This window comes from Erinaceus europaeus, chromosome 3 (genome assembly GCF_950295315.1).
Source record: "Erinaceus europaeus chromosome 3, mEriEur2.1, whole genome shotgun sequence".
Taxonomy (NCBI): domain Eukaryota; kingdom Metazoa; phylum Chordata; class Mammalia; order Eulipotyphla; family Erinaceidae; genus Erinaceus; species Erinaceus europaeus.
The window spans coordinates 30,029,639-30,151,534 of NC_080164.1; the positions used below are offsets into that span (position 1 = coordinate 30,029,639).

The 121,896-nt window shown below is 53.7% G+C and overlaps 4 protein-coding genes and 1 non-coding gene across 12 annotated transcripts in view; 2 read left to right on the forward strand and 3 right to left on the reverse strand.

The window, feature by feature from the left end:
* Positions 1 to 1,497, forward strand: part of MTA3 (metastasis associated 1 family member 3) — an 88,052-nt gene extending 86,555 nt beyond the window's left edge. For all 4 annotated transcript variants that reach the window (XM_060186938.1, XM_007537255.3, XM_060186939.1 and 1 more), the window contains exon 17: positions 1 to 1,497. This exon is cut by the window's left edge and continues 153 nt beyond it. The gene's annotated coding sequence lies outside the window, so the exon portion shown is untranslated.
* A 319-nt stretch (positions 1,498 to 1,816) lies between these two features.
* On the reverse strand, positions 1,817 to 8,370 carry HAAO (3-hydroxyanthranilate 3,4-dioxygenase). Of its 4 annotated transcripts, XM_007537265.3 has the most exons (10): positions 8,161 to 8,360; positions 6,813 to 6,891; positions 4,855 to 4,938; positions 4,635 to 4,741; positions 3,327 to 3,416; positions 3,120 to 3,163; positions 2,714 to 2,859; positions 2,525 to 2,593; positions 2,237 to 2,319; positions 1,817 to 2,147 (listed from the first exon to the last, which is right to left on the reverse strand). In XM_007537265.3, the coding sequence occupies exons 1-10, from the start codon at positions 8,235 to 8,237 to the stop codon at positions 2,069 to 2,071; spliced, it is 858 nt and encodes a 285-aa protein (XP_007537327.1). In that variant the 5' UTR covers positions 8,238 to 8,360; the 3' UTR covers positions 1,817 to 2,068. The 4 variants fall into 4 exon arrangements, with proteins under 4 accessions (XP_007537327.1, XP_060042924.1, XP_060042923.1 ...); XM_060186941.1 differs by lacking the exon at positions 2,714 to 2,859 and having other exon boundaries at positions 3,277 to 3,416; positions 8,161 to 8,370; XM_060186940.1 differs by lacking the exon at positions 2,525 to 2,593 and having other exon boundaries at positions 8,161 to 8,359.
* Positions 8,371 to 14,226: 5,856 nt separating this feature from the next.
* Positions 14,227 to 14,318, forward strand: TRNAI-UAU (transfer RNA isoleucine (anticodon UAU)). The gene is given in 2 exon segments: positions 14,227 to 14,264; positions 14,283 to 14,318. It is a non-coding gene; the product is annotated as a tRNA-Ile (tRNA).
* Positions 14,319 to 48,636: 34,318 nt separating this feature from the next.
* On the reverse strand, positions 48,637 to 51,029 carry ZFP36L2 (ZFP36 ring finger protein like 2). Its single transcript, XM_007537263.3, has 2 exons — positions 50,818 to 51,029; positions 48,637 to 50,483 (listed from the first exon to the last, which is right to left on the reverse strand). The coding sequence occupies exons 1-2, from the start codon at positions 50,866 to 50,868 to the stop codon at positions 49,776 to 49,778; spliced, it is 759 nt and encodes a 252-aa protein (XP_007537325.1). The 5' UTR covers positions 50,869 to 51,029; the 3' UTR covers positions 48,637 to 49,775.
* A 1,548-nt stretch (positions 51,030 to 52,577) lies between these two features.
* On the reverse strand, positions 52,578 to 119,994 carry THADA (THADA armadillo repeat containing). Of its 2 annotated transcripts, XM_060186945.1 has the most exons (38): positions 119,719 to 119,994; positions 117,774 to 117,860; positions 117,409 to 117,503; positions 115,316 to 115,446; positions 113,165 to 113,313; positions 113,033 to 113,065; positions 112,797 to 112,845; positions 112,216 to 112,403; positions 110,769 to 110,863; positions 109,272 to 109,492; positions 107,431 to 108,122; positions 106,580 to 106,731; positions 105,726 to 105,881; positions 104,166 to 104,288; positions 100,841 to 100,964; positions 92,245 to 92,396; positions 91,059 to 91,236; positions 86,613 to 86,748; positions 86,285 to 86,418; positions 83,566 to 83,724; positions 82,352 to 82,500; positions 78,721 to 78,830; positions 71,498 to 71,630; positions 71,196 to 71,309; positions 69,268 to 69,390; positions 65,372 to 65,463; positions 60,740 to 60,829; positions 60,091 to 60,222; positions 58,305 to 58,473; positions 57,690 to 57,805; positions 57,324 to 57,418; positions 56,533 to 56,897; positions 56,275 to 56,393; positions 56,065 to 56,137; positions 55,115 to 55,265; positions 54,635 to 54,766; positions 54,088 to 54,248; positions 52,578 to 53,648 (listed from the first exon to the last, which is right to left on the reverse strand). In XM_060186945.1, exons 2-38 carry the CDS (start codon positions 117,844 to 117,846, stop codon positions 53,346 to 53,348), a joined length of 5,667 nt encoding a protein of 1,888 aa, XP_060042928.1. In that variant the 5' UTR covers positions 117,847 to 117,860; positions 119,719 to 119,994; the 3' UTR covers positions 52,578 to 53,345. The 2 variants fall into 2 exon arrangements, with proteins under 2 accessions (XP_060042928.1, XP_060042927.1); XM_060186944.1 differs by lacking the exons at positions 52,578 to 53,648; positions 112,797 to 112,845; positions 113,033 to 113,065; ... (3 more) ...; positions 117,774 to 117,860; positions 119,719 to 119,994 and adding an exon at positions 53,655 to 53,919 and having other exon boundaries at positions 112,216 to 112,423.
* Between the last annotated feature and the right edge of the window lie 1,902 nt (positions 119,995 to 121,896).

Below are 121,896 nucleotides of genomic sequence, written 5' to 3' on the forward strand. Positions count from 1 at the left end.
GACCCCCGCATGCCTGCCAGCTCGACCACAGGAACCAGCTGGCTCTGGCCCAGATGCCCACGGCTGCTCCTGTGTGACTGTCGCCACTCTGTGTCCTGCTGCTGCGTCCTCGGCCTCAAGGCCCAGCTGCTGCCCTGCCCACACTGAGCCCCGTGGACAAGGCTGTCCCCAGCAGCCACCCTGCCCCAGGTCTCCCTGTGTGCCAGTCCCAGCTGGGGCTGGGGATGTAGAGTCTCTGCCAGAGGCTGGTGAGGACATGGGCAGCCTCTGCCTCCTGGGGCCTCCACCCTGAACCCAGATTGTGCTGGCCCAGAGCCTGTGCCCAGGGTGACTCCTGGGCCCCTCTCCTGCCTGGCAGAGTCAGACTGCTGACACAGGGTTTCCTACCTGCCTATCAGGGGCTGGGAACTGCCCCAGAAAGCAAGAGGACATTGAAGGGCTATGATAGTGCCAGTGGGGTTGGAGACAGGCTTGAGTCGTAATCCTCCCCAGAACACAGGCCTGGTGTCTCCCCACCATCATGAGGTACAACCCCCCCCCAAGCTGTGGGGCTGAGGAGGTTCAGGGGATGCTTTGAGGTTCCTGGTGGGCTATGGTGAACCCAGGATATACTTAGAGAAGAACAGTCCTGTCCCCTGCATGGGCCTGTGAAGGAGGGCTTGTCCCCACATTCATGTCCCCGTACCCTGGGTTACATCCACAGCAGGGGGCAGTGACCATTGTCTGGGAATCTGGCTTGGCCCTTTGCACTCTGCTTGGGGACACCAGCAGCTCCTTGGAGCCCCTATGCACAGCTCCACATGCATCCCCAAGGCTGTGGCAGGGCTTGCATCCCAGAACCCCAGCACCCTGCCCCAGAAGGACATCCAGGACACTGGTTGCTGAGAACAGGTGCCAGCCACTCAGAGCCAGTGTCCCCATTTGTCACTGTGATGGGGACAGCAGAGTCTGTATGGACTGGGGACATCAGGCACCCTCTCCTTCCCCTCTTGCACTCTGATTCTAGCAGGGGGGTGGGGGAAAGCACTGTAGTCCCCCTGTTACTCAAGCCAGTGGGGACCAGGCAGGAGGCTGCCACTCCAGGCTGGGGACACACAGCAGGGCCCCCCAGGCTGACAGGGGCAGCTGCAGTCTCAGAGGCAAGGTCCCTCCCAGGGTCATCCTGGCCAAGGGCCATGTCTGTTTCCCCCCTACCCACATGGAACGCCGTGGTGTCTAGGAATCAGGAGAGGCCTGGGGATGGGTGGGCAGACATGTGGGGCTGGCTCACTGTAGCCTGAGACTGGGCAGCAGGGGGGATATGGGGTACAGGAGCCTCCAGGCAGCAGCCACCCTGCTCTTTCTTATCACCTGGCCCTTGGGAAAGCTCTCTCCATCTGTCTGTCCCCTCCCTTGGCCTGGGCCCCAATTCCCCAGCCCACATCCACCACCACAGGGACTGTCCAGTCCGTCCACTCACAGGTTTGTGTCATGTTGCCAGTAAAGGTCTGGACATCACACTGCTATTCTGTGTCCTCGTGGTCAGCCTTGGCCACCCCCACCCTGCTCCGTACCATATGCCCCACCCCAAGACCTGTCCCAGGTCAGCACTGGCACTCCTGTGGTCTCAGGGATGCTGGGGGGTGTCAACAGCTCCCTGGAACCAGATTTAAGAGCATGGACAGGCTGGTGACCAGGCCACTGCAGTGACCACAGCCCCACCCTGCCAAGCAGGCAATGACCTTAGGCCCCAGCACATGCATGCATACACATGAGGGCACGCTCAGCACATGCCAACACATGCACAGCAGAAGATTCAGTGACACCAAGGACAGCATTGTGTGGACACAGTCTGGGGGGCTTTACTGGGGTGACTCTGGGTGGCATGGGTACAGGGACACAGAGGGGTCAGCTGGAGAAGGGTGCCTGGCCAGCAGTCTGGGTGGCAGTCAGGCTGGGGGTGCAGGCCAGGAGAGGAGGGGGACTGTAACAGTGGGGACATGGCAGCTCAGCGGCACAGAGCAGCTGTGGGGTGGGGGCACTCGATGGCGGGCAGGGGCCCCCTGCTGCTTCAGACCACATGGATGGATCACCCCAGGGGCTTCTTGTGGGTAGGGTCCTGGGTCACAGACAGGGCCATCGAACCCTTAGCTCGCTCCCAGGTGTACCTGCAATCCAGGTGCCAGTGAGGCCAGATAAACAGGGGCAGGGGTTCCCTTGGGGGTAGAGGTGGGGAGGAAGATTCCCTGGTACTCACTGAGTCCCAGCCGGCACCAGGAGGCTGTCATCAGGAGCCAGGCCCAGACTCTGGGTCCCCACTGTCACCACGGAGGAGCCCTCCTGGGAAAGAGGACAGAGGCTTGGGTGGATGTGTCCCAGAATGCCTGCCAGGGTAGCCCAGGCCAGGCCAGCCTGGTCCCCAGAGTGACTGGGGCCACCCATAGGCTGTGACAGCCCAGTGCCCAGGGTGAGAGGTGCCACCCCTAAGTTATCACAGCTTGGTTCTCAGCCCACAGGTGACATTCCCCACCGCTGTCCCACTTGCCAGCTGCCATAGCCACACGTCCACATCCTGGCTTGAGCCTGTGCTGCTGCCTTCTCCGAGGACCGTCACCTGTGGGAGGCAACAGTATGCTTCCTTCGTGTATGGGGCAGCAGCCACCCTCTCCAGGGACACAGGTGGGGGTAAAGGGAGGTGGAGGGAGCTCCCAGGGTGCAGCTCCCAGGGCCCCACCTGGGTCTCATAGCCGTCTCCAAACAGGCTGAGGTCTGAGCCCGCCTGCAGCTGGGAGCGGTGGCCGTCCAGCCAGGCACGCAGGGACATGGGCTCCATGAGAGCTCTCGAGCTCAGGGGGAAGGGTGGCTCTCCACACAGCTGCTCTGCAGGCCCAGCGAGGCCAGTGACCCATCAGTCCCTGGGTCTGATGGGTCACTGGGTCTAGCCAGTGCCCCTCTGTCCCCACACTGGCTCCTGACCCAGCCAGAGGCCAGCAGCCACGAGAGGACCATGGGGGTTGAGGGCAGAGCTCAGAGAGACAACCCCTACACCCTGGTTCACCCCCACCACCACAGGGAGGGAGGGACATAGCAAGGACAGAAGGACAGAGCAGGAACAGGGAGCTGGCGCCCAGCGGCCTCACCAGGAATGGGTTTCCCCGTCCTGTGCTGCTCAGAGCTGAAGAACCTGTGTTGGGAAAGGGGGTCTAGCTCACACAGGCATGCCCCAGTCACATGCTCACACTCGTATACACAGTACTCCATGCATCCCCCCACCCCAGGCCCCCTGTGCAGCCCCACCCTGGGGGCCTGGCCTCTGCAGGTGCAGTGAGCTCGGAGGAGGGACCCACTCCTGGATGATGGGGGCCAGCTGTGTGCCCAGGTCCTCGCAGTAGAACCACTTCTCGAACAAGACATCCGTGGTGTTCTCCACGTAGAAGCTGCCACAGAAGGAGGGATGGCTATCACCTGCAGCCTGGGCCCCAAATCGCCATTTCCACAGGGACAGGGGCACAGCATGAAGGGGACAGACTAGACAGTCTCGGGGTGCAGAGTTGGGGGTCAGGGCCTGTCTACCCACAGAGGAGCTGAGCTGGGCCCAGGGTGCCTAGGAAGGGGGGGGGGGGCCTCCCAGAAGCAGCCAGCAGGGTGCCTGAGGGCATCACAGAGCAAGCCTGGCCCCACAGCTTCCAGAGAGAAAGCCGTTGTTTGGGGGGATATATCCAGGACCCAGTGTACCCTGAGACTGTCCTGGGGTGCAGCAGGCCCTATGGTGTCCCCAGAGGAGAAGGGAGGCCAGTATTGCTGCTCAGAGTCCCTGAAGACCTATCCCTCCCACCTGCACCATCCTCAGAGTGCCCCCCATGTGTCCACACTACCCTTCTGAAACACTGCCTCAGGAGAGCCTGGAGCACCCTAACTTCCCGGGCACAGGTCAGGGTGGGGCCTGGACATCTGCTCTGCGGGGGCCTCCTGCAACTGCCTCCAACCACCCTTCCCACTTCCCCAAATTCCCAGGACAAGAGGTCTTGGTGAGCAAGAGAAGAATCAAGCTTGGGCCCCTCAGACAGAGCTCTAGCCTCCCAAGAACCCAGGAGGGAGTCGCTGTGGGTAAAACAAATAAATAAAAAAACAGCGTCCAGGGAGGCGGTAGCTCGATGGGGGTCCCGGTCCCCCTAGCCCTATAGGCCCAGGGGATGCCCAGTCCCCTCACCACAGAGACAAACCCCAAGGGTCAGAGCAACCCTCAGGCCAACCTTCACCCCCAAGTATCAGGCTCTCAGAGAATGCTGGGAGGTGGAGGGGATGGAATGGGGGATTCACTCAGGAGAGGCCCCTGGATCCCAGCCCCCTGCCCAACTTCATCATTCACTTCCACTGCTGGCCCCCTCCCTCCCTGTGCCCGCACGCCTGGCTCAGATGCTGAGTGAAGAGAGCACCTGGCTATGGCACATGCACCCGCACACACACATACACAGACACACAAGCACAAACAGGCACATACATGCAACACACATGCCTGGAGGGCCTGGGCTGGTACAGCCACCACCAGAACCCCAGCTCACCAGCAGGGCAGTGGTGCAGGCCCAGTCAGGTGGCCCCATCCTCCCACCTAGCAGGTTGTGGATCACAGAAAGTGTGCCCTGACGTGCACTCACCGAAGCCCGTCCAACTCACTGGGCAGCCGCCGGCGCTCGATGACCAGCCCCACTGTGTTGGCAAACCTCTGTGGAGAGTGGGGGATCCCAGCGGGCAGCAGAAAGACCTGGGGGAAGTCATGGTATGTCCAGCTGGCCTCCGCCAGGGGCCCAGGGTACTTGGGGATACGGGGTGGCCAGAATTGGGACGTGGTGGTCACAGTGCCCCAAGGGGCCTCACCTCTCCCTGCCGGATGACCACGTCCCGATGTCGCCCCCGCTCCAGCACCCGCAGAATCATGTCCCCCTGCAGCTGGTAGAACACCTGTGGACAGGGGACAGCTGAACAACCCATCATGTCCCCTACAACTGGCAGACACCTGTGGACAGGGGACAGCTGCCACCCCCCCCCCACACACACACACAACTAGGGCCCACACAGGGTCTAGCCCCAGAGAGCTCTGACACTGCCTGAGGCCAGAAAAGCACATACAGACCTAAAGCCATCACAGTGACAGGGAACACTGATGTCCAGAGCACGAACCCCCAAATGTAACACCGTTTTTAATTTATCTTTTCTTTCTTCCTTCCTTCCTTCCTCCCTTCCTTCCTTCCTTCCTTCCTTCCTTCCTTTCTTTCTTTCTTTACTAGAGCTCTGGCTTATGGTAGTGCTTATGGATTGAACCTGGGATTTTGGAACTTCAGGCATGAGAGTCTCTTTGCATAACCATTATGCTACCTACCCTTGCCCATGATGCCATTATAAAAATAAATACCAGACATTTATCTCTCGTTTCATTACAAATAGCTTGTGCAAGGTACTTTAAAACTGGAAAACCAGCAGAGGTAAGAACATGATGGTTTTGTAAAAAGGAGTGCACGACTGAGGCTGTGAGGTCCCAGGTTCAGCCCCCAGCACCACCATCAGCCAGAGCTGAGCAGGACTCTGGGCTTGCTCCCTGTAGCTTTCTCACTGTATCTCTCATAAAAAGTGTACATATAATATATGCATATACACACACACATACATATGCATACACTTAAAACACACTGGAAAACCTAGCAGGGGCCGGGACACAGCGGGGGTAAAGCTCATGCCTTGCACAAAGGGGCCCCACGTTCAAACCCTGCCCTCCTCCGCCCGCTCCACCCCTACCACCACCTCCTGTAAGAAAATTCAAAGAGGAAAACCCATCAGGTTTTCTTAGGGAACACTTGTTTGCAAACCTTCCACTCCAGTAGATGGGGAAGAGGTTAGAGGGGGCTCCTGGTGTGTGTGGGGGATCTGATGGCAAACATTCCTGGTGGGGAGGGTCCCTGGAGGGGGAGTCCCTAGTGTGAGAGCCCCTGGTGATGGGGCCCCTGGTGAGGGGTGCAGGCCATAGGGAGCTTGTGGGTAGGGCCAGGACACCTGCAGTGGGGGGCAGCTCAGGCTGGAGTCCCATGACCAGAGAGGGACAGGCCCAGCCCAGGCCCCACTGGCCACTACCCCAGCAAGAAGTGGGGAGGGGAATTCCCTGGAGCTGACTTCTGCCCAGAGGTGGGGGACCTGGGGTACAGTTGATAGAATGGTGAGGGAGGAGGGGGAGTAAGGATGTGGAGTTCAGGTTGAGCACAGAAGCTTCTGGAAGGCCAGACAGGAGGTGGGGCCCCTGTGCTGGCCCTGGTCAGCTGGTGTGGTGTCCCTGGCACGGTACTGCTGACATGCTGAGGGCAGGGCTGGTGATGCAACAGAGGGGGTGGGCTGCCTCAGCACCCGGGGAACACCCTGCCCAGGCCAAGTGGTCACCAGCTCCCACAGTCACACAGTGTGGGGCCCCCTGGCACATTGCCCTGTGCTGGTTACTCAGGGAATATGGCCACATAGCCAGTTCAGGGTCCCACAGGGCACTAAGACAGTTCCACTGCTCCACCCTGCCCTGCCACAACCAGTGCCCAGGCCTGGGGGGGCCAAGCTGCCCCCAGGGACCAGAGAGCCTGTCCTGTCTATCCAGTTTGTGTGGGTGTGGGTGTGGGTGTGTGGGGAGGAGATGGATGAGCCCACATGGGATGTTTGTGTGGATGGTTCTATTTGATGGGGGTGAGAGGGGTGGCCGCCCCCCCAAATCCCTCCCTAGAGGAAGGCTGCAGAGGTGCCCCCACTGGCCCTTCTGGCCGTGGCACTGGCCTCCCCCTCCTTCTCCCCTCTGCATCCCCTACCTCCTCGCCCTCCTCGATGTGGTAGTCCTTCCTGGTGTTGGGGCCCCCCACGAACATAACCTTGAGCTGTTCTTGATGCCTGTAGGGGGTGGGGTCTAGGGTGAGCAGGGGGCCTTGGGGGTCTAGGGATGGGGTGAGACACACAGGCAGCATCCTCAGCTCTTTCCACTTCTGTGTGTTCCTCTCGATCCAGGGGGATTGTAGGGGGACAGACAGAGACTCCACTCCAGGTGGGGGGCACAACTCCCTGCTCTAGGAGACAGCTGGGGAGGTCCTGGGGGAATTAAGTGGGAGGGGCGGCAAGGCCCCTAGCCTGAAGGCAGGAGATGGCAATGAGGGGATGGCCTGGGAAACCCTGGGTGGGAGCAGTCACCCAGCTCCACAGCACACCAGTGTGCACCCCAACTTGGAGACAGGGTCCCCGCTAGAGCGCCTTGTTGGGTCCCCAGTCAAAAAGACTGGTGTCCCCACTGTAGGACACAGGCACCCCAGGGAGGGCATGGAAAGACAGAAACCCAGCTGTACAGGGGAGAGAGGGCCAAGGGGTGGTGAGAAGAGGCCCAGAGGCCTCCACACATGGAGAGGGGTCAGCACCAGCCCTGCCCATGGCCCCTATGCCCCTATGCCTATCCCCCCCCACACACATACACCTTCACAGGAAGGGATTGTCACTTTGATCCCCATCCGCTGGGGGGCTCAGGGGATTCCAGGTGACTGAAGGGGCTGCTCTGTGAGAGTCACCATCAAGCTGGGGGCACCTTGAGACGGGGGTGAGGGAGGACTGGCAGTACAGAGGGGGAGACACATTGGGGGGTGACACAGAGGATATGGGCAGGAGGAAGTGGAGGGAAGAGGAAGCAGGGACTGGGGGCGCTCGGTGGGAATGAGGCTGGGGGACAGGAGAGTGCCACTTCAGAGGGGGCACGGAGCTGGGGCGCCCACAGGCTACCAGGAAACAGGGTGGGGACCCCGGGGAGCTCTGGGCAGACACCAGCTACTGAGCACTGCATGTGCCACCCACAGGAACTGGGAAGAGCGAGAGAGTCTGGAAGGTTTGAGAAGAACGGGTCTCCCCTTCCTGTTTCTGCAGCAACCAGGGTAGAGCTGGGGTGTGGGACTGTCTCTGGGTGGTTCTGGGGCAGCAGACCCCTCCTCAGGCCTGCCCCAGTCTGGGGGAACAGGATTGCCACCCACCTGAATCCCAGCGTCCCCCACCCCAAAATCAAGGCCACAGTGCACAGCTGCAGTCAGAAAGAGGAAGAGAGCAACCAGGAGGGGACAGCCCTCATGTGGGGGCAGGGGGGCAGCTGCATTGGGGTAGGGGGACAAAGGGACAGGGGGCACTCACAGGAGCTTGTTGCAGACAGGCGGCAGGAAGAAGGCACGGTTCTCCTCCACCCAGACCCTCACTCGCACCGGCTGCATGACGGCTGTGGTCTGAGTCTGGTCAGCCGTCCAGTCCAGGCTCAGTTCAAGCTCCTGATGCCTGGTTAATCAGCATCCCAGGGTCGAAGGGCAGCCAGCCCAGGCCTGGGGGCGGAGGATCTGCACTGTGGCCCCAGCCGCCTGCCCCCTCACCTCCCTGCCCTCCAGTGCCCACCCCCAACCCCCAGCACAGGCTTGAGACTCAGCACCCAGCAGCTTCCTGGCCCCATGTCCCCAGTCCAGGGAGCCCAAGGGGAGGAGATTAGTCTTGAAGCCCAGCCTTGAGCTCAGAGTGCTGGGGTGCTGACACTCTGTAGTGCTGGGGGCAGGAAGCAGAGGCTCTGGGGGACAAGGGGTGCTGGGGGGAGGGGCACGTGCCTGGTGAGCAGGCAACTTGGGGGACAAGGGGCTGGGGGGCACGACCACCGGGAGCAGGGGTGTTGGGGGCAGGGGCACCTGCCTGCCCTTGGGAGGGGTGTGCAGAGGGAGCTTAGTTTCAGGAACTGTGGCAGCCTCTGGGAGGAGGGGAAACAGCCAGTCAGTCCCCGGGGAGAGGTGGGTCAACTCCCACTTCACAGCTGGCTCTGGGCACTGTTTCTCACACCTCCAAAACCAGAGGCCCCATGCAAGTTACACCCACAGGAGACAAGCCCCTGCCTCCCCACCCCCTATACACATACCCCCTACAGCCTCCTCTGTACTGTGTAGTTCCTTATTGAGAATCTCCCTGAGAGGCTGGCTGGTGGCACACCCAGTTAATTACACACAGTAGTAAGTGCAAGGACCCATTCAAGGATCTGGGTTCAAGCCCCTGGTTCCTCACTCTTAAGGGGGATGCTTCACAAACTGCAGACGCAGATCTGCAGGTGTCTTTCTCCCATCTCCCCCTCCTCTCGGAGCCTCAGGCATGAGAGTCTGTTTGCAAAACCATTATGCTATCTACCCCCCTACCCCTACCCCCACCCCCATCCTCTCCACCTCCTCTCCCAATTTCTCTCTGACCCGTCAAATAAAAATGGAAGAAAAAAATGACTGCCAGGAGCAGTGGATTCCTAGTGCTGGCACCGAGCCCCAGCAATAACCCTGGAGAGAAAAAGAAGAATCTCCTTGCTGATCATTTCTTTCTAGAACGTTGTGTGCCAGCAAACCCAAGCCACACTTCTCAAATTACTTTTTAATTATTTTAATAAGAGGGATGCAGAGAGAAAGAGACAGAAAGAGAGATACTACGGCCCTGCTGAGATCTGACTGAAGGTGGTGCTGGAGATTGAACCTTGGGCCTCAGAGCCTCGGGCAGAAGAGTCTTCTACAGACCCACTGTGCCACCTCCCCTGCCCTGCCGCCACATTCTGTTTTATTGCTGGTTCTTCTTGGGGCCTTGCGCCTCCTGCCTGCACAGCCCCACAGCTCCCAGGATGACCTTTTCATTCTTTTTTATCTATTTCAGAGAGATTCCACAGCACCACTCCACCACCTATGGAGCTTGCCCGGTGCTGTCCGTGGTTTCCCATGTGGTGTTAGGACTTGAACCCAGGGCCTCAATCATGATAAGGCTTGTGTTAGCAGGGGAAGTCATCCCCCCCACCACCTCTACACCATGTCCATCTTCCTTGTCTGCAGTGGGGAAGAAGTGAAATGACTGTGGGACTTCCAAGGGGCAGCCTGGTGCTGGGGGGCCATGCTGGAGGGGGACTGGTCTAGGGGCACACCCGCCAGGAAGTACAGGGGGGCAGGTGTTGGCTCTGCATCCATGCCGAGTGTGCCTTTCCAGGCGACCCAGAAAGGCAGCCCGTGGTCTCACCTGTTTTACAAAGGTCGTGGCTCCTGTATCTTCTTGTATTGTTGCTTTCATGCGAAACATTTTACTTGAGTCTTCATTTTTCTGGAGCCAGGGCCTCGTACACGCAAGATTTCATCTCTCCCGGGCTGCTTTCTCACACGGAGAGTGAGGCTGTCACCCCAGAGCCACCACAGCACAGGAGCTCCTTCCAGGATTATGGGGCTGCCCATGTGGCGCTGGGACATGAACCTGGGCTACAGTCACAGTGAGGTAGGCACTCTACTGGGTGAGATGTCTCCTTAGTGCTGGGGACTGGAGCAGGGTGTGTCACCCACTGTGCTGTCTCCCATCTGCAGGCATCTAGCATCTCAACACCCTCCTCCTGGTTTCTTCATTGTGGGCTGAGGCTGGACACTGCTGGGGTGAGGCGGGTGGGCACAGGGGTCCAGGCGAGGACGTCTCCTCTAACACCCCCGCCCCTCCCCGCAGGTCTGTCATCACCAGTCTTGTCACAAGCTCAGCTCCAGACAAGTCAGAGGGAGTAGGAGGTAAGTCACAAGTGCTGGTTCCTGTGGATGGTGTCCGAGTCACGCAGCCTTCTCAAGGTGCCGCCCACGCTTGGGGGCGCCCCAATAGAGCACGCCACCCACAGCAGGCCTAGGTCCCGCCTGCCACCACAAGGCAGCACCACAAGGCAGCACTGAGAGCTCTGTGGACTGGGGGTGGGGAGGCAGCAAAGGAGTGCTCTGGTATTTCTCCTCTCCCTCTTTTCCTCCCCTTCTCCCATCTCTCTGTCTCTTTCCATCTTTCTGTTTCTGTATCTCTGTATCTGAGTCCCTCTGTTTCCTTCTCCCTCTTTCTCCCTCTCCCTGTACCTTTTCCCCCCTCTGTTTTCCTTTGTCTCCCTGTCTCTCCCCCTCAGAGTCGGAAACAGAGGAAGCAGTGCACACACCCGTCACACGACACTGTGGCAGCAGAAACAGCCCTTCACCAGCTGTTGGGGGGTGGGGGCAGCCAGGGATGGTGGTACAGACGTGGGTGCCTGGTCCTCAGGTCAGCAGCGGGGAGAGTAGTTTGCCAGGACAGGCAGAGAAGGGCTTCAGGTGCCAGCCTCCCCGGCCAGCTCCCAAGGCCTAGGGCATGGGCTGAGCTCACAGTATCCAGGGGAGCCCCAGAAGTGTGCAGGGGTGGGGGGGCACACCCCCTGCCAGCCAAATGGAGCCTCTTTCCTGCATGCCAGGCTCAGGTCACACCTGTGTGTGAATCCCAGCTTTGCATGGGCCTCAGCTCCCCATCAGTGAAGAAAGAGGGTGACCATCCTCCCTGCCATCCACCCCCAAGATCAGGCTGATGCTAAAGGCTGGGCTACCGGGACCTGTGAGGGTTGGCAGGCGAGGCCTCTGCCTCAGTGCCCAGGGCTGCAACCCCACATCCAAAGGCAGAGCCAGAGCGGGTCTGCTGCTTGGTGTGGGGGTATGCAGGCTGTGCCAATGCTCTCATATGTCACTCCGTGAGTGCAGGGACCTGTCTGCAGAGTGCTCTGGGCTCAGTGCATCCCAGCCCCCACTTGAGCACCCTGCCAGTGGTGGGGACGGACAGGGCTCTGTGCTGGTGATCAGTGTCCTTTGGGCATGACCAGGGCTCACACGTGTTTGAACTCACGGCTCTGGGACACCTTCATTCAGAGCCAGGAAAAGAGACACAGAGAGGGAGACATTGGAGCCCCAGAGCTTCCCCTGTTGCTGTGGGGTCTCCCATAGGTGTCAAGGCTCCAATGTCTACCCGGTCACCTGAGGACAGGTCAATTGGCAGGCTGGGAAGCAAGCGCTTCGTCCTGCCACTGGGTGCCTGTCCCTGAGGCCACTTCCCTGGTGGGCCAGGTCCTCCCTGGTCTGCATGAGGAAACTGAGGCAGAGGAAGTGTGGGACAGGCAGGGGGGACCTCACAGGCAAGTGCTTGTCCCCCTCCGTTCCTCCTTCCCCTGCTCAGTGTCGCCCTGTGGATCGCTATTGACTGACTCAAAGAGCGTCCCCCACAGGCATGGCTGGGACTGGCCTGGGGACAAAGCTCTAGCACCAAGGGGCTGGGTGGTGGCTCACCTGGTTGAGTGCACATGTTATAATGCATGAGGACCCAGGTTTGAGCCCCTGGTCCCCATCCACAGGGGGCAAGCTTCACAAGTGGTGAAGCAGGGCTGCAGGTGTCTGTCTCTTTCCCTATCACCCCCTTCCCTCTCAATTTCTGGCTATCTCTATCCAACAAATAAATAAAGATTAAAAAAAAAAAAGCCGGGGGCTGGGCAGTAGTGCAGCATGTTAAGCACACATGGCACAAAGCACAAGGACTGGCATAAAGGTCCCGGTTGGATCTCCTGGCTCCCCACCTACAGGGGGGCTGCTTCACGAGTGGTGAAGCAGATCTGCAGGTGTCTATCTTTCTCTCCCCCCTCTGTCCTCCTCTCTCCATTTCTCTCTGTCCTATCCAACAACAACAGCAGTAACAACGATGATAAACAACAATGGCAGCAAAATGGGAAAAAACAGCCTCCAGGAGTAGTAGATTCGTAGTGCAGGCACCAAGTCCCAGTGATACCCTGGAGGCAAAAAATAAATAAATAAAATAGAGAGAGAGAGAGAGAGAGATGATCAATTTGAGTGTTGCAGAGCCAAGATGGCGACTTGGAGACAACACCTGGTGTGAGCTCTGCAAGGAAGCTGCTTTCAACATGGGAATCTCAGCCACCAGGTTCCAGACGCTACCATGATGCCAACCTGACTTCCCTGGACAGACAACCCCACCAACGTGCACTGGAGCCCCACTTCCCCAGAGCCCTGTCTCACTAGGGAAAGAGAGAAAGCTGGGAGTATGGATTGACCTGCTAATGCCCATGTTCAGCAGGGAAGCAATTACAGAAGCCAGACCTTCCACCTTCTGCATCCCACAATGACCCTGGGTCCATACTCCCAGAGGGATGAAGAATAGGAAAGCTATCAGGGGAGGGGATGGGATATGGAGCTCTGGGGGTGAGCACTGTGTGGAAATGTAACCTTCTTATCCTATGGTCTTGTATTTCCATTCTATAAATTAATTTTTTATATATTTATTTTCCCTTTTGTTGCCCTTGTTTTTTATTGTTGTTGTAGCTATTATTGTTGTTGTGGTTGATGTCGTTGTTAGATGGGACAGAGAGAAATGGAGAGAGGAGGGGAAGACAGAGAGGGGGAGAGAAAGACAGACACCTGCAGACCTGCTTCACCGCCTATGAAGCGACTCCCCTGCAGGTGGGGGGCCGGGGGCTCGAACCGGGATCCTTTTGCCGGTCCTTGTGCTTTGTTCCACGTGCGCTTAGACCACCGCGCTACCGCCCGACTCCCATAAATTAAAAATTTAAAAAAAGAGATGATAAACTGGCTGGCACCCCAGTACCCTGCCTGGGTCACTGTCCCTGGCCCTGGCCCCGTGCCCTGGGGGCTGAGGCCTCAGGCGGGGGCGCTGAGCTGCGCGGGAGGACTGGAGGGGCCGCGGGAGTCAGGGTATCAGGTGGGGAGACCGCGCGGCTCCTGCTCCTGGGGCCCTTCTCCTTGGGGTGGGGTGAGGGTGGGGACTCCACAGCCCTCTCCAGGGGGCTGCTTCCGGGGAGGGGAAGCACCCCGGAAGCACCCAGCAGAGCCTGGGCCTTGCGGGGTGGCCGCCCACAGCCCCGCACGGCCCCTCGCTGCTCCCGTCCCTGGGCAGGGGACACGGGGACACGGCAAGGGCCGGGAGCCGAGAGGCGCCCAGAGCTCTCACGCCATCTCGGCGTGTCCGCTCCACAGCGGCGCTCAGGGCCAGGGTCACTTCCGGCCCCCATTTGCGGACCCCGGGCCAGCTTCTCTTCCGAGGCCCCTCCACGCCCAGGCCGCGCCCCTGAGGTCCCGCGGAGTCGTGTCACTGAGCGCACGCAGCCGCCAACCCGGGAGCAAATTGCACGCCCGGAACCCACGCACATGCCCCTCCCGCGCGTCTCCTCACTGCGCATGCCCAGAGCCCGCTTGCCAGGACCCATCCTCTTCCAAATTCTCACTACGCATGCCCGGAGTCTGCAAGGCCCACGCCTTCTGCCTGTAGCGCAGACGCCCGGGCCAACACTACGCAGGCCCCCAAACCTGCAGGGCGCATGCGCGCCCCGTCGCCGAGCCCTTTAGCGCCGCGTTCGCCCAATCCGGCAGAGCTCCAGTGGCGCAATCGGTTAGCGCGCGGTACTTATACAGCAGTACGTCTGAGCTATGCCGAGGTTGTGAGTTCGAGCCTCACCTGGAGCATGGTTTTTGATGTTCCTCTCTTTTGTGTTCCACGCGGGAGGTTTGTGCCTCCCGACTCTGCACGTCCCCCGCTCTGCGTCCGGGGAGCCCAAGGGCCCTGACATCTTGACACTTGGAGCGCAGTGGCGCCACGTTGTGGCCTTCACTCCACGCTCGCGTGGCCCCGGCGTCGGACACACAGGACCCCATCTGGACTCATCCTTCCCAGCGGCAGTTTGGAGCTCTACGCGGGACCCCCGCACACCCCGCGCCATACCCTACACCCCACCCTCCACTCTCAGGACTCGGGGTCCTCGTGGGTTTAGGGTTCCCTCTCTTAGGCTTAGCGCTCCTCCCTGGGTGCGGGATTGGGGTTCAGGGGTCCTCCAGGGTTGGTCAGGGCTCGGGGTCTCGGTGCAGGATTGGGGTGCGGCTCCTTTTCAGGGTTCAGGTCTGAAGGTGCGGCCCCCGGTTCTCTTACAGGGCCCTGCCGGGTAGCGCAGCGGGCTGAGCACAGATGGCGCAAAGCGCAAGGACCGGCATAAGGATCGCAGTTCGAGCCCCCCGGCCCCCCACCCACAAGGGCGTCACAGGCGGTGAAGCAGGTCTGCAGGTGTCTCTCTTTCTCTTCCCCTCTCTGTCTTCCCCTCCTCTCTCCATTTCTCTCTGTCCTATCCAACAACGACGACAATAACAACAACAATAACTACAACTATAAAAACAAGGGCAACAAAAGGGAGAATAAATAAATAAAAATTTTTAAAAGATTTATAAAAAAAGGACCTGCCCCAGGCACGCGCTCCGCCCCTCTCCTTCCAGAACCTTCCAGCTGGCGCCACCATGCTGTAGGGCCGTGGGGATCTGGTGCAGGTGTGCCGAGGCAGGGCCGGACCCAGCACCAGGGGCCGCCCGCGAGTCAGATGGTTGGGCTCACCCTGTGCCAGGTCCCCAGGGCTCAGGCAGCCGCGCCTCGGGGTCCCACGTGGGCCACGAGCACCTGTCCACCTGTGCGCTCAGTGCGCCCCCCTCCCCGCGGTGTCCCCACCCGGGCCATGGCCACCCCCTGACTGTGCCCATACTGGGCTGTGCCTACCCCTGAACGTGCCCTCCCTCCCCCTGACGTGTCCATCCTTGACTGTGTTCACCCCTTGGTGTGTCCGCCCCTGGCGGTGACCACCACTCTGGCCTGGAGACCCCCGTCATCTCTTCCCCCTTCCTCCCTATCAGTTCTCTGGTTGATGCACATGGACAGAGGGGACCCTGAGTGGAAGGTCAGCACAGTCTGCAGCCCTGAGAGCAGAACACCATCACATTCTCTCCTGGGAAGATGCCAGGGGGACCCAAAGCAGGGAGAAGGAGCCTCTGCCTGTGCCCACATCCACTTTGGGTGGCGGGGTGCCCAGGCTGGGCTCTTGCACCTGCCCAGCTTCCCAATGCACCAGGGTCACCGTTGCTGAATTTGAACCCTGCTGCTCCCAGGCTTATGCCTGGCACTCAGCCTGGGTGCTGGTGGTGCTGGAGCTTGAACCCAGGGCACTGGCCCATTTGCCAGCGGCCAGTCCAGAAGTCTGCCTTGGTCAGTGTGAGTGAGCCTGTCAGCCTGCTGCACAGTGGGCACGGGGCCACCTGCCAGCATGGCTGTGCTCCTGGCCTTGCCCACCAGGTGGCGCTGAGTCCCCAGCCCATGGCCCTGGAAGGCTGAGGAGACCAGAGGACAGGATGGCCCCCAGCACCACTGTGGGAGGGACAGGGACGGTGACTCCCCTCCCAGGATACAGTGGGCCCCAGGGGCCTAGGGTGGCTTGTCATGGTCCGGGCCCAAGATGGGGGTGGCAGGAGAGGGATCTGTTATGTGACCTCTGATCACCAGGCGCCCCCAGAGGGCCTCAGAAAGATCCCCTGTTGTGGCCCTGAGGTTGACACAGTGGATGAAACTTTGGACAGGTGAACATGAGGTCCTGGGTCTCAGCCCAGCATTGCCTGGGTCTTTCCCTCCTCCTCTTTCGTTAGTCAATAAATCAATTCTAGCAAACAAAAAACGGAAAGGTCCCCTCTGTGTGCCCCCTGCCCCCTGTCTTTGCAAAGGCTGTGCAGGCTCTGGAGTGCTCTCACCCACAGTAAGGGGACAGAGACCCCCTTAGACCCAGGCCCTGAGGGAACAAGAAGCTGGGCCTGGCACTGGAGCCAGGCTTGGTCTATCACCTCGTGACAGAAGAGAAAAGGAGTGGCCTCTGGTGGGGGCAGCAGTGGGCAGATGGGCTCTGAGCCTGGCCAAGGTCCAGGTAGGGCAGACATACCCAGCCCTCTGATGTCTCCCTGCCAATAAATAAACTTGGATAAAAACAGGACTGGTAACATGAGAAGGGGAAAGGAGGAGCACCAGTGACACCCAGGTGGAGTTTGGGGGAGGCGGGGGTGGGAGTGGAGAGGAGGGACACTTTTCCCAGGAGACAGTGCTCCTGGGGACAGCTCATCCCAGGGACATAATCAAATGACCAGTTTGTGTCCTGTGGAGCAGAGGGGAGGGTGGCGGCAGAGCTAATTGTGGGTGGAAGCTGGGGCGTGGGGGGGGGGGGAGCAGCATCCCTCCCCCATTGACACTGCCCTGTTTTGGGAAAGCTGGGCTGACCACAGGCCTGACCTCTACTTTCTGACCTCCTGGGCCCACATGGGACTAGGGGGAGGCAGAGGGGTAGAGCAGCATCATAGAGATGCTTCAGGACTAGGAAATAACCCTGATGCTTCAGGGCTTGGCATGGGGAGGCTGAGTCCTCTTAGGACTCTCCCAGAAAGGGACTTTTGGGACAAGCCCCCATGCTGTGACAGGCTCCTACAGAGACTCTGTCCCATGTCCCAGCCCCAGCTTGGGGACTGACCCTTGAAAGGGGGTCCAGAACCTGGGCATGGTACAAACCTCTGCTTGCCACTGAGGCTGGGGACGCCTAGCCACTGCAGCTCTGAGCATGACACCCAGGTGACAGAGTGGGTGCAGGCTCATGGCCTATCCTGTAGACTTGGGAAATCAGGGCTCAGGGAAGGACTCGTCAGTACTGATGGTCTCAGAGGGGACCCACCTGCTCCCCCATGGGAACCTGCCATCCACAGGACTGTGTCCGCTCCACTCCCTGGGAATGACCTAGTCACTATGGCCACCACCTGCCTGCACTGTCCCAACTGGGGACAGTGCCACGTTCACAGCCCGGGGCTGCAGCAGTGAGGCCATCAGAGAAGACGGAGGTAGAAGGCAGAGGTCCCAGCATGAGTTTCCTTGCTCTTGTGGGCAAGCTGGGGACTGTCACCCCAGTTGTGGGTGGGGCAGCATCCCCCCCCAGCCATGCTTCCTGTTTGCCGGTTCCGTGGCTTCCTGAGAGGAAGACCTGGCCATGTCTCCCCTGCTCCACCCGCTCCACAGTCAGCCCTTCTGGGGCCCCTTCTGGGGCTCCCTGGCCCACACCCCACCTAAACAAGCAGCCCAGCTCATGCCCCCACTCCTGCCCTCAGCCAGCCAGCCAGGTCATTGACCCCACAGACTCTGTGACTTGTGGGTGGCTTCATGTGGTCTGGGGTCTGGACTCCTGGCTAGCTCTGACCCTGAGCCAGCTTGGCCCCTCAAACCTGGAACTAAATGGTCCCACTTCTCAGACAAGACAGAGGACGAGAGAGAACATCCAGGGGTGGGTGCTGGGAGGGACATGACATGAGGGGATCAGGATGTTGTAGGGACCACCATGCTGGGAGGCACTAGGGGAGGGGCTCTCTCCAGGCTGGGAGGCAGTGTGCAGTAGGGAGCAGCTACATGTGCTTAATGCAGCACAGCACATGTGGTCACACGTGTCTGCTCATGTGCACGGTGAGGCTGAGCTGTCACCTTCCCCTCTGCCACCTCACAGGGCTTGACTAGGAATATAGGTGCCACTGAGTGACCTGGGTCTGGGAGGCCAGAGAGCACAGTCCCTGGGCCTGGGAGCAGAGGGTAGAGCACCTATGACTGTCCCCAGTGACTACACAAGAGGGCCCACCCCAGCGCCGGGTGGGAGGAGGGGGAAGGTCTCAAGGGAGGAGGGGGAAGGTCTCAAGGACTCAAGCAAGAGATTCCTGCTGACAGGACATGGTGGCTTTGGCGCTAGTGTCACCCTCCAGCGTGATGCTGCTGCAGAGAGTGTCACAGCAGAGGGGACCCCAGCCCTGACTGCTGCACCCACTGTCACAGCAGAGGGAACACTGCTCATTGTTCTCTCACTGTGCCCAAAAAAGAGCAGGAAGGCCTCACCCTGAGCTGCCCGCACTGTCCTGTTCCCCTCAGAAGCAGGCCACTCGCACGGAGGTCTGACTACTGCTGACAGGTGACTTCTCTGGGCGGGCGCAGAGCCCAAAACTAGCCACCAGGGACAACAGGGACTCTCCTTCTGGTGGGGCCAGGCCCCCTGCAGCCCAGCAGGGGCCTTGTGGCAGCTCAGCAATGTGGGGGTGGTGCATAAGCTTTGAGTCCCAGCCTTGGTCTGGCAGGCAAGTTTTGGGAGAATCTGGCAGGCAGAGCAGGTGTTTCTGCTCTGCTGGGTGCGCCCATTCTTGCACCCCACCCCTACTGTAGGCACCCTGCTGCCCCTGCTCTCAGGAACAGAGGCAGCCCCCACCCTGGGCAGTGGATGCTCAGAGCAGAGCTGTGGTCTCTGGGTGAACACAGAACCCCCCCTGTGGGGTGAAGACTTTGGCCATGCCCCTTACTTTGCTGCAGGTGTCGAGCCCCCTCTTCCTATGGACTCTGGGGGTACAGTGTGTAGGGGGTGACTATGTGGGTATGCAGGCTGCCTGGGAGCTGGGGCACAGCCTCGTGTGCCTTCGGGGGAGCTGCCAACCAGCACCCCCACCTAGCCCTCCCTGGTTCTCACCGTGCTCCCAGCACCCCCTCACTTGGGACATAGCCGCCCAGTCACCTCACCCACACTCCTTCAACCCAGGGTCCCGGGTGACTGGGGATAGGGGTCTGGGCAGCAGCCTGGCAGGCCCTCTGTGTCTAGCCGAGGACTATCCCATGTCCAGGTACTGGGAGGAGTGTGCATGACTTGGGACATGGGGCTCAGAGAATGAGAGACTGCATATGAGGAAGAGTGTGTCTGCATGACTATGAGGGTCTGTACAGTGTCAGGTCCCGAAGTGAGTGCGGTGGCCTGTGGTCAGCACTGTGGCTTGTGGTTGGGGCTGTAACCCTTGGCAGGTGCTATGGCCTGCCCCCAGGCCTTGTCCTCCCTGGGCACGGGGTGAAGAGTCTGGGCCTCACTCGCCCCTTCCCTTTGCTGGTGGAGGGACAGGACTCCCCACACCAGGGCAGCTGCATCTTCATAAGGGCAGCTCAGCCAAGAGGACAGGCAGTAGAGGCTGAACTGGCTGGTCCCTTAGCCTTACCAGGGCCGGGGTCATGGGCACAGGTAGGGCACGAGGTGGGGGATGTCAGAGGAGCTTCCAGCCAGAGGGCCCAGGTGACTACCCTCATCAGGGGCAGTGTGGGAGGCTGAGCGTGCTCTGGCTGGGCCGTGTCCAGTTCCCTTGCTGGTCTTCAGTATGCCCTGGAGAGGCCTTGGGCCCTGGATTGTCACTGGTGGGCTGCTCTGAGCCTGGGGGGCCTTCTGAGTCCAAAAGCCTTGCAGGGGACAGCACATGGGTCCCCAGGGTCACGCATGGCCCCTAACCAGCAGGCATGCCAGTAGACCAGGACTGGTGCCCTCAAGGCCTGGTGTGAGTGAGGGCCTTATGGCCAGCACACCAGGGCGCTTCCTACAAGTGTCACACAGCCAGGGAAGGGGCCAGCCAGCAGCAGGCAGAGGGAGGAATCATGGGTTGCCATGCCCTTCTGCCTGCGTTTGTGGGCAGTGACTGTGCAGTGACCAGGGGCAGGGGCAGGATGGAGCAGGGAGCAGGGCCCAAGGCAGGGCAGGGCCAGAGGCCAGGGCAAGAAAGGGCCAGGGGCCAAGGTCCAGAGCAGGATGGGGAGAACAGGGGCCTGGGAAGTGCCCCTCCCAGGCAAGCAATCACTGGGGTGAGGGCAGGGGCAGGCAGCAGAGCCGTTACAGGCAGTTGCCACCATCTCTTATCTGCTTCTGGCTCTTACACCACTTCCCCAACGGTTCTGAGTCCTGGAGTCGCCTGCTGTGCCTACCACAGCTGGCCATTGTAGGGTTTCCTCCACCGCCGGCTGTTTTGCTCCATTAATCACCACAGACCCCCGTCAGCCACCTCCTAGCTGCCCCCAGCCTGCCCAGTCTGTACACGCGTGTGACTGTATGGGTCATCCTGCCCTATGCACATACATGCCTCTGCATATGGCTGCGTCACACTAGACATGCGTGTGAGCTGTGTGCATGCCACGGGCTGCCTCAGTCCACCCCCAGCACATGGCAGGGACCACCTCTGTCCCTGCTGTGGGTTGGCATAGGAGACTCTGGGTCTGTGCTGGGCTGAACCCCCAATGCCCCCCAACAACAGAGTCCTGGGAAGGAGCTGTGCCCAGAATCCAGGGGCCAGCTGGCACATCTTGAAGAGGGCTCTGAGCAGAAGCCTGCAACTATCTGTACCCCTGGCCCCTCCTTTCTCCCTGTGCTGGGGGGGGCACTCTGGGGTGTGCTGGGTGGGAGGGGTGCAGGGGAAGGGTCCCCAGTCGCTGGTGTAGGGTGGCAGAGGAGGGGAGAAGACCCGGTCTGGACCTCAGTGTCCTGGGAGGTCAGCAGGTGTGCTGAGGGCTGGGTGTCCCCAGGTCATCCATACTGTGTGCCCTCAGAGAGCTGGGGTCGCTTCCATGGGCTCAGAACCCAGGCCCAGTCCTCAGGCTGGAGGAGCAGAGCCCGTGCCACATGTGCATGTGTGTGCATGTGCGTGTGTGCGTGCAGGCATATGTACACACGTCTGTGCAGTGGGGCTGCCTCCATCACTTGGAGTTAGACTTCTGCCTGCAGTTCTCAGTTTTGCCACCAGGGGACAACACCGCTCCGTGAGGCCACAGCCTCACTGTTGTGGCAGGACCACTGTCTAGGGCTCCCTGCTGTCTGAAAGCTGGTGGGCACTTTCTGGGTGCTGGGCCGGCCTGCATATCCACACCCATGCCATCCCAGCCTCCACCCAGTCCCTACCCCCTGCTGACTCCCTCTTGCCCACCTCCCATATGGGGTGGCCATTCTCACACAGAGGAATGGAGGTGCTTGGGGCCTAGGGCTTCACTCCCCACACGCTCTACCTGAACTTGGGACTCTCTGCCAGGCTGGGACCCACTGAGCCTTAGCCTTATGTGTCCATGTCTGAGCTGCCCCAGGGAGGTGGCTAGTGGGAGGGCAAATCTGGGGCCAGAAGCAATGTTCTCCCCCAAACCCCCCAGCCACCCCCCCCACCCCCACTTCCCGCCAATGGCCAGAAGCAATGGAGCCCATAGCAGGTTAGTTGGGGGAAGTGGCTCTTGGATTCCCGGCCTCCCATCCAGCACCACCCTGTCTCCTCAGAATGGCCCACCCAATACCCCAGTCCTGACTAAGGGAGTGTGTGCAGGAAGCCTGAGCAAAGGGGGGTGGGGGAGCCATCCCCTCAGAGGCAAGGCTGGGTTCAGGCCTGGGAGCAGGCTGTCAGCTCCGGCTGGAGATACCCGTGGGTGAGACATTTGACCCTCTGTGTCTCCTCCAGGGCCTGTCCCCTGGGTCTGCTGTGTCCTGGCAGGGGGGTACACAGCTTCCTCTCCACCCTCTCCACCTCCATTACACCAGAGCCCCACCCTGCTTCCCCACCGGCTCTCCTCTTCCCACTTCTGCCCCGGCTTTTTCTCTCCCTGCTTGCACTCCCTGCTGACCCCCTCTTGACATACCCCCACACCCCCCTGAGCCTCCTGTGCAGGCTTGATACTTGCGGAGCTCAGGGAACTTGGGGTTGGGGTTAGGGCTGGGCACTGGGGCCTAAGTCCCGAGAGCCTCTCCATGTGACTGGCTCACAGGAAACCCTGCACACCCCCAGAAACAAGAGGCCTGGGGGCCACACCTCCCTGAGAACCTCAATTCTGCTAGGGGGTTGGGGGGAGACTGAGAAGGGCTGTGCAGGCAGGGCTCTGGGGCTCCATCTCTGTTTCCTGGAGACCTCATGGCCCCCCCAGCCCTCTGCTGAAATGGGCCCCAGCCTCCCTAGGAGCCAAAGGGGTGCTGCCCAGGGGAGCAGGCATGGGGCCCAGGGGCAGAGTGCAGAGACCACTCATCCCATCCTCTCCCCATTCACTCACTCATCTACTCATTTGCGCATTCATTCATTCAGTCACTCATTCAGTCACTCAGTCATTCATCAGCCACCCATCCACTCATTCATGCTCTTGCTCATCAACTCATTCCTTCACCCATCCACCCATTCATTCATTCATTCATCCATTTACTCATATATTCATTCATTCACTCACTCATTCCCTCCCTCTCCCCTGCTCACTCACTCGGAGCTTTCAGATCCCCCAAGCCCAAAGAAAGGGAGAAGCCCGAGGACAGACACACACACACACATACACACAGTGTGGGCCCCCTGCACCCCCTGCCCTGGGGGAGGCTGAGTGGTCACCAGCCTAGGTGAGGTGAGCTCTGCTCTGTGCTGCCTATGGGGTCGGGTGGGGGCTCAGATGGCTATACCACCCATGGGTTGGAGAGGGGCAGTATGTTTGCAGGTGGCCATGCTGTAGGGACAGAGACACGGGGAGGGGAGTGGTGACCTTGGAGCTAAGGTGAGGCTGGGGGATGGCCAGGTTTGGAAACACAGAAAAAACCAGGTGGGTCTGGGTGCCAGGGAGGCCAGCAGACAAGTGCAGAGAAGGGGCATGGACCAGGGGGTGGGGGTGGGCTGCCTGGGGTGCAGGATATAAGGGCTTGGGCCCATGTCCAGTGACAAGGTCAGGACCTTGTCTGAGTAAGGGTGACCCAGGGAGGTGACACAGCAGGGACATGAGGACTGAGGGGTTGAGCTGGGGGTTGGGAATCAGAGCATTCATGTGTGTCTGTGTGTGATGGGGGGAGCAATCAGCTCCAGGGCTGAGAGTCAGCATTCCATTCCAGTGCTGGGGGTGGGGTCAGCATTCCACATCTGTGAGAGCTGGACCTCACCCTCCAGTGTGAGCACTGGAAGGGAGGAGGGAGCAGGAAGGAGGGAGAAGGGAGAAAGGGACCAAAAGGGGGGAGGGAGGAGAGAGCAAGAGATAGGGAAGGGGTAGGGCAGAGGGCATAGGGAAGGGGAGGGAGGAGGGGGGAGGAGGAGTAGGGGGAGATGGGGTAGGACCTTCCAGAGATCATTCCTGTGCCATCCTAAGACAGAGGGGCAGGAGGGGAGAGTGGGCACCCCTGCATCCTGTGTGAGTGAGGGGTGGCACACACCAGGCTGTGAGCCACACCCTGGCAGGTATCACTGGCAGAAGGTGTGCTGAATTCAGTGCAGCTGCAAATGTCCCCTGTCCCCCAGCACACTCTGAACACTGGAGCTGGGAGGAGGATGGAGAGAGGTCAGACCCCAGCCCAAGAGTAGTGGGCACACCAGGGGCATCACAGAGGGAAGCCACAAGGCACAGAGTATGTGCCATGGCTGCAGGGGTCAGGGGTCAGGGGTCAGGTTACAGGGAGACAGCACTGCCCCACCCTCAGGGTAACAGAGAGAGAATAATCTGGGGGAGACTCGGAGGAGGGGGCTGTGGGAGTGAACTTCTCGCCCCCCATGTCTCTCCAGGGGTCTCTGAGGGTTTAGTGGTCAGAGAGGAACAGTCAGCCACATGTGTGTGTGCACACACAAACACTCATTCACACACATGCACAGTTATGTACACACGAAAGCACACTTCTGCACACAGGTACACACTTGTGTACATACACATATTCATGCACACAGATGCACACATGCTTGTGCATACCTGCTTTGAAGGTGGTTAGTCGCTCTGGGCTGGGGCACCAGGGGGAGTCCCTCTGCCTGAGAGTGGGGACATGCTTGTCCCCAAGACTCACACTCAGAGGACACCCCAGAGGAGGCCAGCTGCCCCCACATGGGTCAGCCTGCCCCTGCCGTGCCGTGTGGATGGTGGCTTAGCACCTTGGCCTTGGGCCCCTTGCCCCTTCATCTGAGAGTTCCATAGATCCTGGGGTGGGTCTCTGACCCTTTCCCAAGAGATTTCTGGGGGGTGGGGGGGTCCTTGGTCCCTTCTAGAGAGTGCTGACTCTCAGAGCTTGAAGTGGGAGCTGATAAAGTGACCACTTGAAATGTAAGCCCAAGGGCCCTCTCTGCACTAGGTACTGCTCCATGTGTGACCCTCCACTGGAGGAGCCTTCAGGCCACACCGTTTCTGCCTGTCTGCAGGCTGGATGGAGGCCAAGCTGCCCTGGAGAAGCCACACACCTGAGCAGGCAGCGGCACCCACAGCCAGTCTCCCTCTACCAGCCTCTCACCTTCACAGTTGCTTCCGCTTCCTGGGAACAGCTCCTCACCTGCTGCCCCCGCCTGCACCCTGCCCACAATAAAGCCTTCCCCTCCTTCCCCTGAGGGCAGGGAGGCTGCAGGCTTGGCTCATAGACACGCCTGCCAGCACTCAGAACACGGTCCAGTGCAGACACGTCTGTTCACTGGGGCCTTGGGACTGCATGCTGCGTTCCTCAAGAAACTGCCAGAATGTTCTCCAAAGGGTGTGGTGGCTGTGCTCTGCACACAGTCCTGGACACCCTTCTGGCCCTCCCCACTTTGTTCCTGTGGGGCTGGGGGTACAGAACTTTTGTCCTGGCATTAGCTTGTGATGTTAAGTTTTGCCACTAAGGTTATCTCTGAGATTCTTGCCTGAGTGACACCTCCACTGCTCTCTGTAGCCATTTTAAAATTCATTTTTCTTTTTCAGGATAGAGACAGAAATAGAAAGGGGGAAAGAAAAGAGGGAGAGAGACAGAGACACCTGCAGCACTGCTCCCCACTCCAGAAGCTTCCCCCCTGCAGGTGGGGATTGGGAGCTTGAGCCTGGGTCCTCACTGCTGGTAAAGCCTGCACTCTGCTGGTTCCCTCCCCACCCCCCCTTCCTGTTTTCTCACTGGTAAGCGTCTGCATACAGACTCTCAGCAGACACAGGACCCACAAAAGGTCTCCTGGTCTGTGTCTCCTCTTTATCCATGTGTCCGTGGGAACAGATTCCTTCTGCTGACATGTCTGTGTGCCCATGTGCCTGTGTGACCACATGACTGTGTATACGTGTGGCCATAAGACTGTGTGTCTGTCTGTGTCCATGTATGTTTGTGTGAAGTTGGATCAGGTCCTTGAACAACCAAGCGTGCAGGGACAGGGGTGTGGGATAGTGGTTGGGAGAAGCCCAGATACCAGACTGAGCTGAACAGATTCCCTGAACCTCAAGCCCTATAGGGTAAAGACACGATCACCTCCCTAGATGTCAGTCTGAAGTGTGCCCTGCCGATGAGAAAGGCTTCGGACGGTGGTGGTGTTGTGGTTATGGTGATGGTAGTACTGATGGTGATGGTGATGGTTGTGGTGATGGTGTAATGATGTCATGATGGTAGTAGTGGTGGTAATGGTGATAAATGTGGTGGTGTCGGTTATGGTTATGGTGGTGATGATGGCTATGGTGTTGGTGATGGTGGTCATGGTGGTGGTAGTTGTGGTAGAAATGGTAGTGAATGTTGTTGTTGGTGGGGTGGGGATGGTGGTAGGGATGACGGTGGGGATGATGGTGGTGGTGGTGATGCCAGGTCTTAGAAGACTTTCCTGTTTTACCAGAACTGGCTGAAGGGCGTCTCCTCGTTGCTGTTCATTCTGCTGCTTCCCTGTCTCTACTGCTGCCTTGGAGATCCTGTGAGCACCCCAAACCTGGCAGGAGATATTTTCTGTCACTGACTGGTATCAAGAGTGCCTTCCACACTAGAATGAGAACACTCACTGCTTTCTGCCCCACACAGGTCACCCCCCTGCCCACAGCCCCTGCCCTCTATGCCGTCTGGCTTGTCTTAGTCACACTGGGGTTCCCCCACCTCTTTCCCTAAGCATGGCTGATGAGCCTGCCTCTGCCTTCTGCCTATACCTGAGCTAGCAACCCCCCTCCAGATAGTAGGGTGGTACAGGCACCTGTGTGGACTTGGGGTGTGCTCCTCTGTTCTGTGGGAGCAGCAGGGCTTATCTTCTGAAGAAGGGCTGGGAGCCAGACCCCAACAATGGGGCCTGTGTGTGCTGGGTGCTGGGGCGTCTCCCACATCCCCTTATCTGCTGCCTGGGCTGGGACCCACCCTGTGAGTGCTCCCCCACACAGCTGCCTACTCCCCACAGGGGCTCTGAGAGTACCCCCTTTCTCCCAGCAGCCTTGGATGGCTAATAGCACCAGGAGGGCAGTCTTGAGTCCCCACCACAAGAGGCAGGTGCCCAGAGGCTCACTTCTTTTCTTTAGATCAACAATACTGCTTTTAAATGTTCGTTTTGTGGCCAGGAGGTGGTGCAGAAGGTAGAGTTTTGGACTTTGATGCATGAGGTCCTGAGTTTGATCCTCAGAGTCTCATGTGCCAGAGGGATGCTCAGCTTTTTTCTCCCTCCTAGTTTCTCAAAAATAAATAAATATTTATTTTTTTCTTGAGAGAGAGCAAGAAAGAGAGAGAGAGAGGCGCCAGAGCCCAACTCGGGCACACTCAGTGTTGGGGATGGAACCAGGAGCTTGGGGCACACAGTCTTGAGCTCCGTGAACAGTGGAGTGGTTCTGTCTCACCTTCTCTCTCTGTCTCTCTTCCCCTCTTTGTCACCCTCCACCTGAAGAAAAAAAAAAAGTCACCCAGAATGCTGCCCTGTGTAGGCAAAGCTGGAGAAGCCCTAGTGGGAAAGAGCTACTCTGTGGGAAACCAGAAATCAGAGGTCAGAGCACTGCAAGGCACAGCCAGCATGTGGTGGGGGGCTCACAGGGTTTAGAGGCAACCATAGACAAGATGTCCCCTGCAGGAGACTGGACTGGAAGTGGCCTTTCCTGTTTTGGTAGCCTCACTGTGGCTGGGGTGTGGCTGTGGGAAGAAGGTGTGTCCTCTTCCTCCTGTTGAGGACTGTGGAGCTAGGCCTCTGGGGACTGGGGAACTAGAGGGAAGGGGCTGGAGTATATTGGGGACAGGCCTGGGTGGGGGGGGCAAGGGGCTGGAGGCTTGGGGGTCTGAGGGGCTGTGGGTTGGGACCCTGGAAGTCTGAGAATCTGGGGCCTGGAGGGCTGAGGGGCTGGGGGCTGAGGGCTGGGGGCTGAGGACCAAGGCCTCCTTCACTGTGGGCATGGGATCTCCTAAGACCCCTGTGTGGGCTGAGCACTCTCTCAGGTGGCTTCTGTACATGCTTTCATTCACTGTGAGCTTTTTCTTTTTCTTTTTCTTTTCTTTTTTTTTTTTTTTTTACCAGAGCACCGCTCAGCTCTGGCTTATGGTGCTGCGGGGGATTGAACCTGGGACTTTGGAGCCTCAGGCATGAGAGTCTCTTTGCATAGCCATTATGCTCTCTGCCCCTGCCCCTGTGGGCTTTTTTCTGCATGTTGAAATCTTCCACAGAAGGCTGAATTTGTTCTCTGGATTGTTCTTGGACTGGGAGGTACCTCACCCAGTAGAGCACACACCTTACTGTGCACTGGGTACAAGGCCAGACACCACACGAGAACACCGTGGGCAACACGGGGATACCATGATGGGAGAGCTGTTCTGGCGTGCCCTCTAACAGGAAATAGAAAACTGGGCTGGGATGAGCACTTAGCACCACACACACAATGACCCGTGCTCACCCTGTTGGAGTTTAAGAGCGGTGTGTGCGTGCTGGGAGGAGGCCTACCAGCGGTGCAGAGCTCAGGAGTAGGTCTGGGGTGGGGGCGGGGAGCTGCACAGATGGCGGAAAAGAGTACTGGGGTCCCCTCCCTCCAGCTGAAAACATTCGAGACAATGACCTCTCCTGTGTCTGCCCACTGCCCACACCTTAGCAGGCAGAGTCCAGGGGTCCTTACCCCCTGGATCCCTCAGGGGTCAATGCTCCTGAGGCTCTGAGAAGGGAGTGGTACCTGGGGCTCAGACCTTACACCATATCCAAGAAGGTAGGGGACTGGGATCTGGGCTCTGGTTTGAGGCCATCCTACCTACACTGCCCGGGCTCTACCCTGAACCTGTTCTGCTCTGGCCTGACCCTGATCTGATTCTGACCCACTCTAGCCCTGACCCACCCTATCCCTGACCCTGACCCTGACCTGGACCCAGACTTGGACCTGGACCCGCTCCAGCCCTACCTGCTCCAGACCCTACTTCTCTCTGGCTTCTGGTGAGCTTGGAGTCTGTCAGAGGGATTTGGGCAGAACACCATGCTCTATTCACACACTGTTGCCCCCACCCTCAGCTGGGGACCCCTCTTTGCAAAGGGGCATGGAATTATAGCTCCATGCTGTAGGGGTCCTGTGTTCTCCACCTCGCCCAACTCCAGTGCCCAATCTGGGTCATGAGCCCCATGAGGCTGGAGAGGAGGTGCCTACCTGGGCTGCCCAGGGTTCCTGAGAAGGGGATCAGGACCAGCTGGGAAAGGGGGCAGACTAATGGAGTCAGAGCTCCCCTTAGCCAGTCCAGCCCTGCAGCTAGCCCCCTGCAGTGGCTGCCCCCCAACCTGACCCTTATTGCAGGAAGCTATCTTGTCTCAGTCTCTGCCCTTAGCCCAAGATGCTACCCCTCTCAGGAAGTTTCTGGAATGGATCAGGCTTTCCCCATGGAAACCTAAGGGCAGGGATAGCAGGGCAGCCTCCCGAGGTAAATCCTGTCCTGGGAGTTGGGCAGTGGTGCAGTGGGTTAAGCGCACATGGTGGAAATAGCTCGGACTCGGCATCAGGATCCTGGTTCAAGCCTCCTGCTCCCCACCTGCAGGGGAGTCGCTTCACAGGCAGTGGGTGAAGCAGGTCTGCTAGTGTCTTATCTTCCTCTCCCCCTCTCTGTCTTCCCCTCCTCTCTCCATTTCTCTCTGTCCTATCCAACAACAACAACAGTAATAGCAACAACAACAACAATAAACAACAAGGGCAACAAAAGGGAAAAAAGCAAAAAAAAAATAGGGAGTCAGGTGGTAGCACAGCGGGTTAAGCACACATGGTGTGAAGCACAAGAACCAGCATAAGGATCCCGGTTGGAGCCCCCAGCTCCTCACCTGCAGTGGAGTCGATTTACAGGCAGTGAAGCAGGTCTGCAAGTGTCTATCTTTCTCTCCCCCTCTCTGTCTTCCCCAGGATCCTCTCTCCATTTCTCTCTGTCCTATCTAACAATGATGACATCAATAACAACAACAATAATAACTACAACAACAATAAAAAACAATAAGGGCAACAAAAGGGAAAATAAATAAATAAATATAAAAATTTAAAAATAAATTTAAAAAATAATAAAATAAAATATATATTTAAAAAATAAAAACAACCTGTCCTCTCCACACACCATGACAAACTTGGCAGCTAGGGGATCAGAGGAGGGAGAGATGGAGAGTGGACACCATGGGGCAGTCAGCAGGCTATCCTGGGCCTGGACTCTGGAGAGACAGGGAACTGGAAGTGAGGTTGCCAGAGACAGAGGGAGGGGTCATAGGCGTGCAGTGGGGGGCCTGAATAAGGGAACCCAGGGGGTGGCAGGGTAGGGTGTGGGGATGCAGAGGGAGTCAGGAGTCTAGACAGTAAGGCCCAGGTATTGGGGGGGGCTGGGCACTGCAGTGGCCTCAGCACAAAGCTGCTGGCCTTGGGCCAAGGAGCAGGCAGTGTGTGTGTGGGGGGAGACCTGCCACCACACAGGGGCTACCCCAGCTCAGGGCCTACTGAGATCAGGGATATGGGTGTGACTGACCTTGGGAAGAGGGTCCCTCCTTACAAGGCCCTGGCCCTTGGGAATAGCAGGTCCCTGTGATAATGCTGAGATGCACAGCTCCTGCTGGGACCCCCATGAGGGGCTGTGGCCATGGGGAGAGTCATCAGGGGAATAAGGGGCACTGCCTGAGGGCCCAGGCCCAGTGGGATAGGTGTTCTACACAACACCTAGGTCATGTCATTGGCATTCAGACAGGCTGGCCTGCTCCCTGAAGCCCTGCAGCCTGGGGGGCCTGCACTGCCTGAGGTCAGCGTGGGTCTTCTGGCCTGTTCCATGTGGCAGGGTTTGAGGCCTGGGCATCCAGGGACAAAATACTCAGGGGCTTCTAGGATTCAAACCTGTGTCCAGCCTGGAGTCAATGGGAGGGACACTTCTCCTGGCCCTGGAGTGCACAGCCACATGCCAACCAACATAGGCAGCTGCCCCTCACACTGCTTCCCGGCTCAGGAGGCCAGAGAGGGCCTCAAGGTCACACAGGGCCCCACAGGACCAGAGTCTGACAAGGACTGGGGCACAGAGGCAGAGCGCTGGCAGCCAGAGAGGGAAGGCTGCAGTCTACCCTGAGTCCTCGATCACTTTCCCCTGCCACCCTGCTGCATCCTGCTCCCTAACTCTCTGTGGAGTGGATAGGGGAACTGGAGCCTCTGAATGGCTTTTGGCTGAGACCTGACAGGCTCTGGGGGGTGATCCAGGTCTAGGCAGCCTCCCTAAGGAAGCCTGGACCCCTTGGCCACCCACTGGACCTTGGCCAGCCCCTCCCAGCCAGCCTGGCCAAGTAAGTCCAGGTCCCAGCAACCGGCCAGGGGTCAGCACTGACCACACCCCCTGGGGGCATTGGGCACTCCTCACAGTCCTGCCCCCACACTCCCCCAGACACCTTGGGCTTCCTTGTACCTGGAAGGGTGAGCATCCTGGGGGCCCAAGAAGGCAGGCAAGGCCCACATCACACAAGAGAAGCCACAGTGAGTGGGCAGCTGGACATGGAAGGAGGGACAGACAGACAGACAACCCTGAGAGGCAGGCAGAGAGAGTGCAGGGAGGCAAGAGGAGGGAGACAGAGACAGAATTAGATAGACAGCACAGGCCCTGAATGAGAGGTGGAAGGGGGTGCTGTGGGGACAGGGTCGAGAACCAGGCTGCAGGATGAGCGGGGACAGTGTGTGAATGACGCTCTGTCCCTGCACTGAGGGGCTTTCTTCTGGCCGTGGGAACCAGGTGGGAGGCCGCTGCCCCCGGGTCCAGAGCAACGGCCACCATGGCACCTCCCAGAACAAAAGGCCCCTCTCTGCCGCCTTGGTCATGGGTCACAGGCACCCAGAGAGTGGCCTCTGTGCACCTGCTGGCCCAACCCAGGGTGCAGCCCTGGCCATGGGGACACAGAGAGAACAGTGGGTGGGTAGGCTGGGGGCACAGGCAGCTGTGAGCACACCTTCCTGTGGGCCTTGCAGCACCCACCTGCACAGCTGAGATGGGTGCACGCCTGGTGGGTGGGTGGGTGGATGCATGGTGGGTAGATGGGTAGATGAGTGGGTGGGTGTATGGTAGCGTCCTGGGTCCTATTCCACACCCAGGACTTCCACCCTTCTCAGCACCCTCCTGCCAGAACCACATTCCTGCCTGACAAGGAGGCTGAAGACCTTCTCACCAGGATGAGAGGGGACTGCAGACTACGGCCCATCCTGAATGTTTGGTGTGCAGAATGATGCGGTCTAGTCTCATGTGTCATTGTGTAGTAAGTCTCCACACTCACAGGGTCCTGTGGCCCACCCCCACCCCCACCCCTCAGCCATCGGTTGTCCCAAAGGCCAGTGTGCAGGTTGGCTGCTGCTATGTTTCCAAGTCTGTTGCTTTAGTCCTCTGTGTTCCACACACAAGGGAGCCTTCTGGTAGCTGTTCTCTGCCTCTGCTGGTCTCACTCAGCAGCATCACCTCCGAGTCCATCCATCTTGCTTTTTGTTTGCTTATTGCTGGGGTTTGGTGCCACCAGTGGCTATTTTTTTCCTTTTTTTATTCCTATGTTTTTATTTGATACAACAGAGAGAAATTGAGAGGGTAGGGGGAGATAGACAGAGAGAGACCTGCAACCTGAGTGGGTGCTGGGGGAGCAGAGTGGATGCTGGGGCAGAGGGTGGGTACAGGGTGTATAAGAGGGGTGCAGGGGGTAGAGAGCAGTGCTGGGGTGCAGAGTGGGCTCTGGGGCACAGGATGGGTGCTGAAGGTACATGGTAGATGCTGACGAATAGGGTGGGTGCTGGGGGCCCAGTGGGTGCTGGGGCAGAGTGTGGGTTCTGGGGGCTGAGAGCACAGACTGAGTGCTGGGGGCAGAGGGTGGGTGCTAGGTTATAGGATGGGTGCTAGGACACGGTGTGTGCTAGGGGCACAGGCTGGGTGCTGGGTCAGGCTGGTTTCTGGGGGCCCATGTATGTTCTTGGGCACAGGCTGGGCTGGGGGCCAGCTCGGAGCATATTAGGGACACAGGCTGGGCTGAATGAGCTGCATCCTGTGCTGGTCTCATTCTCAGAGAGGAAGGAAAAGAACAGGCCACTGAAGGCTGTGGGGTCCCAGACTACATCCAGTCTGCTGTGAGCCTGGGGAGCCCTGGTCCTCACCCCACCTCGAGAGCATGGACCTACCATGGTGTTTCTGACCTGGGGCTGCATGGCTCTTGGCATAGAGACCAGAAGGGAACAGAGGTCTGGAGAGTGTGGTGTGAAGGCCGGCAGAAGATGACTTGGAGACTTGGAAGGTGGTACCCACTCACCAAAACCCAGAACCTAGATGTGGGTGCTAGAGATACCTATGTGAGAATGTGGGTGCTGGGGACCCTTCTGTGGGAATGTAGGTGCTAGGGACCCCTCTGTGGAATGTGGGTGCTGGGGACCCCTCTGTGAGAATGGGTGCTGAGGACTCCTCTGAAATGTTGGTGCTAGGGACCTTTTTGTTAGAGTGTTGGTGCTGGGGACCCCTCTGTGAGATGTAGGTGCTGGGGACCCCTCTGTGAGAGTGTGGGTGTAGTGCCAGTTGGGGCTGTCTCCCCACACACACACAGTGGAGTCCCCCGTTAATTAGGAAATAAAGCAGCTTCAGCTCTGCCCCAGACTAGAGGTGTGGAGATAATAGAGAAGGGAAATTGAGGTGCTCTGCTCCCCACAAGGCTGGCAGAGAAGCAGGGGCTGGAGTTAGAGTTGGGGTATGAGGGGTTTACACAGGGAACTAGCTCCCCATACTGTGTCCCTGTGTCCATGGAGGGCAGGCCCACAGCCCTAACTCAGCCACTCTGTGCCAGGCAGTCAGCAGACAGACAAATACTCAGAGTCCCCTGACAGAGTTGCCCAATACCCTGACCCCCCAACACCCAGAGCCCCCAACACTTAGACCCCCTAATACTCAAAGTACCCAACACTCAGAATCCTGACACCCAGGGGCAGGGGTAGATAACATAATGGCTATGTAAAGAGACTGTCGTGCCTGAGGCTCCAAAGTCCCAGGTTCAATCCCCTGCACCACCATAAGCCAGAGCTGAGCAGTGCTCTGGTAAAAAAAAAAGAATCCTGACACCCAGAGCCACCCTCACTTAGAGTATATCACCATCCCCTGGGCTCCTGTTCAGACATCCAGCACAGCCATGCTGATTCCCAGACCACAGAAAGGCTGCCGGACACTCCCCAGTCCCAGGAAAGGGGTGCCTCAGCAGTCACAGGCCTGCGGATGGGGATGGGACAGGGCTGGGCTGGGCTGGATGAGTCTCAGCAGCCTCAGAGGAGCCACAGGTCCTGTGTGTTTGAGGTCACAGATGGGTCTCCAGCAGGGGGCAGTTGGGGGGGGGTAGCACCAGGGAGGACTGGGAGGAAGAGGAAGGAGACACTCAGGGTTCCAGTGTCATAACCCCCTGAACTGCCCAGCCTGCATCCAGGGGGAAGTTACAGTTGAGCAAGAGCCTTGGTTCTCAGGCTAGGACCCTCAACCCTGTGGGGGGCTGGGGGGTCAGACTAACACCCCACCTAAGTCAGGAAGGACCCCATCCTGCCAGCCAATCACAGCCACACCCCAGGGCCCCACAGGGTCACAAAACTCATCCCCATGGGGAATGGTGGGTGCTCCAGGGTTCGGGTCTCTGGGTGAACAGTGGCCAGAGGTGGGCAGTCTGCAGGTGCCAGGCCAGGCTCCACAGTCTCCAATGCAAGTAGTAATGTCCCAGGAGAAGACTGGGGGGTGGGGTGGGGCGTGGAGGGCAGGGGGGGCGAAGGGAAGTGCTGACATACCCCACATGCTCAAGCTGCAGCCTAGAGCAGCCAGTGCTGGGGTCACTCTGTGGCCACTGGGCACATGGGCAACTGCCCACTGCTTCAGCAGGGTGTTGGGGAGTGGCCTCAGGGCTGGGCTGTGGGAGGGACCTGGGGCTCCCCAGGAATGGGGGAGGGGATTTTAGCCTCTGTGGCCTGGACAGCACTGCTCTTAAGCTGTGCACGACACAGGGTGGATGCTGGGGTGAGGGCACCTGATGGCTCTGTGCCCAGCCAGGGTTTGGGGGGCAACTGGCAGCTGGGGGCTATGGCTGGCAGGGTCCCCAGGCCCCTCCCCAGGTGACCCCAGCGAGAGCATCGACTTCTAGGGCTGTGATAGCAGCTGTCTTCCTGCAGAAGCTTCTAGAATCTTCTCCAGGTGCCTACTAGTCCAGGCTATAGCCTGGTTACCAGCCTTGTGTCTCCTTGTCCCCAGAGGCCTAGGGTGAGGAGTGGGGTTGTGTGTGCCTCTGTGGTGCTGAAGTCTGCTCTGAGCTAGATTTTTCACAAGAGGAAGTCATATTCTGGTTTTGAGCAAGGGAGCAGGGAAGTTCAGGAAGGAGGCATAAGGCACAGATTTCTAGAAACTACTATGTGCTCCTTCATTCCCAGTCCCCACCCCTACTCCTCACTGAGCTACAGCTGTGGGTCCTCCCTTTGCACCCCACAGGCATCCATGGTGCAGGGGAAGCTGGCTGAGCTGGGGCTGGGACAGGTCGAAGGCACAACCTGGGAGGTGGTGCAGTGGCTAGGGCTCAGGATTTGCAAGCTTGTGTTTGGGGCCACGTGCTACTGCCAGAATCACAGGAGCTGGCATGATGCTGTGGTTCTCTTTTCTCCCTCGTCACTAATAAACAACTAAATGAATCTTTAAAGGATTTTTGTTTAAAATCGACTTCCAGGGGCCGGGTGGTGGCGCACCTGGTTGACAGCACATGTTATAGTGCGCAAGGACCTGGGTTCGAGCCCCCAGTCCCTACCTGCAGGAGGAAAGCTTCATAAGTGGTAAAGCAGAGCTGCAGGTGTCTCTGTCTCCTCTCTTTATCTCCCCTCTCTTTATCTCCCCCTTCCTCTCAATTTCTGGCGGTCTCTATCAAATAAATAAAGATTTTAAAAATTAAAAAAAATAAACTTCCAGTGATGAGATGAAGTTTCAGAGTTAGTGGTGGCTCACCCAGGAAAGCACATGCCTTTTAAGGTGTTTTAGGTTCAGGGTTTGAACCTCAGCACCACATGGAAGTATCACTAACAACACCCAGGAAGGGAAGGAGAGAGGTGTTAGGGATGGGACAGGGACAGGAAAACAGCGACACTTGATTATTACACACTAGCACATACCTGTTCTGCAGGCCAGGGGGAAAGAAGTTGGAAGTTGCATGGGGAAGTAGGAGTGGGACAGTCTTTTGGAAGCACCTTGCCCACTGTGGGAGGACTTAAGGTCACCACACCTGCTGATCTCAGCCATTCAATGGGAAGCTGGCCAAGCTGTGCCACAGCTGGGGTTTAAATAAAGGCAATCTGCACGGGAGCAGGTCTCCTGGGATAGGAGGGAAGGGGAGGCTCCACATGCTGCCCCTGACTTTAATGGCACTCTAACCATTTCTATCTCACGCCTTTGTAATAAAGAAGTCGCAGCTTCGCACACCTGACCATGCAGCCTCCCTTGTGATTCTCTCAAGAAGTGTAGAGCCAGGCTCTCAGTGGAGGGGGCTGGTGGTCTTGGGCTTCGGTGGACCTCACCAGCCTCCCCCATCCCAACAGAGGGAGGGAAGAGGAATAGGCTGGGCAGGCCACTGCATGAGGCTGCTGCAGGCAAGGCCTAGGCTCCATTCCATCTGCCCTTAGTGACAGTGGGCGTGGGCCCAGGGGTGGTGGTGGGGGGACTTGGGGAGACCCCCAGCTCCTGGGAGGGGCCAACATGGCTGGGGGTGGGGAGAGTGACTGCTCCTGAGCAAACAAACTGCAGGAGGGTCCCAGGCCCACCTGGGAGCCTGCCATGCCCAGAGCTGGGGGCTAGACACTTGCCCATGTGGACCCCATGGGCCCCTCCTTGCCTGATGGGACCTTGTCCCGGGAGGACGCCTTTGGGCCACAGCCCTGACGTCACCCGGCTGAACAAGCGGGCTTTCTGCTGACACAATGGCGTCCTTCATTGGGGACCAGGCTGCCTCCAGCCCACGGGCCAATCCCCCTAGGCAGAGGCCAGGGACAGAGCTGTCACACCAGAGTTGGGGCGGGGGGGGCTTGTGAAGCCAGGATACTCAGACAGGAACCAGTAGGGACACCAGTGTCACAGTCTCTGAGACTCCAAAAGAGAACTCACCTGCTACAGCACGAAGGGTGAGAGGCCCTATGGGGTGAGGCCCTAGGTTTGAGTCTCATGGATGGCCCTGCAGGGCTCAGGGCTCAGACACAGGAAATACTGCACTCAGGAGTCCAGAGCCTCACTGCCTACCCCCAGGGCCCTGAGAGCCCCCGGTCCCACAGCCTATGGTGCATGGAATATAAGCACAGCACGGTTTTTGTAACATGTGCACTCAGCCAGGTGCGCCACCACCTGGTCCCCTAAGCATAGCTTTTTGTTAAGCTGATGAAGTAGCATGTTAAAGCCCATCAGGAACTCCTAGCTCTAGGCCTGGGCTGAGACATTAGCAAATGAAATACTGTCCCCCTGCTGCAGCCGCCTGATTAAAATGTGAATGGTTGAGATGTCCACCCCCCTCCACTTGTGTCTTCACACCTGGCAGCTGAAAGGACAGAACCCTGCCTCCCTGCAGACACGGATTCAGACACAAAGACTGCCTCAGATGACCAGAACACCCCAGGCCTGGCAGGGGATGTGAGCTCTTCTTGAGGGCAGGGCGGGCAGTGGCTCCCAGTGTCCACTTGCTCTGCCTTTCACTTTCACGAAAATGGGTGCCCCTGGGGACTCTTCCCAATATGCTTGTTCTATAACTTTTTTTTTTTTTTTGCCTCCAGGGTTATTGCTGGGGCTTGGTGCCTGTGTTGAAGGACAGGAGGTACCTGGAGTGTACCGCCCAGAAAATGGGAGTCCATAAGGTGTGGTTGTTAAAATCTAGGTCTCTGGGAGTTGGGTGGTAGCTCAGTGGGTTATGTGCACGTGGCCCAAAGTGCAAGGACCAACAGAAGGATCCCATTTCGAGCCCCCAGCTTCCCACCTGCAGGGGAGTCGCTTCAAGGCAGTGCAGCAGGTCTGCAGGTGTCTATCTTTCTCTCCCCCCTCTGTCTTCCCCTCCTCTCTCCATTTCTCTCTGTCCTATCCAATAACAACAACATCTATAACAACAATAATAACTAAAACAATAAAACAACAAGGGCAACAAAAGGGAATAAATAAATATTTTTTTAAAATTTTAAAAAAGCTAGGCCTGTGGGCCATCATGTGAGTACTAGGTCTGCTCCTCTCTGTCTCTGTCTCTCTGTCTCTCATGCCCTAACATGTGAATGTTCTCACTTTTCCCAAATAAAATTTCTGAGAATCATGCTTTCTTCTCAATTCTTTGTTGAGACAATGCATGACAAACTTTCAAATGTTGGTGAAACAAGTGTCACACCCCTTCTCCCCCATTACACCTATACCACGAATCCACTGCTCCTGTGGCCATTTTTTCAAAAAAAAAGTTTTAATGTGATAGAGGGAAATTGAGGGGGGAAGGTAGAGAAGGAAAGAGAAAGGTAGACACCCACAGACCTGCTTCACTGCTTGTGAAGTGACCCCCCTGTAGGTGGGGAGCCGGGAACTCAATTGGGATCCTTCGACTTTGTTCTATGGCCACTTAACCCAGTGCACCACCCCCTAGCCCCTTAGTTTCTGTAACTTTGCAGATGACTTATAGTCTCTGTCCTTGGTCCCTGCACATTGCTGGACAGAAGACAGCAGATACAGCTTCATTTCAACATGCTTTCTCTGCCCCCAGGTCCCTTCAGAGGCTCTGACCACACCGGGCCCCTCAGAACCCTTGATCATATTCCCCCCGGGACTCTCGGGTTCAGAGCAGGCTGAGAGCACCAAGACACAGTCACAGGGACAGTTTGGGTCCAGGAGGGAGGCAGATGGGCACCTGAGGACCAGCCGCCAGCCTGGTGGTCATTCCAAGGAGGCCAGAGGCCAGCCTATCACCCCAGGTATAGAGCACAGAGGCAGCTCACAGCCAGCCGGGGACTCTGGCTCAGCAGGAGGGGCATCCCCTGTGGTCCCCTACAGAACAGCACGTCCTGAGCTAGCCTCCAATGTCTCTGGCTGGAGGTGTTTGTGGGGTTTGTTGGGTGCTGTCCCCGCCCCCGCACCCTATGGGAACATTGGGTACCAGCGATGGCATAGTAGATGCCCCCTCAGAGCCACCGGATATGGGTGTCACCATGTGGAGGCACAGTCTGTCCCCCGAAGCTGTTTTGCCAGGGCCACCGAGAGAGGGCCAAACCCCACTCCCTCCCAGGAGCCCTGTCCGTCCTGTTGCTGGGGTTGAAAACTGCACAACTGGCCATCAGGGGCCAACCACAGGCTGAGGCTGAGAGCACACCCGCTGTTACCACCTGCCTCCCCTCCCCCAGCTTCTTCCTCACAGCTTCCTCCTAGGCCCAGCTCCCCAGCTCACACCCCAGTGACCACAGAAACAATCTGACACATCACATCACAGGAACAGAAAGTGCCACCAAAGCGGGCAGGGATGGGGACCTGGGGACAGAGGAAAGGAGGCCTCCCGAGCCCCCCGCCCCCCCAAGCCTCTGGCTGAAAGTTCCCAGCTCCTTCCATACCAGGCGCCTGTGGTTGGGCCTAGGGCACTGCATCTCAGCAGGTGTCCACTTACTCCTGGACAGTGAGCTGTTTCCCCCACACACACACACCAGGAGGAACCTCCCCAGAAGCCAGCTCAGCCCCACAGGCTGTGTGAGCTCAGGCCAGTGACTCAGCCTTTCTGGACCTGCTGGGGTGGGGAGGGGAAAGGAACAGCCAGCTGTCCAGGAGGAAGTGGATGTCCCCACACTCCAGGAGAACCGTCTCTCACCAGCACCCAAGTACCCCAGACCACCTTCCCCCAGCACCCCAGGATCACCCTCCTCCAGAACCCTAGCATCCTCCCCCAGCACCCCAGCAGCATCCTATGCCCCCTCTGTCTGAACCGCCAGACCGCCCTCCCTGAAGCCCCCACTCCTGGACACATCGAACACAGTTGCACCCCAAGTTGACCCTCCTCTGGCACCTCAGGGTCACCCCCCAGCATCTCCAAGTTCACCCTCCCCTAGCAGCCCAGGAACACTCTCCCCCAGCACCCTAGGGGCACCTTACACCATCCCCCCACCACCTGCACCCCAGGTCTCCTCCCCCCCTCCCCCAAGACACAAAGAGCACAGTTGCAGATCAACAGCCCCAGGGACACGGGACAGGCAGTTGCATTGGGAAGAGTGCTCAGGAGCCCAGCGCCGGGCACCCTGCGGTGGCATACAATTACAAATAAGGTTTTGTCAGGCTGACAGAACAACAACGCGATGGAGCAGGCCACAGAACCCAGGCTTAGGACATTTACAAGTGTAAAGACTCCAGCCATTCTGAAGAGAATCAGAGGCTGGGGCTTCAGTCCTGGCAGATGCCCCTGATGCCCGGATGGCTGGTGACACAATCTGTCCCCTGCTTTCCCACAAAGCCGAATCTCAACCGGAAGGTATATACCCAGTGCTCTCCTGCCCGGAAGTGGCAGCTGGATCGTTCTCTGCCAATATATGCCTTCCTTGGTCTCACCTGTGAGGCAGATGGCTCCTCCTACTGTCCTTCTCTTGGTGACTATTTCCTTTTTTTTTTTTTGCTTTTTTCCCCTCCTTTTGTTGCCCTTGCTATTTTATTGTTGTAGTTATTATTGTTGTAGTTATTATTGTTGTCTTCATTGTTGGATAGGACAGAGAGAAATGGAGAGAGGAGGGGCAGACAGAGAGGGGGAGAGAAAGACATCTGGGAGTTGGGGGGTAGCCCAGTGGTGAAGCAGGTCTGCAAGTGTCTCTCTCTCCCCCTCTTTGTCTGCCCCTCCTCTCTCCATTTTTTTCTGTCCTATCCAACAATGAAGATAACAATAACAACAACAATAATAACTACAATAACAACAACAATAAAAAACAACAAGGGCAACAAAAAGGAAAATAAATATATATTTTAAATATTTTATTTATTTATTAATGAGAAACATAGGTGAAGAGAGAAAGAGCCAGACATCACTCTGGTACATGTGCTGCCAGGGATTGAATTCAAGACCTCATGCTTGAGAGTCCAATGCTTTATCCACTGTGCCACCTCCTGGACCACGGAAAATAAATATTTTTTTAAATAAAAAAAATCATAAAAGATAGACATCTGCAGACCTGCTTCACAGCTTGTGAAGCGACTTCCCTGCAAGTGGAAGGGAATCCTTATGCCAGTCTTTGAAGTGGAACCAGGATCCTTATGCCAGTCCTTGAGCTTCGTGCCATATGTGCTTAGCCCACTGCGCTACCGCCCGACCCCCAGTGACTATTTCCTATCTTGTTTATTCCAATAAACTCCCTATAACCTTTGCCGCATCTGCCTTATTCTCTCCTGGATCACCTGTGCATTGCCAGCCAGAAGACTCCAGAGTGCCCAGAAACCCCTACCCCCCAAAGTGCCCAGAGCACACCAGAACTCTCCGGGAATACCCATAATTTCCCAGCAAGTCCTGAGCCCCCTCAAGGGCCCCAGGTACCCATCTATACAAGGAGCCTAGAACCCCGGAACCATTTTTGGGGAGGGGAGGATGCTGGACCCCAGGCTGTGGCCATCACTTGTGGTCAGCCCTAGGCCTCAGACACTTGCCTCTCACTGTTACCAGAGCAGTGGGGCAGGGACACCGCACACCAGCCTCCATGTTCCAGCCCAGCCAGACAGCCAGTGAACCAACCAGGCAGACAGGCAGGCAGACAGACAGACAGACAGATAGGCAGACAAGCAGCCAAGCAGCCAGACAGACAGACTGCTCTACAGCCAGACTGCCAAGAAGACAGGCAGACTACTGGGCAGGCAGACAAACAGGCAGCTAATCAGACAGACAGATAGACAGGCAGCCAGCCAGGCAGGTAGGGAGACAACCAGCCAGACAGCCAGGCAGGCAGATAGACAGACAACCAGGCAGACAGGCAGACAGCCAGAAAGACAGGCAGGTAGGCAGGCATGCAGACAGACAGACAGACAGATAGACAGGAAGGCAGACAGGCAGACAGGGCAGCAGCATGTCAGCCTGCAGCTCCTCTCAGGACCCTTCTCCCCATCGGTGCCTTCCTTGGCCTCTACTCTGACCCCACTCTGGCCCTGTGTCTCAGGCCCCTGTGGACCAGGCCCCCTGACCTGGTCCTGAGGATTTTCCCCAGATTTTGTCCCTGCCCAGTGCCTCCACAGATTCTGACCAGCTCTGCCCACCCAGCGTGGAGCACCTGCAGGGCCTGTGGCTCCTTGTCATCTCTTTTGGACTCTGACTCCATGCATCCAGGACTCCTGCTGTCAGCTAGGACAGGAGGGCCACCCTCACTGCAGGGATGGGATGGGGGACAAGGGTTGGGGGGGAGCAGTGGGGGCAGGGACTGGGACAGGGACAGGAACAGGGATAGGGACAGTGTTCCTGCTTTGTGATCCAGCCCAGAAAGACATGACAGCTGGCCAGTTGCCCAGGTCAAAAACCAGTTGTGGGGGGCCAGGTGGTAGTGCAGTGGGCTAAGCACACATGGCACAAAGCTCACAGAGCAGTATAAGGATCCAGTTCGAGCCCCCGGCTCCCCACCTGCAGGGGAGTCGATTCACAGGCAGTGAAGCACGTCTGTAGGTGTCTATCTTTCTCTCCTCCCTCTGTCTTCCCCTCTTCTCTCCATTTCCCTCTGTCATATCCAACAACAAAACAGCAATAACAATAATAGCAACAAGGGCAACAAAAATGGGGGGATGGCCTCCAGGAGCAGTGGATTTGTAGTTCAGGCACCAAGCCCCAGCAATAACCCTGGAGGCAAAAAAAAAAAAAAAAAAAAGACCAGTTGTGGCAGGTGACAGTGGGCCGGCCAGAGGTGGCACTTTCATCGCACCAGGATCCCCAGGATCATCGCCCAAGTCCACGCTTATGCCCACACACACCCATACACCCGCACCTGGCTGTCCCACCACTCCTGTATAGCACTAGTCGACATTCAACATTTGGCCAGTGCCTTCCAGGGCTTCTCTGGGACTGGGCAGCTAGAGGTCCCCGGGCCAGCTCTGTGGGGTGGGTCTAGGGACTGGCCACTCCAGCTTCCATACAGGCCAGGCCCCGCCTGTGCCAGCATGCAGGGCACAGCATGGAACCTACATGCAGAAGGCAGCCCAGAGCTCCTCCCCGCCCCCAACCCTGGCAGGTTGTGGAAACTGAGGTACAGAGATGGAAGAGGGAGGAATGAAACCTGGGGCCACAGTCCACTCCCGCTACTCATTTTCACTTCACTTCCTTTGTTTTCCAAGCAGAACTGGTGTGAACTGAGGCAGCCCAGCCCCCTTGCCTTACATTCTCTTGTGCTGACAAGACAGCAGAAATGCCAGCACTGCTCCACCTCCTCAGAGCTTCCTCTGTGCTACCCAGAGTGCTCCCATGTGGTGTTGGGGCCCAGTGTGCACTGTGCAGGAGGGCCCTTGGCCCAGTGTGCCTCCTCCTGTCAGAGACAGTGCAGGGGCATGGGTTTGGAACCTCAAATAGCTGGACACAGTCGCATTGCTCTGTGTTTTCACATAGTCTCCCAGACCAGTGGGATTGAACTGAAGGGTAGCACCAGAAAAAGTGGTAGGACAGTTTTTGGAGAGTCCAAAAGGAAGCCACTTGCACACTTTGGGAGGAGTTTTAGGATGGTAGCCATACCTGGGAAGTTGTAACTCTAGAGGAAAGACAGGTAGATGACTTCAGTAAACCAGTGAGAAGCTGGCCCAGGTGTGAGGAGTTGGGGATTTAAGAGAGAGGCCAGTCTGTTGCCCTCGGCCCTCGTGGCACTGTCCCCCAATTGTTCTTTCACTCTAATTTCACCTTCGCAAGACTCGCACCGCACATCTTTGTAATAAAGAGGTTTATGTCTTCGACAATTTGTTTGGCTTTGTATGTTTAACTCTCTTCTCAACCACCAGGTTCCAGATGCTAGCATGATGCTAGCATGATGCTGGACAGACAACCCCACCAATGTGTCCTGGAGCTCCGCTTCCCCAGAACCCTGCACCACTAGGGAAAGAGATAGACAGGCTGGGAGTATGAACCGAACTGTCAATGCCCATGTTCAGCAGGGAAGCGATTACAGAAGCCAGACCTTCAGCCTTCCGCAACCCACAATGACCTTGGGTCCATACTCACAGAGGGTTAAAGAATAGGAAAGCTGTCAGGGGAGGGGATGGGATACAGAGTCCTGGTGGTGGGAACTGTGTGGAATTGTACCCCTCTTATCCTATGGTTTAGTCAATGTTTCCTTTTTATAAATAAAAAATTAAATAAAATAAAGAGGTTTATGTCTAACACACTTGCCCACAGGGATGGATGCTGGGGACAGAGCAGGGATAGGAGGTCAGAAAGAAGCACTTTGCAGCTTTCAGGAACTTTGGGAAGGTGGCTCTGCCTGGGAAGCCGAAGAAAGACCAGTAGTCTCGGGATCAATAGAAGCTGCCCAGGACCCAGGACGGGGAGGATGGGGACCTGAGAGGGACAGGTATCTGCCGACCTGGCCTTCTCCCCGTGGCCCTCATGGGACTGTCCCCATAAGCTGTCTCTTCCCTTCCATGCCATTTCTGCACAGATCAACACCTTTGTAATAAACAGCGTGAAACAGGCACACCTGACCAGCCTCTCCTAATTCTTTTCAGATGGCGCTGTGACTGGACCCTCCCAAGGTTGGACTGACGGTCCTGGGGCTCCCCTCAAACCCTGGCCAGTCTCTCCCACCAGTGTCTGTTGTGATTCTTTCCCAGAAGGAGCCTGGAGAATACTGGCCTTGGGGGCAGGGGGTGGGCTCCCCTCGAACCCTAGCCAGTTCAGTGGGCACTTCCTCAGCTGCACAGGCTGCCCACTCGGGTGGAGCTGGCCGAGCACCCTCCCAGGCCTCCCAGCAGGTTCTGGCCCCACTCTGACATCAAGGTCCTAGTCTGTTGTGGAAGGGGCTCTCCCTTCCCAGTTGGTGTCCGGTCATTCTGTCCCTGTCATCCACGCCCAGAGCTGCAAGGACAGGCTGAAGGCGCCTGCAGATGCAGCGCTTGTGGCCCAGCTCTGAGCCCCAGCCTTCAGGCTGCGGGAGGGGCTGGTTCAAGGTTCCTGGCCAAGTAGGCTTTCTTGCGGAAGTGGACAGGGCTGCTCCACAGTTATGTAAGCGCAGGGGGAGGGAACTTCAAGGGGACAGAGGGACAGCAGACAGGACCTGGGTGTGGTGAGAGGCTACATCTGTGTGATTACTTTTATCAGAGGCCAGAGCTACTCCTGAGGGAGAACCCCACAAGGTACAGAGCTGCCCCCCAGTGAGCAACACCCCCCACCCCGCACCCAAGAGAGAGGTGGCCTAAGACCTACCTTCCCAAAGAGTCCCTCCACAGGGGAAAGAGAACAAGCTCCTTCTCAGAACCAGGCAGGCACAGACCCCTCCTCAGCCGGGCAGGGACAGACCTCTCCATGGTCAGGATTCATGAGGGCACAGAGCACCACCTTGCACCCAGAGCCACAGTTGCCTGTTGTCCAGCAGAAGCCAGGACTGGTGCACTCCAGCCAATCGGGACAGCCTGGGCCCTGGTACCCCTGGGTACTGTTTTAACCTGGGGACATAGGTTGGGTTCTCTTCAGGGCTCTGCTGCCCTGAGGTTGGACTAAGGTATCCTCATGTCTAGGCTCTTGAGGGACTGTGGGAAGGCCCTGTGGGCAGGATGCCTCCAGGCAGGTAGGAGGCCAGCTGAGCCCCTCCCTGCCTGTGCCTCAGGGCCTTCTCCCAGCAGTCTTCACAGAGACTGGTCAAGACTCAGAGCAGACTGTGGCCACCTGGCTCACACTGCTGAGGCTGCTGCCTACCCGAGGCTGGGAACAAGGCTGGCTCTGGCTGGTACTGGGCAGGTATCTCCTCCCTGGAGCACTGACTTTCAAGGGGGGAGGGCCATCTGATCCTGGCTGAGGTGCTGGCAGCACTGTGCACAATCCTCCCACATCTCTCCTACCTCCCTAGTCCCAGGAAGGGCAACGCTGACCATAGGTCACTTTCCTGAGCTTGATGGCTCTGGGTCTTGTGTGTGTGTGTGTGGGGGGGGGGGGTGGGGGGGGCAGGGGTAGTGCCCAGGAAGAACGAGGGGGGATGGGACTGTGACCTCCATCTACACATCTGCTTTGGAGACCCAGGAAAAGGCCTTGGGTCATTCTCAACTGGTGGTCAGCCACTGGGGCCTAGAAACACTGAGGGGCAGGAGGGGCAGCCGGAGTGTGAGGACACAGGATGGAGGCTGGGCAGGGGCTCTGGGGGGTGAGGGGCTGCATTCTTCAGAAACAGCCTCCTCCAGTGAGCAACTCAGGGTTTGACTAGGGCCAGGGAGTTCCTTCAAAGGCCCAACAGACATTCCCAACCCCCACCCGGAAGTCTGGGTGGCCTGTCAGGGTCAGTCGCACCATTTGGCCACAGGCTCAGCTTATCAGCAGGGCTGGAGGGCAGGAGGCAGGCAGAGACAGAGGCACATAGTCTTGGGGGTGGGGGGCCAGGGCTGTTCATTCCCTGCTCTTCCTGGGCCCTTCACAGGAGGGTGTGCACCAGTGTGTGAGCAAGTGACTAGGATACCAGGGTGTGAACTCTGACCCTCCTGCACTGCTGCTGTGTGCCTTAGCCCTGCTCTGGACCTGCCCTGTGTGTGGGTGTGCACTCAACCCCCATGTGTGAGCAGACAGACACACACAGGAGGCCCTGTACCTGCTGGCGGCTTCTGCCCAGACCTCATCCACTTGGGCCCCCTTTGCACAGATTTTCAGGCTCCTGGGGAGTTCCTATTTCCCAAATAACCAGAAATAATGAATTTTGGGGGTGTTCTAGGACATGCCCCCAAGGGTCTCAGCTGCCAGGTTGGATGTAGGGGCACTGAGCAGACCCCACCTTAACCGAGGGGGATGGGGAGGGGTGGAGCAGAAGGGGGAGCTGGGTTGCAGGAGCTTGGTGCCGCTCCCAAGGCAGGTATACCAGGTGAGGGCTGGGTGTTGAGGTTGGAGGGCCCCCCAAGAAAGAGACAGACTCAGGAGGCCCCTGAATCTCAGCTGTGCCCACTGGGGTGCCTGGGGTGGCTTTATCCTTCCCACCCCGTGCTGGGGAGGTGACCATCCCACAAGACCTGGCACCATTCATGGCTCCTGTCCCAACAAGTGACAGCAAAAAAGCCACAGGGGCCAGAGGGACTGTGGGGGCCTGGGTGTGGTGGTATTACAGAACACAAGGGTCTGGAACCCAGTATAGCCTCTCCAGCTCCCTATGCCCCCCAGCAGCCCTATCACCTACCCACCCCCACCCCGTTGAGGGCTCAGCTGCAGAAGGGCCTCTGGAGCCCAAACAGGAAGTGGGGGAGGGACCAACGGCCAGTACCTGGGGCTTCCACAGGAAGCCAGGCTGCTCCCCAGGTCCTCCTGAATCCCCTCCCTGCATCCCTCCATGGTGGCAGGGGCCACAGGGCCACAGAGAGCCCACCCCACATGCCCCTGAATCACAGCCCACAGCCACAAAGCTCATCCCTGGCCCCACTGAGCTTGCCTGGCCTAGTGTGTAAGCCCTCAGTCTCCTGTTCTTGCATGTGTGCTCACTCAGCGCCCGAGGGCAGGGAACAGGGCTGTGTGCTTGCACCAGGTCCGAGCCCCAGCACTGTGTGCCAGAGCGCTGCCCTGTCCTCTGCTATGTCTCCTGTCCACAAACTCCTAGATTTTTGAGAAAACAGTCACTGGGTAGAGCACAAGATGTTTCAAGGAGGCCCTGGGATCCTGGATTCAACCTCCCACCCCCCAGCTAGGAGAGACCTGGCACATGGGAACTTCTGATGGGACATAAGTCCCTGGGTGGGGTGGCTTGGGGCAGCACTGGGCCCTGTGATTCTTCCATGCTTCAGGCAGGAGTCTCCTGGGGGATAGCCCCAGCCTCTGTTAAGTGTGTGTGTGTGTGTGTGTGTGTGATTCTCAATGCACCTACAGGTTGGGTCCTCAGGGTCCCCAGCCCTGATGCTGCTAGAGGCCTGTGAATGCCCTGCATTTGAAATCAGAGTCAGCCAGAAGTGGGCGTGTCAAAAACTGAGCGCTTCCAAGGCAGAGGCTGGGAGGGGACTGGCTGGGCAGTGTCTGAGTTCCAGCCTGGCATGCCAGTCCACGATCCGCCTGAAAACAAAAGCATGTCTCTGAGCGGCGGGCTGGGCAGCGTCTGCCATCTCCATGGTGCCACCTGGGGAGATGCTCCTGTCCTACCAGGTGGTCTTGGCAGGTGTGCCCATGCTCTGGGCCCTCTTGTCCTGTGGAAGGTGGGGAAGACAGGCTGGCCTCGTAGGCCACCACTTCTGGGGGAATTGCAGAGCAAAAGGGGGGTACTGCAGAGGCCACTCCACCTAGGGTGCAGGTGGACCCAGCTCCCCAGGCACGGCCAGACTCATCTGTGTGCAAGCAAACATGCTTAGCCTGCAGATACTGGGTCGCTCCAATGTGGCCAAGTTTAGAGGGGAGTCTGGAAGGCCCCTGCAGGCCAAGTGGTGAGTCCCCAGTATCTGTGAGCACCCATGGCCCCACAGCCACCTGTGGCTGGGGTGGGGGTGCTGTCCAGGCACCCTGAGCAGGGCATGTGACCCCTGGAGCTGAATAAGAGCCACAGCAGGTGGCTTTCAAACAAAGCCACTGGAGGGGCTGCATGCACCCCAGAACTGGGAGACTTCAGCAGCCTAGCCTAAAAAGCAAGTTGGGGAGAGCATACCCTACCTTCCCACCCCCAGCTGGGACTGCCCTGACCCAGGCCACATCCCCACAAAGCTCAGAGCGGTCAGGCAGCCTTTTCCACTCCTCCCGCAGCTTCCAAAGTCCAGCCAGGCGGCTGCTGGCAGGCAGGAAGGCCACCGAGCACGTGATGGTGACTCAGCTGCGGCCACACCCCTTGGGCCTCCCAGCCCAGAGCCTGCTGGGAAACAGGCCAGCATGGAGGAAGCAGGAGCCACAGGACGGCCTTTCCCAAAGCTTTATTGGGGGCTAGAACACCAATGATAGTGGTGGCAGGCAAGGCAACCTGAGGCCTTCTCATTCCTCAAGGCTTTCCAGGTTCGTCACAGCTGCAAGTGGTCAGAATTGCTCCTTTTGTGCGGTTGAATCGGTCCTACTTTCAGTCTCTCAAGCACTTAAGGGACAAATACTTTTTGGTTGAAGATTTAAGGCAAGTTTGGTTCCTCCCGAGGTGCAGAGCCCCCCTGCCCCATAGCTCCAAGGCCAGTCAAAGGTGGGGAATGAATAGAGAAAACAGATGAGCAGGGCTTGAGGCTGGGGTGGGGCCTGTGGCCAGGTACATTCTAGAAAACTCATGGGCTTGCCCACCACATTCCACAGACTAGAGTTCAAATCCTGCAGCCTTCCAGAACTCACGTAAACAAGGAAAGATTTAACGAAATAAATATTACATTACTGTCTCTTAAATTAAAGGATCTTACTAATTTACAATAAAATAACCAAGTGAAGGTAAAAAAAAAAAAAGGCATATATTACTGTGAAAGGACTGCAGCTTGAGTTCCTTAATGGCAACCGGCAACCATAACTTAGCATTGTAAAAAGAATATATATCTATTGCTTATTATCCTTGATAAATACAGCATGGAGGCAACTCTCCATGCACACGTTTCACGAGATAATAAATAAGTTAAATAGTTTTTTCAGGCTGAGCCGAGGTGCAGCTCTGCGCAGGCCTTGCCCTGGGCTTCCAGAAGGTGCAGGCTGGCTGGGGCTCCCTGTGGGAGCTCTGGAATGCAAGGTCTTCCAGGTAGAAGGGTGTGTGTGGGGTGTGTGTGTGTGTGTGTGTGTGTGAACGACACCCCTAAGGCATATTCTTGGCAGGACGCTGGATCCTAAGGCTTGGGGCCTGTGGGGTCCCGCCTGAACCTGAGATGCTGCATGGAGTCGGGGTTGTGGATGCAGCTCCACTCCCAGCCCAGGTGTGTGGCTTCTCATCCGCACAGGCGTTGGTCTGGCTTCGCGACAACACAGCAGGGAGAAGCGGGGCCTCGAGGCCAGTACCGTGAGTGAGTGCTCTACTGGCCGGAAGGCACTGCGGCCCCAGACGCCTCCCAGGGACAGGGTCCCGCCGGCCTCGCCTCAGTCGTCCGAGATGGACAGGCGGCTGAAGATGGGCAGCCGGCGTCCGGCGTCCAGGCCAGGCGACCCGGAGGGGCTGAGGCTGCCGGAGCTCAGGGAGCTCTCGGGGTCCGAGGGCGAGTCCGGGGGGCTGGGGGTCACGTCCAGCCGGGGCGAGCCGGGGCCCCGGGGTGCAGGCAGCGGCAGCCCCCCAAGGCCAGGCGCGCGGTGGCCGGCGGGGAAGCCGGCGAAGCTGAGGCTGTGCTGCAGGCGCGGTCGGGGCCCCGCGCCGCCCGTGCCTCCCGGCGCCGGCCGCCGCTCGTCCGCGTTGTGGATGAAGTGGCAGCGCGGCCCGTAGGGGCAGAAGCCGGCCGTGTGGAAGGTGCGGCACAGCTCCGTCTTGTACTTGGGGTGGCGCGCCAGGCTGCGCAGCTCGTGGCCGCCGTGCGCGAACTGGCACTTGTCGCCGTATTTGCAGACGCCGCTCTCCTCGAAGGGCCGGCACAGCTCCGTCTTGTAGCGCGGGGAGTGGGCGGGCGCGCGCGCTGGGGCTCCCGGGGGGCCTCCTTCGCTCAGTGCGCGCTCGCGGCGGCCGCCGGGTTCCGGGGCGCAAGGGGGGCCGGGGGGCGCGGGCCGGCGGAGTAGGGAGGGCGCGGCGGCCACGGGCGCGCCTACCGCCTTGCTGTCCAGCACGCTGCCCAGGCTCAGGCCGGCCAACGACTTCTCCGTCTGCGGGAGACACGGGCGTCAGAGGGGAGCCCGCCAGCCGCCGCCCACCCCGGCGCACGCGGCCTGCAGCCGGGTGCCTGCACCCCAGGGCTCCCCAAAGCCAGGTCAGAGAAACTCTGGCCACTGGGTTCCCGGCTAAAGCCAGGCGGGAGGGGACCTGCACCCCAGGACCGAGGCCAGGCGGGAAGAAGCCTGCACCCCGGGTCCCGAACCCCATAGACCATGTCGGAGGAGCCCTGCAGACAAACACCCCGGGGCCGGAATGAGAGGGAGCCCCCATAAGTGCAGACCAGGAAGCCCCTGCAGCCGGACGCGAGGCCAGGATCCCCCGTACCTTGCACAGGAAGTCCAGGTCGTAGAAGGCAGACAACAGCGTGGTGGACATGGTTCAGACGGCCGCAACGCGGCCAGACTGCAGGCGCCCGCCCCCCAGCCGTCCAGGCCGCCGCGCCCCGGGAGCGCTTATAGGGGCGGAGGGGTGGGGCCTGTCACCAGGCAACGCGCGTACGTCAACGCCAGCACGAGCGACCATTGGTTGCTGCCACTTCCTGCAGGCGTGCCCGGGAGAAGGGCGTGGCCCGACGAGCGGGCGGGCGGCGGGAAATCCCCGCGCTCACGTGGCCAGCTGGCGGAGTGGCGGAGGTGGGGGACATCCCGATTGCGGGGTGCAGGCAAGAGCTGGGTGCATGCCGGAGGGCAAGGCGAATGCAGGATACACACGGGAGGGGGGCCCGTCGTAGGGTGCTTCTGGCGGGGGGCTATCGGGGTCCGCGTACTACCCGGCGGTGGGGGTAGGGAGCCGCGTGCACGTGGAGTTGCGGGGCGGGGCCGTGAGGCTAGGAGCCCGCCGTCTCCGCCAAAGTCCGGGTCGGGCGTCCACTGTCTGGGGGGTGGGGAGGGATCGAGAGTCCTGGGAGCTGCGAGCAGAGGGCTATCTGCGCTTCCCTGGCCTGCACCCTAGTTCGTCGTTGGGAGTCCCCATCCTTTTCCATCTGCCCCATGGCTGGGACTACACGGAGAATACACTTTGCAAACTGGCCCCGCCCAAGGGACACTCGCACCTCCCACCAAGTAGATTCGCCCTCCAGCGTGTGGTAGACAGCTCTCCCATAGTTCCCTTAGGGCCGACGCGCCCCGCCCTCCACAGGTGGGGCCTGTAACCAACTGCTGCCACTTCCCCTCCCCCCCACACCTCCTCCGTTGTTGCCCACGTGCATCTCAGTGAGTAGCTGGACTGAGGGCACCTGCGGCGGCATCACCTGTGTCCAAGGCACACCTGCAGTCTGAGCTCAGGGGGCGCGTGCAGCCCCCCCCCCCGCAGCTACCTTCCTGCTGCCATCTCCATGCAAGCCCTGCTTTCTGCAAGCCTGAGGTCTGCAGCACCCCCCAACATGCTGCCTAGACTAGCTCCCAAGCTGATGTCCCCAGGACAGTGCCTCCACCAGCTAGAGGAGGGACTGGTGTGGAAGCGGACTTCAGGGCTTTAGGGTCTAAAGGTAGTTGGGATGCAGACCCTACCAGCCAGGTGACGTCAATACTCAGCCTTCATGTCTCTGTGAAACTCCATCCCTCACATGTGCAGCAGTGGGGGCTCTAGAAGGCGGTGATCTTGGGTGGAGCTGGGAGGGGTGTTTAGGAGGCAGCGCTACTGGGTGTGAGCTGGAGGGGGGGGGGCTCTAGAAGGCAGTACTTCTGGGTGTGAGCTGGAGGGGGGCTCTAGAAGGCAGTGTTCCTACTTGTGAGGTTCTAGAAGGTGGTTGAGTGTGGAGGCAGCATCAGCACTGGGTGTGGGAAGCTACCATGTGGCTGTAATCCTGCATCCCAGCTGAGGGCAGGGGCATGGAAGAAAGCCATGAACATGTGTTCCCGGACCTGTCTGCTGAGTGACTAGCAACTGAGGGGCAGGATTGGCAGGAGCTAGGGAGATTGGCTTTAGCAGGGGCTAGGGAGATCTGCTGGAGGCACAGGCCAGAAAACACCTGTGTCCTCTGCTCTTGTCCCCCTGGCCAAGGCAGCCACCGCCCCAGCTGAAGTTGCAAGCTCAGGACTGGCAGGTGGGAGCTGGCTCCAGTGGGCACTGTGCTGTATAGAGGCTGCCATCACAACTGCTTTTATTTCACTCAAGTGCAGAGGAGAGAGGCTGCCCTCCACCACAGGCCTTGAGCCCAGATCTGCCCCCTACCAGGCTCCCTGGTGCCAACAGTGTGGCAGCCCTGAGGCCTGAACAGACACTACCCAGACCACTCACATGCTTTGAGCCAGTGGTGCAGAGCTGTTTTCAGGACAGCGACTCAGGACACAGCCGTCTCCTCGTGCTTCCAGCCACCTGCACACTCAGGGCTCTGTCCATGAGGCAAGGTCCCCTGGGCTGCCCCTGGCCTCAGTGATGGGCCTCACATGCACAGTCCAGGCTGTTCTGGTGATTTCCTGTGATGAGATGACTTTGGGCTGGTTTCAGGTCCTGGTGGGCAAGGCCCTGGTGACACTTCTCCACAATCACAAAGTGTGTGCAAGAGTGCCACCTGCTGGCTGAGGTGCCTGGCATTCTAGGGAAATGGCCACAGGATGCCCTTTATGCTGCCTTGTCTCAGGAAGCCCTGGAACAGCAGGGCCTCACGGAGTGCTCCCAGAGGCCAGCAGGAGGCGTGGTCGCCAATGCTCCAGGACAAAGCCTGAATTTAGGGGAGGGATTCCACCAGCCCTGAGGCCACCACAGGAAGCACAAGCCAAGGGACAGGCACTTGGTAGCTCCTTGGGACAGGATCCATGCTGTGTGAGATCCAGGGGGCGGAGTTCCCACCCCACCTTCCTTCCAGAGTCTTCCTTCTGCCTTTGGCCTGGCCTGAGGGCCCCTTCCCACACTCAGCCCAGCTGGGCCAGCAGACGCAGGCAGGCCTGAGTCCTTTCTTCTGTGATGCGCAACTGTGTGAACTCTGGGGTCCTCAGAAAGGCAGCATTGGGGGGCAGGCGCCCCAGGCGCTGGGAGAGGAGGTGGCACTGGGCCTGGGCACGGCTGTGCAAGGCTTGGAGCTGCTCGGGGTCGCAGGGGGGTAGGGGGGCATCTGTCAGGAGCTGCACTAGGTGTGCATTCAGGTGCTTTACAAGCAGCAGAGGCTCTGCCCACAAGTTGACAGTGTCTTTGTCAAACAGGTGGTCCTCATCCCCCTGGGCAGGAAAACAGCCATCAGCCTCCAGGCCCCGCCATGTCCTGCGCTCACAGGGACTGTGGGGACACTGGGGCTTGGTGTTGGGGAGGCCCTCCATGGGTGAAGGCTGGGCATAAGTCCAGGGCCTCTAGCAAGCACTGCCCCCACCTGACCAGTGGCTCCTTCCCAAAGCTGATCCCAAGGTTCTTGGAGTACCTCCCCCACTGTGGGTGGGGAGCACCTCACTGCTGGCCACTGAGTGCCATCCCCCACTGCTCTGGAGGCTCACCCTGAAAGCCAAAAGAAAACCTGCAAGCCCCTAGGAAGGGGAAGCTTCCTGCTTGGCTGAGCACTTTCTCAGGCAAGCCCAAGAATACAGAACTGTGAGCACAGGACCCCCACCCACCCAGGCCCCCTGGTCACTTGTGGGCCAGGACCCCCACTATGGGTCCCATTACCTGCTGCTCATCCTGGCATTCCTCGAGGTCTTCGCCAAGCACCCACGTCAGTAGGATGGGCACGCTAGTGCCTAGCTGGCCCCATATCTGGAGGAGGTGGCTCAGCACAGTCAGAGCCAGGGACAGTGCCATTGAGGCGTCCAGCGGGCAGGAGGCAAAATCTGTGTGTGTGTTGGGGGGGGTGTGTGTGAGCTGGCAGCTGTGCAGGCCTGCAGGGACTGGGGAGGTTGGCTGTGCCTAGACACACAGGATGGCGCCCCCCCCCCCCAGATCTGCTCCCTTGCTGGCTGCTTCCTATTTCTGTCTCAAGGGAAGATGCTCAGGGTCACAGCATGGTGACCAGCTCCTGACCAGGCCCTGCACCATGGCAGACGTATGTGGTGCTGACCAGCCTGGCCATGTGGCTACCATGGGCACTCCTAGACTAGAAACAGGTCCTCTGAGGGTCGGGTGCTGTACCCTTAGCTGGGCCTCCCCATGCTGGCTGCCTGCCCACCACCTGCCCTACACACAGGCCCACAAGTGCAGGAAACCTCCCAGGATGCACCTGTGAGCTGACGGGTCGTCTCCTGGGACAGGGCTATTGTCACCACCTCTGAGGCTGCGTCCCTGACAGTCTGTTCCTCACTCTGCAGGAGCGCCAGCTCACTCCTCCATAGTGCCAGTGTGGCCTGCAATCCTGAAACAGGTGGTGCGAATGGGGACACACATGGGTGGGACATGCAGGGGACATGCACAGGGGCCCCTGTGAGGAGGAGCCCTGTCAGGGAAGGAGAAGCCCTGGGCCCTGCCACCATTACCATCAGGACACATTGGCTACAGATGGGAAGCAGGGACAGTGGTCAGGGCCACCAGGATGGGCGTCAGGTGGGGCAGGGGTGGGGTGCAGGCTGAGCTCAGAAGCCCCAGGCCTTTGGAGGGGGAAGGGCAGTGTCTAGGAATTAGACTTGGGGGTGGTGCCCGCAGAACCTGGGGTCTGTAAAGGGGTGCCCCAAGGTTCCTTCCTCCACCCAGCACGGACACCTACCTAGCACGAGGCAGGGCCCAGCAAGAAGATGTGCAGTGCTGGCCAGGGCAGTGGCAGCAGCCAGTCGGGACTCTGTGGGCAGCTGCTCACCGCAGGATGCAACCACCAGCTGCACCCACCGGCTCATCACAGGGGCCCCTGGGGTGCTGGTCTGAAACACAAGGTGCGGCTCAGGAGACACTGGGGCAGGGCTGGCTCACTGCGCACCAGCCATGTGTGGTCTGCAGCCTCCGGGGCACTCCCAGCTCAGGGTGCTGTGGCCCCACTCTCTAGTGCAGCCCAGCTAATGAGCCAGAGGGATGGAATGTGACCTGGTTCCCACTGAGCCCTCTGGGCAGCTCTGAGCAGTCCATATGCCCCTGCAGAAGTGAGTGCCTATTCCCCAGCTCCTTTCTCCTGGAGAACCCCAATCTCCACGACACCCCTACAGCAAGTGCCCAGCATGGTGCTAGACAGTAGGCATAGGACATGTAGCCTGAGGCCTCAGGTCAAACCTAGCACCACACTGGCCAGAGCTGACGGTGGTGCACTGACCATCTGTTTCTGTAATAGTGAACAGGTCTTAGAATAAACAAGGAAGCTTTGGGGGTATGGATGGAGAGTGAGTGCAGACTGTGGGGTACTTGAGCCTGGGAGCTGGGTCCACCGCCTCACAGGAATGGCTACTGGATAGCAGCTTCCTGGCCACCCTGAGGATGGAACCCAGGGTTTCAGGCACTGGAGGCACAGCCTCAGCCTCCATGTCCACCCCAGTCACAGGTACCTTCCTGTCTCCTGTTGCTTACTCTGAGAGCAGACCCAAGCCCTCATATGACCTCTGACCCCTGACATCTGCACTGCTGCAGAAGGTGAAGGAAGAGTCACTCTGGGGAGTAAGGGATAGATCTACCCAGGCTTGAGGGCAGAGGTACCCTGGGTGACGCTACAGATTGGGTCAGCAGGATGCTCACCTCCTTGCAAGGCTGTAGCAGGAGGGCTAGCACTCTGGATGCGAGCCTCAGGGCCATGTACTGGGCTTCAGACCTAGAGGAGGGAGCCAGGGACAGAGGGACATCAGCAAAGGAAGAAACAGGGCTCTGCCCCAGAGATGATGGGTGTGGGTGCAGGGCCCCATGGACATACTGCTGGTCACCTTGCCCCTGCCCCTTGGCCCAATTCACCTCTTCTGAGCAGCAATGTCCAGTGTCCAGCTCAGGATGGCCTCTGGGGTCAGGTTCTCACAGTGCTGCATCTGGGGCAGCCATTGCCCAGGGTCCAGGCTGAGAAGGACACTGAGGACCTGTGTGTGTGGGGAGATGGCAGATTTATGAAGAACACTATGGGGAAGGGGCTCTCCACAACCCCAAGACCACCCCCTGACGCCTGTGGGCACGGGGTGGGCTGGGTGGAGCCCAAAGGGCCGCCATGTGGGGACCTGCCTGGTGGAGACACTGGGGGTCCTCTTCGTGCACAGCCAGCTTCATGAGCGCCCTGGCCACGTCACTCCCCAGGGCTGCCAGCCTGTCCTTGCAGGGGTGTATGGCCAAGAGCTGGGCCCCCAGGGCTTGCAAGGTCTGCAGGCGCATCTCAGGGAAGCTGCTCCCCAGCAGCAGGACCAGGGGGGCTGGGGTGCGCCCCTGAACCCTGCCTGGGGCCCTGCAGGCTGCGGTGATGGCGAGCCTGGCAAGGCTCTTTAAGTACTGGGGCAGGCCGGGGGCAGCCCAGGCTGAGGGGAAGCCTGTCTTCAGCTCCGAGTCTTCTAGGATCCCACTGACATGCTTCCAGAGTTCTGGCTGCCCTGGAGCTGTAGGTAAGATGGGCCATTGTGCCCAGGTCTATGGGATAGAGGACCACTATACCCAGGGCCATGGGACAAAGGGGCCACTGCACCTGGGTCCATACAAGGCACACAAGAGGCAGAGGAGCCACACCGAGGGGCACACCAACCCACGATGAGGATACACTGAGGGGCACACACACCCTGGTGTGGACCCAGGCAAGAGCAGACCTCAACCCCAAGGAGTGTGAGGGCTGCAGTGAGGGGACATCCTCAGAGCATACAGACAGGGAGAAGGCAGCCAGAGGGACCACAGATAAAGGACAACTTTATCCTGTGAGTTCAGGATAAAGTTCCGGAGTGGCCCACAAGCCACTGCTGAGTTGTGGTGTGGTGACAGGCCAGGGTTTGAGCCTGGAGCCCCCAGGCCCCCTCCTGCATGTGGGGACATACCTGGCCCAAGGCCCCCGGTGGGTGTGTCCAGGCAGTGGGCCAGCAGGAGCAGAATGTCCAGGTACACAGCCCGGGTCACCAGGCATGGATTCTGCCTGAGAGAGAACAACAGACATGGGTGCGGCCCTGCCCCTGGGCTGAATGGGATAACAGCCCTGGGTGGTCACTGATGCCACCCAGGGCAGCTGGGGGCTCCTGGACAAATGCACGAGAGGACTCCCTGAAGGCCGCCTCACAGCCAGCCATGCAACAGGTGGAGATCACCATACTTTGCTGTTCCTACCAACCCTCACTTCCAGAGAGAACCCTGGGCAGCTCAGCACCCCACCCCACCTCCACCCCACCCCCACCAGCACAGGCATGTACCTCTTGGCCAGCCACACTTTGGCCTGTGCACAGACCAGCACGGTGGCCAGCTCCTGCTGGCAGTGGGCGCCCCCCCGGGGCTTGGCATCTGAGAAGGCATGCAGCAAGTGAAGAACCTGGGTCAAGGGGTGCAGATAGTGAATGGGGCACTGAATACCCCGCCCTTCAGGGTGCCAACACCTCGACACACAGACCAGCAAACCCTAGCAACAGGGCAGAACAGGAGCTCACGGGCAGGCCAGGGCTGCAGAACAGGAGCAGGCTGGGGGTTTCCCCTGCCTAGAAGCTGCCTCCAGACCCGCCTCCACCAAACCCAGAGCCCAGGGGCAGAAACTCCATGTCCACAAGTCACCTTCAGAGCCTTCTGCCTATATGCATGCAGACAACAGTTGGACAAACTCTCAGCACTGCAAAGCAGCCTCCTCCCTCATAAGACCACCCCCCGGAGATGGTCTGTGGGGGCCAACTGGGCCCACCACCCAGCACCTGAGCCCACTGCACCTGTAGTCCAGGGGTGTGCCTGGACATGCCTCTTGGCATCCCCAAGGCCAGGTTGTGGCTTCTGACAGGCCTCCACTCTGCCCACACCTGCTCCCAGGCCTGGCAACCACTCACCTGGAGCAGTGCTCCATGGATGTGGTTCTGCCGGATGCTGCGATCGGTGGGGTTGGGCAGCTTGGCCAGCAGAGCACGGACAGTAGTGGGCACTGCCTCTGTTGTGACAAATGGCACCAGGGCTCGAGCGGCCATTTCCCGGAGGCGGTAGACAGGGGAGCGGCCACACCTGGAAGGGTCATGGGCACACTGGTCAGTGTCCTTTCAGACTCGGCTGCCCTCAGTGCACAAGTAGACAGACAGATGGGCCCCTTGCCCCTCAGATCTGTGTGGCTGGGATGAGGACACTGAGCGGGTAGTAGGCTTCCCTAGGAACATGTGGAAGGACGGAGAAGATTCCTCCTGGGGAATGCCACCAGGCCACATCTTACACAGACCTCCCCGCCACTCCCGCCCCTAAGCATTGAGCTCCCAGCCCTAGCCTGGTGCAGTGATCACTCTTCCACAATCAGTTTGGGGGAGGGAGGCATGGCATTCCAGAAGGTGGGGAGCATGTTTGGGACTTAGCAAACGGATAGTCTAGCATCAGTGGGCTGCATGGGGGAGGCGAGGCAGCAACAGTAGGGGCCGTGTGTCAGGTAGAAGCTGCCCTGCCTGTGGCCTAAGGGGGCATGACCTCACACAGGAAGAGGCCATGTCTGCACCTAGCTTAGCACCCAACACACAGAAACACCAGGGAAAAGCAAACACCCTCCTGTGTCTCAAGGCCAACAGTCTTAAGGCAAGTCAGGCTCCACACTCACCTGGGGTGTGGCTCAGAATATTGCCTGCGGGCCTGGCTGGGACCCAAGCACTGTCTGTGCCTAAGGGCTGCTCTGGTCACTCTCAGAGCAGGAGGAGTTCTGGGCACCCAAGTGGGGCTATTATTTGAGAAGCCAACCAATTCCTTCAAGCCTAGTGCTCTAGGGTCTTGTCCAACTCTGTAACTGAGGCTCTGAACTCCCTTTTTCTGTCCTCTGTCACTGTGGGCAGAATGTCCAGGCAGATGAGGAACAGGGCTCATGCCTTCGTCCCTGGGTCTAGCCCTCCTCCTCCTCCTCCCTCTCCTTGTCTCTCCTCTCTGGGTCTCGCCTTCTTCCTCAATGGCTCTGTGCTCAGGAAGCATTCCTTCAGGCACCTCTAAACAGAACCCATGCTCTGTGCCACACCAGAGCCTGAGCCTCAGCTGAGCACTCCAGTGCCACCACACAGCCAGGACATGGGGCCCAGGACACCCACTGGCCTCCAGCACCCAGGGCTGATACTCTCTTGGCACCAAGCCCTTCCAGCTTGTGGGAAGCATGTGGGGTTTGGGCAGGAAGCAGAGAAGGCAGGTGCTGGGTCTCTGGTTTTCCCTTTCTTTTCACCAGAGCACTGCTCAGCTCTGGTTTATGGTGGTGTGGAGAATTGACCTTGGGACTTTGGAGCCTCAGGCATAAAAGTCTCTTTCCATAACCATTACACTACATACCCTCCCCCCCCCCCCCAGCTTTCTGGAATGGAGAGGGTGAGGTCTGTGAGCAGAGTGGACACAGGTGGCCAGTCTATGCCAGAGCAGGACAGTCTTTTCAATGGACCCCAAGGAGCACCAGCTCTGCTCAGACCTGCAGACCTGGTGTCACACAGCATGACATCACAACCAGCACCAACCCTGGCAAGCTCTTAGGAGGGCAGAGGCTCTCCACCCAGGAGGGACACCCAGGACATGCTGCCTGTTGGCTGGCTGGGGCTTACACCTCGCCCAGGTTGCTCTTAGCAGCAAGGCAGACATCAGAAAGGGTTTGGGCAGCCCCAGGGCAGCACTCACCTCATGATGAAGGGTTGGAAAGGAGCCAGGCTGAGGGCAGAGCAGCTGCCATCCATGGGTGAGGGGTACAGCCTCTCCAGTACCAGCAGCAGAAGGAACATGCCAGGGTGACGGTTCAGCTCCCAGGTGTCCCTGCAGTCAGGGGGAGAGAAGAGGAAAGGAGGGAGGCCTTGGGGACACCACACTGCCCCTAGGGCAGGGTGTTATCCCCAGTGTGTACTGTTAAACACATAGACAGGCCAAAAGCTAACATCCCTGTACAGTGTCTTCAGCAGGTCACAGTCCCCCCACCCCCCCCACTTGGGACCAGTGATGCAGAGTCATAGTGAGGCAGGACAGTGCCAGAGAAGGCCTGTCCCTGCAGCTCCCACAGTGCCACCCACCGTCCAGGCCACATCGTGCTGGCTCCATGGTGGCACAGTCACAGTCTTGGTGTCAGAGAGGGTGCAAGAGGCCAGCACAGACAGCATCAAACAGGCCAGACCAAGTGGAATCAGAGCCAACAAGTACTTAAAGGTATGAGATGAGAATTTCACATGGCTGGGCAGACCCTCTCCATGAGGGTCTGGCCACAGGACAGAGGGGAAGGCCCTCTAGAGTCCCTCTCTGCTCTTCTAGCTGGCCTCACTCTGCCCCTTTTCCTTCTTACCTGTCCACATTGCTGGACACGGCCTCCAGCTGTTTGAGGAGAAAGGGGTAGAGCTCTGGGAAACGAGAGAAGAATTCACTCCCTGTCATCCTGTGGAGGAATGAAGAGAGGAATCACAGCTGCGTTTTCCCTATGATATGCAGTGAAATATTTTATATGGCTGTTTTCAGGGAGGGTGGCTGAGGTGATCTGGTTATCTATTTCAGAAAGAGCAAAACCTGCACTTTAAGAATCTGACAGCCGCAGGCTGGGCAGTGGTGCAGCAGGTTAAATGCACATGGCACGAAGTGCAAGGACCGGCATAAGGATCCCAGTTTGAGCCCCCGGCTCCCCACCTGCAGGGGGGTCACTTCACAAGTGGTGAAGCAGGTCTGGAGGTGCCTATCTTTCTCTCCCCCTCTGTGTTCCCTTCCTCTCTCCATTTCTCTCTGTCCTACCCAACAATGACAACAATGATAAACAACAAGGGCAACAAAAGGGAAAAAAAAGTAGCCTCAGGAGCAGTGTATTTGTAGTGCAGGCACTGAGTCCTGGTGATAACCTTGGAGGCAAAAAAAAAAAAAAAATGATAGCCAATAAAAAGCACACATTCCATTTTGATTCTGGAAGAACTCTCAGCTCTGACTTGCCTAGGAGTGCATGAGAGACCGGCACCTGCAGCCATGGTTCTGTCCTGAGATGCCAGTGATTTGTCTGCCCTGAGGTGTCAAGAGGCTGTGGGTCTGCTCTGAGGTCCAGAGGTTCACTCAGCATGTGTTGACAGGCTTGAAGTGAGTCCGTTGGCTTGGGGTACAGGCAAGGTTAACTGAGTAACTACACTCTCTCAGCAGCTTCCAGAAGAAGGGGGGGGGGAGGTTGTGGTGTAGGGAGGCAAGGACCCACAGCCAGCAGCGGCACGAATCTGGGGAGACACCCCTCTCTTTAACTCTTCCAACGACCACCGCCTGGTCCCCAGCATGCTGCTTCTGCCACCTGTCCTCAGACCTGATCACATGAAGCATGGCCAGCTGGCAGGACCGGCCAGTCCCAGAGCAGGTCACTACAAGCAGGGAGGGCCCTGGAGCCCATGGTTGGAGCACAGCCATCAAAGTGCATCTATAGCAGAAAGCATTCAGGGAAGCTTTGATTCAGGGAGTGACCAGTGGGCAGGTTATTAGTACCATGAAAACACAGGCCGTGGTGGCCAGCGAGAATGTTTGTTCTAGCCGCTTCATCGACAGGAAAGCGAAATCCAGATAGAATGGCCTTCCCCGTTTCTCTCAAGTATTTATTTTAGGGCCAAGCAGGATAAAAGAATGTTTTGTCAAGTCAGTGAACTGAACTATTATGCTTACTGTTCTGGAATTTACAAGCACTACATCTACTGAAGGCAAATTCTAACAGTCCATCGTGATCCCTCCACCCCAGAGAGAACCCTGTCTTCTTTTGGGTTCATGAAAACACAGACACTACACATTAATGGATGCTTCTTCCAGCAACTCTGGAGTGGACACTCACACCTTCAACTGCTGACACAGCGAGTCTATACTTGGCCTGAGAGGATGGGCCTGCAGCTCATGGACAGTCTTCTGGGGTGGGGGTGGTGGGGGCCAGCAGTGCACTCTGACTTAAGACTCCCCCTGCACTTTGACACCGCGGTGCTGGGAGTCTGACAGCTTCTCTCAGAGCCCCGGGAGGTGGGCCAGTGGGCAAAGCACTGACTGCAGGTTCCTCGTTCAACCCGACACTGTGTGTGCCAGACCACAGTAGACTGCTTCCCTGGCCAAGTCAGGGGCGTGTTCATCTCTTTTGGTCCTGGGCCCTGCTCGTGCTGGACACAGAGTGTGTGAGGCCAAGGTTGCAGGGCATTTCTGCTGGGGTCAGGAGTGAGGTACACTGAGCCCTGAGCCTCTGCAGACATAACAGCCGGCGGGCACGGCTCAGTGTCTGGCTGAGCTCAGCTCTGTGGATTCTTCCAGTCTGCTGGGTGCAAGCACTACCCAGTCAGACAGTAGTGCAAGCACTACTCGGTCAGGCTGTGGGGCTACAAGCCTGTGCCTGAGCAGAGGTCTGCACCAGATGCCCCAGTGGGCAGATCCCTGTCCCCACAGGACTGGAGCTAGCCCTTAGGTGCCTCCCTATCCACTCAAAGCAGAGCTCCTGAGTTTTGAGGGCAGTGACTCCTTGTTACTTGAAAGCCAAAGATCTTTGTTCTGCAAAAGCCAATGATCTTTCCCCACCCACCTCGAGACAGGCCCAGGGATGCACTGAGCTGGGACACATGACCCTGGGTTGACACACTGCTGCGCCACCCCCCCACCCCTCACCCCAGTGGTGGCACCATGGATGATTCTACTCAGGAGCTAGGCCAGGGGTCAGATCTCCATGCAGCAGGGCGGTGCAGAGTCAGACCCCTGAGGGCATGGCTACCTCCTCCCCAGCCCTAGTGGGAACTGGACAGAGGCTGTGAGGGTGCAGGCAGTCCCTGTTCCTAGCACAGAGCTTAGGCTGGTGGCCAGGGATTCAACCAGTACTAGCTCTGCCAAAACAAGCACTGGAGCGTCAGAGCTCTTGTGAAGGGGAAAGGGAGGAAAGGGGGGGCGGGGAGGCCAGTTTGATAGCAGCCTTTCAGTGAGCATCAAGGTTTGGGCAAAGCTCATGCCTCCTTGCTCCTCAGGAACCATGGGACCTGGCTTGTATGGACAGATGGCAGTGACAGCCCCATGCAACTCAGCCTTCACAGATCTGACTGGTGGGCTCCCAGAAGCTAGGGTCCCCTCGCTTTCCTGCTCCTGTATAGGGGTAGGAGCTTCCTACTGCCAGCATGCAAGAATGGGTAGGGCTGCAGATGGGGGTGTGGCTTGGGTAAGGGGACACTCCTGGAGCTCAAGGAGGAAAACCACTGCACAAAGGTGGGCTCTGAGGACCATGTTCTGAGGACGATGTTCGGCACACAACTGATGCTTTCAGAAGCTGCCAGCCGAGGACACCGTGGGGCCCCATGCAAACGTGTGATGACAACAAGGGCCACGAGGTGTGTCATCACTGCTCTTCCCAGAGCTCTGCCCAGTTTCTGCTTATAGCAGAAGGGGACAAGAGGGGACAGAGCTTGTGGTCCGGGAGGTGGCACAGTGATAAAGCTTTGGACTCTCAAGCATGAGGTCCCGAGTTTGATCTCCGGCAGCACATGTGCCAGAGTGATGTCTGGTTCTTTCTCCTAAATAAATAAAATCTTAAAAAAAAAAAAAAAAAAGAGGGGGCAGAGCTGCAGGCCTTAGCAAGGCTCATACCAGGCTTCCAAAGGGCTCCAGGCCTCTAAGCCACAGGCAGGAAGGGCCACCTGCCATGTAGACTTAACCTTTTCTCATGGCCAACCACTTCCACTCAAGGGAGCAAGCAGCCAAACCATACTTCCCTCAAGGCCCCGAAGGAAAGCAGCTTCTTTCTCATGAGTGAGTGAAGATTCTAGAGTAAAATGAGAACTGACCCAATACTCATTCAGTCTGCTCCCCAGCCGCCCAGCCTCCACACTGCTGACCCCACAGAAGATACCCTCTGCCTGTGTCCCGAGTGCAGGACCTGTAGACCTCAATGAAAGTGGTCCCACCCCACAGAGTTAGGTTTTGAGCAAAGGGAGTTGGGGCACTGCCCAGTGCCTGCAGAGAGAGTGCCCTCATGCTCACAGCAGCTCTGGGCAGAGTGGTGGCCCGATGAGAGGACATGCCCAGTGGCTTCCAGTCAGGATGGGTGTCAGAGCCTGTGTCCTTGCACTGGCACTACTTTGCCATCTGTGTCCCGGAGGGTGGGGGTCCTGCTGTCCAGACTTCTACCTGCACTTCCTCCCAGATAGACCAGCCCAAGCCCTTCATGATCTCAGTACCAGACACTCACCCCCAAATCTGCTCCCCCCAGGTGCAGGAGGCCGTCCTCCCTCCTGGGGGGGCTCTGTGAATGTGCCTCAACCTTGGTTTCCAACCTCGACCATGTGTCCCCAACTATGAAGAGCTGTCCGGGCTCATCATGCTCCCCAGGCCAAGAAGTGCTTCCTGCCTGCTTGTGCCGCCCTCTCTCGGGTGCAGAGTGGAGGATGCTGCCCATGGCTTCACAATAGTGATGGACAGATTAAGAAGAGAAGAAGAAGCAGAAGCAAGGGCTGCAGGCCCTGAGCTGTGAGCCTTGGCCGGGCCCATACCAGGCTTCCAAGGGGCCCCAGGATTGAGGTCCAGCTGGGCACAAGACTATAGGCAGCACCCACAGGGGCAGCAGGGAGGGACACTGGGCAGAGAGGGGAAGAGCACCCATGGGAGAAGCAGGGAGTCTAAACTTAGTGACATATTGAGAAAAGCTACACAGGACATTTCAGGAAGATCTGAAGAAGGTGCAAAGGAGTAAAAAGTAACACCTGAGATGAGAAGCAGCTCCCACCTGGGCCCCTGCCTTGCGGTGCTCTGAAAAGGCCTTGATGGATGATGGGCCCACAGGCGCACTCTGCCCAAAGGGCGAGGATGGCCACATGGGCTGACCAGGAAGGACAGACTCCACAAAGCACTGTGCTCTGAGTGAACCCGAGACAGCAAGCAAGATCCCAAAATGGATACTGGCCAGGACTCTATTTTGTAAAATACACAGCTAGCAAGAGATGGAGCTACTTACCTATTTTTTTTGGAAAGTTCATCCCTTCCCCTTTTTACTCCAAATATTCTCGTGATCAAGGTACTAAAGAGCAGTGTGGATGAATTTCTCACCTAGTGGAAAAATAAATAGACAAGGGTAAAAAATATTGGCAACTTGAAATGAACATTTATGATGTCCAAACTAGACATTTTCTGTTAGCTGGCATGGAGCTGAAGTAAACAAGGTCTGATGTGTTTATAAAAGACACTTTTGAGAAACTTCACAGTAACTGACCCAGAGAGGATCTCTAGAACTGGGCTCTTGGGTCTGACCACAACATACCCAGCTTCTTTCTGCTGAGCATCAGAACAGCACCAAGCACAATCACTCTTTGCACTCTGGTTCTCAAAGAACACCTGCTTAGGAAGCTGTGTGGGGCTGGGTGGGGTCAGCAGGTGGAGCACACTGCTGAGAAAAAGAGAGGCCCTGGAGTCAGCCCTGGCACCCCAGTAGAGCGCCACGGACGGTGCCAAGGAGCTCTAAGGGTGCCTCACCTCTCTCTTTATTTACCTCCCTCCCTACCTAAAGGCACAGACTAAACACTGGGCAGGAAGGGAGCTCGTATCACACAGCCTTGAGTTCAGCCCCAGCACATCACTGAAAGAACTCCACATTCTCACATTCTACGACAACAAAGGCCCAGTGAAGAGGTAAAGAACACTTCTGTCTTTGAGCACTAGCCAGTGAGGACACACCTGCAAGTCCCAGCTCAGAGCCAGCATGGCCATCATGGCCACAGAGACACTGAGCCCCCTCAGAGGGGCTAGTGGCCTGATGCAGCAAGACCCTATTGGCCACCTTAACCCTGGAGCTAGCTTAGCTGACCAGCTACTCAAACCATGAGGAAGTAGATGTCATAGTGGACACAGATGCTCTCAAGTGATGGCTGATGTGCTAGACATTTTGCTGCATCACAGGGCATGCTGTCACAGGTGCTGTCGTTGTGGGCAGACAGATGACACTGTAACTGCCCACACACCTCTGCCCGCCTATATACAATGGCCAGCACAGGGCAGGCAGTGTCCAACCTTGCCCACGGCAGCTTCACTGTATTAGGTCAGGTCACAACAGAGAAGAGGGGGACAGGAATGACTGTCAAAGTCAGACCCAGGGCTGAGAGTCACAGATCCTCCCCGTGGGTGTGACCGCTCCACTGGACAGTCACTTTCAGTTGAGCTTGTGCCAGAGGGCATCCAGACCAGTGCTACCAGAGCTGCTGCTTTTTCCAGAGAAGCCAGAGTCTTGGGTTTCTTTTTTTTTTTTTTTAATATTTATTTATTTATTCCCTTTTGTTGCCCTTGTTGTTTTATTGTTGTCGTCATTGTTGGATAGGACAGAGAGAAATGGAGAGAGGAGGGGGAGAGAGGGAGGGAAAGACAGACATCGGCAGACCTGCTTCACCACCTGTGAAGCGACTCCCCTGCAGGTGGGGAGCTGGGGGCTCGAACCGGGATCCTTACACGGGTCCTTGGTTTTGCGCCACCTGCACTTAACCTGCTGTGCTACCGCCCGACTCCCAGAGTCTTGGGTTTCTATGTGAAATCTTACTGTTTTGCAATGCTGGCAACAACTTAAAGGAGGAAAAACCCGTGGTGATGCCAAATCACACACTGTGGGAAGCCAGAGGGGAGTCCAGCAGAACCTGGGGTGGTGGGGCTCTGCTGGCCTGTCACAGAGCCACGGGACTGGCCAATACTAGATGGGAGGAGGGGAGGAGGGGAGGGCCTTCCCACATAAGACAGGGGTCTCAGAAAGGAGGATTGTAGGGAAGAGGGGCAGGGCCATCCCACAGAGGCCCCCTGGTGCCTTGATGGCTTGTGGGTGGATGTGATCATGCTTCCTCATCAACCACAACCATCCTGCCGAGTCCAGCAGGTAACACGAAATGGTGACATCCTACCCCTCATCACTGTTCTCAGGAAACATCTCCCCCCCTGCTTTTTAATATCTATCTATCTATCTATCCATCTATCTGTCTATCTACTTTTATAACCATTGGGGCTAGAGCTGGGGCTCAAGGCCGTACAAGAAATCTATTGACTTCTCTTATCAGTCATGTTTTCCTTTATTATATTATTATTATTATTTGATAAGACAGGGTTGGGGAAATATCATAATGGCTATGGAAAAAGTCTTCCCTGCCTGAGGTTCTGACGTCTCAAGTTCAATCCCCAGCACTACCATAAGCCAAAGCTGAGCAGTACTCTGGTAAAAATAATAGTAATAATAATAATAATTTGATAGAACAGAGAGAAATTGAGAAGGCAAAGAGAGTCACCTACAACCCTTCTCATGAAGCTTCCTCCTGCAGGTAGGGAGCAGGAGCTTGAACAAGGGCCCTTGGGCATGGGGACATATGTACTCTACCCACTTTAAGCAGAGTTTTCCTTCATCAGCTCCTTGGTTCTGCTGATGCTCAGTGGTTATCTGAGTGTCTGCCAGTGCTCAGAATGAGTGCAGCCACGGCAGCCTCCCCAAGGGTGCAATCAGTGACCTTTGACGCTATTTCTAGTGTTAATCTTCCTTCCTGTGAGTCAATCTTCATGTCAGGAGCTTCCCCATCTGGCTGTTACCCTGGCCATGAAGCTAGAAACTCACTCCTGAGAGGTCCCCACACTGCCCGCTTCTGTGCTGGGTGGCACCAGCCTGTCCCTAAGGAGCCTGGACAGTCCAAGTCTGTCACTCATGGACTTTCATGCCTGGCTCTGGCACATCACAGTACCCAGCTCCTCTCAAGGTCAGCTATGTTGCAGAATGTTATCACATTTTATAGCTGGATAATACTAATACTCCACCAAATGGATTTAACACATTTAAGGTTCATCTTAATTCACATGATATATATTCATATTCTCCTCTCATGAGGCAAGGAAAACCAGAGCTCCATTCTAGCACATGTGCTGCTCAGGACTGAACTAGGGGTCTCAGGTCCTGTGCTCTATCTGCTAACTCATTTCCTTGGTTAACATATTTTTGAGGGGGTGGTGCTGGTGTCACCACCAGGGCCTTACCACTTCAAGATGACTTTTTTTCACATAGAATAATCCTGCAGCACCAGAACTTCCCCATTGGGAAGAGCACTGGGGCTGGCTCAGACCAAACCTGCATGTGTGCCTGAGAAAGCAGGCTCATTACCCAGGTGCGCTATCTTGTTGGCTCCAGAGAACACTGCTAAGATCTGCTCACAGCCTGATGGACATTCTGAGGGTGTGACTGACTGCTCTAGGGCTGCTGTGCACAATGCTGCCTTTGATGGTGGTGGTGACGCTGCAGGATATTGTACACTCTGATGGTTCAAGGGACTACTTTTACAAGAGACAGTGGCCATTTGGACAGACTAACGACAGCAGAACCTACGTCCAGCACAGAGTTTGTGTGTATGTGTGTGTGTGTGGGGGGGGGTAGTTATAAGCCCTGTTGGTGCAGTAGGTGACGTGTGTGGTGTTACTTCAGGGCAGGCGGTGATGATAAAGGCACAGAGTGCAAACCTCAAAGTAATCACTGAATGAAAAACATAGTGGTAGCTAACAGACCAGCTGAGAAGTGCGGGTGGAGGCAGAGACAGTGAATAGCACAGAGTGGTCTGACCCAGGGACTTAGGAACCCCCTCCTCCACCAAGAGGCCCATGCAATGAACACTGTGGGCACTGTGGCAGCACCCCAGCTCACAGGAGACGGAGAGGCAGACCTCTGCACCAGGAGGCCATGCTGGCCAAAGTAGCATGGATTCCAGAGCCCCTGTTTAGATTCCGACAACGTGCTGCACAGAGGCAGTGAGAATCGCAGTGCAGCGGCTCTCCTCAGGTAGTGTTGACAGCTAGCAGAAAGAGACCAGGAGGACAGCCAGTCAGTGAGGAGAAAGCAAACAAACTCACCGGCCAGACCGGGGATGTGAAGCCCAGAATCGCAGCCTTCATGCCCTCAGCCACGTAGGGAATGACGCCTTCTCCCAGGCGGGTGTCTCTGAACAGGGCCCTCAGGATGTTCAGAGAATGAACCTGGAACAAAGCGCAGTGTCAGCTTTGCTGGATACCACAGTGGTCACCCCAGAGCTGTGTGGACCCAGGAACACCACCTGAAAGCCACAACTGGCAGATGGGAAAAGAGGCTGGATCACAGACCAGCAGCATATTAAATTGCCCAGTAACTGGTAACTGGTTTCTCAAAACGTAGATTCATACAATCTAGTAAAGAAAAGGTGGATCTCATCAAAAGGAACCAAGGGGGTTTGTAGGGGGTGAGTAACTCCTCTGAGGAGGCCCATGCAGTGAATGCTGTGGGCACTGCGACAGCACCCTGTTCACACGAGGCCACACTGCCCAGAGTAGTACATAGACTCCAGGAGTCCTTGTGAATATGGGCTTCACAGAAACAGAATAGAAAATCCTGGCATTTGTATGGAAGCACAAAAGACCTCCTGCAACCCCGTACTGTGCTGCAGTGAGAGGCTGCTGCTGTTCCCGACTCTGCAGAGAAGGAAACACCAATCAAAGGATGTGGAAGAACAGGCAGAAAAACCCCAACGTCAATAAGCCAGTAAAACCAATTAAAACCAGCAGCGAAGACCAGACACAAAGCTCCATTTCTACACAAAACTATATTACAAGTCCAACTGATAAAACAAAACAAAACAAAAAATCTAAAGATTAAGAATTGGGTCCAGGGTGGAGGGTAGATAGCATAATGGTTACGCAAACAGACTCTCATGCCTGAGGCTCCAAAGTCCCAGGTTCAACCCCCTGCACCACCGTAAGCCAGAGCTGAACAGTGCTCTGGTTAAAAATAATAATAATAGGGAGTCGGGCTGTAGTGCAGCGGGTTAAGCGCAGGTGGCGCAAAGCACAAGGACTGGCAAAAGGATCCCGGTTTGAACCCCGGCTCCCCACCTGCAGGGGAGTCGCTTCACAGGCGGTGAAGCAGGTCTGCAGGTGTATATCTTTCTCTCCTCCTCTCTGTCTTCCCCTCCTCTCTCCATTTCTCTCTGTCCTAACCAACAATGACAACAACAATAATAACTACAACAATAAAACAACAAGGGCAACAAAAGGGAATAAATAAAATTAAAAATAAAATAAAATAAAATAAAAATATAAAAAAAAATAATAAAAGAATTGGGTCCAAAATTATCTTTGCATGCTAGGTGCTGTGGTGTCTCTCCTCCCCTATATTTCTATCTCTGTCTCTCTAGGTGAAAATGTTGGTTTGGGAGTAGAGAAATCAGGCATACTAGAGGCCCAGCTCCACGAGTGGGAAGGCTGCCCGGGGAAGATCAGGCTCAGTGCTGAAGGCATTGCAGAAAGAGAAGGATGAGGCAGGGAGGAAGCCACAGAGCAGGTTCTATCTTGATGCTCAGCTTCTTAAACTTGGAAATTACTTCAGAGATGCTCATTATCCACTGCTCACTGTTACATGCAGAAATATTCAGACACATGATAAGATGAATGAGAAAAAGGCTAGGGGTGGAGAGAAAGAATGTAAATCACCAGCAATGCTAGGAGGGTCACCAAAGGCAGCTCTTTAAATTTGATGAATCTAATAAAATGGATCTCCCAGTGCTGTTAATCACCTGGAGGCAAAATAAGGTAATATCTATCCAGTGTTCTTAGACACCAAGTTCCATTATTCTCAGATGCCCTTACAGAAAGTGATACTTAAAAAAAAATTCAACTGTCTAGTCTATTTTGTGGCAAGACCAAAAACAAACCAGCAAAGCTCCACCCATCTGAGTAACAAGATGCAAAATCCAAGCTGTCCCGAGTCTGTCTTTAGCACCGCTTTGTACTGGGCTCTGTGTGACCTGTACCTGGGGGACGGTGCTGGGCAGCTCATCACCAGGGGCAGCCAACGACAGTAACTCCCTCATTGTCATTTTCAACAGGGTCATTTTGCCTTTCTTAGGTTCAGATGCCAACAGTGCCTGTGGATAAACAAGGCTGAAATCAACAAGTTGTGGCTTCTCAGAATCAGCCCCAGAGGTAGTCCCTTAACCATGTGGTCCAGAGGCTGAAAATGGTTCTTGCTGACATCCATTAGGTCTTTGATAAACAAGCTGTCATCTTCAGCGACAATGTCACCCGGGGAGATGATGTCCAGGGATGGTGGTACCTGGATATAGAAGGGGATCCCTGCACTGCGCCGCGTGGCACAGAGCTTGGAGGAGGGGTTGCTGCTCCGGATCTCCACTAAGACTTCTTGCAGCCAGTGCTCGGGCAGCTGCTGCAGGTGGGCATCCGGGCACCTGCAAGGCAAAATCCAGCTCAGCATCACTCTGGCACATGCGATGCTGGGGAATCGAACCATGGGCCTCAAACCTGAGAGTACAGTGCTTTGTGCACTGTGCTACCTTTGGGCCACTACTTCAAATGTGCTTAAACATAACTGCCCTGCCATGTTGCCTTATCCTACAAAAACAGTATATTCATTGAGACAGAGACAAGATTTTTTAGAAGGGTCATAATTCAACTTCAGCAAAACTAACATATAAAAATTAAATAGGAAGGTCAAAGCAAAGATATTCTAAAACTAAGGAAGTTGTTCTGCAGAAATGTCACTGGTTTCTCATCTCTACTGAGAAGTAGATAACTTTCAGAAACACATGTGGGCTTCTTTTCTTCTTTATTTGGTTTCAGATAGGCCACCTCAGCTTCTAACTACACACTGAAAATGGCAGTTCTAATCAAGACATACCATGCATGGAGCAAGTCATATCTGAACAGCTTACTCTAAAGGAGAGTTTTCTTGGGTTTGACACAGAGCCTAGAAACTATTATCTCAGCCATAAATGTTAGGGTCAACCCCCCCCCCCAGCAGACAGAGACAGAAAGGCAGAGTGAGAGAGACCACAGCACTGACACAGTGGGGCTGGGCTAAAACCTGGGGCATATACATGGCAAAGCAGCGCACTGTCCCAGGAATTTATTTACCAGCCCAGATTCTGATCTGAAAGGCTTTCCTCAGCAGAGCCAGAGCTGTCACCACAGTCAGTGACTGTGTCTGAATGAACACTGTGGAGGGGGAGCTCAGTGACAGTCAAACCATACTAATAACAATAACAACAAACTCAAGAATACACGTGACTCAGAAATCACATTTCACTGGCTTGGGGGTATGTTTCCAGAGCCTCTTAAGAAATTACCTAGCTGACGATGTGGACAGAAAAGCAGCTGGAGAACTGAACACACCTAGCTGCAAAGCCCTCAGCAGAGAAGCTTCCTGCACATCCCTCCCCCAGAGGAGGGAGGCTGTCCCCTCCTGGCAGCTGGGCCTCGTCTAACTAACCAACCTGTTTCTATGCTGACCCTAGGCTCACGCTCCCCAGCAAACACATGGCAGTAGAGTTCAGGTTTGCAACCTGAGCTGCATGGGAAGCTGACACGTGAAGCAGGTCCCAGAGGCAACCAGGACCCAGCCCAGGTTGCAGAGCACCAGATGTCAGCCCTGCTCTCCACACTGGACACTGGTGTTGTCTGCAGCGGGGGCATCAGGGACCTTCAGAAGGTTGAATGCAGGTGCAGAAGCAACTATGACCAAAGCTAAACTGGACCACTTCCCAGGAGAGTTGGGAAGGGGTGGGACACAAGGACCAGAGCCAAGGTTAGTATGCTGAGCTCCAGGGAAATTGCCAGGACTTTATAACAAAGCCAGAATGGAGCTGAGCCACCAGGAATGGATTCCAGTCACTGTGTCTGCAGGAGTCAATATTGTTATGAGAACTTGGAGTGAGTGTTCAAAGCTCCAAAGAGAAGGTGACATCTGGACCAACTCTGGACGGGTGAGTGCACAGAAAACTTGCTACATGCACACGTGTGTACAAGATAGATTTTTTTCACACATACAGGTGTGCATAAATGCAGACACACATGCAGGGTGAGTGAGTATAACACAGATGACCACCTGGCCCCAGCAAAGAGGGAGGTCCTGTTACTTGCAACAACAAGGGGCAAGCTGCTTTCAAGGGCCCTGTGCTACATATGACGAGGGGGCAGAGAAGTGTGGGGACTGAACAGAGCCACGGAGTCACAGCAAGAAGAGGCAGCCGTGAGAAGTGGGGAGGCTCCAGCATAGGTAGGGGCAAACGGCCAAGTTTCCAGCCACGAAATTAACAGGCTACAGAATTACATGCTGAAAGTTGGTAAGAGTGTCAATCTTAAAAGCTCTCAGAGGGTAAGCAAAAGTCATGGCTGTGTGGCTATGGATGCTAGCAAGACTTACCGTGATGCTTCTTTTGCAACAAGTACAAATATCAAACCAAATGCTGTACACATGACATTAATGACATGGCATGGCCATTATACCTCAACACACACGTGTACACACACACACACACACACTCACTCAGGGGCCACAAACCAAAAACACAAAGATTGAGAATTTAACAGTAAGACCAGGGGCCAGGTGGTAGCATAAACGCACAGGCTCGAAGTGTAAGGACCAGCGTAAGGATGCCAGTTTGAGCACCTGTTTCCCCAGCTGTAAGGAGGTCACTTCACAAGCAGTGAAGGAGGTCTGCAGGTGTCTATCTTTCTCTCCCCCTCTGTCTTCCCCTCTTCTCTCCATTTCTCTCTGTACTATCCAACAACAACAACAGTAAGGGCAACAAAATGGGAAAAACGGCTTCCAGGAGCAGTGGATTCATAGTGCAGTGATAACCCTGGAGGCAAAAAGAAAAAAAAAAGTAATGCCTCCTACTTTCCCCCAAATCCTTTTAATACACTATACAAATGAAAAAGTTAAAAGATTTTTTTTTCTATAAATAAAGAATCAATGTGGCTTCACGGACTGGATTTTTGCTACTTATTCAACTATTAATCTTTCAAATAAAATTCATAGGGTGTTCAGAAATAAAATGTATCTAATTAAAACACTTTTCCCAAAGGAAATGGGACTAAAGGTTGCATATTCTTCCACTCAGAGTTGAATGACTTTTCCCCAGAATGTTATACACTACATTGCTCTTAAAAAAAAAAAAAAAAAAAAAAATATATATATATATATATATATCTTTTTAATAGAGAGTAAGAGCGTACTAAAGAGGAAGAGAGACAGAGAGATACCTGCATCCTTGCTCCACTGTTTGTGAAGCTTTTCCCTTGTAGTGGGGGCCAGGGTCTTGAACCCAGGTCCTCAAGTATGGTAATGTGTGTGCTCAACTGGGTGTACCACCATCTAGCACCTCTTTTTCTTCTTATTCAACTGCATATTCCTCAGAGACTTAGTTTTTCACTTTGCCAACTACAGAAAATTCTTTTTATTATTACATTTCAATGGCTCATAAGAGGTTTTCTGTTGAGTCACCATAGCTGCAACAGCAATAAAGTCTACTCACATATGTAAGTGACTTCAGACCACCAATGAGTCAGCACCAGCTCATGAAGACAACAATTTGACATGTCAGTCAGTGTAGGCTAATAAGTAGAGAATTAAGGTCTCTAAAGAGAAAGGCAGCACTGAGCCCTGTCAGAGCTTCCTTGCAGATGAAAAGTTTGCAGTCACCATGCCATCCCTTTGCAGCTGAGCTCTTGGTCTATGGTAGACAAATGGCTTGATTCCTCGCTTTCACACCCTGCTTCAGGATTCTGTTCATTTTCACAGAAAGAACAACTTAAAATACTAACATCATAGAGGCTAAACAAGGAAAATGAATTTCATCAGAAATGTTACTCAACACAAACCAAATGCTTAGGCTGGTAATTATGGTTGCCAAAGGGTGTGTGTCTCAAATTCTAGAGAGAAAGCAACTTGTGAGAAAATCAAATTCTAGAAAATTAACTTGGGAGTTGGGCGGTAGCGCAGCGGGTTAAGCGCAGGTGGTGCAAGGTGAAAGGACCAGCGTAAGGATCCTGGTTTGAGCCCCCAGCTCCCCATCTGCAGGGGAGTCGCTTCACAGGCGGTGAAGCAGGTCTGCAGGTGTCTATCTTCCTCTCTCCCTCTCTGTCTTCCCCATTTCTTCTCTCCATTTCTCTCTTGTCTTATTCAACAATGATGACATCAATAAGAACAACAAAAATAATAATAACTACAACAACAAAAAAAACAAGGGCATCAAAAAGGGAATAAACAAATAAATATTAAAAAAAAGAAAATTAACTCAACCTCCGCATGTCTGTATCCAAATGTTACTTTAAAAAAATCCCCAGAAAAAAAATAATAATAGTGTCTCCCATTCCTATTTTGATGTCTGTCTAGTTTCAAAGTCAGTTTGTATTCGACGATGTTTGGAGCCACTGTATTAAAAACAGGCCCGTTTAGCTCTTGATTAGTCTCCAATAATCACTAAGAGTTTCCTCCCCCCTCACAACCAGAGTTCAGAAGATGACCAGCAGTTCTTCTTCGTGTCAGTGATAATCAAGAAAACCCAGGTGTGTTCTGCAAGCAACTTAAATGTTGTACCTCTAGGAAGCTTTCTCATGACTTACCAAAGCTTCGAAAGGATCCAAAAGAAACACATTTTCTTTTGGAAGTAAAAGCCACATGATAGGAAGCACCCACTGTGAAGATGCTCCTGCAATGCCTATGGACTCAGGGAAATCCCCGGGGACCAGGAGACTGGTTTGGAAGGGATAGAGAACTGACGGTGGCATCCCTGAGATCGTCACACTGATGAGACGCGGCTGAGATGCCAGGCTGTGGACCTGCATTCCCACCGTTCACCTGGGGGTGCCTTCACTTGCTGCTCCAATCACAGCAGTGCACATACCGGCCTCTATTCTTTACTTGTCCCCCACTTGCAGCACAGACCCTCTTCCCTCCCCCCACCCCCACTACACACATGGCAACAGCTTGGTTCACACCTCTGCTTCTGCTGTAGCACCCAACCCAGTCCCCACCTCCAACTTCCAACTGAAATGTTCTCACCAGGACATGGTGCTTTGGCCAAAAAGTGGCACCTTGGGGCACTGGAGACACTCACATTCTTGGTTCCAGTGACAGGTGGAGACTTTCAAATGGTCACCAGGATTCCACTCCCCCATGCATGGCTGCAGTCTGTCTCACCAGTGTACCATCACACACTGGCACCTAGCTCCTGTTCCCTCCAAGTCACAATGACCTCAGGCTCTGGGGGCTGGGAGCTGGGAGCCTAGCCAGGCTGGGTGAGCATAGACCTGCTGTGGCTCCTGGTGCCCCAGGAGTGCTGCTGGGAGCAGTGAGAGTGAGACCCCTTGCTGAGGGGTCTGTACTTAGAGCTGCCTGCCTGAGGTGCCATCACAACAGAGCAGCCTTGCACCCCCTGGCCAAAGGACTGTCGCCAACTCAGCTTAGCAGGGCTCTGAGAAGAGTCACCCAGTTGAGCCCTGCCCTGGTTCCTAGCACGCAAAGGCCTGAAATGTCACGAGAGACACAGAGCAGTGCAATGTGATGAGACGTCCCCCAACATTCCTGTGCCACGTGTGGCCTGGTGACGAATGGAAGCACTGTGACACCAACTCCAGGCTGCCTGCAGGATCCCTCTAACCTGACACTATTAGCTGAAAAACATCATCTACTCACCAGTCCCACCCCAGCACCCATCTCAGCCAGTTTTACACCAGCCCCACCTTGTCTCATAGTGCAAAAGGGTCTGTCCCACCTGACCTGCGCAACAAATGTTGGAGAGGCCTATAGGCAGAGCAAGCATTCTTTTCCTTTCTTGTAAGAAGAGATTAAAGGCTAACAAGACCAATTATGCACAATCTCTAAGCACAGTCTCCATAGCAACAAATGAAGGGACTGTAATGAACTACAGCTTCCTCAGACCAGGCTCCTCCTCTGCCCTGTAATGCCCCCATGGTCTGTGTGAGATCCAGAATGCCCAGCCCCCTCCAGCCCAGCCCAGCAGACTCACCCAGATGTCCCCAGCCTGGCCTGTCTTTGCAGCCACAGGAACTGCTCAATACCTAAACACCAGCACCACTCAGTGCAGCACAGCCAGCTGACCAGCTCCCTCAGCGTAGGCATAGCTGGCTTCCCCTCCTCCTCCTAGACTGGGCCCTCCTCCCAGTCAACACAAACTCCCTTCCCTCAGGTGTCCTGATGGCCCAGCCCTGCTGCTCCTGAGAGAATGTCAGGGCAAGCACACTGACAGTTTTGCACTTCATGTGCTGGTCTCTGTCCTCGGGCCACAGCCAGCTGGCACACATCTGTACACACGGCAAGCTGGTGCTGGCAAATCTGCTCTGGCCAGGCAGTGCCCATGACACACTGCTTGTTAAATATTTTGACTCTCACCCCTACATGCTTCCCATAGCTCCTTGAGAGCAGATCCATGTCTTACAAAGAACTCTTATGTCCTCCAAACTAAGCACATGCTTGGCCCACTGCCCGGGCTCAAGATGTTTGCTAAGTGGTCTGGAGGAGTGAAGTGTGGTGTAAGAAAAAATATTCCTAAGTCATGTCTTTATGGAAAAGGGAGAGAGACTGGAAAGATAACAAAGCATCTTCAAGATTAGCAGTACAATGTCATGTCAGGGGCGTTTTTTGAAAGGATTATGTAAAGACATTCTGCAAACCCTATAACTGCCAAAATGTTTTATAAATGTTTTATCAGGAGTGTAAAGGAAAGAAAAAAGCTTTCAAAACATATTCCAAGCATAGATGTCTTAACAACCCAAAATAAAATGTTTGTAGAGGCTACATGGCTGGCAGAACTCTGCTTCATTTCAGTTTCCAACCAATGGGAATGTTTCCCTGGAAAATACTACCTCTTATTTAGACAACACTTGCATGAACACTTAGTCATTAAGTGACTTAAGGTTTCCGCACCAGCTCTTTGGAGGAAATCTATTATGTGAATGAGCAAAAATACCAACATCTAGAATGTTGAAACAAACACATTTGAAGCAAGATATGAAATATACCTATTTTGAAGAAAAAAAGCTTTTATACTTTCTGGTCTATTGATATCTTTTTAATTCTCAAAAAGATAACATTTCTAAGAAGAATAGAAAATTCTCAAGTGAAAAAAAAAAAACCTTCAGGGCTTGTTTTAGTCTGAATGCCAAGTAATGTTCAAACAGATAAAATAGAAAGTCACTTCATTTACTGAAAATAAATGGACATTTCAAAGTTATTTTTAGCAAAATCTCTTGAGTTTGCTTCCAGGCCCTCTGTGAGGAAGTGCTCAGCTGGATCTTTCACTCGATCACAGCAACAAATCACACAGTGGAACTTCAGAAAACAACTTCTTCTTCTAAGAGACTACGCTTAATCTTAGCCAAAAGGCTGAGAATCGAGAAGCCAACACCCTCTTTTTCTTTTAAACATCAAAGAAATGAGGAGATTCTACCTCAAGCATATGGTTTGCACATTAAATCTCTTAAAAACAGATGCAGAAAACACTTGCTTCCCTTTACCTGGTCAGCGTTTCCGTGAGTTTGATGAAGCCAGTATAAGCCAGCTCAAAGGCCCCTCTGTGCCTGGACTGCAAAAGGTGCTGTTTGAAGTAGTCTCCAATTTCTCTCACCTTAAAAACAAAATGAAAACAACATTCTGTTTATACGAACCTTTGCAGATCTGTCTCTGTCGGCACTATCACATGGGGTCTAAAAAACCATCAACCGAGACTCAGTGAGTAAAAGGTAGTTTGTTTTTTTTTCCTCCAGGGTTATTGCTGGGCTCGGTGCCTGCACCATGAATCCATCGCTCCTGGAAGCCATTTTTCCCCCCTTTTGTTGCCCTTGTTGTTGTAGCCTCGTTGTGGTTATTATTATTGCCATTGTTGATGTTGTTCGTTGTTGGACAGGACAGAGAGAAATGGAGAGGGGAAGACAGAGGGGGAGAGAAAGACAGACACCTGCAGACCTGCTTCACCGCCTGCGAAGCGACTCCCCTGCAGGTGGGGAGCTGGGGGCTTGAACCGGGATCCTTACGCCAGTCCTTACGCTTTGCGCCACGTGCGCTTAACCCACTGAGCCACTGCCCGACCCCCCAAAGGTAGTATTTTCTGACATTGTCTAGTCTCATGGGAGCCCTCTCCTCACAGTAATCCCCCAAGTAAGCAGCATTCCCAGCTGCAGAGACAGTCCACTGGAGGCACAGGGTTCATAGTAGAAAGCAGAACCTCAGCTCCCAACCAAAAAGGGCTAAATCCTGACCTTAACTTAAACTCGGAGAGAACAGAACTGCTCCCTGGGACCAAGGACTGCCAATGGGGCTCAAGAAATGCTAGAGGATTGCCCTTGGGGCCTGAGGACTGCCAATGGGGCCCAAGGACTGTTAGGGCTTTCTAGTCTACTGGGGCTAATAGAATGTGCTTACAGCCCCAGTGTGGGGGCCTCCTCCCTTGCTTCAAGGGGCTCAGGGGGATCCTGTTTACAGCCCATGATACACGGGTGTCAGGGGGACCCCACTTACAGTCTCAAGCATGTGGAAGGGGGAGCTTGGGTACACAGGGCCACTTGGGGGAGGGAGCTGGGGAACCACAACTTTCTCTACATGGATCAGGGCAGTCAGGTTACTACCTCATGCTTGTAAAACTGAGAGGGGCTGCAGGCAGTCAGTGTGAAAGGAAGCTAAGGTGGTGAGCAGGCACACTGGGGGCTCTGAGCCCTGGCTCTAGCTCTGGCTTTGAGTGTGCACAGGAGGAAGCTCAGGAGCTGAGGATCCGGCCCGCTGCACCCACAGAGGGGGAAAGGCAGAAGACGTCTCCTGGGAAGAGAGCTCAGGCTTCTGTTCCCTCCCACCAGCATCTCCACGCCAGCTGGTTTGGGGCCTCCTGCAGAGAGAGAGACCAACCAACCACAGAACTGAAGCTTCCTTCAACATGGTAGGATCTGGCTTGAACCAGACAGTTGCACATGGCAAAGTGCTAACTCTGCTAGGTGAATCCTTTCCTGGCCCCCAGGCCCTCTCATTTTATATAACCACTGATTTTAAACTGGTTGTTCCACATGAATTCAGTTCATAGGATCTGAGTAATGTCAAGGTAAAAAAGACTTTCCTAGGAGGTTTTCACAGGTCATTCTTGGTTACAGTAATAGCAAAATGTTTGCCTGAGCAAATTTTTAAACACTATCCAACAAGTCCCCAAAATGAGGTATTTTAAGTTGTACTTGGAAAGAAATGACCATGTGTGCAGGCAGGGTGCCTGGGTGAGAGGCCAGGCACTGTGCTGGCATCCTGAAGCCTGTTTGTTCTGGGCAGCTGTAGAGGAGAGCAGAAAGTGGGCAGTGTGCTCTGCCCCACTCACCACCTCAGGCCGGGTACCAACCCAGGCCCAGCTGTTAGCCAGATGCCAGCTCGGGAGCCTGGAGAGTGAGGAAAACACCAGAAATGCCTCCATGGAACCCTGTGGTAGTTCCCACAGTGTCTGCTTTGTTCCCAGACACCCGAGGGCAAGCACTGTCTCTGTGTGAAGGCTGAAAACAAAAGTCCATGTTCTCTCTCTGCGGGAAAAGTGAGAAATGGATCTGCAGAAACCATATGGAAAGGAAGAAGGAACTGACTAAAAATAAAACCTAATAAATCTAAGACATTTCCAAATGAAATATCTGTGGGAAGATCATTTCTTTTTTCTTTTTGCCTCCAGGGTTATCGCTGGGGCTCGGTGCCTGCAATCCGAACCCACTGCTGCTGGAGGCCATTTTTCCCCCTTTGTTGCCCTTGTTGTTGTTATTGTTGCCATTGCTGTTGTTGGATGGGTCAGAGAGAAATCAAGAGAGATGGGGAAGACAGAGAGGGGAAGAGAAAGATAGACACCTGCAGACCTGCTTCACTGTTTGTGGGGAGGTGGGGAGCCAGGAAGCTTGAACTGGGATCCTTACACAGGTTCTTGCATTTAGTGCCACGTGTGCTTAACCCGCTGCACTACCACCTAACCCCCAAGAAGATCATTTCTTTTTTTAAAAAAATATTTATTTATTCCCTTTTTGTTGCCCTTGTTGTTTTACTGTTGTAGTTATTATTGTTATTGATGTCATCACTGTTGGATAGGACAGAGAGAAATGGAGAGAGGAAGGGAAGACAGTGAGGGGCAGAGAAAGATAGACACCTGCAGACCTGCTTCACCGCCTGTGAAGCGACTTCCCTGCAGGTGGGGAGCCAGGGGCTTGAACTGGGATCCTTATGCCGGTCCTTGCGCTTTGTGCCACGTTCACTTACCCCGCTGTGCTACCACCTGACTCCCGGAAGATCATTTCTTACAAACATGATGCTCAAGTCTCTGGCAGTCCCAGGTGGTGAACTAGCTTTGTGGTCTTAAACAAAAGTCAGGTGAAAACCAAAGTGACCACACTTCATTATCAAGGTCTCAGGAAGCCCACAAGCTATGAACAACCAGGATGTTATTTTTCTTTCTTTGCAAATTCACAAAGTTTGTGGAGTTTTACCAGTAAACAATTTCAGTAAGATTTAAATTGATATATGTAAATAAAAAATGAAAGTGATAATAAAGAAATCAAAAGTAAGGTAAGAACTATTGTAGTGGGGACCGGGCAGTGGTGCAACAGGTTAAGTGCACATGGTACAAAGCGCAAGGACTGGCACAAGGATCCCAGTTTGAGCCCCCGGCTCCCCACCTGCAGGGGGGTCACTTCACAACCAGTGAAGCAGGTCTGCAGGTGTCTATCTTTCTCTTCCCCTCTCTGTCTTCTCCCTTTTCTTGATTTCTCTCTGTCCTATCCAATAACAACAAAATACAATAACAACAACAACAAAATGGATAAAAATGGCCTCCAGGAGCAGTGGATTAGTAATGTAGGTACTGAGCCCCAGCGATCTGCAGGCAAAAGAAAAAGAAAGAAAAAAGATCTGTTGTAGCTAACTCAAAAGAAAACCTCTCTAAAATCGCCACATTTTTGCAGTGGACAGCCAGGTCTAATTCCTAAGCTTCCCAGAATGTTCCTCAGTTGGCACCTGCAACGCTTCCAGAATATTCCTCCACTGGCACCTGCAGGGCTTTGCTCAGGGACAAATTAAGGTAGAGAAGTTTGTGGCTGTGCTAAGCAGGACGGACTGGGAGGGGGTACCAGGGGTCACATGGCCTACCTGCTCCTCTGTCAGCAGTATAGAGGCAGGCCCGGGCAGAGGCTGCAGGGGCAGCAGCTGGCACAGTGTCCCCAGCAGCAGGGCCACTTCCTTCATGCTCCTCCAGCAGCACACCAGCACCATTTGTGCAGTCACGTCACACGCTGTGCCTTTGAGAAAAGAGCAGAAGACACTGGTCACTCAGCCAGGCGCCCCCACAGCTAAGGGGTCTCTTCCCCAAGAGCCCTGCCTGTCACTCTCATCCAGGGACAGTGGTGGCAACTCACTGAGTGCATATGTTACAATGCACAAGGACCTGGGTTCAAGCACTCAGTCTCCACCTGCAGGGGAGAAGCTTCATAAGCACTGATGCAGTTCTGTGGGTGTCTCCCCTTCCCTTTTTTTATCTCCCCCTCCCCTCTCAATTTCTCTGTCTATATTCAATAAATGATAAAAAACAAATAACTACAACAAAAATGAAACACAATAGGATGTCTAAACTGAAGTCACGCATTTGGAAGGCAGGAGGCAGTGTTCTCTCCTCCATCCAGAGTGGGACTGTAGTAAACCACCCCCACTGACTTAGGGAGCAGCAGTTTTAGGTAAAGAACTAGAACAGGACTCTCAAAAAATCAAAGGAAATCACAAAACCTCTTCCAAGAAAACATTAACTTCCAAAGGCAATAGGCCATAACCATTCCAGTTGAAAGACATCTCAGTACTCACGTTTTTCTAATCTAAGAAAATTTAAATTTCAGAAGCAAATTTATAGAACAATGTAATCCCATTTCTGTTTTTAAAAGTCTACCAAACTAGAAGGACGCATGGACATAATCGGACATATATTAAACAGGGCTGAAAGGGCAAGAGTGGCCAGGGGGGACTTTCACCTAACTCCATCACCTCTGTATTCTCTGAAGCCCTAACGACTAACACATAGGGACCTTATTCTGTGCAGTCAGATGGCACAGATCAATCCAGGCAACACAACATCCCCACCTAGTGGAGACAGTGGAGGACAGAGCACGCGGGCTCTGCTGGGATAGCAGAGAAGCCTGAGAGACAGTGGCAACAGGCAGTGAGGACTGGAGTCAGGACTGCTTGAGGGTTCTGGTGTCAGGTGGAAGCCCCAGACACAGACACCTAGAGCCTGCCCTGTGGGAATGTGTGGGCCTCTGCAACGGTGTTGCCATGCCACAGCTGTCCAAGTCACAGGGCTGAGCGGCTCTCAGTACCTGTCACTTCTTCAGTGCTGTCCACTCTCGGCACGCTGGCACTCAAGTCCCCCAAGTCAAAGGCACTGTGTCCCTTCAGCACCTGGGCCTGAGTAAAGTATCCGTTGGAGTCCCGTGGCTGGATCTCACTCAGGATCCTCTGGAGGCGTTGTGTTGACTCTGCAGGAAGGAATGAGAGGACATGGTGGCCAGGCCCACAGCACACAGGCTTCCCCGGGTGGCTACCCTTGAGTTTCTGAAATTTTCTTTTTCTCTCTTTCCTCTTTTTTTTTTTCCTTTCCCCTTTTTATCTCTTACCAGAGCACTGCTCAGCTCTGGCTTATGGTATGTAGGAGATTGAACCTGGGACTTTGGAACCTCAGCACGAGAGTCTCTCTCTCTCTCTCTCTCTCTCTCTTTTTTTTTGTCTCCTGGGCTATAACTGGGGCTTGGTGCCTGCACTACGGATCCCCTGCTCCAGAAGGCTATTTTTTCCCTTTTGTTTGTCGTTGTTGCTGTTATTATTATTATTGTTGTTATTGATGTCATCATTGTTAGGACAGAGAGAAATGGAGAGAAGAGGGGAAGACAGAGAGGGGGAGAGAAAGACAGACACCTGCCGATCTGTTTCATCATCTGTGAAGTGACCACCCTGCAGGTGGGGAACCAGGGGGCTCAAACCGGGATCCTTACACCAGTCCTTGCGCTTTGCGCCACGTGCACTTAACCCGCTGCGCCACTGTCCCCCGCCCCCCTGAGTTTCTGAAATTTTCCATCTTAGTGTTCACTTCGCCAGGGAGAGGACACAACTCTCCAAGTGTCCCAAGGAACAGTACTATTCAGGCCCTGCTGGGGATAGACACCTGTCACCTGGGGTGACCTAGACACTGAGCCAAGTGTCCATCTGTCTATAAATGGCTGCTCACTATTCATTCTTCAGGACGGGCGGCTCCTGTGCTCATACAGCCCCTAGCACTGCTGCCAGAATCCTGGGAAACAGCCCACCTGTGGAACCAGCACCTGGATGAGAAAGTGAGCCCAGTAGGTTAAGCGCACATGGTGCAAAGTGCAAGGACTAGCGTAAGGATCCTGGTTCGAGCCCCCAGCCCCCACTTGTAGGGGGGTCACTTCACAAGTGGTGAAGCAGGTCTGCAGGTATCTTTCTCTCCCGGTCTTCCCGTCCTTTCTCTATTTCTCTCTGTCCTATCCCACAACAATGACAGCAACAACAATAATAATACCAACAATAATGATAAACAACAAGGGTAACAAAAGGGAAAAAAAAGCCTCTAGGAGCAGTGGATTCATAGTGCAGACACCAAACTCCAGCAATAACCCTGGAGGCAAAAAAAAAAAGGAGCAGAGTTTGGGGCTGGGGGCGGGGGGAGTACAAGTGGTGTGCTCCTGGTGAGAAATGAAAGCAGGTTGTAGCAAGAAGGAGATAGAGGGCCATGGAGACAGCATGGTGGTTCTGCAGAGATGTGCAAACTTGGGGCTGCAAGACCCCAGGTTCAAGCCATCTTGAACTGAGCAGGGATTTGTGAAAAGAATGGAGGAAGAAGGAAGGAAGGAGCTGAGAGGATGAGGAAACACTGTCAGAAGTCTCTGTGGAGCATAGAACTTGCACTCCAGAGGCCCCAGAGGTCCAGGTTCAGTCCCCAATACCCCCTTATGTCAGAGTTTAGCAGTGCTCTGCTCCTTTTCTGTGTCTCTCCTTTCCTCTCCCTCATAATAAAGAAATACATCCTAAAAGGAAGAGAACTAAAGGCATTTGGGGTGCTGAGGCATGAAGACAGGCTGGGGGTTGGGGTGGACACAGGCAGGCAGGCTCTACCTCGTTAATGCCGCCTGTGCAGATGTGGGCCGAGGAGGAGACTGGTGACTGCATGCGCCCTGTCAGGCAGGCTCTACCTCGTTAATGCCGCCTGTGCAGATGTGGGCCGAGGAGGAGACTGGTGACTGCATGCGCCCTGTCAGGCAGGCTCTACCTCGTTAATGCCGCCTGTGCGGATGTGGGCCGAGGAGGAGACTGGTGACTGCATGCGCCCTGTCAGGCAGGCTCTACCTCGTTAATGCCGCCTGTGCGGATGTGGGCAGAGGAGGAGACTGGTGACTGCATGCGCCCTGTCAGGCAGGCTCTACCTCGTTAATGCCGCCTGTGCGGATGTGGGCCGAGGAGGAGACTGGTGACTGCATGCGCCCTGTCAGGCAGGCTCTACCTCGTTAATGCCGCCTGTGCGGATGTGGGCCGAGGAGGAGACTGGTGACTGCATGCGCCCTGTCAGGCAGGCTCTACCTGGTTAATGCCGCCTGTGCGGATGTGGGCAGAGGAGGAGACTGGTGACTGCATGCGCCCTGTCAGGCAGGCTCTACCTCGTTAATGCCGCCTGTGCAGATGTGGGCCGAGGAGGAGACTGGTGACTGCATGCGCCCTGTCAGGCAGGCTCTACCTCGTTAATGCCGCCTGTGCGGATGTGGGCAGAGGAGGAGACTGGTGACTGCATGCGCCCTGTCTGCCAGGCCCTTGGAGCAGCTCCCCGGGGGTCTGGGAGCTTCCAGAACCTCTCCTGCTGCCGTATGGGATAGCGAGGTCAGGGACGCCTCCTCATCTGTCTGCTCCTACAAGAACTGCTTCCAGGGCAGCAGGACTGCTCGTGGCCCATCCCCCTCCCCTCCCTCTCCTGCCCCAGCTGCCAGGAAGCGATGGGTGGGCCGAGACAGGCAGCCCTGGCCTGCTGACCTGAGTCGGTGTCCATGGGGACTAGGCCCTCTGGGGACGAGCTCTGGATGATGGGGGCCACCACAGCTGAGAGCCGGTAGGATGCAGACAGCAGCCTCTCCACCACGTCCCTCCACTCTGCCAACTGCAGCAAGCTGCAACGGACATTGGGAGGTCAGCTAGGGGTCAGGGAACCTGGGTTTGAGGCTACATCCCAGGAAACACGAAAGCTGCACTTATGCAGGTCAGGGCATGGTCTTCACAACCTGCAAACCTGCTCCACCCCACCCCACCCCAGACATACTTCAGGGAGAGCTGACAACTCAAGAGTGCTGAGCAGAGTACTTACTCTGGAGACAGCTTCTGGAAAACTCCAATGATACAATGGACCCGCCCATAGAGTGGGCAGGACGCTGCTGCCCGCAGCAGAGAACTCTCGGCCTGGGCTATTTCCTCCTCAAGATTCTCCAATAAACATTTGATAACTGGAAAAAATAAAGAACCAAACACCAATGTTTAAGCATACTGACACCTCAGTGGACAGCAAAGAAACCCCACGAAGTCACTAATTAAGCCAGCCTGACACCCGTGGACCCAGAGGGACAGAGGGCTTTGGGGCCTGGAGGTGGCTCACCCAGTAGAGCCCACATGCCCAAGCACAAGGACCTGGGTTTGAGACCCAGCCACCACAGGGGAGGTTCACAAGTGGTAGTGTCTCTCCCCTCTACCTAACAAAAGAAGAGCCTGCTGGGAACAGTGGAATCATGCATGCAAGAAGCCATAGTGAGAATCCTGAATAAAGAGAGAGAGAGAGACAAGTGCACATAGCACTAAGTGAAAGGGTTCAAGCCCCTATCTCCTCACCTGCATGGAAAACACTTCAAAAGCTACAAAGCAGGTCTGCAGGTATCTGTCTCTCTCCCTATCTCCCCCTCCCCTTTCAATTTCTCTCTGTCCTATTTAATAAAATGGGGAAAAGATGGTTGCCATGAGCAGAGGACTCACAGTGCCTGAGCCCCAGAGATAACCCTGGAGGCAAAGGGGGGGGGGACAGGGAGAGGGACAAGGAGAGGGAGAGAGAGGAAGAGAGGGAGAGAGAGGGAGAGAGAGGGGGAGAGAGGGGGAGAGAGGGGGGGAGAGAGAGAGAAGGAGAGAAGATATCCTTCAAGGTTTCCTACTCTGCTGTCCATGTCAAGGTAAGTCAGAGCTGTCTCCCCCACTTCTGGGTTCTGCTCCCTGCACTCACACTGACTCTTCCCCCCCACTCTCCCTCTATCTGGGGTCAGAATTCTGAGATGCAAATGGCTAGAGTTTATTTCTTCTTCTTTTTATTTCTTTATTGGGGGATTAATGTTTTACAGTTAACAGTAAATACAATAGTTTGTACGTGCATAACGTTTCCCAGTTTTCCACATAACAATACAACCCCCATAGGTCCTCTGTCATCCTTTTCCAGGACCTGTATTCTCCCTCCAACCCACCCCAGAGTCTTTTACTTTGGTGAAAGAGACCAACTCTAGTTCAGGTTTTACTTGTGTTTTCTCTTCTGATCTTGTCTTTCAACTTCTGCCTGAGAGTGAGATCATCCCATATTCATCCTTCCATTTCTGACTTGTTTCACTTAACATGATTTCTTCAAGCTCCATCCAAGATCGGCTGAAAACAGTGAAATCACCATTTTTTAATAGCTGAGTAGTATTCCATTGTGTATACAGATCACAACTTGCTCAGCCACTCATCTGTGGTTGGACACCTGGGTTGCTTCCAGGTTTTGGCTATTACAAATTGTGCTGCTAAGAACATAGGTATACACAAATCTTTTTGGATGGGTGTATTGGGTTCCCTAGGATATATCCCCAGGAGAGGAATTGCAGGATCATAGGGTAGGTCCATTTCTAGCCTTCTGAGAGTTCTCCAGACAGCTCTCCACAGAGGTTGGACCAAGTGACATTCCCACCAGCAGTGCAGGAGGATTCCTTTGATCCCACAACCTCTCTAGCATTTGTTGCTACTACCTTTTCTGATGTATGACATTCTCACAGGAGTGAAGTGCTATCTCATTGTTGTCTTTATTTGCATTTCTCTGACAGTCAAAGACTTGGGGCATTTTTTTCATGTTTCTTGGCTTTTTGGATCTCTTCTGTGGTGAATATTCTGTCCATGTCCTCTCCCCACTTTTGGATGGAGTTATTTGTTTCCTTGTTGTTGAGTTTGGCAAGCTCTTTATATATTTTCATTATTAAACCCTTGTGTGATGTATGGCAAGTAAAGATCTTCTCCCATTCTGTGAGGGGTCTCTTTGTTTGGGTAGTGGTTTCTTTTGCTGTACAGAAGCTTTTTAATTTGATGTAGTCCCATAGGTTTATGTTTGCCTTAGTCTTCTTTGTAACTGGATTCATTTCATTGAAGGTGGCTTTAAAATTTATGTGGAAAAGAGTTCTGCCAATAGTTTCCTCTAAGTACCTGACAGTTTCTAGTCTAACATCAAGGTCCATGATACACCTGGAATTTACCTTTGTGTTTGGTGAAATACGGTGGTTCAGTTTCATTCTTCTGCATGTTTCAACCCATTTTTTCCAACACCATTTGTTGACTCATCTTTTCCCATTTAATCAAAGATTAGATGTCCATAGGTGTGGGGTGTAGTTTATCTCTAAGCCCGTCACTCAGCTCCTGTCAGAAAAGCCTGAGACCAAGTCCTAGAGCAGCTCTGTAGTCAAAGGATGACCCAAGGAGCTGCCAGGCCTCTTCCCCTGGGCACCACTGTCTGCCCCGTTCCCACTGCCCCACCAGATTGCGGTGGCCGGCTTTTAGGTCACAGCAAGGCAAGCAATGCCCATTTGTTGGGATCTGTATGTTCCCCTTGGCAGTGATTATAAGCATCTCTCAGTACTGGCTGCTCCCGTTTGTCCTTTACTGCTCGGCTGGATTAGGGCCCTGTACTGGTAAAGCTCACCAGAATTGGGGAAATGCCTCCTTAGACATGGGATCCAAAAAAGCTGGCCTGGTCTGTGGGCTCTTTCCACAAATCTGACAAAAGTCCCCTGGTCTACTTTTCTGCCACTGCTTATGCTCTGATTATAACATCTAAAGCTGTTACTCAACCCAAGATCACAAAGGCCTGCCCCTGACACACGGCTTTCTGGCTTTCATCCCCCTACACACAGGTATTTATCCTTTAACTTCTGTCATTCTTTCACATGTGGACATCCATCTGTCCCAGCAGACCATCATTCAGAAAGTGTTACATTTTAAATCCAGGATTATACACATTAGTAAACTATCACTACCTAGAATATAGTTCAAAATTCAACAGCAAAGACAACCCCTGGGCAAAATAAAGGACACAGAGGAAAGCCAAGGACAGGAGACACACCAAGTGACACTAGCAGTCAGAAGTGCCAGTGACCCCAGGCTGAGACACCAGCTTCTGCTCAGCTGATGTCTGAAGTCTACTGAACCAGTTTGTGTCACTCCACGTGGTGTGATACACCTGTGCTCACTAGGAACTCCAGATGTGCCCACAGAGGGTGAGGATGCTCTCAGTGGTGCTGCTTATCTAGAAAGGAGTCTGCCACCTGCAGGGTGTGTCTGCAAAGCATATGGTATAACCAAAAACTCAGGACCATGTGAAGCTGAGTGACTGGTCAGTGCATGCATGTGGGCAGTCAGAGCCTGAGCAAAGTGAGGAGAGGCTTGTGTGGAAAGGGTGAGTGGCCAGTGACAGCCATACTTCTTGCTCAGGAAGAAGGCCCAGGATGCTCTTTTATGGTCACTACTTACACCCTTCCCATACTTATGTGTTTGGAGCACATCTGAACCCCCTTACAGCTCTAAGCACCTTGCATGTGGAGCCTGAGCAGGAGGGGAGAGATCCAGTGTACAACATTCTCTTCCTCCCCCCGCCCCCCAACAAGCCTCTCTCTGCCCAGGGGCCTGAAGCAGCACCCTCTGACACTGCTACCAGCCCTCAGTGCTCTCCCTAGATGTGTCCAGGGTAGCTCCCACTCCTTTCCATTGCCTGTTATCCTTACAACTTGTTCTATCATCTTAGAGAAAATGTCTTTAACTCTTTGTACTGTGGGGCTGAGGCAGTGTAGGACACCTGCCTTTCCACATTCCCAGCTCAGATTCCAGTCCTGGCCCAACACTAGGAAAGCCACAGTGGCACTGGGGGAAGCTCTAGTGCTGAGGATTCGCCCTCTCTGTCTCCATCTGAATGAAAAAAAAAATCACCTGGAGCAATGAAAGCACATGTGGACAAGGCCTGGGAACCCCCCCCCCCCAAATTAGTTAATCTATCCTTTAAGTCCAATATATCTGAAAATGAAAATTCAGTGGCATAAAATCAAGGGCATGAATCTCTAATACCTATTTGTTCAAAGTCACTAGATCTGAACAAACTCAGACCATTGGTTTTGGGCCCAGGTGAGAGGGGAAAGGCAGGATGTGAGCACAATTCAAACACTAAGCCCTACAGACAGTCTTCCTCTCCACAGAGATTTCCTTCTAGCTAGAGCTGTGGTAATCCAGGAAAAAAAGTGCATGCTTGGCAGAGGAAGAGGCACTGTTCAAGCTATGAAGAGTCTGTGTGCATCTCCTCACTGTTCAGGAGTCCTGCTGACAGGCAAGTGTCACATCTGAGTGAGGCACTCGTCCACAAAGGAATCCCCAGCCTCGAGGGCCTGGAACACCATTCTGTAAGCCCTCAGTCCTCGGTGAAGGCCTCACCCTCGGGCAGGGGGCCCAGAGTGAGCAAGAGGCAGTGTAAGCCAGGAGCAGGTTAGGCACTCACCTCGCAGTGTGTTCCCCTCCACACCTCGAGTGGGCTGGGGGTCCCCACAGAGTTCTGGGGGCAGCGCATCCTGCCAGATGAGGAGGGCAAGCAGGTAGGAGGCTGTGACACAGTCATAGGGCTTGGTGCTCGTGCTCAGCTCCAGTGCCGCCTGAAACAAGCCCCGCATGTCCTCATCCTAGGGAAAGCAGGCAGATGGAGACAATGGCTGAGGCTGCATATAAGAGGAATGGCGGAAACCTCAACCAGCCTGCTACATGGGCCTCGGGACCCGGACCCCAGCAGGCACTGCAACAACCCTCTCCCACAGAAGCTTTCTCCCACTGCCAGAACTTAGTTATAGGTGTGAGGCAATGAAGGGGACAGGTGTAGTGAAGAGGAGAGGCAAGGCTGCCCACAGCAGCCCAGCAGAGGAAGCTGTAGCTCAGCAGGGCATGGGAAAGGCCACAGGACAGGCTGCACAGAGAAACAGAGAAACATCCAATGTGGGCCCAAGGCACAGAAGCCGAAAGCTCACGCAGCCTTCTAGAAGCTGTGGACATAGCCACTGTGTTCTGAGTGTCCCTGGAGGACTCCTGCTCCTCCAGTTGCTGTGGCCTAACATGGCTCAGCACCGGAGCCTCCCAGTGCTAGGGACTCTCTACAGTAAGCAAGCCTGATGGGACTCCACAGCCGCTACAGCCTGCACAGCCCCAGGACAGGTCAAGGACAGAGCCAAGTACTAAGTCAGGGTGACCCCCAGGTGGCATCCCCAACCCAAGGTGGAGAGCATAAGGTGACAGCCAAGGGCTGGAATGCTAAGAACAGCAGCTGTGAGGACAAGTGCTCTGACATTAGTCTCTGTTCCTCTGCTGGTGGCCAAGAGAGCAGGGATGAACGCTCTAGCTCATGCCCATCCACCCACTGCCAGTAGACCAGAAAGACACTCTCTCCACCTGAGCATGGGTCTTCTGACCAAATGTGGACATCCCAGGGGACTGGGAAGCCAAAGTCATTAGGAGCCCACTGGCCATCTGCCCATAGTGAAGCCTCCCCCCCATCTTCTGTCTCACCAAGTGGCAGGTAGCACCACTCCAGCTGGACCTGTATACTCCATCTTCCTTGCCACACCCCCATTGCACCTCCTACTGTGCCACCATCATGGAAGGCGAGACAGAGGCACAGGTGAGCTGCCTGCATGAGGTACCTGGAAGTGTGCAACACTTCTTGGCAGCTTCATTACAAGGTCGAAGGCTAACAGCTTCACGTCTTCAAACGTACTGGTAAAGCAGTGCACCAGCGTCTGGACACGGCCAGCATCAACATCATCACTCAGCTGGTACACACTCTGGGATGGACCTAAAGCAAGCAGAAGAACTTACAGAAAAGGAAACAATACTTTAAAGCTTTATGGTCAAAGTTACAGAAAAAGTGCAATAGTTCACACTTAACGTTTTACTCAGAGTAGCACAAAGGACTGATTCTTCTACATAAGTTTTCCCTAAAATGATAGACTAGTATTAGTTGTCCAGATAGAAAAATGAACATTTTGGGAGTGAGGTGGTAGCGCAGTGGGTTAAGTGCAGGTGGTGCAAAGCTCAAGGACCTGTGTAAGGATACTGGTTCAAGCCTCAGGCTCCCTACCTGCAGGGGGGTCGCTCCACAAGCGGTGAAGCAGGTCTGCAGGTGTCTCTTTCTCTCCCCATCTTCCCCTCCTCTCTCCATTTCTCTCTGTCCTATCCAACAATGATGACATCAATAACAACAACAATAATAACTACAACAGTAAAACAACAAGGGCAACAAAAGGGAATAAATAAAAATAAATATTTTTTAAAAAAAGAAAAGAAAAATGAACACTTTAAAAAGTCTGTGTTTAAAGCTATTACAAGGGACCAGGTGGAGCACTGAGTAGAGCACTCGTGTTGTCATACAATGTGGACCCAGGTTCAAGCCCCCAAGTCCCATCTACGGGGGGAAGCTTTAAGGGTGGAAGAGTAGTGCTGAAGGTCTTTCACTCTCCCTATTTCTGTCTTTATTAGAAAAAGAAAAAAAAAAAGGCCACTGGGAGTGGGAGTAGCATCCTCATACAGGTACTGAGCCACAGTGATAACCCTGGTGGCGAAAAACAAACAAACAAAAAACTACTAAATAAGGGTAAATACAGGGGTCAGCCTGTAGTGCAGTGGTTAAGCGCACATGGCGCCAGCACAAGGACTGGTGTAAGGATCCTAGTTCAAGCCCCTGGCTCCCCACCTGCAGGGAGTTACTTCACAGGCAGTGAAACAGGTCTGCAAGTGTCTATCTTTCTCTCCCCCTCTCTGTCTTCCCCTCCTCTCTCCATTTCTCTGTCCTATTCAATAACAACGACATCAATAACAACAATAACAACAGCCACAACAATAATACAACAACGGCAACAAAAGGGAAAAAATAGCCTCCAGGAACAGTGGATTCAAGGGGCAGGCACCAAGCCCCAGCAATAACCCTGGAGGGAAAAAAAAATCTATTGAATATTTCTTTGTTTAAAATTAATTATTTTTAATTAATTAATTTTTTGCTTAAGGTTACACAATATATAAATTCCTAAATTCCTTTCTTTCTTTCTTCCTTTCTTCTTTTTCTTTTGCCTCCAGAGTTATTGCTGGGCTCGGTGTCTATACTGTGAATCTACTGCTCCTGGTGGCCTTTTTTTTTTTTTTAATTGGACAGGACAGAGAGAAATTGAGAGAAGGGGAGAGACAGAAAGGGAGAGAAAAAGAGAGACACCTGCAGGCCTACTTCACTGGTTGTGAAGCAACCGCCCTGCAGGTGGGGAGCAGGAGGCTCGAACGGGATCCTTGCGTTTTGTACTATATGACTATGTTCCAAGTAGCAAAACTGATTTGCTGGTTCCTTGCTATTTAGCAAAATCCACCAGTGAAGACACAGTTCTGGGGCTTTCTCTGCTGAGAGGCACTAACTACAACCTCCTCCTTCTTATTATGTGTCTGTCCAAATTCACTATTTCTTTGTGAGTAACTTCTGTGTTTCTCGAAATTTGTGCATCTAACCCAGGACATCAATTTACTGGAAACACAATGGTTTGGTGTTATCTTACAATCCTTTTATTTCTGTAAAGTCAGTAGAAATGGCTCTACTTTCACTTCTGATTTTAGTTATCCTAGCCTCTTTTTTTCTTAGTATTACTGAAGCTTTATGAATGTTGTTGATCTTCTTAAAACCTACTTTTTTGTGGGTTTTCTGTATTGTTTTTCTATTCTCGATTTTACTTATCTCCATTCTACAACTACACACACACACACACACACACACACACACACACACACACACACATGCGCACGCGCGCACAAACACAGGAGAGGAAGAGGGGAAGAACATAGGACTGAAGCTTCCTTTCATGCAGTGGGGGCCAGGCTCGAACCTAACTGTGCACATGGCAAAGACTATACAAGAGAGCTATTTCACTGGTCCACACTCTAATCTTGCTTTTAATTTTTTTATTATTATCTTTATTTATTGGATAGAGACAGCCAGAAATTGAGAAGGTAGGGGGAGACAGAGAGACACCTGCAGACCTGCTTCATCACTTGTAAAGTGATGAAGGTAGGTGGGGACAGGGGACTCAAACCCAGATCCTTGCACATTGTAACATGTACACTCAACCAGGTGTGCCACCACCTAGCTCCACACTTTAATCTTTTTATTTCCTTCCTTCTGTTAGCTTCAGGTTGTTTTTCAGAAAAGCTTTTTTTTCTTTTCCTGTTTTAGTTTTTCTTTTAATATTTTATTTTAATGAGAGAGATACAGAGAGAAATACTAGAGCACTTCTCGGCTCTGACTTATGGTAGTGCTGGGGACTGAACTCAGAGCTTGGAGCATCAGTATGAAAGTCATATGCAGAACCATTATGCTATCACCCCAGCCTTGTGTTAATTTTTTAACTTTAAAAAAATATTGTATTTTAATGAGAGATAAAAAGATATAGAGAGACCAGAGTACTACTCAGTTCTGGCTTAAGGTGATACCAGGAATTGAACTTGGAATCTCAGAGACTTAGGCTTGAAAATCTTTTTTTTTTTTCGGCCAGGGTTATCACTGGGGCTGTGCCTGCACTACAAATCCACTGCTCCTAGAGGTTATTTTCTCCCTTTTGTTGCCCTTGTTGTTATTATTATTGTTGTTGTGGTTATTACTGTTGTTGCTGGATAGGACAGAGAGAAATCAAGAGAGGAGGGGAAGACAGAGAGGGAGAGCGAAAGACACCTGCAGACCTGCTTCACCACCTGTGAAGTGAGCCCCCTGCAGGTGGGGAGCCGGGGGCTCAAACCGGGATCCTTATGCCGGTATCTGCACTTTGTGCCACCTGCGCTCAGCCCGCTCAGCCACCGCCTGGCTCCCGGAAACCTTTTATATCACCATCTGCTGCTTTTCCAACTCTACGTTGTCTTTTCTAATTCCTTAAACAAGGTTACTGATTTGAGAGCTCTTTTTTTCTCTCATTCTTTCTTCTATTTTTCCACTAGGAATATGGCTGGGATTCAGTGCCTGTATGGCTTTACTATTCCTGGAAAATGTTATTTTTTTTTGGAAGACCGACATAAAGGAGCAAGTTGGCTTGAGCTTTGCTCAAACTGGAAGTCCTCTTATATGACAGTACACAGCAGCTGGTGACCCCACTCCTCCAAGGTACTCCCCTTCTCTTCTCATTGTTTTTTTTAAGTAAGATGATATTTATATACTAAACATATATACAGAGCAGTGGGCTAGGCCCTTCCAGGTGACCCAGATTTCATCAGGCCTAGGTCAGGTGAGGTCTCACCATAGCTCTGAAGATTGTTTTTGTTTTTGTTTTTTGCCTCCAGGTTTATTGCTGGGGCTCAGTGTCCAATGTTTCTGGGGTCATTTTTTTCCCATTTTATTGGAGAGGACAGAAAGAAACTGAAAGGGGAAGGGAGATAAGGAAGGAGAGATGGGGGTTAGGTGGTAGCGTACTGGGTTAAGTGCATATAGTACAAAGCGCAAGGATTCACACAAGGACCCTAATTAGAGTCCTTGGCTCCCCATCTGCACGGAAGTTGCTTTACAAGTGAAGCAGGTCTGTAGGTATTTATCATTCTCTTCTCTCAATCTCCCCTTCCTCTCTCAATTTCGCTCTGTTCTATCCAATAAAATGGAAAAAATGGCCTTCAGGAGCATTGGATTTATAGTGCAAGCACCAAGCCCCAGCGATAACCCTGGAGGCAAAAAAAAAAAAAAAAAAGAGGGAGAGAAAGACATCTGCAGACCAGCTTCATCATTTGTGAGGTGACCTGCCTGCAAGTGGGGAGCCAGGGTCTCGGACCTATATCCTTGTGTGGTCATTGCACTTAGTACTATGAGCACTTAACAGATGTGCCACTCACTGTCTGGCACCCCTGAGGACTGGGTGTTACTGTGAGCTGTCCACCAATCAGAAGGGCACTGTTGACCTCATCTGCATATAGATCCCAACTCTTCTACATAACCAAGTTCCTCCCGGGACCTCAGGGTTCAGGGGTCTGTACCCCAGAACAATGGTTCTGAAGTGCCAGGCCTCTGAGCCCCAGGTCTCACTTGTCTGCTGGTGACTGTGACCTGGGCCCATGCTCTGGACAGACTGCTTTCCACCTGCGACTACACACCTCCCAGGAGGAAAGCGTTTTCATTTCCTCAACTTGTGGGAAGCCCAGTCCAGGCTTCCATTGTCTGCACTGGGCATTGAGAGGTATGGCCTAATGATCACTTTGAAACAGAGAAGCCAGGTCTACGAAAAACAGAACAGGCACAAGGGCTGGCTTAAGGATCCCAGTTCGAGCCCCCGGCTCCCTACCTGCAGGAGAGTCTGCAGGTGTCTATCTTTCTCTCCCCTTCTGTTTTCCCCTCCTCTCTCCATTTCTCTCTGTCCTATCCAACAACAACATCAATAACAACAACAATAATAACTACAACAAGAAAACAAGGGCAACAAAAGGGAATAAATAAATACATTTTACAAAAAGAAAAAAAGAGAAAAAGAACAGAGCCCATAAGTTAACTCCACACCTGGATAGTATGTCTGCAAGCCACATCAGGGCCTGGGCCCTACTGCACTGGGGGAAGCTTCACTGCTGTATTATCCTTCCTCCCACCCCATCTCTCTATCTCTGTCTGAAAAAGTCGACCCAGTGACAATGAATAAAAAAGAAAATTGAACGCAGTACCCCACCTGTCACACCTGTAGACCATTTGAGGCTCTGTGGGAAAATTCCTCTCCAGGTGGCTTCACCTGAGTCCAGGTGATGAGATTCAACTGGCCAAAAAAGGAACTTCTAAAACCCCACGCTAGTGTACGTAGGCACACGACGTCCTGCATTTTTCTCAGAGAGTTCCACCTAAGGACAATAATGAACTCCAACTCCAGCTGACAGATGACTTATCTGGTAGCCTTGGGCTTGGCTCTTCCTACTGCTGGACCCTACTCCCAAGGTGCTCAGATACTCATCCTGCCCAATGAACATTGGTGCCCCTGTGTTGCAGCAGGACCTCTCCCCTAATGGTCTTGGGGGGGCGGGCAAGACTCCAGAATGAGTTATATGTTTTAGAAGAGGCTTGATCTGCACCATCCCCTCACCCCTTCCCTCCAGCTTCTCTGAGATGCTGCTGTCCCCAGGCCTCACTGGAGCTCAGGTGACACTCAACCCCTGCGCCAAGCCTTCATGATGAGTGGGGCTGCTCCTTCCCAGTGTGTGCCCCATCCCTCCACCCTTCAGCTGTCCCTTCAGGACTGAGGCCCGATGATTCACCCTAGGGGTGCCTTGGTTGGTGAGCATTAGGACCCAGCTCTTCCCTGGCCCCTGGGAGGATGTTGGTAATGTACTTTTGTCTCTTTAAAATGTTTGTGCTTGAATTCAAGTTGATCTTGTAAATAAATTTACCCTTAATTCTTCTAATCAAGAAAAAAACACATATTGAGACAGATGGCAAAAAAATGACAATGAATCATATAGTAAATGATAGCACTGTTTCAACATTAAATTGGGGACACAATGAGAAACACAGAGAGAGAGAAGGTGGGGGGAGGTGGCAGGAAGTAAGCAGCTGATGGAGTCAGGCAAAGGGCAAGTCTATCGCCAGGCTTCTCTGAACACTTTGTGGCCAGGTCTTCTTTTTAAATTTATTTATTTATTCCCTTTTGTTGCCCTTGTTGTTGTTTTATTGTTGTAATCGTTGTTGGATAGGACAGAGAGAAATGGAGAGAGGAGGGGAAGACAGAGAGGGGGAGAGAAAGACAGACACCTGCAGATCTGCTTCACCGCCTGTGAAGCGACTCCCCTGCAGGTGGGGAGCCGGGGGCTCGAACCGGGATCCTTAGGCTGGTCCTTGTGCTTTGCACCACATGCGCTTAACCCGCTGCGCTACCGCCCAACTCCCCAGGTTAAATCTTTTCAATAAAACTTGTGAAAGGCAGTTTTCTTCAAACAAAACCATCCTGTATTAACAGCAGAGAACTGTCTTCCTATCACTAAACCATACCTGGTCAAAAAATTTAAACTGGAAAAAAAAAGAAACACACACACACACACACACACACACACACACACAAATAATAACAAAAAAAACCCTAACAGCTCAATGTGTAGGTCCTTTCCTTGGTGTCCCTCCTGAGCAAAGCAGAGCAGAGGCGTCTGTGGAGATGGGGCAGAGCACACACATGGAAAGAAGAACCAATTCTTGTCAGAGAGAGGACACACAGCTTGGGGAGGGCACTGAGCAGCACCTCTGCCCCACAGCCCAAGGAGACACAGAAGGCGCTATTAACCAGAATGCCAAGAACAGGCACCAGAAAGAGCCCACATGCTGCCATACATTCTGAAGCCAGAGGCCTAGCAAACACATCAGGGAAACCATGCTCTAACCACAAAGACTTCCTTTGGTTCATGCACTAGAGGAGCTTCTGTTATCATCTTAATTCTTTTTTTTTTTTTAATTTTTAAAGTTTTATTTATTTATTCCATTTTGTTGCCCTTGTTGTTTTTTTATTGTTGTTGTAGTTATTGTTATTGATGTCGTCATTGTTAGGACAGAGAGAAATGGAGAGAGATGGAAAAGACAGAGGGGGAAAGACAGACACGTGTTGACCTGCTTCACTGCCTGTGAAGCGACTCCTCTGCAGGTGGGGAGCCAGAGGCTTGAACCGGGATCCTTAAGCCAGTACTTGCGCTTTGCACCACGTGAGCTTAACCCGCTGCACTACTGCCCGGCTCCCATCATCTTAATTTTAATTAATTTTTTCTTTTTAAATATTTTATTTATTTATTCCCTTTTGTTGCCCCTGTTGTTTCATTGTTGCAGTTATTATTGTTGTTGTTACTGATGTCGTTGTTGTTGGATAGGACAGAGAGAAATGGAGAGAGGAGGGGAAGACAGAGAGGGGGAGAGAAAGAGAGACACCTGCAGACCTGCTTCACCATCGTGAAGCGACTCCCCTGCAGGTGGGGAGCCAGAGGCTGTAACCAGGATCCTTAAGCCAGTCCTTGCACTTAGCGCCACCTGCACTTAACCCGCTGCACTACCGCCGACTCCCCATCACCTTAATTTTTAAGACTTAACAGCACAGGCTCAGACAGAGCTTGCCCCTGGTACACATGCCGCCTGGCTCAGTACTGGCAGTACATAAAAACAAACACAGGACTAGCAAGACAGCTCAGGTAGACGGCACACCTACCTTGCCATGCACATGGCCCACGAGGGAGCTTCAGTGCTGTGGGATCTTTCCCTCTCTATCTGTCTCTGCCTCTGTCAATGAATCAGAGTGGTGAAGTTTGGGCAATGACAAACACATACACACAAACACATACAGAAAGACAGCTCACAGGCAGGGGTAGATAGCATAATGGTTATGCAAAGACTCTCATGCCTGAGGCTCCAAAGCCCCAAGTTCAATCCCCTGCACTACAATAAGCCAGAGCTGAGCAGTACTCTGGTAAAATAAAAATTAATTAATTAATTAATTAATTAAATGGCTTAAAAAAACCCAAAACAGAAAGACAGCTCAATGAGTACGGCACCTGTCCTCGTTCAAGACCCAGCACAGCATGGGAGGTATGATGACTAAAGGAAGCTCTGATACTGTGGTCTCTCTCAACCTTTTCTCTTTCTCTGAAAGTAGCCCAGAGTGGTGAAATCAGGCATGTCCAAGGTCCCAGGTCCACCAAGAAAAGTAGACTGGGCATGATGGGAAAACCACAGCACACAAACCAGGGGGGGGAGAACAGCCATTTTCCACACAAGTGTCCACCATGAGAACTACACTAATCTATGGATGACAATACTGCCCACAAACAGAAGGCTCTCTCCACAGGTCCCTGACTGGCCAAGCTAGTCATGCAGAATAATGCAGTGAAAGCAAAACCCTCCTACAAGAATCTAAGCAGAAGACATAACTGAAACATAAAAATAAGACCAAGGGGGAGTCAGGCGGTAGCACAGGGGGTTAAGCGCATGTGGCAAAGTGCAGGGCCAGCTTAAGGATCCCGGTTCAAGCCCCTAGCTCCCCACCTGAGGGGAGTCACTTCACAGGCGGTGAAGCAGGTCTGCAGGTGTCTATCTTTCTCTCTCCCTCTCTGTCTTCCCCTCCTCTCTGTCCTATCTAGCAACGACGATATTAATAACAACAATAATAAAACAAGGGCAACAAATGGGAAAATAAATTTTAAAAAATAATAATAAGATCAAGCATCCACAAAGTCTGTGTTCTGCAAGAACAAAACACCCTATCTCCCCAAACCTTCGTGAACACTCACCTTCTGGGGCAGGGAAGACTTCTGCTATGGAACCCAGAAGGGTCAGTGCTGAGAAGCGGGTTGAGTAGGAGGAGCCAGGAAATAATGCTTCAAAAAGAGTGTTGCAAATGGAGGACATGAAATTCTAAAAACAAAACAAAAACCAGAGTAATAGCATTGAGTTCACTTATAGTAAGGTCTCTTCAAGGTGTCACCTGGAGAGTGGGTGACTGTTACGTAGTCTCAGATCAGTACCTATGTCCAGTCTGCTAGACAGTGCCAACATCTGAGAGGAACTCCAGGAAGCCTGGCCTCAGCAGAGTTACCAGGAAGCGCAGTTCCCACCACAGTCTGGAAGATACACTCATGCTGAGCATGATGTGGGCCTCAAAGGATGTGAAGTTTTTTTTGCCTCCATGGTTATTGCTGGGGCTCAATGTCTGCACTATGATTCCACTGCTCCTGGAGGGCATTTTCCCATTTTGTTGCCCTTATTGTCACCCTTGTTGTTGTTGTCACTTTTATTGTTGTTGTTGTTGTTGTTGCTGGACAGGACAGAGAAATCAAGAAAGGAGGGGAAGACAGAGGGGGAGAAAAAGATAGACAACTGCAGACCTGCTTCACCACCTATGAAGCAACTCCCCTGCAGGTAGGGAGCCGGGGGCTCGAACCGGGATCCTTATGCCGGGTCTTTGCACTTCACGCCACGTGCGCTTAACCCCCTGCACTGTCACCCAGCCCCCCAAGTTTTAAGTTTTAAAATTGTGAAATTTTAAAATTTACTAGAAAGTGAAGTTTTAAAATTTACTAGAGAACTAGCTGATAGACACGACTTTATAAACATGGCTCTGACTGCACTGCTCTCACTAAGCTCCCACAAGCCCACCAGCTGCTGTCTGCCCTCGGAAGCCCTGTTCTGCCATCCTGTCTACAGAGGCCAAAGGAGCCTTGGAGCAGAATGCTGTCTAGGGGCCAACATAACAGCTCACAAGGACAGTGCACTTGCCTTGTCATGTGCACAATCAAGGTCTAATTCAGCCCCCACTGTGTTGGAGGAAGTTTTGGTGCTATGGTTATCTCTCCCTCTCTGTCTCCACTTCTCTCTTTATAGCTGGGGTGGGGGGGCAGGGAACAGCCTGGAGTAGTACAGTGAAGCACCAAGGATGACAAATGGGAGGAAAATGCAGTTTTTAAAAAAGTGTGTAAGCGCACATGGCGCAAAGCGCAAGGACTAACATAAGGATCCCGGTTTGAGCCCCCGGCTCCCCACCTGCAGGGGAGTCGCTTCACAGGCGGTGAAGCAGGTCTGCAGGTGTCTATCTTTCTCTCCCCCTCTCTGTCTTCCCTCCTCTCTCCATTTCTCTCTGTCCTATCCAACAACGACGACATCAGTAACAATAACAATAATAACTGCAACAATAAAACAAGGGCAACAAAAGGGAATAAATAAATATTTTTTAAAAGTGGGAAATATATTAAACAAGATAAAGTCCTTTTCCTTTGTTAAGAACCACTGCACTTCTGTGTGAGAGCAGAGCTCAGCACTGAGCAGCAGAACAGCCATGTGCTTTTCCATAGGATCCACTGCCACTAACTGGTCAGGGACACCCCCTGTGAGTGTTCATCCTCTCAGGAGCCTACGTAACGTCTGTTAATTATCAATAGTTCTGTTGGACTTCAAAGGTATTGGGCAGTTACTAGAAAGCCCTGCTCAGTTTCAATAACAGATGAGCAGTGGCCACATCAAAGGAGGCTAAGTCCACCCCTACCTGCAGTGTCGTGCAGCCAGAAGCCACCTGGCCTCTCACCAGCTGCCGTGGCCAGTCCTGAACATGGCATCCTCAACGTCCTGAGGTCTCATTCTAAGCTGGGAGGCTTCAGATACCCTGGCTATCAGTCTTCAGAGCCCTGCCATCGTCCCTGTGACTGTGGACCCTGTGCCCCAGGCCCTGTGTGACTGTCAGCTGCGAACCTCTTCACCCCAACTCATACACTCTCACTGGCTGGTCCAAGGACGGCTCTCCTCATACTCCACACAGATATGCAGGTCGTCCTGCCTCACCTAAGGACTTGCTGAGGGGCCCTGGTGGCTGATCTAACTTGGGGTTCCACTGTGAAGAAAACCACAGCCACACAGAGGACATGTGGGCGGGCTGTGCCTCTTAGAACACACTGCCACTGACGACATCACCGCTGGCTCCCCGGGCAGAGGACGCCTGGACAGCACCCAGGCTCTGGTGCCCCAATGTGAGAATAAGACGGGACTGCCAGGGACACGGGTGATAAAGGGTACTGGTGACAACACCCAGGAGAGTGCATGGGCATCTTTTACCCCATGCAAAGAAGAACAAAAAGGCATGTGTGCCCCCAGTACCAATCCCGTGCACAGCAAGTGCTCAGCACACACTCCAGTTACTGACATCTAGTAGCAGGCGTGTGTGGAGCGTAGTTTGTAAAGCACCATCAACCCCCAAAGCCTGCCTTCTCAGGGCCTGCCCCCACTTGAAGCAGAGAAGACATGCAAAGAAGTGGCTGGTGGCAGAGCTCAACTGGAATTTCAAAGACGAAGCTGGTGTGGCCTCTGCACAGCACTATGCCTCCTCAGATATTTCTGCTGCTGTTGGCACCAGGACGTCACTGTTCCAGGCCGAGATTTTCAGACAGAAGGATGGGGGGTGGGGGGGGACACCACAGCCCTGAAGCTCCCTCTGGAGTTATGGGGCTGAAAGCTGGGCCCTGCACATGGCAAAGCAGTCACCCTGCGATGACCCCCTCAATTATTCTGTGTACCTCAAACGTGAAGTGAACCTGAGGTCCACCCTTACTGGTGTCTCAGGGTAGGGGTGGGGGTCCTCTGTGGCTTCCAGGTGCTGGAATTTACTACAGTGGTTTCTAACATACACCACACAGTCCAACCCTCCTCTCTGGGTCTCAGGAGAAACCAGGAGCACTCCAAGAGGCCAACTTGGGTGCAGGAAGCAGGGAAGCACTCCGCTGCTCCTGTGCACAGAACCAAAAGCACAGCTCCAGGACTGGAGCTCCTCAGCCAGGAGCACAGTGCCCAAGAGCCTGCCCAGCTCCTCAGCCAGCCCACATGAAGGATGGGGATGGACCAGGGGCCAGGAGCTAAGCAGACTGACCTCAAGGGGTGCTGCTGAAACCTCTGTCTTTTACTACTCAGAGCAAGACCACCTGAGGAAGACCGATACACCCGCCCCCAGACTGCTCAGGCCTCAGGGCAGCCTTCATGGGTGTGCTGTCCAGACCTCCAAGGCAGCAGCGGCCACACTCCACAACACCAGGAGGACGCACGACCCAGGTGGCACAGTCGGGGCACGCTGCCTACCTTGTACCGATGCAGAATGCTAGATGGGTGCTCGCCGTCTGCTTCACTCCCAGGGCTGTGTTTCAAGCCACTCTGCTCCAGTCTATAAAGCACCTGGGAACTTTCCCGCACCCTCAAAAACAGCTTTTGAGAAAGAAAAAAAAAAAAAAGATCGTGTGTGAGCCATGTTGCCCTTAAAAACCAGCCTGCAAGAGAGAGGAAGAGCTTTCTGAACTCCTTAGCTGAAAATACCAGGCAAGGGGAGAATTGGTTTTTCTTTTTTGCCTCCACGGTTATTGCTGGGGCTCGGGGCCTGCACTACTAATATCCACTGCTCCTGGAGGCTATTTTTCCCCCTTTTGATGTCCTTGTTATTATTATTGTTGTTATTGCTGTTGTTGTTGGATAGGACAGAGAGAATGGAGAAGAGTGGAAGACAGAGGGGGAAAGATAGACACCTGCAGACCTGCTTCACTACTTGCAAAGAGAACCCCCTATAGATGGGGAGCCGGGGGCTAAACCCAGGGTCCTTATACTGGTCCTTGGGCTTCGAACCATGTGTGTTTAACCCATTGTGCTACCACCCGGCCTTGATAACTGGGTTTTAAACTCTTGATACTTCTGGTATTTATTTGGGAAAGAAAACTAGCATTTGTATTTGTATTTTTTTTTTTTTTTTGCTTCCAGGATTATCACTGGGGCTAAGTGCCTACACTACAAATCCCATTTTTCCCATTTTGTTGCCCTTGTTGTTATTGTTGTTGTTGGATAGGACAGAGAGAAACGGAGAGAGGAGGGGAAGACAGAGAGAGAGAGGAGAGAAAGACAGTCATTTGCAGACCTGCTTCACTGCTTGTGAAGCGACCCTCCTACAGGTGGGAAGCTGGGGGCTCGAACCTGGATCCTTGTGCTGGGCCTTGAACTTCGTGACATGTGTGCTTAACCCAATGTGTTACCATCTGGCCTCCAGCATTTGTATATGTGTGTGTGTGTGTATATATATATATATATTTATAATTTTATTTATTTATTTTGCCTCCAGGATTATTGCTGGCACTCGGTACCTGCACAAGTCCACTGTGCCCCTGGAGGCTATTTTTTTTCCTTTTATTGCCCTTGTTGTTTTATTGTTGTTGTGGTTATTATTGTTGTTATTGATGTCACTGTTGTTGGATAGGACAGAAAGAAATGGAGAGAGGAGGGGAAGACAGAGAGGGGGAGAGAAATAGAGACACCTGCAGACCTGCTTTACCACTTGTGAAGCAACGCCCCTGCAGGTGGGGAGCCAGGGGCTTGAACCGGGATCCTTACACCAGTCCTTGCGCTTTGTGCCATGTGCGCTTCACCTGTTGTGCTACCGCCCGGCCCCCTCTTATTTTGTATTGTTGCCACTAATGTTGTTGTTGGGTAAGACAGAGAGAAATCGAGAGAGGGCTGGCAGGGGGATGGTTCAGCTTGAGGAGCACCCTGAAATCAGCTAGAACTCTGGCTTCCCACTCTCTCTAGGGTGACATTATCTCACTTGAAACAGAGTCTTAGCCAAAGTGTTCCTCAAGGTACTGGCCTGCCGAGAAAGCCCACCTTCTTCAGGAGTGCGCAGGTCTGCTGCCGCACCCCTGGGGCCTGGCTGTGCAGAGTGTGTGTAAGGAAGAACTGGATCCACTGTGCCTCTTCCACCGAGATGACCTCCGTGCTGCGATTGCTCTCGCACAGCAAGCCCAGCGTGTCCATCCGCACCTGAGATACCAAGTGACAAGCATGTATTTTCCAGAAGGTCAGGGAAGTGAGACCCACCTGCCAGGCTCTGCAACGAGTGCAGAGGACCACAGGGCAGCAGGGTGGCCTAGGCACATCCCAGTGTAGGAGGTGGGCCCCAGCCCCACACTGAAAGGATGCTGTCTTCCAAACTACTTAGTGTGTGGGCCGGGTGCTGATGAAAGTTAAGCCCTGATGTGCTGCTGGCGGCAGTACCCCTGCCTTCTCCGCCCCAGAGTGGCCCCCGTGCACCACCACACGTCTGCCTTTCCTCCTGCTCCACAGGCCCTTCTACTCCTAAGTGCTGAAGATACGTGGCTCTGCCTCACAGCCATCCCAGGGCAAGAAGGCCTCCGCCAACTGATCAATGAGACCCCACTGCCAGCAAACTGCAGACCCTCCTGTGAGGCCCTAGCATATCTGGCTTTCCCACCTGCCCCCCCCTCCATGGGGTGAGTCTGTGTGAAATCCCTCAGCCCAAGCACTCTGGCCCCACTGCCATCCTCTGCAGTGTTCACACCCCTCCACTGGACTGTGGACAGCTATGGGTAGCACAAACCTCTCCTCACCCTGGGCTGCCTACCCCACCCCTCATGGCTCCCCTCAGGCCAGCCAGAGGAAGGGTGGGATGGAGTGGGGCAGGGCGGCCACCTGCAGAAATGTGTCTTCTGCTCACGTACCTGGAAGTGCTGGTGGACCAGGCCTCGCTTTATCCTTGCACCGGATACCAGGTCCCGCCAGGTCTCAGTAGCCGACTGCAGGTGCCCATGAGCCCGTGCTGTCCGCAAACATGCCATGAGTGCTCCCAAGGCCCCTCTGCTCTCACAAGACCCTGTGAAAAAAAATAGAACACATGCTCAACAATTTGTTTGCCTTTGTATGTTAACTCTCTTTTCAGTCACCAGGTTCCAGATGCCAGCATGATGCCAATCAGACTTCCCTGTACAGATGACCCCATCAATGTGTCCTGGAGCTCCGCTTCCCCAGAGCCCCAACCTACTAGGGAAAGAGAGAGACAGGCTGGGAGTATGGATCGACCAGTCAACGCCCATGTTCAGCAGGGAAGCAATTACAGAAGCCAGACCTTCCACCTTCTGCACCCCACAATGACCTTGGGTCCATAAACCCAGGGGGTTAAAGAACAGGAAAGCTATCATAGAAGGGGATGGGATACGGAGATTTGGTGGTGGGAATTGTGTGGAGTTGTACCCCTCTTATCCTACAGTTTTGTTAATGTCTCCTTTTTAAATAAATAAATAAATAATTTTTTTAAAAAAAGATATTCTACACACACACACACACACACACACACACACACACAAAGAACACAGTTACCAGGGCGTCCAGAACCATACAGCCACTCCTCCCACCAAGCAGAGTAAACCCGAGCTGGTGACCATGACACCAGGTCTGCAAGGAGATACTGCAGTCTGGCCTCTTGGTGGCTAACACCTCCCGACTACTTACTGAAATGGTGACCCCAAGATCCCATTCTTAAGCATCCTAACTAGAAACAAAGACATTTCCTTACCAGCCTTAATGTCAGCAGAAGCCTGAAGAATTTTCACCATGTAGCTTAAGCTTTCCGGGTTGCAATCCAGTAATTTCGGCAAGTAATAATCAATGACATAAGACCTCTGTTCCAGACTTCCTTCACACAGTATCAAAAGCAGAGGAGCAACCCAAGTCTCGTGCCACTGGTCAACCCAAGTGCTATCCACACTCTGGGACCTTAGGTGACTCTTATGATTTCTGAACATAGTTTCCAAGAGGTCACTTGCATACGGTACCAGTGCTTGATCCCCCATCACCTCTAAGATCTGGGAAGGGATTGTGTGAGCCACAGCCAGCACAGGGTCAACTCCCACATGGGCTACCAAGCAGGCGAGGCCCATGTACTTGCCCCGGATGTGCCATTCCAGCTGCAGGAGGCTCTGGGTCAGCTCCGAGATGAAGCCCTCAGTACCCAGGCTGCACTCGCCTGAGGAGAGCTGGTGCATCTGCAGAAGGTTTCTGAAGATGACTTTGGTCTGGTGTCTCAGCGCATCCAAGGGATGCTCCCAGTGGGTGTATACATACTCCAACAGTCTCTTGACTATGCGTGAGCCCCCATGCAGGCTGTCCTTCAGGCTTGAGGATCCCAACGGGAGAACTTGTATGGCCGTATTAGTCCAAGATGCCAAAATTCTACACAGGAACATCTCCAGAGTCGACTCCTTAATCCTGAAGAATGAGCCAGATCATTACAAAACTGAATAGCAGGGAGTCGGGCAGTAGCACAGCGGGTTAAGCGCACATGGCACAAAGTGCAAGGACTGGCAGAAGGATCCAGGTTAGAGCCCCTGGCTCCCCACCTGCAGGGGAGTCGCTCCACAGGCAGTGAAACAGGTCTGCAGGTGTCTATCTTTCTCTCCCCCTGTCTTCCTCTCCTCTCTCCATTTCTCTCTGTCCTATCCAACAACGACAACAACAATAACAACAGCAACAATAAAAACAACAAGGGCAACAAAAGGGAATAAATAAATAGATATAATTTTTAAAAACTGAATAGCAAAAGAAAATTCACTTTTATGATCTCTAGAGCTCAAAAACACAAAATAAAAACAATGCTCAGAAACTTCAATCATTATTAAATGGAAAACGAAGTACAAAAAATGTCAGAGCAACTTTATGTTTGAATCTCAAGCTGGCCAGCAGTAGCTACAGCTTCATGTTAACCACAGAATACGTGACCAAAGAGCAGTAGAAATGGTGATGATGCTGACACCACACCATGATGTGTTTACTGGGGGCCAGGTGGTGGTGCACTGGGATAAGTGCGCATAGTATAAAGCCCAAGGACCTGCAGAAGGATCCTGGATTAAGGTTTGAACTCCCAGCTCCCCACTTGCAGGGTGGTCACTTCACAAGTGGTGAAGCAGGTCTGCAGGCATCTTATCTCTCTCTCCCTCTCTATCTCCCCCTCCACTCTCAATTTCTCTCTGTTCTATCCAAAAAAAAATTGAAAAAAAAAATGGCTGCAGGAGCAGTGGATTCATAGTGCCAACACCAAGCCCCAGGGATAACCCTGGAGGCAAAAAAAGAAAAAAGGATGCAAAAACCAGTTCTGAGCTCATAACTGTACACTCCTATGTGAGCATTCAATTTTCCCCATCTCCAGCTCCTTGTCTACACCACAGACACAGGGCCCGAGAGGCACTACAGATATCACTGTGATGCCCATCTCCCCTGCCCTGGGTGCACAGCCTCTGGGCTCCACTCTCCTGCTCTCCAGGGCCAGTCTGTCCTGACCACGTCCAAGGGTCAGTTTCCCATCTCTTGACTAAGCCAAGACGAGCACACCCTCTGAGCAGGATGATGCACAGAACTCACTCAGTGCTCAGGGTGAACAACACCTGCACTGTGTCCAGCAGCAGGCGCTCAGTGTCCAGGCCCCAGCACACGTCCTTCCAGTCCAGCATGCTGAGTGTTCCCTGGCACAGGAAGAGGCGGGCGGCATATGGGACATCAGCACAGCACAAGCTCCCACAGCAGCTCAGGAGCCACTCAGGGACGTGGGCACAGTCCACGGAGCCACGCAGCAGACTGCTCACCTGGAAGACATACAGACCAACTCCCTCAAAGCCTTAGACACTTCACGACCTCCAACACAGACATCTCTATCCCCTGACACATCCCCAGGATGTGGCTGAATTTCAAGATAAACAAGCACAAGTGGCAGCACTGTGTATCAAAAGGCAAAAAAGGAGCTTCAGGTCCCTGGCACATCCCATGGGACTGAGACCTGGGAAGTACAGCACAGCACACCACCTGCAGGTGGAGGGGTGCTGATACTTAGAGCTGAGTGCACCCAAAGGTAGTGATCTTCAGAGTAGCAATCTGTTTTTCAGGTGAAGAGCTAGAATACATTTTCAGATTGCTTTTAAGAAAAATCACTAGTAGGGGGTCAGGCAGTAGCACAACAGGTTAAGTGCACATGGTGTGAGATGCAAGGACCAGCATAAGGATCACTTCACAAGCAGTGAAGCAGGTCTGCAGGTGTCTTATCTTTTTCTTCCCCTCTCTGTCTTCCCCTCCTCTCTCTACTTCTGTCTGTCCTATCTAACAACAGCAATAACAACAACAAGGGCAACAAAATGAGGGGGGGTGGCCTCCAGGAGCAGTGGATTCGTAGTGCAGGCACCGAGCCCCAGAGATAACCCTGGAGGCAAAGAAAAAGAAAAATCACTAGTGGTAAACACTAGGATCAAATTATACTTCCCATGTGATCAAATTCACTGAACTCTACTTCTAATCAAAAGTACACAATATGGGTTATCCTTGAGAAAAAAACAAATCAATTTTAATCTCTGCTTATTTTTAATATATAATTTATTTATTGGACAGAGACAGAAAAATTGAGAGGTAAGGGGAGACAGGGAGAAGGAGAAAGAAAGACACCTGCAGCACTACTTCACCACTCATGAAGCTTCCCCCCACCCCCCGCAAGTGGGAACACGGTTTGAACCTGGGTCCTTGTGCACTATAATGTGTACTCAGCCACCACCCAGCCTCAACCCATCTTTACATACTTTAAAATATTACAGATATCTTTTATAATACTAACAGAGCTGAACAAAAAGCACTAGGAAAAAAAAAGGCAGAACAGACACCAAAAAACACCAAGGATAACAATCATTATGAGCTGGGTATATAGGTGATTTGCTGTTTCCTTACCCTTACTGAATTTTTGGGGATTCTTATGGGGAAAAGTTCATAAGAAACATTTTGAATATGCAAAAACAGCTTTTAAAATCATTTGCAAATCTTACTTTTTAAAAAAATGTCCAACTGTCCTAAAGTGTGATTTTAAAAAGGAAATATACTCACCAGCTCTGGAATTTTCTCAGGAGGGTGAAGCATGACCTTAATGAAGAGAATGACAGCCAGCCCGCAGGTACTCTGAATGGTCTGCAGGAGCTCATCTTTTGGAAAGAGTGAGAGCACTGGTGAGAACACCAGGGAGTCTGGGCAGTGGGAAGAGCAGGGAGCAGGCCACCATTGCTGTGAGCAGTTTTCGGCTTGACTACCTCTGGGTGAGCCTGCCTTGGAGTCTGTCTATCAGTGAAGACATCACAGTGAGAAAGCACCCCAGAGACTGACCTCAGGTTATTAGAGTGTACAAGACTAAACTAAGATATCTAGAGAGGCCAGTCTGATAACCAAACTCTATCAAATAACAAGAAAAGAGTTGCTATGAATGCTGGGAAAATTCTCGCTCATGTTTCTAACCCGATGTCTCAGGGCCTCAGTCCTCAGGTGTGCCTTTTGCAACCTTTCTGCTGTGATTTCTGTGTGAGAACGCTGGCTCTTTGTCCTGTGTCTCCCACAACTAAGGCAATGCTCTGTCCTGACCTGGAGCACCCTGCATGTCTCTCTGTGGCCCCCATATAGTGACTGAGAGAGGCACAGTCATAAGGCCAATCCCTGGGAAGTTTCATCTCTAGAAACCAGCTGGCCATTCTCCTGCTGTTGCCCTCAGGGAGCTGGTGCACATGCTGAGCAACAGAAACAAGCAGCCAGACCAAAGGCCTGCTTTCACCACCTCCAGTCACAGGTGAGAAATAGGCGGAGTGACAACCACCCCACAATACCACCGTCATCATCTCAGGGTGGTTCCTGCTACTGAGGGCAATGTGTGGGTTACGTGAAGCTTTCTAGATTCAGACATTTCTTCTCAAGCATCTTCTGCTATTTATTGCATTCACTCCTCCATCCATTAATTTATTCACTTATTTATTTACTTTGGCAACGCCAGAGCCTCATACATGCTTGATTTCACTGTTCCTATGTGGACAATTTTTTATTTTCTTTTACTTTATTTCTATTTCAGAGGGAGAATCAAATACAGGAGACACCGCAGCACTGCTTCACCATCCATGCAGTTTCCCTAGTGACATACATGGTGGTGTCAAGGCTCAGACCCATGTCCTTGCTCACAGTAAGGTATATGCTTTACTAGGTAAGCTATCTCCTGAGCCTGTCTTTTGCTATATAAAGTCTGTATCTTTTCTATACTAAGATTACTAGGTTTTCTTCTCTGTAAACAATACACGCACATGAAATGAAAAATGAAAAATCCTTTATACACTGAACTGGTACATTTGAGAGAAAGCAGGAAAGCCTATAATCCAGTCCTCCTCTTCCTCCTCCTCACCCGTTGTGGGCCTGAGGGAGGTCAGTTCTGCATCTCAGGTCAGTAGCATGAGCTTCACACCATTATTAACAACAGGCAGCTGACACGCAGCACTAATCATCCATATGTACTCACACTCACCATTAGTTAAGAGAGCGGTGAAGACGGTCAGAAGCGCACACATACTCTGCCACATGGGAGAGTCAGGCAGCTCCAGATGAGCCTGCTGGAAAGCTGGAAGTTTCTGCACTAGCATCACAGACACTCGAACACCCACCAACAAGTCATTCATCAGTTGAGTCTGAACTATACGATTTCCAGCGGATTTTCTAAAGGAAAAGATAACAAAAATCAGATAACAAAGTCACCAACTCGATCCCTCCCCTAACAAGCACACACCCCAAGCAAAGGCCTCCAATCAGCTTCAGATTTTTGTTCCCTCTTTATGCCTTTGTCCCACCCCATTGCCATCCCCACAACCAACTCTTAATATCAACATCTCCCGAGAAGGAATTCAATAACCTCAATTTTTTTTTTTAAATTGCTGCCAGGGCTTCACAATAATAACTCTTCACCATCAAACCTTCAAAAAACTGAAGTCATCAGGTGTAACACTAACAGAGAGCAGAGAGAAGGGGCACCTGGACCCTTTGATAATGAACAAGCAGCAAACAGCTGCAGGTATGCTTATAGGCACAAGCGTACAGACATATCACACTTGCCTGTTTTCCTCAGAAATTTCACTCAAACTCTTCTGTAGAAATGGAAGCACTGAAACAGAAAATAGAATGACAAAACAGACTTTAAAAGTGCGAACTCATCCTTCAGTCACTGCTGACCATGATGGCATCTTGGTTGGGAGCAGATACTCGAAAAAGGCACACAGTGTGCTGGCCCTCTGCAGGCCTCCACCCACAGCCCAGGGATGTCCACTCAGAGCACAGAAGTTCAGGCTCACCGTGCTGAAGAAGACGGCCAACACCTACTTTGCCTGCAGGAGAGAACAGAACAGTGGTTAGCACCAAGAGGGCATTGATGAAAGCAGTGCTGGGAGAGCAGAAGCTAGCCAAGAAAGCAAGGAGCTGCTTACCCAGGTGAAGGTTCTCCAAGCAGGAAGCTAAATTGTCCATCACGTTCCTGTACATATGCAGGTCAGTAGTGCTGAGTTCCTCCTGAAGACGTGAAGTAAAACTCTGTATAGCTTCCATCAGAAAACAATCAGGGAGGCCATTGAGGGAGCTAGAAAAAGAGCCAGACATTTAAAGGTAGCACCTTGCAGTACAGGAGATGAGGGGAGAAAGGAAGTCACATGGGTGGAGTCATACTGTCGGTCATACCCAGGTGGAGTCAACTGCCTCATACTGCAGCCAGGGGTGGCTGAGAGCTCACTTGGTACTGAACACACTTTACCATGTGATAAGCCCGTGGCATCACAGGAGAGCCTGTGATACTCTATAAATGGTGGAGTGGTGCTGTGGCATCTCTCCTCTCTCTCCACATCTGTCTCTCTAAAACTAAGAGAAAATAAAAATTCAGGTGGGGGTAGATAGCATAATGGTTATTCAAAAAGACTCAAGTAGGGGGCCGGGCAGTAGCACAGCAAGTTAAGCACACATGGCACAAAGCACAAGGACTGGCATAAGGATCCCGGTTCGAGCCCCGGCTCCCCACCTGCAGGGGAGTTGCTTCATAAGCGGTGAAGCAGGTCTGTAGGTCTCTGTCTTTCTCTCTCCCTATCTATCTTCCCCTCCTCTCTCCATTTCTCTCTGTCTTATCCAACAATAATGATAGCAGTAACAACAATAATAATAACAACAAAGATAAACAACAAGGGCAGCAAAAGGGAAAAAATAGCCTCCAGGAGCAATTGATTCATAGTGCAGGCTCCAAGCCCCAGCAATAACCCTGGAGACAAAAACAAAACAAAACAAAACGCAAGCATGAGACTCCAAAGTCCCAGCTTCAATCCCCCGTACCACCAGAGCTGATCAGTGTTCTACTAGTTTTTAAAAAAAGCAGGTAGCACAGTGGGTTAAGTGCACACGGCACAAAGTGCAAGGACCAGCATAAGGATCCCAGTTCGAGCCCCTGACTCCCCACCTGCAGTGGGGTCGCTTCACAGGCAGTGAAGCAGGTTTGCAGGTGTCTATCTTTCTCTCCCCCATCTTCCCCTCCTCTCTCCATTTCTCTCTGTCCTATCCAACAATAACAACATCAACAATAATAATAGTAACAGGCAACAACAATTAAAAAAAAAAAAAGGAAATAAGGGGCCGGGTGGTAGCACACCTGGTTAAGTGCACATGTTACAATGCACAAGTCTGGTGTTCAAGCCCCCAGTTCCCACCCACAGGGGAAAGGCTTGACTAGCAGTGAAACAGTGCTACAGGTGTCTCTCTCTCTCTCTCTCCTCTCTCTCTCTCAATCTCCCCCTTTCTCTCTATTTCTGGCCGTCTCTATCTAATAAATAAAGATTAAAAAAAAAAAAGAATGCCAGAAGTCAGGAGGTAGTGGGTTAAGTGCAGGTGGCACAAAGCGCAAGGACTGGCGTAAGGATCCCAGTTCAAGCCCCCAGCTCCCCATCTGCAGGGGAGTCACTTCACAGGCCGTGAAGCAAGTCTGCAGGTGTCTCTCTTTCTCTCCCCTTCTCTGTCTTCTCCTCCTCTGTCCTATCCAACAATGATGACATCAATAACAACAATAATAATAACTACAACAATAAAACAAGGGCAACAAAAGGGAATAAATAAATAAAATTTTTTAAAAATATACCAAGCTCTATCACATCTAGGTCACAGTAAATAAATTGATCCAGGAAACGAGGATCTCCCCCACCATCAATGGGACCCACTGCATAAACTTCCTCCCACCAGCAAGTCACCCTCAACAAAGCAGACAGTTCTGACATTATATCACACCAAGTGACTACCCACCAAGGCCCCTGTAGTCACTGCCATTGTACCCAAAGTCTCACGGTGACTGACAAGGCCCTGTCACTGAGTGCACAGTATTCTCAGACTCCTTATCCTCCCACCCTCACTGAACTCAGCCTGCTTAACAAGGCCTCTGACTCACAGGGACTTGCAAAATAAACAAAATAAATAAAACAAGAAACTGTATAAGTGAAATTTTTGGTTATATACTTCTGTTCAATTTTTCCAGGGAATGAGCTTTGAGAATTAGTTACTTTTGGTCAAAGGGAGGACAAACAATGCCAGATCTCCTTCTTTTCTTTCCTCACCTTGCCAAGACTTTCTTCAGGGGGTTCTTCTGATTCAAAGAAAGATAAATGCCAGCTAACACATCCAGGCAACTTGGAATTGTGGGGTCACACACGCCATTTTTCTTTGTCTTCTCTAGTAAAGGAACAATCTAAAATTCAAAGTAGTTTTTTCTAATACCAAGTATGGAAAAATAGCATTTTTCTAATACTTACTCTTTTTTACATAAATTTACTTTATTGTATTTATTATTGGGTAGAGGCAGAGAGAGACTGAGGGGGAAAGGGAGACAGAGAGGGAGAGACACAAAGAAACATCTGCAGCAATGCTTCACCACTTATAAAGCTTTCCCCTGCAGGTGGTGACCAGGGGCTTGAACCTGGGCCACTGAGCACCGTGTACTTAACTAGGTGCACCATCACCTGACCCCTCTCATACTCTTTCAAGCTTCGATAATAGATGATTTCCACACCATAGTGTTAAATACATGGATTCAGACACCTATTTCAGAGTCTACTCATGTAGACCATGCCCTCACTCCCACTTTCACTCAAATACACGTTTACCAGGAATCCTAGAGTTGTAAGAATTTAAGATACAGAGCTGGGGAGGGGCACAACTGGTACAGTGCACACATTACCATGCACAAGGACCCAGGTTCAAGTCCCCACTCCCCACCTACAGGGGGACACTTCACAAATAATAAAACAGGTCTGCAGCTGTCTCTCTCCCTCTCAATTGCCCTTCTCATCTCAATTTCTCTGTTTCTATCAAAGAAAAAAAATTAAATTACATTTTAAAAATCACTGGAAGAAGTAATTTCTTTTGCAAGCACAAAGCACCAGTGATAGCCTGGCAGTGAGGAAAAAAGAAAAAGAATATAGAATTTTGTGTTGCTATTAAAAATTATTAATACGTTTAATTTTCTTCCAAGTCTTGTACAAGATTAAATGATAAATATTAGTACTTAGGTATAGTTAAAGGCAGTGATGGGGGTCAGGCAGTAGCACACCTGGTAAAGCACACAGATTATCATGTGCAAGGACCCAGGTTCAAGACCCTAGCTCCCACCTGCAGGAGGAAAGCCTCATGAGCAGTGAAGCAGTACTACAGATGTCCCTCCTCCTCCTCTCTTACTCTCTCTATATAAAAGTGACATTATTTCTATTTGTAACTAGCTCTTCCAAATTCCTGATAAAAGGTTTTAAAATTCAAATTAATTCAGGGACTCCAAGTGAAGCCAGAGGGCTGCTAAAGAGGGTTTGGGGACCCAATGTCCTGTGAGGGGGAGGATGGTGGTTTCATGGAGGGTGAGGTATGCTGACACCTGTCTTGAGATGTGCAAATGTACCACTGTAACAGTAATAATCAATCCTATAAATCAACATTTCCTCAAGAAAGTTAAGCACACAGTTACTACATGCAAGGGCCCAAGTTCAAGCCCCGGCTCCCCACCTGCGAGGGGGGAAAGCTTCAAGAGTGGTGAAACAGTGCTGCAAGTGTTTCTCTGTCTCTCCCTCTCCCTCATCTCTTCCCTCTCAATTTCTTCTTGTCTCTATCTAAAAACACATAAGTAAGAGAGCTGGGCAGCAGCCCACCTGGTTGGGCACACACATTACAGTGTGCAAAGATCCAGATTCAATCCCCCGTCCCCACCTGCAGGGGAAAGCTTCATAAGTGGTGAAACAGTGCTACAGGCATCTTTCTTTCTCCCTTTCTATTCCCTTCCCTGTCAATTTCTCTGTCCCCTCAAATTAAATAAAGTTTAAGACAAATAAATAAATAAAATCTTAAAAGGAAAATATTATCCAAGGAACTAGGGGTGGGGGGAAGCATTGTTTAATGTTTCAATGATGGCAGCCGAGGTGAAACAAAGGATAACATGTTGGACTCCCAAGCCTGACACGTAAGCATGAGTTCCATCCCTGACACCGTATCACATGTACCAGAATGGTGCTCTGGTTCACTCTCACTCTCTCTTTCTCATTAGTAAATAACTTTTTAAAAATGCCACAGTGATGATAAACAGCTGGAACCCAAAGACTGTGTCAGTTTGTATAAAAGCCACATGAGCAGGACCTTAGGAAGCATCCATGAAAGCAGCTGGCCTCACCTCTTTGATCTGTCGGATCTGCAACACCCCATCAGAGAGCTGTGCGCAGTGTAAGAGCAGAGATGCTAGGTTTCTCCCCTCCACGTCGGCCAGAGCTGCAGAACACAAATACAGCACCACAAGTGACGTATGTATGGAGGCCAAAATGCCAGTGTACCTCTGCTATATATTCTACGAAATCGAAATGTTTATACAAAAAAAAAAAATCCATGCAGTATACAACTTATAGATTTTAAGAAAAACCACATTACAGGTAAAACAGAATGTAAAGAAGGTGGAAAATTAAGTAGTAAGAGTCTGAACATTATGAGAGGTGAGTCCAGAAACAGGCAAGAGACCCACGAATGAAGGCAGATGTCACTCACAGCTTAGTGTCTCCAGGTCCCGGTGACAAATGGTCAGAGCAGTGACCTGTGCCCCCTTCTTCTTGACTCCCATTTTCCCACTTGTCGCTGCAGGAAGAGTTGAAGGCATTATCTACTGCTAGCTTCATAGCCTCAGCTCTTATATGTTGGGTCAAGTCATTCTCTGGTGTGGGGAGCAGTCAGGGTCAAATGTAGGATGTTAAACAGGACAGTCAACCTACCTCTGGCCTCGAGCCATGGGACGCCAACCACACACACACACACACACACACACACACACACGCACACACACACACACACACAGTTCTGACAATCAAAAATGTGTCTAGGAGGTAGTGCAATGAGTGAGTTTGGTCTCAGCTGTCACTTGTTGCCAGAGTGATGCTCTAATGCTCTCCTTCATGTATCCATATATACATGCATGATTTTAGGGCCTAAAACAGCTCACTTGAATAGTGTGCTGCCTTGCCTTGTGCTCAACCTAGGTTTGAACCCAGCCCCCACCACAATAAAGGAAGCTCCAGTGCTGCGGTTTCTTTCACTCTCTCTACCTCTTTGTCTCTATCTTTAAAAAATAAATAAATATGGAGTCGGGCAGTAGAGCATCGGGTTAGGTGCAGGTGGCACAAAGCGCAAGGACCGGTATAAGGATCCCAGTTCAAGCCCCCAGCTCCCCACCTGCAGGGGAGTCGCTTCACAGGCGGTGAAGCAGGTCTGCAGGTGTCTATCTTACTCTCCCCCTGTCTTCCCCTTCTCTCTCCATTTCTCGCTGTCCTATCCAACAATGATGACATCAGTAACAACAACAATAAAACAAGGGCAACAAAAGGGAATTAATAAATATTTAAAATAAATAAAATTTTTAAAAAATTACAAAGTGTCTCCAAACATTGTCTAATGTCCCCTGGGTGCAGTTATCCCAGACTGAGAACCACTGACCCAAGGATCTCTGCTTCAAAAAGGGGGAAAGCTGTCATACTTTGCATGCACATGTGTGAGAGAGAACCAGAGCATCACTCTGGCAATAGGGGGAATGCCCCAGATTCAAGCCCCCTTTCCACACTGTGAGCAGACTCTGTGCAAGTCCCCATTCTGCAGTACTCCCCACTGCTCTCACAGGAGTGTGAACTGGACGCCTGACCCCAGGTCCTGGAGTCTCGCCCTGCCCCACTGTCCTTCCAGCCCACCCTCCCTGCTGTGGCAGATGCTCCTCCGGGCAGCCTGCTGTTGGAACGCGTCCCATGCACCACGCAGGTGCAGGTCTCTCCTCCAGTGTCACCAGCCACGAGAAGTGTCCATGACCATTCTGTCCGCCCGGTCCTGGTCCCAGTTACCATGCAGACAGAGGGCACAGCTGCCCTTGCTCTACGGCCCAGCTTCACTGCCTGTCTCATGAGACAGTGCAGTCTCAGGGCAGATGCAGGGGAGGAGCGGCAGACACCAGATGAAAACAGGGGCTTAGCAGCGGGTCACCCCATACGTAGGGACAAGCTGCCCTGTGAGCCGCCCAAAAAGCAGGGAGAAGGAGATGAGGAAGGAGGCGGGAAGCCCGAGGGGACAGTCAGGCTGGGGACCATGGTGCAGAGTTAAGGGGGCAGGAAGCAGCTAAGTGGACAGTCACCCTAGGGACCCAGGGACAACGGGGGGCCGGGTTTTGACCCAGGACCCAGCACACAAAGCCAGGGCAGCTGTCCTGAGCCACAAGGAACAGGGACTCCGGGGACAAGTGCTCTGGGTCCTGACAGGACAGTCAGACAAGGGAGCTCGGAGTCCCCAGGCCATAAGCTGCTCAGACACGGTCCCTGTCCCCTAGTGACAAGACCTTCAGATACTGTCGCCTGCCCCCTGGTGACAAGATCCTCAGACACTGCCCCCTGCCACCTGACGAAAAGTCGCGAGACACTGGGGTCCCCCTTTGAGGAGACCTCCCATTACCACATCTCACCACGTGTTCGGACCCGGGTGAGAGCCCAGTGGCGTTTCCGTGGAGACGCGGCCCGGAAGTGTCTCGGGAGCTATCGCGATAGCGCTGGGCTCCCCTGGCGGCTGTAAGGCGGGTCTTGCTCCGTTGCGCTCTGGGCCCCGGGCAGGATGCGGGCCGGGCCTCCCGCTAGGCGTCTACGCAGCGGCCGTGCAGACAGTACGAGCAGGCCAGTCGGCGGGAAGGGGACGGGCCTGCGGACCAGCTGGGCGCGGATCTGAAGACCCCTGTCGGCGCGAGGCGACACGGCCCCAAGCGGCAATGCTCGCGAGAAAAATAGAGAGCGCGTTCGACCAATCGGCGACTGGGACAGGCTGGCGTCGCGGGCTGGTGGGCGGTGACTGATGATGTTCAATGTGCGCGCCGCTGCACCCGTGGGGTCTGGGCGTCTCTCGCTACTGGTCGGCGCCCAGGCTCCGCTGCCGGGAACTGGCCCGAAGGGCAGGGTCTGCAGGCACGGGCGAACGGGCAGCGTTACGCTCGGCCTCGCGCCCCGACTTTCGCCCATCCTTTCCAGCTGCTCTTAGCTCTGCGGTGCCATAGTATTTTTTTTTTTTTTAAACCTCGGCCTGCCTTCACCTCGGCTTTCCCTGCTGTTTGCTCTACGGTCGAAGTGAGCAGCACAGGGGAGCCTGTTGTGGTGAAGATGGTGCGCCAGGCCAGGCTCGGGAAGTCTCCCCAACTGTGACTGAGTCTCGTACCGTCAACTGAAGTCAAATCTAGATTCTAGGTGAATTTTTTTTAAACAATACAGTCAGAATTTGGGGAACAACCTTCAAGTTCTGAAAAAAAAAAAAAAAAAACTTTCCTCTACTGGGTTCTCCTGCAGGAACCTGATTGGCCAGGCTGTGCAATGAGGAGAGCCTATCAGAAGGAATTCTGCAACAAGTAGAAGTTCTTCGCAACTTTAATCTTTTGGCATTTTCAAGTGTTTTCAGGTCTCAGTGTTATATGTACAAAGAGGTGGCTAGAGCAGGCATTTACTTTTTTAAATTTCTTTATTGGGGAAGTAATGCTTTACATTCAACAGTAAAGGCATTTACTTTCTAATCTGTTCCTTTACCCCACCCTCTGGGAACTGGAGTCCAGCTGTCATCATGCCCTTCTTTCTCTGCTGCCCAGAATGGAAGTCATCCTGCTTCTGCTCTCCCTCACAGAGGACAGGAAGCCACAGGATCCAGCATCCTGCCCCTTGGCTTTCATTTACATTGTATTTCATTGAGGTAGATGTTGCTCCTGGAGCTGGAGACTCTTGGAAGATTTCTCATAAGTTCCTGTACACTAGCCTTCTGTTACAGCGCTCACTCTGGATTTACACTCCTTTGCTGCTTCATGCCACACACGTGTGTCACCAGTGTCCCTCTTTTGATTTTAAGATTGTGTATGAAATCATGCCTGTCTTTTATTTCTGTCTTCTGTGGAAAAATGAACTGTTCCTATCCAAAGGTTCATGTATCACCTGTGCACACCCTTTGCCAGTGCTGTGTGCGTAGCAGGCTGGAGACACAGGATGTGCTCTCAAAAGCAGCAGACATACGTGTATATGTGTTTTTCCCACAGCATTTTTATTTCTTTTTTAAAAAATTTTATATTTATTTATTTTTCCTTTTGTTGCCTTTGTTGTCTTTTATTGTTGTTATGTTATTGATGTTGTTAGATAGGACAGAGAGAAATGGAGAGAGGAGGGGAAGACAGAGAGGGGGAGAGAAAGATAGACACCTGCAGACCTGCTTCACTGCTTGTGAAGCGACTCCCCTGCAGGTGGGGAGCTGGGCTCGAACCTGGATCCTTCTGCTGGTCCTTGCGCTTTGCACCACGTGCACTTAAACGCTGTGCTACTGTCAGACTTCCCCTAGCATTTTTATTTCTAACCAGATCACTGCTAAACTCCAGCTTCTGGTGCTGCTAGGGGTTAAACGTAAGACCTTTGGTGTTTGGGGCATGTAAGTCTGCATACTATCTCCCTAGTCTCCAACAGCATCTTTATTATTATTATTATTTCTTTATTGGGGAATTAATGTTTTACATTCAACAGTAAATACAATAGTTTGCATAACATTCCCCAGTTTCCCATATAACAATACAACCCCCACTAGGTCCTCTGAATCCTTCTTGGACCTGTATTCTCTCCACCCACCCACC

Bases quoted from the DNA above. Each gene is read 5' to 3' on its own strand.
- HAAO (XM_007537265.3), bottom strand. From the start codon at position 8,237: ATGCAGCCGGTGCGAGTGAGGGTCTGGGTGGAGGAGAACCGTGCCTTC. The intron at 2,594-2,713 runs GTGGGGCCCTGG...TGCCTCCCACAG, and splicing joins GAGACGGCTATGAGACCCAG to GTGACGGTCCTCGGAGAAGG. The intron at 2,148-2,236 runs GTGAGTACCAGG...CCTGGATTGCAG, and splicing joins CTGGTGCCGGCTGGGACTCA to GTACACCTGGGAGCGAGCTA.
- ZFP36L2 (XM_007537263.3), bottom strand. From the start codon at position 50,868: ATGTCCACCACGCTGTTGTCTGCCTTCTACGACCTGGACTTCCTGTGC. The intron at 50,484-50,817 runs GTACGGGGGATC...TGTCTCCCGCAG, and splicing joins ACCTGGACTTCCTGTGCAAG to ACGGAGAAGTCGTTGGCCGG.
- THADA (XM_060186945.1), bottom strand. From the start codon at position 117,846: ATGGGAGTCAAGAAGAAGGGGGCACAGGTCACTGCTCTGACCATTTGT. The intron at 113,066-113,164 runs GTAAGCAGCTCC...TCTCTCCTGCAG, and splicing joins CTTGGAGAACCTTCACCTGG to GCAAAGTAGGTGTTGGCCGT. The intron at 100,965-104,165 runs GTAGGCAGCGTG...TTTTGTTTTTAG, and splicing joins GCATTCTGCATCGGTACAAG to AATTTCATGTCCTCCATTTG.